This window comes from Nomascus leucogenys, chromosome 22a (assembly GCF_006542625.1).
Source record: "Nomascus leucogenys isolate Asia chromosome 22a, Asia_NLE_v1, whole genome shotgun sequence".
In the NCBI taxonomy this organism is placed as follows: domain Eukaryota; kingdom Metazoa; phylum Chordata; class Mammalia; order Primates; family Hylobatidae; genus Nomascus; species Nomascus leucogenys.
The window spans coordinates 107,149,429-107,261,238 of NC_044402.1; the positions used below are offsets into that span (position 1 = coordinate 107,149,429).

Sequence of the window (111,810 nt, forward strand, 5' to 3'; positions counted from 1 at the left end):
TTGTGGATTCATCAGTGGTTTAAAACATATCTTGATGATCTTTGATGGCACCCAGTAGAGAATGTGGTTTGAAATAGCAAGTATTTGGTCATCTCAACAATCTTCTCTTTGCTCAGAAAGATGCTATGGATGACCCCTCACATCTCACTGCCCTGATCTCACTTCGGTGAAGGAGCAGGGGTGAGACTGGTGTCACAGAAAATAGACAGTGACTGTTGTCCTCCCTGTTGGCATCCCAACTAGAGTTCAGGACAGTGCGTGATATATTTCTGGTTTCCCTCCTTGTTTTATTAACATGAGTTAAATGAACTAGGTTCTTTAATAGAAGACATCCTAAATAACCAAGAGAATTCTACCATTTTTGGTGAATTAATGTTTGCACCATCTGTTTTACATGAGGAATGAAGAACATTAGCTGAGAATAAAGATGTTCCATGGGTAATATGGACTTCTATTTTTTTTACTTGAAATATAGGTGCACAGAATGGGTTTAATCATAATCCCTATCATTGATACACCCTATCATTAGTCCATTGGCTTTTCATATACATATATGTATTTATAAACTTACATATTTATTTAAAATCATAGATATCCATGAGTCTATCACTCAAAATGATAGTTAGAACATTGACAGTAACTAATATTGCCTACGTTAAACTCTTCTATCATGTTCTTGGCCTCTTCTCCCCTAATGTAATTAGTACCTTGATTCTGGTAACAATGGTTTTATTGTTGAAAACATACTTTTTAAACATAATTTTTATTATTCTTAATAAATGTGTTATTAAGTTTTAGTTGTCATAACTTTATAAAAAAGGTATTGACATTCTGTATATAATCTTTGGGGACTTACGTTCTCCTTCTCGATATTATATTTTTATAATCCATCCATGGTGTTCCAACTAGCTGTACTTCATTCATTTTAACTGCTGTGAAATAGTCTATTGTGTAAATATACCACAATTTATTTATTTATTTCCTACTCTTTGAGCATTTGAGTTCTTCCCTGTATTTTCCATATGAATAGTGTCTCTGTGAATGTTCTTGTGCATATTTCTTAGTGTACAAGTGTAAGAATTTCTCTCTCATTTATATCAAGGAGTGTAATTGCTTCTCATGAGATACATCAATGTTTAACTCTTTTCTACAGTGATCTTACCACTCTAGTTCTTAATTTTAATAATTTGCTAAACACTAGGATTTCTAGGCATTTATTGAATTAATAGATTAGTGTCACAAATCATAGAATAATAAATTGATAAAGCAAGAAAAAAATCTGAGATTACCTAATTGGACCCACTCAATTTACAGAGGAGAACAATGATGCACAGGATAGATGAAATGATCTGCTTAAAGTCCTAGAAATGATTGACTTCCAGATGCAGTCCCAAATAGTTTGTGGAACCATCATTGCATTCTTACCAGCATCTTCTATTTCTCAAATAAATAATGTTTGATGAGTAATAGTAAACTTCCATTTTTAAAAGAATAAGTCAAGACCTAAGAAAATAAAAAGAAATTATCCCAATTTAGGGTTAAGCTTGAATTTATTCAATGCATGGTTTCCCATAAGCTCACATTACCTTGTATTAAACTTGCTGTCTCCAAAGAAAGCCATTCTCAGCTCCTTGGACAAAGTACTTTACTTTCTCCCACTGAAGGTCTTTTTGCCTAAACTTGATCGCATCTCTTAATTACTGTGTGATTCAGTCATAGTTCATGAATTTCAAGCCTATGTCCACTGTTGAGGGTTATGAAATGCTTTTACTTTCTTCCTTAAAAGGGGGCAGATATGGCTGGGCTGGAGCAATCCTTCTACTTGCTTCCTGCCTGACATGTAGATTTTATGTCTGGAGCTGTGGCAACCAACCTACGGGTTTACGAAAGGTCAAGAAAATTATGGAAATGTAGGGCTAATATCCTTGGACCACTGAACTAATATCAGCAGCCACATGTAGTCAGTTTTTCTGTTACTTACAGCTTAATACATTCCTAGCTGATGCACCATGTTACAAAAATGATCTCAAACTAGATTTAGAATATTTCTAATTTTCTAATGACAGAAATTTAAAATCTTATCATTGGATATGAATTTTTTTCCTCAGAGAAAAAATGGTTTTATACTTTTATACCTGACATCTACTTTTCAGATGATAGTCTTTCAATCAGAAACTTCATTTTAGAAAATGTGTTCCTAATCACGTCAAAGCAGTGTCCTCATTCAGCAAAAGTGTAATTAACATTTTGGGCACTGGATGAAGAAGAAAAACTAAATTAGTTGACTGACATTTTTACTTCACTGTCCAAACATGTGAAAGAAAATTCACCAAAGTTAATTAATGACACTCACATCTCCAGCCTCAGATTCAAAAAGGGGCAATTCTCATATGTAAATTCAACCAACATTGTATAGGACATTATCATACATGTTTGTGAGAATGGTTAGACATGACTCCCACTCTGAAAGAGCTCATAGTCTAGTTTAAGTAGCAGTGGGAAGGTGAGGAGAGACAGATATGCATGTATAACAATTAGAATACACTAGGCAAATAATGCAAGTATGAACAAAATTGTATGGTAACATAGTGCACAGCAGAACCAACTCCCTTAGACATACATGAGTCAAGGAAAGCTCCTCATCCCAGAAGCCCTGCTCAAACTGTAAGATGTTTTATGCATTCAATATATAGGTCTATATCCTCATTTTGCACAGATGTTTTCAGCTTGGCAAAAGTCCATGGCTGTCATTGGACCCTAAGGTTTGTGAATCCTCCTGCTTCCTATATGTTGAAGTAGAAGGTTTGGTTTTTGTCTTGTTTTTTCTACTCCATCATAATTGAAGCCTTAGGAAAAGGAAACTTACAATTCTAAAACCTTAGACCTTTGTCATTTTTGCCTTGGTATATAAGCCAAATTGAAAACAAATTCATTATATTGTAGTCTTTTTTGGAAATCAGTAGGACAAAAGATAGGACAATTCTGAAAGTCGGTATCTGTAATAGTCACTCTTGAACTGCTGGGATAATTGCAAAAGAAAAACCCAACTCTTGACAAAGCCAAAGGAATCTCTGTGGGTTTTGAAACCTGCTTGAAAGAATGGTCAAAGAATGCAAGTATCTTGATAAGTACCCTGGGGGAAAAAACACTACTACATCTATTATTACAACTACAGTATCTTCAGTTGGATAAGCAGAAAAAATATGAATGAACTATTCCTGTATCCCCAAGTAACATTCCTTTTTCACACATTTTGGAATCAATGTCCAATATCATCTGACTACTTCACTGCAACTTGTCTGTATAAATTTGATGACACTTTAAGAATGACTCATCCACTTACCCCAATGAGCAGTCCAGGAAATTGTCCTTGTTTATTGCCATTTCCAAATGATGGAAAAGCACAAAAGAATGAGAGAAAAATAATTATTTTTACTATCTGATCCTAAATGTTAAAGAAGCACCCTATTCTTAAAGGTTGTCCCCATCATTTGCAAATTAATGCACTGCTGAAGATGCAAACTACCTATATAACTGCTCTCAAATTTCATTAAAACTAATCAGAAGTCCTTTTTAATGTCTTTGAGAATTGCTTCAAGTGGCAAAAATCAGAAAATCTACCCATGGGGCACCTTCAGCTAATTGCAATTTACTTTTCAACTAGTCATCCTTTAGCCCTAGGCTGCAACTGCACAAAGCTGAAACAACTCTTTGGGTGACAAATGCCAGTCAAACCAGTTATTTAGCATCATGTAATTTTAAATGACCATTGGTTTTCTGAATATTTTTTAACAAGTCAGAATGATGATGTGATGAACTGAGTTCAGATGAAAATTGTTAAAATTATTTTCTCTGCAGTTGAGACTGCCCTATGCTCCTTCCTAGTTGATATTGGGGGGCAAGTAGAGGAATAAGGATAAACTATATGGTAAAGTTAATAGAGAGTGACAGACAATGCACATTATTTAGGACAGATAAATGACAGTGAATCAACCTAAGTTTCGGAAAAAGAAACATCACTCTTAATCAACTAAGTGACCAAGTGAAAATCCCTTAATGGGAAATAGGGAGGAAAAAAATGGTGTTTTCTTTGACATCACCCGAGACCATGTATATGAAAATAATGTTTTGTAAAATGTAGGTGCTGTCTAAATGTTAGCCTTTGCTAGAGAGAGTCTAATCTGTGAAAATGAAACCATAAAGATAAGACATCAAACTAAGCATCTTTATGTGTTCAACAGAATATAGAATATTTCAATGAAATGGCTTGGTGGTGGCTTTCTTTTTATCTAAATGCAGGAATTGGATGTCATTTTCCTCTTGCAATTATCAAGCTGAGAGTGGGGATCAGGATTAAAAAACATATATTTGGTCGGACGTGGTGGCTCAGGCCTGTAATCCCAGCACTTTGGGAGGCTGAGGCGGGTAGATCACAAGGTCAGGAATTAAAGACCAGCCTGGCGAAGATGGTGAAACCCCATCTCTACTAAAAATACAAAAAAAAATTAAAAAAAAAATAAGCCGGGTGTGGTGGCAGGCACCTGTAATCCCAGCTACTTGGGAGGCTGAGGCAGAGAATTGCTCGAACCTGGGAGGCAGAGGCAGAGGTTGCAGTGAGCCGAGATTGTGCCATTATACTCCAGCCTGGGCAACAAGAACAAAACTCCATCAAAAACAAAACAAAACAAACCCCAAAACACAAGCAAACAAACAAAAAAAACCCACATATATTCCCCTTCCCAAGAATCTTGCCAAGCGGCCCGGATAACCAAGAAATATAAATATATGTTACAACAGAGTATGTAGTGGTTAGGTTCTTATTCTAAATTTAAAAATTCAATAAGATGATTACTTAATTTACAAGTGCAGGTTGGTAACTTATATTTATGAGAAATGTTTAATCAGGGCATTATATTCCAGAGTGGCAGTACAAAACTATACTGAAGGTCAAAACTTCCTGTCCCAAGTAATTACTGTCATGCATTACTTAACGTTGGGACTACTTTCTCAGAAAAGCATCATAAGGCGATTTCGTCGTTGTGGGAACATCATAGAGTGTACTTATACCAGTCTCAATGGTATATAGCCTACTACACACTTAGGTTATAGAGTATTGCCTATTATTCTTAGGCTACAGACTTATACAGCATGTTACTGCACTGAATACTGTAGGCAATTATAATACAATGGTAAGTATTTGTGCATCTAAACACAGAAAAGGTACAGTAAAAAATACAGGTTATAATTTTATGGGACCACCATCTTATATGCAGTTCATTGTTGACTGAAACATCATCCTTATGCAACACATGACTGTTACATTGAAAAGAAAAAAAAGTATATGAGCAGATACTAGCTAGACATAAAAATTATCTTTTAAAATAATTTTTATTCCCATTGTCAAGAGCTGCTCTAGGCCATCTGATTAGGATGGTGATGTCACACACCTTCAGCTTCTATGAAACAGGATGCCGATTTCAATTCATTATTTTCAGACTTATAAGAAAGGTGGAGCTCAATTACAGTGGCCTTTATCACTTCATCTTAGCCACTTATTTCAGTGGTTGTGCTTAAGATTCAGAGCACATAAACGGGAAAATCTCCACCTCTGAAATCCGAATCATGAGTCTCCCTCTCCTGCCTTTCAGTATCCCCTCTCCTTAATCCACTTATACCTGTTTTCTCTGCCTTCGATGAGACTTCCAGTTCCCCCCCTTTCCTCCCAGTCTTTCATTTCTCTACTCCTTTTTCTAACCTGCTTACACCCTTGATTCCTTTAATCGGTGGCATAATGACTATTCTTTTCTCCTACATTCAGTCAGATGAGCGTTGTAGAAGGAAAAAAAACTAATATTTGTCAAGTCTTGCTACATTTAGCACCATTCTAAGTGTTTTCTGTATATGATCTCATTTTATCCTTACTAACCATGAGGAACATTTCTGCCCATTTTACAGGCAAGAAATCTGTTTCACAAAGATTAACCAACGTGCCCAAAGCATTATATCAAATCAAAAGCACTTGATTATATCAAATTGTAGACATCTCATTATTAAAAAAAAAACTAAAAGAAAATGCTGCAATTGTAATTACAATGTGCCATCAGTTGACAGATGCAACCTGATTTCAGTGGTGTTAAATGTGCAAAATACCTAAGAATCAATGACACTTAAAAAGTGAGGGATCCATAGCATGATAGTCTTCACTATTATGTTATTTTACTTCATAAAAGCCGTACAAGCATGCAAAATGTTTATGACAAATTGATGCAAACTTTACCTGGGATTTGAGTACTGTTCTTTAGTCTGTCTCCTCTCTCCTCTCTCTTCTTTCCTTTAAGAATTATTCACAGCTTTTCTGCTCTTTTTAAGCTTCCTACTTAACACCTACCCTCATTCACTTTTTTTGTGGATCACTATGCATGTTACTTCATTGAGAAAATGAGACCACTGGTCACGTGTCTCTTAACTTCTGCCCCCCTACCCACCACACTACCTGTAGACATATCCGCATCAACAGAGAGCTTCCCTTTCTCCCTCTGCTTTCAAGGGCAAGTGTTCTGCCCTTGTGTTATAGTGTGGCTCCTCCTTATCCTCTTACCCCTGTTGTTTCCTCTGAGGTTGCCAGTCATCCTTCTCTCCTAATCTGCAACCCCTCTCTCTATGAGTTTCTCTCCCTCAGCCTGTAAACATGGCCAAGGCCCAACTCCTAACCTTCCACTCCAGTCTTTCTCCCTCTTATTTGAAATTCATGGAGAATGCTCCACAGGCACTGTCTTCATTTTCTCACCTTCCATATCTGCTTCAGCCCACCACAACTTCTCCTCCCTTAACATTTAGTTGAAATTGCCCTTAACAAGTTCCTCAGTGACCTGCTATTTTTTAGATCCAAAGGAATTTTTTTGTCTTCATTTTATTGACCCCCTTTGCTGAGTTTGTGTGATATGGTTGATTTCTTCTTTATGTGAAAAGCTCTACCTTACTGGCTTCCAAGGCAGCACACTCTCCTGATTCCTCCTATCCCTTTGTTTCTTAATCACTCCAATACTGGCATTTTCCAGGTTCTATCCCAAGGCTACTGTTGTAGCCACTTTCCACACTTTTCTCTGATGGTTCAAAATATTGCGTACATGTTGACGAAATCCCAAATATGGACCTCTTTCCTGAGCACTGTATCCCAAATACTTACCTTAAGTTCCCCTTTCTTCCCTACCTACTCGGAACTTCCATTTGGATGTCAGTCATCTCACACTCAACATGTTTAAAACCAGATTCTTATTTCCCTTTCCTAAACCTATTCCTCAAACCATTTCTCCTTTCAGCTGATGGAAATTCAAATTTCCATTTACTTACTCTCCAAAACTTGATGTCATCTTCAACTTCTCTCTCTCTGTTGGACCTTATATCCAGTCCATCGACAAGTCTTGTCCCTTCTACCATCAAAATATATTCAGAATCTGACCACTTTCACCCTCTCCATTGCTGCCACCCTTATCTATTCTGCCATCTTATCCTACCTTGATTGCAACAGCTTCTTACTGAGCTCCCTCCTCATCCCTTGCTCCCCTCTGCTCTGTTCTCTACTGAGCAACCAACATGGATTTTTGGTCACTTCTCTGACCTCATGTCCTGCCACTATGCATCAAAAACACCCTTCTCACACCACACTTGTTCCAAAGCCATCAGACTTGTTTTCCCCACCCTCAGCCTGAAGCATTCTTTTACTATGCATGACTCACTCTCTCACTTTTTTGGGTCTTTGCTCAAATATCTTCTTATCAGGAAGGGCTTCTCTTAGTATTCTATAAAAAATAGCTCTTCTCCATCATCCTTTTCCCTGCTTTACTTCTTGTTGATGACCCTTTGTTTTTTTCACAGAGACTCGCTTTGTAATCCAGGCTGGAGCGCAGTGGCGTGATCTCAGCTCACTGCAACCTCCGCCTACTGGGTTCAAACGATTCTCGTGCCTTAGCCTCCTGAGTTGCTGGGAGTACAAGCACGTGCCACCATACCAAGCTAATTTTTGTGTGTGTATTTGTATTTTTTTTAATTTTTTTTAGTACAGACGGGGTTTTACCATGTTGGCCAGGCTGGTCTTGAACTCCCAACCTCAGGTGATCCACCTGTATCGACCTCCCAAACTGCTGGGATTACAGGCATGAACCACTGCACCTGGCTGACCCTTTGTTTTTCTTATCACATCTGACACATTACTCATATATTTTTTTCTTGGGCTTCAGAATGACAGATAAATTTTATTGACTCATGCATGGCTCTACTTGTTTATTTAATTAGCTAATTGTGTGTTTGTTTTTGATAGCTGTAAATTCACCATTCAACATAGAAACTAGAAGCATAAATCATTATATATATATATGTGTGTGCACGTGTATACATATATATGTATATATGTATAGATATAATTTTAAAATTAAAATATAAATAAATTTTTTTTTGCCGCCACTCCGGACTCAACTAGCATGTAAGCTACATGCGTCCAAGGACTTTGTTTTGTTCCTTCCGTATACACAGCATGTAAAATAGTGCCTAACTCATAGGCACTTGAAAATAAAGTAAGAACCGCATATTTATATATTAATGTTCTCAACAGTAATGTAACTATTGACATGTCCCAAACCAGGGGACACATCTTTACCTCTGTTCTGTTCAGCCTTTCCTCTCTACAGTCCTTTCTTTGACTTCGCTCCCTAGAAGCATGAACTGCAGTGAGCACTCCCTCCCTGCCTTTGCTTGTACTGTCTTCTACCCCTGAAACTGCACCCCTGACCCTTTGGCTTTAGGATACTTGCACAACTCCTTTTTCCAGACGTTCACGAGTCACCTCCAAATGCTTTCTCACATAATCTAATGATTACGTGTCTTGGGGTTGACCTTGTCATGGAGTATCTTACTGGGGTTGTCTGGATTTCCTGAATTTAAATGTTGCCCTGTCTTGTTAGGTTGGGGAACTTCTCTTGGATGATGTCCTGAAGTATGTTTTCTCCAAAGGCATGAGCTCCTCGAAGTTCAGGAAGCAATCCAAGACTTCACCCTTGATCTTTTTCCACAGCCCTGTGGGGTGAATAGAAGCAGGCATTAGATATAGCTCACACATGGAGAAACTGAAGTACGCTCCATGACTTCTGAGCAGGAGGAATAGCTCAGAGCCCCCCAGAACTCCTCTTCAGACCTCCTATTTAATGGTACCTTGGGGAGGGGGCTGGTTCTCTGTGGCTTCGGCAAATCTTACTATAAAGCCTTGTGCCCCTCCGAAGGTAACCATGGATACTATTGAGCTGGCACAAAAGCCTTCAGTAGTGGAGACTACAAGTGGTTTTCAGGGGCTGGAGGAATTTTCAGGGAAGGGGCAAAACGTGGAAACACTTGAAAAGGGAAGACCTTTGCCTCAGACCCCTTAGCTGGATGTGTTTCAGTTAAGATGGGCACTTATGTTCAGCGGAGCACTGGAGCAGTGACAGGGCTCTAATCTGGGACTGGGATAGTAACTAGCTGTGAGGTGAGAATCAAAGGGAATCCCAGGCGCTTTTTGTTCTTGGAAAGCAGGGACCCTGCTGTGAAATCTGGAGCGGGGTTGTTGGGGAGTTGAGGGGCTGACCAAAGCGATGCCAGCAGCAACCCAGTCTCCTGGGTGACCCAGGCCAGGGTCTGGAAACATCGGGGTGTCCTGGCCCCAGTCAGGGGGAGCTTCCAGCAGCGCCAGGTCCCTATTCTCATCTCTGCCCTCGGGGGTGTTTTTCTCCTTTCAGCCCAGGGCTACAGGCAGGCAGGAGAAATTCACACCTGGAATATCTCGAGGAGGCGCCTTATTTCCTCTGAGCCCTTGCTGAGTGTCGAGAGGGTGCTCATGTCCCTCCTCGGACCCCCAGAGTCCACAGTCTTCCCTCACACCCCTTTATTCTCGGACGAGGCCCGTGTGGTGAGCGGGAACCCCTGCTGTCCCCTGGACCGGCGCAGAGCTGGGCCCTAACTTTGCAGTTCCCGCCGCAGCGGCACGCCCCCGCGAGGTGGGAGCGGGAAGCCCAGCCGCACCGAGGCTCAACTCCGCCAGGTGCAGAGTGGGTGCGGGTCAGGGCCAATGGGAGTGTGTGTGGCCAAGCCTGCTGGTTTCCTGAACCGAAATTCTCCGGGGAGGGAGAGAAGAGGAGGGTGCGGGAGATGGACTTGGAGGCGAGAGGTGGCGGCAGTTTCCAGGAGCTTTGACGTAGACTTGGAGAGGCGCCGAGCACTCCCACTGCTTAAGTAGAGGCACGGTAGCCTCCAGGACGCGGAAGCTGGGGACAGCCACTCGCTCGGGAGCAGCCTGAGCGTTTCCTCTCCGCGTACTCGAGGGAACTCTGTCCACGCGTTCGAGGGAACCCGGAAGGGGCCAGGCGGGTGAGTGCGGAGGGAAGCCCTTGTGCCATCTGGGAGTAGAGCCGCCGACTCAGGAGGTGAGTGGGGCCCAAAGGACAGAGTGGGTCCCTGGCAGCTCCGCCCTGCGGAGGGTGAGGCTGCGGAATCAAGTGCGGGGCCGAGACTCAGCGCGGGGCTCGTAGCGGGGTGCACGAAGGACTCCAGGTTCAAGGAACTCAGAGAAACACCTTTCCAGGGTCTGGGAAGCCTCTCCTGAAATTTAGAAGGGGACCTAAAGGAGCCAATTTGAACGCCGTGGCGCCAGCAGACAGGGAGTCCCGGATAAAGCCAACTTCAATACTTTGGACGGAGTCCTGCCCTCTGAAAACTTAGCTTAGACTTGTCCTTTAGGAAAACCACCCTTCAATGTACCTCGAGATTTTAGTACGGAAAGGGACACAACAAATATGATTTCAAGTAGAGATAATGCATGCATGATATGAAAGATAGAGGAAATAGTTTTTGAATAATCTTATATCTCTAACATGCTTTTTCAATATAGGAACATGCATGTTCAAAGACACTTTCTGAAATATTTATTTAACAGTACCTAAACATGTCCTACTGCTGTTCAGAAGAGACAGATTATCCATCTTATGGTGTTATCATTAAATATTCCAATATAAGAGTATTCCCATAAGCTGTATTTTGCTTGCTTTCATGATACTAACATCTAAAAGGTTTGGAAATATAATACAAACCTGAAAGTGAGCTGTATGTGCCCTTCCTATTTTTTCTTTATGTTAGAGCTGTTTAAATGTGATACACATTTTGTATAGTCTGTGAAGGAATAGATACATTTCTTCTGGCAAAAAGTGAACACTTAGATTATTATTATTTTAAGAGCATCATTTATCATTGCACTTGTCTGAAGTGGTAGCAAAAGAACAATTTCAAAGTGGTACGTGGATGCCTCAGTTTTATGGCAACAGACATTGAAAGCCAGAAAAGTTGAATGAGAGTGACATTTAAAAAAAATTCTTGAGATTCATAGCAAGAATAGAGATATTATAAAACATTATCTTTATGAAAGTTATATCAGAATTGCGGGACATTATTGGTATTTGTAAAATGCTTATTGATTCTACTCTAATTGGTTGAATATATGTCTCTTTGTTTCCACATATATTCATCCATACTTTTAGCAAATTGTCTTGTATTAATTTTACTATAACATTTGACAATTCTGATATATTTTTTGAAAAAAATTAAAAGTCACTGTGAACAGGAACGCATCTAAAGGTTAAATATATTTAAATTCTTAATTATATATAAGTCCTAGATTAGGAGAGCCAGGTTTCACTAAGATATTATGGAATAGTTAAAGCCATGCAGCAAAACTTTAAATGTTCACTTAGTATTCTTTTAGACTACGTTCTTCTGCACCAGAGAAAAACAGATTCGCAGATTAATTTATTCATCTTGTAAAGGAACACATCTTAGGAGTGAATATGTCTTGGCCTAACTATCTTGGATTTATGTTCACTCCCTGGCCTGGCAATGAGTCATTTTAGATAGCATGGAGCTTGTGATATGGGAGCTTGGCTAAGATTTCCCTACTTTGTGACAATGATGTGTTTCCTTTGCTGGAATTAAGGTTATTAAGGGCATACTTATTTTCTTTACCGAGCAGAGCACAAGCGGGGACTGATACGAAATATTTCCATCCTGTGCAGTTTTAGGGCCATGGCTGATCCTGGGAACAGAGGAGGGATCCACCACCCCTTGAGCTTCACCTGCTCCTTGCTCATTGTGGGAATGTGCTGTGTATCTCCTTTCTTCTGCCATAGCCAGACAGACCTGCTGGCTCTTAACCAAGCTGATCCTCAGTGCTGGGAATCTTCCTCAGTGCTTCTCCTGGAAATGTGGAAGCCTCGCATTTCCAACACTGTTTCAGGCTTCTGGGATTTTATGATCTACCTGAAGTCATCTGAGAACTTGAAGCATGGAGCACTGTTTTGGGATCTGGCCCAACTCTTCTGGGACATCTATGTGGACTGTGTGCTCTCTAGGAACCATGGCTTAGGAAGGAGGCAATTGGTTGGAGAGGAAGAGAAAATCTCAGCAGCGCATCCACAGCACACAAGGAGTAAACAAGGTGGTCAACCCCAGCTCCCATGTCTTTTGAAAGGGTCAATCAAGTATGAATGTGCTGAATTGTGAGGAAGAGGGAAATGGCATTAGAGGAATCCAATGTCATATATATTCCTCTCAAGAGGTGAACCCCAAGAGCACACAACTGATAGGAAGATAGATAGTACTTCTTTTTGCATTGCATAGTAGCTGTTTATATCAACATATTGTCCTCATCCTCATACTTCCTGTGAACAGCAGCAAGGAAGAGTCAGAAAGAAAAGACAAAAAGCACGATTCCCAAAATACAACATAAAAGTATAAACAGATCCCCCAAGATCAACATTATTTTTTACTATTAGCCTGAACACTGGCAGTCATAACCTGGTGTTGACTTGCCGTGGAATTGAAAAGACTTGAATATAAGCTTAGGAAACATTTGCAGCACACAAACTCTTGCCCTTGTTAAACTGAAAATAAATATTGCTTTCATGTAAATAGAGAGGCTCTTTGAGAGGTATTCAGTTGAAGAAATAAAGAGTAAAAAAGTCAGCTGGCATGTAGATTCACTTCATGTTGCTTTTTGAATGAATCTCAAATAAGTAATTAACTTGCAGCAATCTGAGTAATTAATTTTTTTTTTTTTTTTTTTTTTTTGAGACGGAGTCTCGCTCTTTCGCCCAGGCTGGACTGCAGTGGCACTATCTTGGCTCACTGCAAGCTCCACCTCCCGGGTTCACGCCATTCTCCTGCCTCAGCCTCCCGAGTAGCTGGGACTACAGGCGCCCACCACTGCGCCCAGCTAATTTTTTGTATTTTTAGTAAAGACGAGGTTTCACCGTGTTAGCCAGGATGGTCTCGATCTCCTGACCTCGTGATCCACCCGCCTCGGCCTCCCAAAGTGCTGGGATTACAGGCGTGAGCCACCGCGCCCAGCCCTGAATAATTAATTTTTAGTAAGTTGGAACTTGCTACAAATTTAGAGTTTTTCATTGAGGTAAATACTCTATTCAAATAGTCTCGTCTGAGGGTACAGAAAAAAAGTCCTTTATAGAATTAGAATGAGGTTGAGTAAGCCTCTGTGAGTAAGCGGAGAGATGCCTGAACCCTATACATATTATTTTTATCCTTTTTTGATGTCATTTCAACCAATGAGCATTGAAACCTTTTATCAAGGGCGGTTTGAGTGGCAATAACTCTTTAGAATAATACATGCAACAGTAGAAAACGGGCATAACTAATTTTTACATTTGTACATTTTAGTGTTAGAATTGTTACATATTCCTGTAATCTCCATATTAAAATAGCAATTAACAGTGGTAGTTCTAGTGCTACCCTTTCCCAAGATATTTTAGAGCTTTTATATATCTAGTTTGTTTTAACCTTAGTAATTAAAAATCCTCATGATTTGTTGATCCAAAAATCCCAGATAATTCATGGCTATTATTTACAGATAAGTTTATTATTTTGGTCAGTGTTATTGAAACTCAAACTAATTTCATTTTTAGAGGAAATATTCTTTCAGCAGCCTTGCTACTAAAGTAGAAATACCAAATGAATATTTTTAAATGTTGGTTACCCATATTTTTAAAATATTTTGAACAGAGGCTGCCCAGGCATCAGCACCAGTATGGACCATGGTTTTTTTTTTATTCTATACTGCTGAGGATGGTCTGTAGGGCCTTTTCTTCCATATTTTAAAAATCATATTGGCCAGGCACGGTGGCTCACGCCTGTAATCCCAGTACTTTGGGAGGCCGAGGCGGGCGGAACACAAGGTCAGGAGATCGAGACCATCCTGGCTAACACGGTGAAACCCCGTCTCTACTAAAAATACAAAACAATTAGCCAGGCATGGTGGCGGGCACCTGTAGTCCCAGCTACTCGGGAGGCTGAGGCAGGATAATGGCGTGAACCCGGGAGGTGGAGCTTGCAGTGAGCCGAGATCGCACCACTGCACTCCAGACTGGGTGACAGAGTGAGACTTTGTCTTAAAAAAAAAAAAAAAAATCATATTTAGCTGTCTTACTCAAATCACCAGCAATATTGTTTTCTATCTTGCACTCATTTTGAATAACTCAAAGAAATGTCTACTGAATAAATGGAAATATTATTTGTATTCAGCTGAACACAAAAAGTTATATATATACTTATTTTATAAAGCTTTTCTCCAAGACAGCTTCAGCTTTGGAAGTCACTTCCTTCATCTTGCTACAGAGTTGTTGGTGATTCAGCTGGTCTGCAAACTTTAGGGAGTTGGCTACGCAAGTAGCCAAATAGCAGGAGTGAGCGTTTCACTTTATTGAGATTATTTTAATGTTTGACACAAAAAATTGTTTGCAGACCAAGAAACAAGACTCTCCATTTGGTTTGTATAACCACAGTCAAAGAGGGTCTTGGGTCAAGGAAATACCATGTCCAACAGTTAAATAGTTACAGGAACATTGAGATTTCATCTCAAGAGGCTTGATTAAATCTCTAGTGGTTCAACTGGGCTCTGAATGTACCTCCAATTTTTTTTTCTTTTGTCCCTCGGGGATAATATGTTGTTAGGTTGGGACGGGAGTGAAGGTGAAGCAGTGCTTGTCTCTATAGTTCTCAAGGAAATCACATCATCAGTTCAGAAGACAAGAAGAACTAAAATAAGTGTCTATGTAATATGCAAAAAAGGTTCTTGTTATTTTGATGTCTTCAAATCAAATAGTGTAAATGCACTTGATAAATCTTACGATGAATCATACTTTGTTAAAAACATAAAACTCCTATGTAATTTTGCATGTTAATATATTTGTTAATACTGAGTCAACAAATATGAAAACAAAAAAATATCAAATAACTGCATAACCGTGAGCAAGTTAACTAATTTAGCCATCAGTTCTTTCAACTGAAAAAGAAATGTACGGAAAGTAGATGACACACAAAGTTTCATCTTTTCTGTTCCAATGTACTGTGATTCTGTAAAAAAAGAAACGTATGAAAGGCACTTATTTAACTATGAGAAGAACCCGGAAGAGCTTCACCCCAAGGACAGTTGACTGAGCTGGATGATGACCTGGACACCATGGCTGTTTATAACAATGATTAGCAGGAACAGACGAGGTTCAGAAATAAAAGGGCCAGAGATGTCATTATGAGAAAAGCCTCTAAAGATCATTGTTATTTAGTCTAGAAAGGCATGGGCTAATAGCTGAAGGTTGAAGTATCCAAGAGAAGGTATGAAGAGGATGTACCCAGAGTTAACCAGTTAACCACTAAATTTTGATGGGTTATGTCAAGGGAGAAAGAGAGAAAGGGTGAGACACACACACACACACACACACACACACACACACACACAGAGAGAGAGAGAGAGAGTTAAGGAAAGAGCATACTTATGACTCCTAAATAGAAAATAACAGAATTGAGATTAACTCATGGGTTAGTAAAGGTTTCAATGCAAATGAAGAAATTTTGAAGTACATTCTTCTTTGTGCCAAAAATGGTGGCCTCCTCCTTCAACAAACCTTGCTCTGCCACTGGGAGGGACAAAAAGCCCTCCTTCCTGAGCCTGTCATTTTGTATATTCTAGAAAAATAGTGAGTCTTTGTTTTTCTCTGCGATTAGAAAATTAAAATTTAGATTTATAATCTGATGGTGTTTGCAGCTGGTGTCTCACTAGCTGGCCAATGCTCATAGTGCTTATATTTTAAACACTAACCACAAGAGAAAACAATGGTTCACAAACATAAATAGACTCTCAAATGCTTGATTTTCTACTTCACCCATTCCAAGAAATTTTCTAAGCCACATACTCAGCAATTACCCACCTAGAAATCTACTGTTAAGAAACATTTAGAGCTGCAGCCAATGATGCAATCAAAGGCTATTCATTGCAATTTTATGTATAGTAACAGGAAACCTGAAAATAATCTAAATGCCCCACGATAGGGTAGTGATTAAATAAGTTATAGTATAAAGTGTGCATACACAAAACTATGGTTATCTCTAGGAGGTTACATTTTGGGTGGTTTACATTTTTTCTTCATATTTCTGTATAAAAAATATATAATGACTATTTTTCACTTTTTTAAAATCAGGCAAATATTTTAATGCCTATTAATTGACAAAAATGTATTTATTATAATGTAGTTGTTTTAGATTATATAACTAAACTGCATAGGACACAAGACTTTGCACAAATACACACATATATTCCTCTGAAATCAATTTATAGAGAATTTTGATATTGGAGTGGCAGAAACATCAAACCTGCCTTTTAAAAATAATTTATTGATATTTAATTAACCTGAAACTAATTTGGTGATCTTATGAAGTTCCGCTTTTCTACTTTCAGGTACATATTCTCAGCTCCTAAGGACCTCCTTCCTAAAGAAGAAAGAGTTGATTGAAGATTTGATAAGCATGCATGTGCGTAGGAGTGGGTCTAGTGTCATTGGAAAAGTGAACCTGGAAATAAAGAGAAAATAAATTGAACTCAGAGCTAATTCATGCCTTGGAATTAAATATACATATATATAACATTTTTCCTAACTATTGATTATTTATTTATTTTAAATGGTGGGAATGCCCAGAGATAAATATGAACCCAAATTCTCTCAGTATATTTATTTAAAGCTGCTTTCTATTATTTATTTATTTATTTATTTTAGGCTGCTAGCATGTTTCTTCAAATGGTGACATTACTGCCAGTCTATCCCACAGTCTAAAGGAGTTAAATAACTTCCAGAGATGACTTGAGGATTCTTTGTATTCATTTAATAGTTCATTTTGAGATGCTCGACATGTTAATAAACTAGTGTGCCATACATTTAACTTGAATATACTGCATGGCTTCCAAGACTTTAACCACTGGATTGCTTATGCACAGGCACATAGGGGACTATATTTATGAATTACTAGTTACTGACAATCTATGATATCTGAATCTTGTTTGACAGCATATTTTTGAATACTGAATGAAGCAAAAAGTAAAACAAAACAAAAAACTGGCAAATAAAGCATTCTTCTAATGAAAACAAAATTAATAAAAGCTCTGGACCCCAGGTAATGTTATTGGAGTCCCTTTATTTCAATATTTAATGTTACCACTAATGACATCCAAACTCTAATAAAATAAGGTTGAAGTGTAAATAGGTACAAATTATTTCCCAATAAGCAAATTTGTTATTTGATTAAATATTATAACTCCCTAAGTGGTTACACTTTGCATTGAAAAACAAAATAAAAGGAACAGCATTATAAGAGAAGAACCCATAAATAATTATTTTCCTGAAAAATGACCAGGCCTGAGCAAGGTTTACAGCAGAGAAGTCCAATTAGCAAATGTATTTGAGTTATGGACACAATGCTATTTTTATCTCTAATTATTCCCAACTCTCCAATCATTCTATTATAACCAATATATAGGATTGACAGCCAGTTTGAATTTCAGATATGTTAGCAATTCCCTTGCTTTTTTCAGGTCCAAAGGAAGACTCAGTAAATCTTTTCATTGAAGGATTAGGGCCCTCCTTAAACTAGAAATTGCATCTAAAGGGTTATTATCAGAAAACAGTTTCATTTGAGGATTAGCTGAGTCTTCACAATAGGAAAAGGAAGCTTGGGGAAAGAGGTGGGGGAGAAGGCCCAGCCCCAGCTTTTGGCTCGTTGGGAAAATTAGTATTTTATTAAAAAGCTGCCACCCTTTGACTACCTTTTCAACATATAGGCTCGTGATTTTGCATTGATGATGCTTTTTCTAATGTTTTTCATCATATTGTTCAAAACTATCACGTAAATTCAGTATCTCTTATAAATCATCAAAGAGACACTACACTTGGAGAATGAGCTTGCAGAAGAGCCTGTCCTTTGTTCTTCCCTCACCTTGGTACTCCATGACAGGGATTGGCAATCTTTTTCTGTAAAGTCTGATAGTAAATATTATAGGCTTTCTGGGCCAACCAGTGTCTGCTGTAACTAATCAATTCTGCCTCGGCAGAACAAAAGCAGTTATCACAATACATAACTGAATGAATATGGTTGTGTTCCAATAAAACTCTGTTTATGGACACTGAAATCAGAATCCATACACTTTTCGGGTGCCACAAAATATTTTTCTTTGGACTTTTTCAATATTTTAAAAAGATATAATAACCACACTTAGCTCATAGCCTCTTCAAAACAGGGAGCGAGCAGAATTTGGCCCAGGGACTGCAGCTTGCTGATGAAGCTTACCAAAAGTGTAAGGAACAAACTGGGATGAAATAAAAAGAAGAGTAACTATGCTAAGTGACAAAACTAAAACCAAAAGTTTATGATAGGCTGAAAAGCAGATTAAAAACTATTAGGATGAGATGGAACAGGGATAACCTAGTCCTAATCCCATCCAATGGGACATTATTTCACTCTGTAAACAGTTCTAGGAATTACAGATCACATAAAAATCCACAGCCTCTCAGAATGTAACATGGCCTGCATCTCAAGATGATAGACAAAAACATTGAAATCACCACAATATTTATTGAAAGAAAGTACAGAGTAGTAGTTAGAGTACAGGCTCAGAAGCTGAGTTCAAATCCCAGCTTCATCAAGACATGGCCAAATCAACTTTGGACAAGTTACTAAACCTCTTTATGCCTTCGTTTCCTCATAAAATGAGAAACATACTACCTAGGTTTCTTGTGAGGATTAAATGAGTCAGCACACAAAGTGCTTAAAAACTAAGTGCACTAACAGTCAAAAAATGTTAGCTATTACTTTGGGCATTAGTAAGTTAAGCATCTGTAACCTAATCCAACATAACAGAGAAAGGAGGCACACAGATGCTTTGGTGAAACTTGTTGGATGTGGAGATTTTAGAGACAAACATTCATATATTAAATTTTTTATTTTGAGATACTTGATTCATATACAGTTATAAGAAATAATACAGAGACATCTGAATGCCCTTATCTAGTTTCCCCAATGGGAACATCTTGCATAACTATGGTACAATATTACAACTAGGAAACAGTGGTATAATCCAAATTTATTCAGATGTTACCAGTTTTACATGCACTCAATTGTGTGTGTGTGTGTGTATGTGTGTGTGTATGTATTTAGTTCTTTGCTAAGCCTATTCTCCAGCAGAAGCATCAAGATAGAAAATTAGGCCATCAATTCAGTAATTTACATGATACTTGAGGAAGACAGTTGCATGCATCCGTGTAGGTCACACGCTTGAATGTTACTCCAGAGGCATTCACAGTAAGAATGGCCCTTCATGCAGAGATCGGACTCTGCCATTTCTTCCTTCCTTCTTCATCCTCTACTCGCCCCCCTAACCCCCAACCTTCACTCTGAACTGCAGAACTAAGATACATAAGTAGGGAAGGAGATCAAAAAACAAAACTTGTTTTCTTCATAGTTCACACCAAACTATTAAAAGAAAGGTAGAAGTCTTAATTCTTTTAATACAGTTGTGCAACTGCATTTTGTCATCACACCAAGACGCATTTGAGCCTGGACTCCATTTCACTTCAAATTGGGCAAGGTGATTTGATCAACAAGGGCAGAGAAGGCCCTGCATACTCGCTGAGCTCCACTGTACAGGTCCATGTTTGCTGAAGACTCCGGGCCTGAAATCAACAAACAGGAGAGTCTTTTAGAGAAACATACCTGTAGGTTCTCATGAAGATCTTGGTAAAGCTCTCACACGGAGAAGAAACAGAATCCATTTTGCTTCAGTTCTCGAGGACAATGTCCTTAAGTTAGCTAGCAAATAAGATGGCTATTATTTACCATGATCATTACTACGAATTCAGTCAGGCATAGGTTCTTAAGAAGCAATTTCCCATGGCTCCTTGCACAAATCGGAGTAGCCAGAACGCCCATTATTGAGCAGTGGCTCCAAAATTCTGTTGTGTATAAAAATCACCTGGAGAGTGTTAAAACAGATTTCTGGACCTCACCTACATAGTTCAGAGTTCAGGTGGGACGGAGCCTGAGCATTTATATTTATTGTTAAGTTCCCAGGTGATGCTGATGAGGCTAGTCCAGACGCCACATTTTGAGAACCAGTGCTCTATAGTTACCTGATTAATGGTTTGAGTGTCCCCTGTGATCTGTCATAATAGGAATTGTGGTGTAGAAAGATCTACGATTTGGCAGGTAACAACTAAAATTTTGATATGCATAATCTTTAACTTAAAGAGTTCTGTTTTTAGGAATTGATCTTACAAACATATTTACATTTGTGCATAAAGATATATGTCATAAGGATACACGCCAAAGTATTTTTGTGATAAAAATTGGAAGCAACTTAATTATATACCAATAAATAAATTATAGTGCGTTTGTACCCTGGCATATTATGCAGCATTTTAAAAATGACATTCCTCAATGTCTAAGATATTGAACAAGTGAAGAAAGCAAAAGCATAGTATGATCTAACTTACGTTGAAAAAGTAAAGACATACATATGTGCATAGAAAACAGTTTGAAGGAAACTCACTAAACTGTTAATAGTGGTTATCTCTGAAAAACAGGTGGAAGAGAGTGAAGAGCATGAAGATGAATTCATTTTTTTAAAAAATCTGTGCACTTTGCATTTTAATTTACAATAAACATGCAGTGTTACATTATTTGTGTAATTAATAAAAATAAGATCACAGGAAATGAAAACATGGGGAGATTTATCTTGTTAGTTGTTTACTTTTTAGCTACATAATTTATATTGTGGGTCCATCTGTGCTGTTTTTTGTTGAACATAAGGCTAGAGGGTTCATGCATTTTTTATCCCACTTATCACTCCAATACCGCTCCAGAGGACCTTGACTAAATAATATTTTATTGTCTGACTAACAAACCTTGTCCAGAGGCAAACTTTTTAGGACATTGTTTCTCAGGCCACAGTGATAAAAACTTAAAATACAGCAATAAATAAATAGGAAAGCCATAATCAATCTCACATACTGTAATTTTTCTTGTTATTCGTTGTTTTCTTTTTCAGCTCTAGTCTCTTGAAATATTAAAAATAGCCAAAAATACGCACCTAACGCCTAGCATGTTGCTTGGCATATACTTGGAATTAAATAAATGTAAGGACTGAATTAATATAGCACATAGGTAGAGACCTGATGAGATGTTAGATGGAACACTTGTGAAATTGGCAGTCCAGAGAAAATCACAATGACAAAATAATTCACTTAAATGCAATTAAAAGTCTATCTAGTCTTCAAATAAATCAGGGATGTGAGAGTAGACTACAAGAATGATAGATGTAGAAATGAAAAAGTATTAGGTTTTTTAGTCTATGTTCACTCTTCTGGGCAACTGGAATACTGAGCCCATATCTTATTTACAATAATTAATTAAGCAAGCCAATATGTATTGAATAGCTACTCTGTACTAAGACCTTTCCCTTGAGCTCCAGATTGTACATGTTGATTGTCTCTGTGATGTCTTCATTGGGATATCTCTCAGGCAATTCACAATATGTTCAAAACAGAACTCTTGATTTGCCAACCGCATGACAGTTTTCCCAGCTTTCCCCATTGCAGTAAGTGTATCACCACCCATTCAGGGCAACACCGTCATCTCTTGGCTAGACTACAGTAGGCTTTTACCTGGTCTCTTTGCTCACCCCTTGCCTTTCTCTAAGTCACTCTCCACACAATGCCAGAATGTTTTAAAAATAGGAACATACCCCACTTCAAAATAAATGTCCAGTGCCAAGCACAGTGCTTGGCACACAGCAAATGCTTGATTAATATTTGTTGAATGAATGAGTGATTGAATGATGAACCAACTAGACTATTTTTTTGCCTTCATGGAGCTTAAATGCTGGAAATCTATTTTTTCCCACTAATTACTTCTGTGTATATCTGTATCTATATCTATCTATCTATCTATCTATCTATCTATGAAGCAATGAATATAGTTAATACTCGGACAACATGAATTTGAACTATGTGAGCCAACTAATTCACGGATTTTCTTCTACCTCTGCCACACCTGAGAAAGCAAGAGCAACACCTCCTCTAACTCCTTCTTTTCAGCCTACTCAATGTGAAGATGATGAGGATGAAGATCTTTATGATGATCTACTCCCTGTTGATGAATAGTAAATATATTTTCTCTTCCTTATGATTCCCTTAATAACATTTTCTTTTTTCTAGCTTACTTTATTGTAAGAATGCAATATATGATACAAATAACATACAAAATATTTGTCAATCAACTGTTTATTTTACTGGTAAGGCTTTTGTTCAACAGTAGGCTATTAGTAGTTAAGTTTTAGAGGAGTAAAAAGTTATATGCTGATTTTTGGCAGCATGGAGGGTCAGTGCCCTTAACTTTTACATTGCTCAAGGGTCAACTGTGTATCCATTACTATTCCAGTAAACACTTCTAGGATTCCCAGGCAACATTTGAGATTACCTTATAAACAAATGAGATACAAATAAAGCGCTCTCCTGAGCTTGGTCATTTCCTTAGAATTTGCTAAATTTGAAGTTTTATTTTCTGATTACTTAATACTTTTGAGTGATGGTTCTAGATGGAGAAAAAAGGAACAGGAATAAACCTCCTGCTCCCCACTCTTAACCATGCTCTCGTACATATAAGATCATGGCATATGCAAATAGAGATCATTTTACTTGTTCCTTTCTGATTGGGATGACTCTTCTTTCTTTTTCTTGTGTAATTACTCTGGCTAGGACTTCCAGTACTATGTTGAACAGATGTAGTGAAAATAGGCATCCTTGCTTTGTTCCTGATCTTAAACAAAAAAACTTCAGCTTTTCACCTTTAAGAAAAAGGAATATGTGTTAGCTGTGGGTTTTTCTTATTTGGACTTTATTATGTTGAGATAATTTCTTTCTATTCCTAGTTTGTTGAGAGTTTCTCATGAGAGTGTAGTGAATTCTGTAAAATGCTTTTTTCCTGTATCTATTGTGATGATTGTGTGATTTTTTTTTTTTTTTGAGACGGAGTCTTGCTCTGTTGCCCAGGCTGGAGTGCAGTGATGTGATCATAGCTCACTGTAACTTTGAACTCCTGGGCTCAAATGATTCTCTTGTCTCAGTCTCTTGAGTAGCTAGGATTATAGGCATGTGTCACCATGCCCAGCTAAATTTTCTTTTTCTTTGAGATAGGGTCTTGCTCTGTCACCCAGGCTGGAGTCACTGCAGCCTTGATCTTCCAGGCTCAAGGCATCCTCCTGCTTCAGCCTCTTGAGTAGCTGGGACTGCAGGCATGTACCTACACATCCAGCTAATTAATTTTTTTTTTTTTTTTTGGTAGAGATAGGGTCTTGACAAGTTGCTCAGGCTGGTCTCAAACTCCTGGCCTCAATTGGTCCTCCTACCTCAGCCTCCCAAAGCACTAGGATTATCGGCTTGAGCCACCATGACTGGTCATTGATTTCTTCTTTGACCCATTGGTTGTTCAAGAATGTGTTGTGTAGTTTAACATCTCTATACATTTTTTAGTTTTCCTTCTGGTATTAATTTCTAGTTTTATTTCACTGTGGTTGGAAAAGATATTTGGCATGATTTCAATCTTCTTAAATTTGTTAAGACTTGTTTTGTGCATTAACGTATGATCTATCCCAGAAAATGTTCCATGTTTGCTGGAGAAGAATGTATATTCTGCACTATTGGGTGAAATAGTCTTTATATGTCTCTCAGGCCTATTTGGTTTACTGTGTTGTTGAAGTCTATTATTTCCTTATTGATTTTCTGTCTGAAGGTTCTAATCATTATTGAAAGTGGGTTATTGAAGTCCCCTACTATTATTCTATCACTCTCTATTTCTCAATTCAGTTTTGTCAATGATTGCTTTGTATATTTAGGTGCTCTGATGTTTGGTGTATATATTATAATAATTATAGTATCTTCTGGGTAAATTGACCCTTTTATCATTTTATAATGACTTCTTTGTCACTTGCATGAGTTTTTGACCTAAAGTCAATTTTGTCTCGTATAACTATAGCCACCCCTGCTATTTTGAATACCATTAACATAAAATATCTTTTTCCATACCTTCATTTTCAGCCTTTGTGTCCTTAAATCTGAAGTGACTCTTTTGTAGACAGCATACAGTTGGGTCTTTTCCTTCAATCCATTCAGGAACTGTATGTATATCTTTTGATTGGAGGCTTTAATCCATTTATATTCAATAATTATTGATAGGGGAGGACAATTTTGCCATTTGGAGAGTTACTTTCTGTTTTTTAGTTGTATTGCCCCTCTTCTTCTAGTTTGCTGTCTTTTTTTTAATATTATTTCATTCTTTTCTTTTGTGCATCTTTGACAGCTATTATATTTGCACTTACTATGAGGCTTATATAAAATATCTTATAGTAATAACAGCCTATTTTGGCTGATAATAACTTCACTTCAATTGCATTCAAAAAGTTTTCACTTTTAGTCCCCATACACTTTTCTAAATAGTCTTTTTTTTTTCTTTTTTTTAAGACAGAGTTTCACTCTTGTTGCCCAGGCTGGAGTGCAATGGTGTGATCTTGGCTCACCGCAACCTCCGCTTCCCAGGTTCAAGTGATTCTCCTGCCTCAGCCTCCTAACTGGGATTACAGGCGCATGCCACCACACCCGGCTAATTTTGTAGTTTTAGTAGAGACGGGTTTTCTACATGTTGGTCAGGCTGGTCTTGAACTCCCAATCTCAGGTGATCCGCCCACCTCGGCTTCCCAAAGTACTGGGATTATAGGCGTGAGCCATCTCGCCCAGCCATCCCCATACACTTTTCTTTTTGGTTTGTTTGTTTTTATTTTGTTCATTGTTTTGTTGTTGTTTTCATTTTAGAGATGGGATCTTGTTGTCTTGCCCAGAATGGAGTGCAGTGGTGTGATTAGCTCATTGTAACCTCGAACACCAAGGCTCAAGTGCCCCTCCCTCCTCAGCCTCCTAAGTAGATATGACTATAGGCATGCGTCACCACACCACACATCTTTACAGAAATTTTTCAAGCAGTTCCCTGATTCAGCCTCTCAAAGTGCTGGGATTACAGATGTGAGCCACCACATCCAGCCCACATTTTGTTACTGACATCACAATTTACATATTTTTGTATTGTATATTCATTAACATATTTTAATGTTATTTTTAATACTTGAGTCTTTTAACTTTTATATTAAAATTAAAATTATTTAAATACCATTATTTTCATTTTATAGTATTCTGTATTTGCCTGTATATATTTACCTTTAGTAATGAGTTTTTGGATATAGTATTTTTGATTGATAGTTTATTTCTTCTTTCAGCACTTTGAATATATTATCCCATTTCTGTGAGGTTTCTGGTGTAAAAACTGTTATAATCTTTTTTTTTTTTTTGAGACGGAGTCTCGCGCTCTCACCCAGACTGGAGTGCAGTGGCGCCATCTCGGCTCACTGCAAGCTCTGCCTCCCGGGTTCACGCCATTCTCCTGCCTCAGCCTCTCCCAGTAGCTGGGACTACGGGCGCCCGCCACCACGCTTGGCTAATTTTTTGTATTTTTAGTAGAGATGGGGTTTCACCGTGGTCTTGATCTCCTGACCTCGTGATCCGCCCTCCTCGGCCTCCCAAAGTGCTGGGATTACAAGCATGAGCCACCGCGCCCGGCCCAAACTGTTATAATCTTATAAGGGTTTCTTTCTACATGATAAGCCACTTTTCTCTTGCCACTTTCAAAATTCTCTTGTGTTTGACATTTGACAATTTGATTATAATGTGTCTCGGTGTTGAAGTCTTTCAGTTCATCTAATTCAGGGTCTGTTAGGATTCTTGAATCTGAATGTCCATTGTCTTTCTCAAATTTGAGAAGTTTTTGACCTTGTTTATTTGAATAAGCTTTCTGACCCTTTCTTTCTCCTCTGCTTCTACAAGTCCCATATTACAAATATTGGTTAGCTTAATAGCATCCCATGTGTCCCTTAAACGTTCATCACTCTTTCTTCTTTTTTCCCTTCTCATTGGATAATTTCAAATGATCTGTCTTTGGGTTTACTGATTTTTCTGCTTGATCTAGTCTGCTGTTGAACACTTCTATTGAAATTTTCAAGTCAGTTATTATATTCTTCAGCTCCAAGACTATTGTTTGGTTCTTTAAAAAATTTCTCTATCTCTTTGTTGAAATCCTCATTTCGTTCGTGTATTGTTCTCCTGGCTCATTGAGCATTTTTATGATGGTTATTTTGAATTCTCTGTCAGGTAATTCAAATATTACTATTTCATAAGGGTCCATTTTGGAGCTCTGTCTTACTTCTTTGTTGGACTATGTTTCTCTATTAATTTCTTCTTCTTTACTCTTTTTGTTGGTATCTGTGCAATAGAAAAAATAACTATCTCTCTTAGTCTTCAAGACTGGCCTCATACAGAAGAAGAGCCTTAGCAATCAGCCTAGTCAGATATTCTCGGGGGCTCTTCAAACGTTCATGCTAGTCCCAGCTGCCTTTTATTTTTAAGCATCTCTTAGGCATCTAGCATATGATGGGTCTTGTCAGTAATTTGAGACAGGTTAGACAGAAGCCCAGTCCCTTGGACAGCCCCCAGAAGAATTAGAAATTTGGATGAATGGTCCAATTGTTTCCCTCCGCAAAGTGAGAAGCTGGGATATGGGATTTATTTTCCTGCTTGCTTTGCACTGAGCATTTTGGAAAAGCTATGGTAAGTGTTTTCATGCTAATCCAAGATACCATCTTTGTTCTCAAACCATGCCCTCCTAATATCATCACTCTACTCCTCTGTCTTGACTTCTCATCACTGAAACCTATAGTGGCAAATGAATAGTAAAAAAGGATGGAAAAAGAAGCTAGAAAAATAATTTAGTAGATATATGCAAGAAATTTTACTATCAAATGGAAAAAAGTAGTTTAATAATACAGTGAAACAACAGGACTGTCTTTTTTTTTTTTTTTTTTTGCCACAGCAGAGGCAAGGAACAGCAGACACTTTTCCAAATTTATTTTTTACTGCAATTTTTATGCAAATAATTCACTACTGATTTTCAATCCAAGTTTGGAATTTAAAGAGGTTTGTGGAACTTCTACACAATTTTCTCTTTTCCATTAAGCTCTCACGGTCTTTTTTTTTTTTTTTTTTTTTGAGACAGAGTCTCACTCTGTCGCCCAGGCTGGAGTGCAGGGGAGCGATCTCAGCTCACTGCAAGCTCCGCCTCCGGGGTTCACGCCATTCTCCTGCCTCAGCCTCCCGAGTAGCTGGGACTATAGGCTCCAGCCACCAGGCCCAGCTAATTTTTTTGTATTTTTTAGTAGAGACGGGGTTTCACCATGTTAACCAGGATGGTATTGATCTCCTGACCTTGTAATCTGCCCACCTCAGCCTCCCAAAGTGCTGGGATTACAGGCATGAGCCACCATGCCTGGCCCAACAATTCTCAAAAAAAAAAAAAAAAAAAAAAACTGTATCAGTAGGGTGATTAGAAACTTCTTGCTATTATCTGATGCATCCATGATAGAGACATAAGGCAAACGAAAATGCTTTGATTTTGCTTGTTTCACTTTCCACATTTTCATCCATGTGGATATCATAGTTCTGGCTCTGATTAAGTTTGGTATACTTTTGGTAAGTATGCATAGATTATGTTTAAATTTTAAAGTGTATTTTAATAATCCACATTGCCAATGGCTAAGTGAAGTTTGAAAATAGGATCATATTCAATATCAAACTGAATAACGATATAACATAATTAGAAATAATTGGGTGAGGAGTGATATATAATGCAAAACAGTAGCCATGAAGATTAATATCGTTTCTCATGTTTAAGTGCCTTAAGGAAATAAGACTAATATAAAAGAAGTGAAAGTGAAATTTTAAATCTCAACAATTAGTATTTGCTGATTATTCAAGAAATTTTATTTTTTCTATACTTGCAAAGTATAGAATACTATAATAAAAAAGATGTGTACCATTCTGCTCATATCATAAGCACATTTATATAACAAGGCATACTTCCTGCAGAAACATCTCAATGGTTCTATTGAGATTGTGAGTGAAAGCATTAAGTAAATATTTTGAGACTTTTTAAAATATTTTCTACAAGATTTGATAATGCTAATTGTATATTTATACATTATTGCATCAACTGAATTTAGAAGTATACTTCACCTTTTTATAATTTTTCTTTTAATGATATAATGATGCATGTATATGTATATATTGATAAGGTCACTTGAAATATGAATGAATCTTTTAGCTTTAAGTATTAAACTGCACAAGTATTGGGATGCTGCCTTCTAAATATGTGTAGTAGACCTAGCCTATGGACAATCTAAAATGTGCAATAAAGCCACTACATCTGTGAGGGCTGACCCAACCCAACATTTTAGAAATTATCAGCTTTCTCCAGCTCATTTACAGAAAGAAAAATAAAAAATAAAAACAACATTAATACGCTAAAGACTAAAAAACTTTTCTATAAAGTCCAAACTTTTGGTGAAATTTTCCTAAAAAGGTCAAGTGGATATTGACTTCGCTTTGAATACTCATCATGACCCCAAAAATGTTTAGATGGAAATGCAGTGGGTGGAATTTTGCGTCAGCTTAAGAATCAGCACAAGGAGTTCCCATCCCTTGCCTTTTGAGCATACTTCTGGCATCTTTCTGAACTTGTTTTTGTTAATACAAAGATTATAACTCCAACTCAATTTACTGTAGAGTATTTTAGAATCGCCAAATAATTAGTGTACTGACTTGGTTCTACCAAGTTCTATGTAAAGCTGACATTATTATGTACTCAGTTTATAGCCCTCCAACACTTATGGGCTGAAATGTGCCCCCCTCCTACCCCAAATTTATATATTGAAGGCCTGACTAACCCCTAATGCCTCAGAATGTGACTATATTTGGAGATAGGGTCTTTAAAGAGATAATTAAGTTAAAATGAGTTCGTTAGGTTGGGCCCTAATCCAGTATACCTGGTGTCCTTATAAAAAGAAAAAATTTGGACATAGACATAGATATACACAGAAAGAAGGCCATATAAAGTTATGGGGGAAGACAGCCATCTGCAAGCCCAGGAGAGAAGTCTCAGAAGAAACCAACACTGCCGACATCCTGATCTTGGACTTCTGGCCTCCAGGACTGTGAGAAAATATATTTTGGTTCTTCGTTTAAGCCACTGAATCCGTGTTACTGTGTTATAGCAGCCCCAGCAAACTAATACACCAACTCAGAAATATTTTGAGAAGGCCCCTCTGATGCATAAACACATGAGTATTTTATCATTCATTTTATCACAAGTCTGTAGATGATCACTCCAACATAAGACAGCTTAGACTTTCTTAGAAAGAAATTTATACATAGTTGACCCTTGAACAATATAGGTTTGAACTGTATGGGTTCAAATCCACTTATATGTGAATTTTCTTCTGCCTCTGCCACTTCTGGGACAGCAAGACAAACCCCTCCTCCTCCCTTTTCTCCTCCTTAGCCTACTTAACATGAAAATAATGAGGTTGAAGACCTTTATAAAGATCCACTTGCACTTAAATGTATTTATCTTTCTATGATTTTGAAAACATTTTCTTTTTTTCTAGCTTTGTTATAACAGTATATAATACATATGACATACAAAATGTGTGTTAATCAACCATTTATGTTCATTGATAAGGCTTCCAGTCAACAGTAGGCTATTATAAAGTTTTGGGGATTAAAAGTTACATGCAAATTTTTAACTGTGCAGTGGGCCAGCATCCCTAATCCCTGCATTGTGTAAAAATCAACTGTGTATGTATGTGTATAAATAGTTCCTGACTTATGATGGATTGACTTACCATTTTTTTTATTTTATGATGGTGCAAAAGTGATATGTGTTTAGTAGGAAATAATACTTCAAATTTTGAATTTTGATCATTTTCCAGGCTAGCAATATGTGGTATCTTGTGAAGTCGGGCAGCAGCAGTGAGCCCACATCTCCCAGTCAGCCACATAATCACAAGGGTAAATGATCAGTAGTGTATTCCACAGTGTATTATATTTAATGACTTACATGATATATTCAACACTTTATTATAAAGTAGGCTTTGTGTTTGATGATTTTGCCCAACTGTAGGCTAATGTAAGTGTTCTGAGCACATTTAAGGTAGGCTAGGTTAAGCTGTAATGTTTGGTAAGTTAGGTATACTGAATGCATTTTCTACCTAACAATATTTTCAACTTACGTTGGGTTTGTCAAGATGTAACCCCATTGTAAACGAGAAGGATCTCTCTCTATATATGTAAAGATAACAAAATACCCTAATGAGAAATAAGACAATGGCACTCCAAAACAGAAGCAGTAACTAAAGAAGGATCTTTTCTAAAGCCTTCAGAATTCAGCAATGAATCATAGCTTATGAAGAAGATAATAATGATGATATTACTTATAATATAGAAACCGTATTCAATTCTCTTCTAGAAGGAGAGTTACAATATTATGTCACCATTTTTAAATGGTGACATAGGCAGCCCAGGTATATATGATTTAGGGATACTGATAATAATAACAATATTTTGCAATAACAAAATAATAAGCATTTACTGAATGCTCACTATATGCCAGGTTCTATACTAAAGTCTTACATGGTTTATCACCTTTAATACTCACAACAGCCCTATGAATTAGGTAATCCTAAAAATCAAGTTCAGAGATGCTACTGATAACCAATAGATTCAGAGTGCTGCTACATACTAGATGAACTGGAGCTGTTGGGCTGTTATAAAATCAGGTTTTTAAAAAGGCAGCTTGAATCCTTGGCCATCACGATGTCTATGGATTGTGAAAGCCTTACCTGATGGCATTTCTAGTTTGAAGGCATCCATAAGTTTTGACAACAGTTCTTGCAGTTCCTCTTCCTCCAGCTCATCCTTTCTCTCCCTGATGTTACCTGCCTCTTTCTTTTCCACAGCTGCCAGAGCAGGACTGCTCATTTCAGCAAGAACCATTTTGGGCATGTCCTGCTTCAGTCCCTCCTGACAACTGGGTAGGGCGCTGATGACTTTCTTCGGCATCTTTTGTGTTTGGCTTTGTGCCCTGGTGCTGTGCAAAGTGGTCTCTGGTGATTCTGGATTTTGCAGAGCATGCTCTGCATTTGTGTGACTTCTGTGACTTCTGTCAACCTCATCAGGGTTAGGAAGAGGTTCCCATCTTGAAGCATCTTCAGTGGCATTCTTGATATGCAAATAATCCCCTCCCTTTGGAACCTTTTCAGTTGAAGAATGGTCAACCTTGTTCCCCACATTTTGAAAGGAAGAAGACGAAGGACCGGGTGGCTGCAACCTTGCCTGGGGAAGCAAAACTTTATTTATGAAGAAATTAACGTTTATCCTACTTTTTCATAAATGCATTACATTTCAACATTCCAACAGAACATTCTAATGCAAGACTTTTCTTTCTCTTCTGTAAATATATTATCATTACTATTAATTTTAATTTATTCTGCTAATTCTGTGTCAACCTAAAACTCTCTACAAGAGTTGGAACAGCTCAGATTCTAAAATAACAGAGGGAATAATTACAAGAAATTTAGGAAAATCCTGGGTTCTAAAAAGCCCAGGTTCTAAAAGTACCATAAGGAATTTCTGAAAACATAAGCATATGTTGAATTGACAGATAAAAATTATTACGATAAAGCGTTTTATAATAGTCTTTCTGGTAGGTGTGTTGTGAAGCGTTTCACAGTAAGTCACAGGGAGAAAATCCGGGGATGTGCTCCGCTTGAAGCACAGTTCTCATTGTGTGGCCCACAGAGCCAGGAGATCCCCAAGACCCTTCTAAGGCTTGTGATGTCAAAATTATGTTCATAAGGATACTTAGATGTTGTTTATTGTACTGACATGTGCACTGATGATGCAAAATCAGTAAGTAAAGCTATTGGTACTTTAGCGTGAATCAAGGCAGCGTCACCAAACAGTGCTAATAATCAGGGTATTCTTCACCCTCATACACTAGCAGTGAAAAAAAAAAGCCAGTTCTGCTTAAGAACACCTTTGATGGAATAGAAAAGTTCTTAGTTTTAAAAATATGAACACATGTCTTTTAAATATTATGTGTGATGAAGTGGGAAGTGTGCATAAGACACTTCTGATGTGTACTGAAATACGAAAGGGTTGCCTCTTGTGTCAAAGACTGTGTGACAGACTATGGTTATTCAGACTTGGGTATTTGTCAAACAGTTTCTCAAAAATGAACAAGCAAGAATGTCACTGCAAGGAAAACAATTAACAGTATTTGCTGTCAGTTATAACAGTTAAGGCCGGGCGCAGTGGCTCACATCTGTAATCCCAGCACTTTGGGAGGTAGAGGTGGGAGGATTGCTTGACGCCAGGAGTTCGAGACCAGTCTGGACAACATAGTGAGACCCCCCCTCTCTACAAAAATAAAAATAAAAATTAGCTGAGTGTGCTGGCATGAGCCTGAGATCCTAGCTAGCCACGAGGTTGAGGCGGGAGGATTGCTTGAGCCCCAGGAGTTTGAGGCTGCAGCGAGCTGTGATCCTGCCACTGTACTCCAGCCTGGATGACAGAGCAAGACCCTGTCTAAAATGTATATTTATATACATAAAAAACAGGCTTTCAATCAAAACTTAGAATTTTGGAAAACTTGCATCCTACCACTATGAGCTTGATAGCTTTCCAATTAGGCAATTTTGTAATGACATTGGTAGTGACATTAATGAACATGAATTTTTTTGACCCCGTATAATAAAATGGATGAGCATTAGGACATGCAGCATAGCTCAGTGAACCAATATTTTCCAAATGACCAATGTATAATGTTACACAATCATGCGTGGCTAAGAGACCCACTTAAAAACCATGTAAGAGCACTGGATTTTAATGAAACAGTGTGACATAAATATGGTTTCAAATTAAAGTCTCCTTTAAGAAGCTGTCATATATCACGTTTTGGTGTAGTATTAAAGAGAAGTATGCCTCGGTATCTGAAAGGCTATTAATACACTTCTCTCTTTTTCAACTGCAAATCTGTGTGAGATCTGATTTCTTCAGATATTTCAACCGAAACGCATTGCAGCAGATTGATTGCTGAAGTAGTTACAAAAATTCAGCTGTCTTTTATTAAGCCAGGTATTTAAAGAGATTTGTGGAAAAGATAAAGCAATGCCGCTGTTCTAAGGTTTTTAGAAAAACATATTGTTTAAAAATGTTATCTGTATATTTAATGGGCTTATTATTTTTATGTTTTAGTGAATACATTTTAACTTCTCAGTTTTAATTTGCATTAATTTTATTACTTATTTAATTTATTTAACAACTCAGTTTTTTCAGTAATTTTATTATTTATTTAATTTTATTTTATTATTCATTTAATTTTCGTTAATTCATTTTCATTTTGTTTCTGTGGTTATAACAACAGATATTGATGCAAACAGGTATAACCACAGAACCAAAATCCCCTCGGGGTTCTCAAATATTTTTAAGAATGTACGGGGATCCTGAAATCACAAGGTTAAAAAACCAATGCTATAAAGAATCACTTTGCCCCAAAGTCTATTGTTTATAAGTATTACAGATCCTGTTGTCTTTCAATGGCACTACCTTCATGGAGGGATAGGATATAGCCTGGATGAGGAAGTGGGAGGTCAGGGTACGGGGAGAAGAGGCAAGGGAAGAGGCTGATCAAAGTAAGGTGGGAAGCTCCTCCCTTGGCTGAAGGACACAAGGTTAGACTTCCAGACAGTCCAGATGGCCAGTGTCGGTCACATTTTATACCTGTAGGTCCTGTCTTATCTGCTGTAGCTTGGTCCATAGACTATCCTGGTTGGTTTTGAGTTTGTGAATCTTTGTTTCAAATCGGCAACTTCTTTCTTCCTGGGAGGCGTATATAGCTTGCAACTTGTCTTTGTATTGGTTTAACTGTTTTTTAAGGAGCCTGAAAAGAGAACAGATTTGAATGGTTTGGAAGGGCAAGAGGCCAGCACACTAATTAGAGCCCTGGTAAGATGTATTCCAGTCCTTTTTGTGGGAAAAGATGCTGGAAAATCCTGTGTCTCAATTGTGTGTTTTTTTTGAGACGGAGCCTCGCTCTGTCTTCTAGGCTGGAGAATGCAGTGGCGCAATCTTGGTTCACTGCAAACTCTGCCTCTTGGGTTCAAGTGATTCTCCTGCCTCAGCCTCCTGAGTAGCTGGGATTAAGGCATGCGCCACCACGCCTGGCTATCGGAAAACCCTGTGCCCCAACTGTTATCTCACATTGATCAATATTGTTGACACTGTTTGTTCACCATGTGCAGCTGCCTTTGTGTGTATTATGGATATGATTCCACTAAGCATTCCACTGGCTTTAGAAGTATTTCAGAAAACTCACCAGGCATATTACAGATTACTTTTGACCGCTTGCCTCTACTGGCTACTTAAATAGGAATATTGACTTTATACATTATCCTTTTGTCTAGAAATACTCCATTCAGAATGATAGTACACCCGTCGTGGCTAAACACCCAACGCTTGACCAGGAACACAGGGGAGGAAGAATATTGCAATTCATGGATTGTAGGTCTGCTTCGGCTTCTCTTTTTGTCTAGTTGTTCATTGGTTTAAGAATGAACCAAGAAGCTGGGTGCACTCACTCGTGGGCGTGTGCGTGTGTGTGTGTGTGTGTGTGTGTTTGTGTGTTATCTTAGTGCTTTAGGCGGCCAAGTTGGGGTATCCCTTGAGGCCAGGAAATTGAGACCAGCCTGGGCAACATAGCAAGACCTCATCTACACACACACACACACACACACACACACACACAAACACACACAAATTAGCTGAGTGTGGTGGCACCTGTAGTCACAGCTACTTGGAAGGCTGAGGCAGGAGGATCACTTGAGCCCAGGAGTTAGAGGTTACAGTGAGCTATAACTGCACCACTGCTCTCCAGCCTGGCTGACAGAGCGAGACTCTGTCTCTAAAAAAATATGAACCAAGTAGTCAGGGTAATCAGGGCAATTCTTTAAAACAAAAGGCAGGGTATGTTGCTCTTCTGCTCAGAACCCTCCAGGGGCTCCCTCTTCATTTAGAGTAAATGAAAGTCCTTACAGAGGTGGACAAGCCCCACAACTGGCTCCTCTTTGAACACCCCAGGCCTGTTCCCTACTTAGAGTCTGCTCTTCCACTCCCTCTGCCTGGATGCTCTTTCTTCCCCAGGTCATTGCTCAGTTCCCTCCCCCACCTCCTTCAAGTCTTTGCTCTCAAGGCGCCTTTTCAGTGAGGCATTCTCTGACTGCCCTACTTGAATACACAAACGACAACCCCAACCTCTCCTCCAGCATGGCCAAACTCTTCCCTTCTTTATTTGTCTCTGTGGCATTTTTCCATGTCTAATTACTACAGAGCCTGAAGAGTCCAGCCTTCAAACTTCCAGACAGCCATACACTGTGACATACTACAGGCTTTACTTATTATTTTGCTTATATATTACCTACTCTACTCCTTACTTAATTGCTTATTGTCTCTTTATTCTGGCAACTTTGCATGTGTGTGTATGTGTGTTGCTATGTCTTCTGGATCAGGCCTAAAATAGTTCCTGTCATATAGCAGGTTTACAACTAAAAATGTCTAAATAAAGTAGTTTTATTTGATCACTGCTGTTAGCATATTTGTGGAATTTGTGGAAATTGGCTGTCTGGTATGAAATGCAACATTTCTCAGTGTTAGAACCTGTGAAATTCCTAATTCCATAGAGCTTTGGGAGGTCTTGAAATTTAGTTTGGGCTCCCATGCAAAGCAGGCATCTCTGAAAGATAGCCCTCTAACTTCCAGACAGTCACACTCAGGTGAAACAGGAGTCTGACTCTAAAATCCTTGCTCGTAATTAGCGTTTCAGGTATATCTTTATGATGGGTTTCTCAGAAAGGAGTAGCCCGGGGTTTTACACAGCCAACAACAAAGAAACATTCTCAGACAGCCTGTCTAGACAGTGTTCTCTGGACCCAAAGTGTTGTGCTTATTATGACCACTAACGATGTCAGGCTCTCTCTTTTCCTCATGTTGTCCACCACCCATGTCCGCTTCCTCCACTCTGGCCCACCCACCAGGTCTGGACAACTAGAAGACACACATCCCTATCCTTCCACAATCCAGGTGAAAGAAGACAGGACTCTGTCAGAAATCCAGTTCTTTTCTTCTTCTGCTTCTTTTTAAAGAAGAGATGCTTATGGGTTGTTTCTAGTAAATACAATTCACCTGGTGCCAATATTTCCAGCAACTGGGAGCCCAGGACTTTGCAGGCAATTAGGAACTCATAACAAACGGTGCAGGTTATCTAAGAAATAATTCCTTTCAAACGACCTGAAATCTGCCTTTCTATACTTTTATATCTTTATATGTATTCCTGCTTTCTGGTGGGGGCTAAGCAGCTTGAATCTCCCATGTATTAACTGTTCAAATGAAACACAAATACTCCCTAGGCAAGCTAATCATGCCCAAAGCAGTGAAATGTTATTTAATTTGTCCATTACTGATATGGTTTGGCTGTGTCCCCCCCAAATTTCATCTTGAATTGTAATCCCCATCATCCCCACGTGTCAAGGGCAGGACCAGGTGGAGGTAATTAAATCATGAGGGCGGTTTTCCCCATACTGTTCTCATGATAGTGAGTGAGTCTCACGAGATCTGATGGTTTTATAAGCATCTGGCATTTCCCCTGCTTGCCCTCACTCCATCCTGCCACCCTGTGAAGAAGGTGTCTGCTTCTCCTTTGCCTTCCACCATGATTGTAAGTTTCCTGAGGCCTCCCCAGCAATGTGGAACTGTGAGTCAATTAAACCTCTTCGCTTTATAAATTACCCAGTCTCAGGTATTTCTTCATAGCAGTGTGAGATTGGACTAATAAATTTACCTAGCACAGTGTAGATTAATAATATATAACTAGTAATTGAATAGTTCTCTTTCTGTTAATGTGTCTGAGACTGTCGCTTTTAAAATAATCAGTGACATAATTGAGGGACTTTCCTTTAATCCCTTAAAATTTGGTCTTTATTAACTGCCTCACTGTTCCAGTCTATTAAATCTCAGTGATCCAAGACTGTAATTGTTTATTACCTAGGGGTTTTGGTATCATGTCACACACACATTTGAGAACTGGGCTCTCTACAGTTTCATCCAAATTATTGATAAAAATGATGGTGCAGACAGGAACAAAGATGGAGCTTCATGTTATATTTCATTCAGTAATCAGCCTTACACTTTGGTACACTTTGTAGTGATAAATACTTTAGTAGGATACAAATGGTGTAAATAGTAGACATGGATTATATCAAAAGGAATATTTGGTTTAAAATAATTCATTTTAAATAACCATTTTAAGAATTAAGTTAAAAAACTAAATTTTAAAATTTGCTTTTATTTCTACATTTTCAATTTTAATATAGCCTTTCTAGTGCTTTACTGCTTTAAAAATGTTTTCTTTTTCTTATTCCATGAAAAAGATGAAAACTACCTTTAATATTTAAATTATTTTGATACTTTAAAAGTGTTTCTTGAACTCCTTTTCATGAGTTATCACAGAATTTAGAAAATGTTTTATTTCTTCTGTACATTCAGATTAGGAAGCATATCTCATCATACATATATACATAGAATTGCTAGTTTATTGGACATCTACTTGATATTAAGTATTGTGCCTGAAAACAAAGGTCTTCCCTCAGGGGAAACTTCTTACTGGGGAGCCAGGAATTCTGTCTTCTAAAGGAATAACAGCAGGAGCTAGGAGCTCAAGAAATGATTAGTTCCTTAAGACACAATAAGAAGATGATAGACAGTTTCCATTCAGCCTAATAAACCTAGTAGAAAGTTAGATGCTGTTGGATAACCAGTACTGATTTCTTCAGAAGAAGGTAAAACACATACATAACACAAGATATACACAAGAATCAATACTTCACTAAAAGTGCTTAAGCAAATTCCTAAAATCAGGCAATCGAAAGTCAAAACTTACTTAGCCCGGTGATTTTTGTTATGCTTAACTACTCAAATAAGTCAAAGCTCCCTTTTACTTTCATATTGGAATCACAGGATTTCTTGGCTTAAAATTTTCTCCCAAATTAAAAGAAAAATGGTAAAATTTTTGTAGAAAGTTTTTCTCTAAAAGCAAAAGAAATGCTATGGATTTCTCTCTGTGGTCGGTATTTGCACATACTCGTGTGGCTCCTACCTTCTTTCCCTATGGAGAGCATTAATGGATTCATGAGTCCTCGGCAGTTCATTCCTAGTGCTGACCATGGTCTAGAGAAGGAAGAAATAAGAAAATAAGTTTTTGGTTTGAATTTAACCCACATTCCTAAAAATCCATATAAGAACATGATAATGATGTTTTTCAAAGAAATTCAATCTATTTCAAAAAGTGGCTGCTGTTTGGGTTTACATTCATGTATGATGACGCAGATGTTTACATGCTCAAAGTACAGCTGCGTATCTAATTTCACAAAAGAAGTTATAACAGTTTTAGGTTTTAGAAATAACATCACAATAGTCTTTTGCTCAAGTTAAGTTGCTACCCTGAATGTCTTCTTCCCCAAAGGCATCTACAAGAAGCAGTTGAGTCACTTTCTTTCCCTTGGCTTAGGAAGTCTCTTACTTCTACCATCCACCTTCAACTTTCACTTTCTTGTCTTTCCTTTGCTTGCTACCTGCGTGTGCACTAAAGTTATCATTTCTTTTCAAATCCACCAAGTGTTTTGAGTGAATAATGGTCAACTTGGCTGTCACTTAGGATTTCCCCACCAAACCTTGTCTCTTACATCACACTCTGCGCCCTGAACTGCAACCCCAGGGCAAGTTCTGACCTGACCCAGTCTGGCCCAGGCTCCTGGGGCACCATGTTCCAGCCCTTGGCTCCCACACATCTCAATGAAAGATTGGATTTCATTACACTCCATTTATAAACAGCTGTGGCTACAATCTGCAGCCTTCTCCCATCCCTGCAAATGATCTGAAGAGGGACTGGCCATTTTAGGAACATTGTTCCACAGGAACAGCCTGAAAAAGCAAAAGGGCAGTAGCAGGAAGAAGAAACTGAGCTATATACAGACTTAAAGTCACATTCTCTGGTTGGTGTGTGCCCTTTGCAGCCCCTTTGAGTGAAATGTGCCATTGCCTCTTCATTCAAATACTTAAACAGCTTCCACATGCATAGCATAGTCTTTGAATCAGTGAACTTTACATTATTTTTAAAATAATTACATTTTAAATAATAATTGCAGAATATCATGGCTTTGTAAAATGACTGTACTCTCATAAGCCATTTTTTACCTCTATTCATTCTCTATATATGGTGGAGATAGAGTAGGAAAGTTGTATACATATGCTGTAAACTTATTTGTGTGTTCTAACACTTAGGGAGAACAATGAAAAACCTTAAAATTCTCAAATAAAATAATTCAGTGATTTAATGTATATTATTAATATGAAGAAAATCTTTAAAAGAATTTCTTGCACCAGTATTATGTGGTACATATTTTTCTGCAATTGAGAAGCATTTCAGGTTAGTGCAAATGGTGGTATATCCATAGAACAGATACTATGGTTTATTTAGTCATTCTCAACGAAGGTATAAGCTGTTTCCAATATTTCAAAATTTTCAGAATGAAAAGCAATGCTGCAGTAAACATAGCTGTATGTGCCTCCTTGTGCACATGTGCAAGGTTCTTGGGTTTTAAGTTTAATAGACACTATCCATTTGCCCCTTTGGGCAGGTGCATGCGCACACACACACACACACACACACACTTGAAAATGCACAGGAAAAGATCTGCAAAGATATACTTCAAACAGATTACCTCTGGGGAATTAGGGACTGGACCTGGGTTGAGAATTATGGTTGAAAAGGACCTTAGATTTATTTATAATATTTTAACTTCTTATATGTCAAACAGATTCATGTCTTATTTCTATGAAGTGCATTTTTAATAAAAATATGTTATATACCCAAGATAGGATGTAGCAACTTTAAAAATGAAGGTGAGAGGGAAGTAAAAGAAAAGTGAAATAAGGGAGCAAAACAGCTTTTAAATTTCCTCCCTCAGAACAAATGGATGTTACAGTGAAGGAAAGCCTGCACTGTGAAATGTTTTTCCTTCCTCGTTTGTTTGAAGCAGGAAATAGAGTAGCTCCTTATTTGTCCTCATACATCAGTCCAGTTCTCTGTCGCACACTCTAGCATGATGCCTGTGTCTTGGCAGGTATCCCATGAGGGGTGTCTCCAGGTGCCACAGTCTATATGAGCTGATGAGTAAAATAAAACATCACACACAGGTGGCCACTTGTCACTGGATGGTCGCAAGACTTACTCTCCACTCACACTTAACTGCAATACGGAAACTCCAGTTTTTCTCTGACTATTACAGATGACCATATTCTGAAAACCTTTCTTAAGCTCAGACTGTACTGATTATGATTGCAGGAAAACTTACAAGTGGAGTTACACATGTGAGGGCAAATAAACAGCTGATTGAAAACACGCTAAAGTATTTGCAGAATGTACACTTAAAAAAAGATAGCGTTTCTTATCTCTTTGATGAAAAAACTTCACTGTGATTTTTAAAGTTCTCTCCCCCATCTTATTTTTCTTTTTTAAAAAAACTTGCATTTTGAGTTCAGGGGTACATGTGCAGGATATGCAGGTTTGTTACATAGGTAAATGTGTGTCATGGGGGTTGTTGTACAGATTATTTCATCACCCAGGTATTAAGCTTAGTATCCACTAGTTATTTTCCTGATCCTCTCCCTCCTCCCACCCTCTGCCCTCCAGGAGGCCCCCGTGTGTGTTGTTTCCCTCTATGCGACCATGTGTTCTCATCATTTAGCTCCCAAACTCCCACTTATAAGTGAGAATATTTCTTTCTTATCTCTTCCCTTTTTAAAATTTCTGGACATTTTACTGACATATGCATGCATTGGTTCTCCTATTTTTTATTTTTTTATTTTTGAGATGGAGTCTTGCTCTGTCGCCCAGGCTGGAATGCAATGGCACAGTCTTGGCTCACTGCAAACTCCTCCTTCTGGGTTCAAGCGATTCTCCTGCCCCAGCCTCTTGAGTAGCTGGGATTACAGGCGCGGCACGCGCCACCAAACCCAGCTAATTTTTGTATTTTTAGTAGAGACGGGGTTTCACCACGTTGGCCAGGCTGGTCTCGAACTCCTGACTTCGTGATCTGCCCACCTCGGCCTCCTAAAGTGTTGGGGTTACAGGCATGAGCCACCACGCCTGGCCGGTTCTCCGATTTTTTAAAATAACCTGAGATCTTATGATACTGAGTTGGCAAGTTAAGGCCCTATGGGCAGAAGGAAGCCTTATCTGTAAGTTATAACCAGAAGTCTTGGGCAGAGACTTCATATCTATGGACACTGTAGTAGTTTAAAGATGTCAGGGTTGAATGCAACCTGTCTTAGAAATGGTCCCCTCAAAGCTGAACTTTGTCCGCTAACATGGTAAACAACACAGTTCATTGGTTGCATATCAGAGGTGGCACATATTGTTGTGGTTAGAATTGCCCATTCTTTTGGGACAACAGATTAAAGAAAATTCATGTTGCTCAGCCATATGTAAATGAGAATAGGCTTTGTGTCTTCTTAAGGACCTCACTATTGAGTCTTCTAATACATGCCACAAAGGAGCAATATAATTTATACTATAATTGTGTACACCAGCACATTACTGTTGCAATTAATTTGTAGTTCTTACCTGGATAGACAACTTACAATAGACTTTTATCCTTACAAACATCCAAATTATCTGGTCTACTCGACTCTTCCAGAAAAATTACACAATTGGGCATATTAAATAGACCAAAGGCTGACCAGTAGTTGTGTATTTTGAGGACATTATAGATTTTCTTAGCAGATACTTAGAAACAAAAATGATCCTTAGGAAAAAAATGACTTGATTTCTGGGAGTAAAAGTTGAGCATATTTCAGTTGAATTAAAATAGAAATTTGAAGATTTGAAAAATAAATAAAATGATACACTTAAAATAGTTTTCTTAACTATTTTGAAAATCTTGATAAAGTAGATAATTCCTTCAAGAAAATGAAATTATCAAAGTTGACTGAAGAAAACATGAAGAGACTATTAAGTTTGAACAAATAAAAAATGTATGAAACTATTATAAAGCCTCCAGTGCCCAGGACTTTACTCTTGAATATTAGCAATTGTTGAAGAAATAAATAGTTCCTATGTTAGATAAATTATTTCAAACACAAGAAAAGATGAAATATGACTCAGTTGTTTAATGTAGCCATAAAAACTCAAATGCTCAAAACTGATGCAGATAAGATGGAGTGGGGAGATATTCTGATTCATAAATGTTGCAATTCTAAATAGAAAACAAAATTTAAAGGACATTTAAAGAATAATCTACAAGCAAGTGTAGATTTTAGTTGCAGCAATGCCAGAAATGTTTACTATTAGGTACTCTATTAATGAAATACTTCCAATAAGAAAAAAATGTTTGAAAATTTCACTTGGTGCTGAAAACAGATTTTAAATAAGTAAATCAAAATATCTCCCCCAAAAAAGTTTTAAAAACAAGGACAAGAAAAACACTTCCTTCACATTAAAAACCATCTCAAGCCAACAACTAAAACTGTAATATCTAAAGGAAAAGCACTAGAGAAATGCCTCCACTAAATCTACTCTCATTAAAAATAGTTGCCCCATTAGCTCTTGAATTATATATCATTGCTCTGAAAGATGTGGAGTCTTTCAGGAATAAAGACCTGAAATAGAAATGAGAGGTTTAAATATTGGAGGGGAAAAGACATATATATATATATATATGTATATATATATATATATATATGTGTGTGTGTGTGTGTGTGTATATATATATGTATATATATATACACATATATAAATATATATGTATTTTTGTATTTAATTGTATTTAAATATATACGTATATATGTATATAAACATATATACGTATATATGTGTATATATGTATATATTTAAATATATATTTATATTTTATATGTTGATCTTTAAATATATTTAAATATATATATTTTTTTCAGATTATGTGATTGTCTACCTAGAAGCAAGATGTTCAAAATAAACCAATATTTGAGTTTCTAAAAGAGTTCATTCAGAAAAGTTTCTCTTTGCAGGGTAACTATTCAAAAAGCCATAGCTTTCCAAAATATCATCATCAATAATTAAGAAAAAATACAGTGAGAAAAGCCCCTACTCACAATATTATCACACTATGACAGGAAATCAGCTATATATAACCTTTTACTGAGGGACAGAAAAACACTTGAAAAAATAGAGAAACCTAAATATCACAGAGATAAAAGTTGTTTCCACATCAACATATAGGTTTAATGCAAAGCTAACCAAAATACTAATAGGATTAATTTTGGCACCTTAGAAATGATTTCAAGATTCTTTGAGAAGAATAATTGTGTTATACAACCCCATCAAAAAGTGGGCGAGGGATATGAACAGACACTTCTCAAAAGAAGACATTTATGTGGCCAACAAACATGAAAAATAGCTCATCATCACTGGTCGTTAGAGAAATGCAAATCAAAACCACAATGAGATACCACCTCAAGCAAGTTAGAAAGATGATCATTAAAATGTCTGGAAACAACAGATGCTGGTGAGGTTGTAGAGAAATAGGTATGCTTTCACACTTGGTGGGAGTGTAAATTAGTTCAACCATTGTGAAAGTCAATGTGGCAATTCCTCAAGGATCAAGAACCAGAAATATCATTAGACCCAGCAATCCAATTACTGGGTATAAACCCAAAGGATTATAAATCATTCTACTATAAAGACACATGCACACATAGGTTTAATGCAGCACCATTCACAATAGCAAAGACTTGGAACTAATCCAAATGCCCATCAATGATAGACTGGATAAAGAAAATGTGGCACATATACACCATGGGATACTATGTAGTCATAAAAAAGAATAAGTTCATATCCTTTGCAGGGACATGGATGAAGCTGGAAACCATCATCCTCAGCAAACTATCGCAAGGACAGAAAACCAAACACTGCATGTTCTCACTCATAAGTGGGAGTTGAACAATGAGAACACATGGACATAGGGAGGGGAACATCACATACCGGGGCCTGTCGGGGGGTCGGGGGCAAGGGGAGGGAGAGCATTAGGACAAATAGTTAATGCATTCGGGGCTTAAAACCTAGATGATGGGTTGATAGGTGCAGCAAACCACCATGGCACATGTATATCTGCACGTTCAGCACATATATCCCAGAATTTAAAATTTTTAAAAAAGAATAATTGTGTTATAATAGCTAATATGTAAAAATATAAAAATAAAAAGGGGGAAAATGGTTAATGGGTATAAAGTTTCAATTATGCAAGATAAGCAAGTTCTGAAGGTGTACTAAACAGCAGTGCCTATAGTTAACAGCACTGTATATTGTATACTTAAAATTTGCTCAGAGATTAGATCTTGTAGTGTTCTTACCACACGTACAAATTAATTATAATTATAAAGGGAGGAAACTTTAGGAGGTGATGGGTATGTTTATGGCTTTAATGGTGGTGGTTTCACAGGTGCATCTTTATCCCCAAACTCATCAAGTGGTATACATTAAATATGTACAGCTTTCTTTTTCTTAAAAAAACTGATTAAATGGTATTTATATATTTATTTATTAAGACAGAGACTGGCTCTGTCACCCAGGCTGGAGTGCAGTGGTGCAATCTAGGCTTACTACAGCCTCTGCCTCCTAGGTTCAAGCAATTCTCCTGCCTCAACCTCCCAAGTGTCTGGGATTACAGGAGTGTGCCACCACGCCTGGCTAACTTTTTGTATTTTTAGTAGAGATGGGGTTTCACCACATTGGCCAAACCGGTCTCGAACTCCTGAGCTCAAGTGATCTGCCTGCTTCAGCCTCCCAAAGTGCTGGGATTACAGGTGTGAGCCACTGCACCCAAGCATGTACAGATTTTGCATGTCAATTGTATCTCAGTAAATTGGTTAACAAAATGAAATAAAAAGGGAAAACTAGCTTTATGTTAATGGCTATCAGAAAGCTAGAATAATTCAAATAATGCTGTTCTTATGTAAAAATAAAATGAAAAGCAATTGAGCTGAATAGATTGCATTAACACACATTCTAAAATGATAAAATTTTTGGTGTATACTACAGGAACCATCACAAAAATTAAAAAGGAAAGGATTTATTCAAAAAAACAAATAGGAGACTCTCTTATCTGACCTCTGATTATGCATCAGAATAAAAACCAGATAGATTTAAAAGCTATGTGTCAAGATAATCAAATCATGTTAAAATAAAATACAGCTAGAGTCATTTGATTTCTCAATGGATAAATTTTTCCCAGCATAAAAGTGTGTAAGAAATTACAAAGAAAAAGAAAGAGACTGTTAATGTTTTTAGGCTGATCATGGTGGCTCACACCGGTAATTCCAGCACTTTGGGAGGCTGAGGCACGCAGATCACGTAAGTTCAGGAGTTCAAGACCAGCCTGGCCAACACAGTGAAACCCCGTCTCTACTAAAAATACAAAAATTAGCTGGGCGTGATGTGGGCGCCTGGAATCCCAGCTACTTGAGTGGCTGAGGCAGGATAATCGCTTGAACCCGGGAAGCGGAGGTGCAGTGAGCTGAGATAGTGCCCCTGTGCTCCAGCCTGGGTGGCAGAGCGAGACTCCATCTCAAAAAAAAAAAAAAAAAGACTAACGCTTTTATAAGAATTGAAAGTTTATATGTAGGAAGTCATATTATCAATAAGACTAAAAGGAAATAACTAGGAAGAAAAACTTCCCTAGTCAAAATATAAAAAGTTTAAATATATTGGTAAATCAAACTGATTCATCAGTAAAAATGGTAGCAGGTGCTGATAGAGGAAAAAATACAATTGCCTTGTACATTATGTGGGAAAAAGCTTCATTTCACTCTGAGTCAGAGAAATGCAAATTAAAGCAAATTAAATATATTCCAGTGATAAAATTATCAAAAATTAAAACAAGGTAATAGTCAATATTAGCAAGGATCTCGTGAGAAAGGTGCTACATTCACTAGAAGCCTAACTTGGTATTCCTTTCTAAAAGGCAATTTTGCAATAATCATGAAGAGGCTTAAAAATGTTTCTACTTTTCATTCTTGTGATTCACTTTAGAAATGTATCCTAAGGAAATAATTGGAGATCTGTTTACAAAGAACAATGTATAAGAATTTTAATAGTGAAGTTTTAAATTATAGCAAAAATTAGAAATAATCCAAATATCAACAACAGTGGAGTTAAATCATATTATGCTTATTTAAATAAAAATTATATAACCATTAAGATGTTTTTTATGATGACAATGGAAAATGTTCATAATCTAACTATAGAGAACTATATAATGAATAAATTTTACAGTACAGTCTAAACTAATTTTTAAAAGTTTATAGGAAAGGAAGTATACCAAAATATTGACAGTGGGGTAATAATGGATTATTTGCCATTTTAATTTTGTTCTTTGTTCTCTTTTGACTTTTTGAAACTTCCTATAATAAATGTATAGCACTTTGTGATTTGAGATAAAAAGTTATTCAATAAAAGAAGGTTTTAGATTTTTCCTTGGTCATATGAATATCTTAAAAAGAATCCCCAAACTAGGGAATACTTCACTGAACCTCACTACAAAATGGTCCAGATTTTTTGTGCTTTAGTAGCAGTTCCTTTCCGTTTTGGACTCACCTGGTAATGTGGGTTGCTGTCCTCAGTTTGTTGACCCCGAGACATTCTTTCAGGTACAGGTGTAGGCTTGGAGGCACCTGTGGCTGCTGTTTCCATTGGTCCAGTTGGCCTTACATCCGCTGTTCCTTTAGAACTCTTGTACTGAATGGAGACCCTATTACCGAGTTTTATAAGAAAGTTGTAGCAAATTTAATTATCAGGTATGACATTGAGGAAAGCCTTTTTAGAAAATGTACATCAGATATTGAAGGTTTTACTCACCCACCCCCACAACAGCAATAAAGTAGGCCAACTTTTCTCTCTGTGTTCTTTTCTAGACAATTTTGTTGACAGAGAGTCAAGTAGCCAATAATAGAAATAGAAATTCAATTTTCCTTCCTCCTTGACAATCTAGACATGAGAATACAAAGAATTCAGGGGTGACAGCAGAAAATCCCCCAGGTCATCTTGTCCAGGTCAGACATTAGGAGTTATAAATGCAGGTATGTGTTTATCACGTCAAATCTGAAAGATATGATATATCAGACTAGTTTAAGGTCAGGTATATTCTGTTATATAATTCCATTTGGTTTCCTTCTTTTATTCAAAAACTATTTTTAAATATCATCCCAAGTTATGGCAGATACAAAATAAAAAAGCAGAGAACTCCTGATCCCAGATAATTCACATCTAAAGAACAGATAAATATACAATCATTTTAAACATAACATTATGCTTTCTACAAGACACAATGAGAACATAGGGAAAGACACGATTATTCTGTGATATACTTAATTATACCAGGGGTGTGCATTTTGGGGTAGAAGAATAGGGTGACCCACAATTTCTTTGTAACAAACCTGCTGAATGACATACTCTATTCCTACCCCATCTGAATCATTTTTATATCTTGGTATTGTTCTGCTCTGTCTTCATTTGCTCAGGCTGCTATAACAAACAGACTGGGTGGTGGAAGCAACTGGCATTTATTTTCTCACAGTTCTAGAGGCTGAAAGTCCGAAATCAGAGTGCCAGCATGGTCAGTTATACACTGTGTTAGTCAATTTTCATACTGCTGTGAAGAAATAGCCAACATGGGGTAATTTACAAAGAAAAAGAAGTTTAATGGACTCACAATTCCACATGGCTGGGGAGGCCTCATAATCATGACAGAAGGCAACAGAGGAACAAAAGCACATCTTACATGGCAGCAGGCAAGAGAGTGTGTGCAGGGAAACTGCTCTTTATAAAACCGTCAGATCTTATGAGACTTACTCACTATTATGAGAACAGCATGGGAAAAACCTGCCCCCATGATTCAATTACCTCCCGCCGGGTCCCTCCCACAACACATGGGGATTATGGGAGCTACAGTTCAGGATGGGATTTGGGTGGGGAGACAGCCAAACCGTATCATATACACATCATTTTCTGTACTCAGATATTTACAAACATCAATATGTATTTTAAATTTGTTTTTTAAAAAACAAGGAAATCATTCCAGTCACGTTATTCTGCTACTTGCTTTTTTCTCTGATGCATGATGGTGAATTCCTTCCAGTATAGTAGATAGCAGCTAAAACTTGTTCTTTTAAGTGGATTCATTATGTTCTGCAGAATGTTCATAATCATACATATTCCACCACTTTTCTACGAAGGGACACTTAGGTTATTTCTGGCCTATTGTCCTGTACTCCAAGGGCCAAATCTTGTGTATATTTTAATGTCTAATAAATACACTGTTCTAAAGTGAATCCTTCTACATGTGTATCCCACCCCCTTTGCTGAATGACATTGCTCCAATAATTCTCCCCTGTTGCACCAGTTCATCAGTTTTTCTCCCTATGAATTCATTCCCTCAAACAAATGGGTATACAGGCTCTTTTTTGGTTCCATATGAAATTTAAAGTAGTTTTTTCTAATTATGTGAAGAATGTCAATGGTAGTTTGATGGAAATAGCTTTGAATCTATAAATTACTTTGGGCAGTATGGCTATTTTTACGATATTGGTTCTTCTATTCATGAGGATGGAATGTTTTACCATTTGTGTCCTCTCTTATTTCCTTGAGCAGTGGTTTGTAGTTCCCCTTGAAGAGGTCCTTCACATCCCTTGTTAGCTATATTCCTAGGTATTTTATTTTCTTTGTAGTAATTGTGAATGGAAGTTCATTCATGATTTGGCTCTCTGCTTGTCTGTTGTTGTTGTATAGGAATACTTGTGATTTTTGCACATTGATTTTGCATCATGAGACTTTGCTGAGGTTGCTTATCAGCTTAAGGAGTTTTTGGGCTGAGACAATGGGGCTTTCTAAATAAAGAATCATGTCATCTGCAGACAGAGACAATTTGACTTCCTATCTTCCTATTTGAATATCTTTATTTCTTTCTCTTGCCTGATTGAGCTGGCCAGAACTTCTAATACTATGTTGAATAGGAGTGGTAAGAGAGGGCATCCCTGTCTTGTGCCAATTTTCAAAGGGAATGCTTCCAGCTTTTGCCCATTCAGTATGATATTGTCTGTGGGTTTGTCATAAATAGCTCTTATTATTTTGAGATACGTTCCATCAATACCTAGTTTATTGAGAGTTTTTTAACATGAAGGGATGTTGAATTTTATTGAAGGCCTTTTCTGCATCTGTTGAGATGATCATGTGGTTTTTGTCAGTGGTTCTGTTTATGTGATGGATTGTTTATTCCTTTGTGTATGTTGAACCAGCCTTGCAACCCAGGGATGAAGCCAACTTGATTGTGGTGGATAAGCTTTTTGATGTGCTGCTGGATTCAGTTTGCCAGTATTTTATTGAGGATTTTTGCATCGATGTTCATCAGGGATATTGGCCTGAAGTTTTCTTTTTTTGTTATGTCTCTGCCAGGTTTTGGCATCAGGATGATGCTGGCCTCATAAAATAAGTTAAGGAGGAGTCCCTGCTTTTCAATAGTTTGGAATAGTTTCAGAAGGAATGGTACCAGCTCCCCTTTGTACCTCTGGTAGAATTCGGCTGTGAATCTGTCTGGTCCTGGACATTTTTTGGTTGGTAGGCTATTACTTACTGCCTCAATTTCAGAACTTGTTATTGGTCTATTTAGGGTTTCGACTTCTTCCTGGTTTAGTCTTGGTAAGGGTATGTGTGTCTAGGAATTTTTCCATTTTTTTCTAGATTTTCTAGTTTATTTGCCTAGAGGTGTTTATAGTATTCTCTGATGGTAGATTGTATTTCTGTAGAGTCGGTAGTGTATTCCCTTTCTCATCTTTTATTGTGTCTTTTGATTCTTCTTTCTTTTCTTCATTAGTCTAGCCAGTGGTCTATCTATTTTGTTAATTTTTTTCAAATTAATCCAGCTCCTGGATTCATTGACCTTTCAAGGGTAAAAGGTCAAATTGTTATTTTACCTAGCAGCAGCATTTGACAGTAGAACACCATGCCCTCGTCCTTGGACACTTTCTTCACCTGTATTCCAGGATTCGTCACTTTCTTGGTTTTCTTCCCTCTCCATTCTTTCCCCTTTCTCAGTCTCCCTTGCTGGTTTTTCTTCTTCTCTGCAGCTTTGTAAATGGAGTGTCACAGGGCTCAGTCCTTGATCCTCTTCTCTTTCTCTTCTACACTCTCTCTTTGGTGATCTCATATAACCTCATGGCTTTAAAAACCATTAACATGGCAACAACCCCCAAATTTGTATCTCCAGTACAGACCCTTTTTTCCAAGTTCCAGCTATGAATAGTCAACTGCTTGGTCAATATATCCCCGTGGACATCTCAGAGACTTCTCACTCTTAATGTGTCCCAAACTAGACTCCTGATTTCCCCTATAAACCTTCTCTACCTGTAGCCTCCCCATCTTGGTTGATGGCAATCTTATTCTTCTACTTACTATAGAACCACCATGACAATATAATTTAGTGCAAATGCAAGAATAAACACATAGATCTAAGGATGAGAATATAAGTTCTATTAACCCAAGTATACAAGGAAAGCTAATATGTGAGAAAGCTGGCATTTTAATTAAGTGGGAAAAAGATCACATAATTGGCTAAAAGATCACATAATCCCCTACACCAGGAAAAAAAGTAAAGCTAGACCCTTGCTAAAATAAATTCCAAACAGATTGAAATTTTAAGTTAAAATTTGTAATAGAAATATTGGAAAAAATTTAGGAAAATGTTTATATAACTTTGCTTCTAACTCTTGGCTCTCTTTACATAGCAACCAGACTGAGAGTTTTGAAACCTCAGTTAGATTCTCTACTAACAATCCTCCAATGTTTCCCCAGAGTAAAAGCCCAGGTCCTTACATTGGCCTTCCATCTGCCCCCACTTCCTCACCTCTTCTTTTTTCTTTTTCTTTTTTTTTTTTTTTTTTTTTGAGATGGAGTCTCGCTCCGTCATCCAGGTTGGAGTGCAGTGGCTCTATCTTGGCTCACTGCAACCTCTGCCTCCCGGGTTCAAGTGATTCTCCTGCCTCAGCCTTCCAAGTAGCTGGGATTACTGGTACATGCCACCATGCCTGGCTAATTTTTGTATTTTTAGTACAGACAGGGTTTTACCATGTTGGCCATGCTGGTATCCAACTCCTGGCCCCATGTGATTTGCCCACCTTGGCCTCCTGAAGTGCTGGGATTACAGGCGTGAGCCACCGCACCCCGCCTTATTTCTTCTCTTATTACTCTCCTTCCTCATCCCACTCAACTGTGCTAGCCCCCTTGCTGTTCTTTGAATCCATTAAAATTAATGGCAAAACCCGCAATTACTTTTGCACCAACCTGATACCAAGCGTGCTCCCACTTGGTGCTGGCTGTCTCCTCAGTTTGCAGTGTCCATTTCTCAGATGTCTGCATGACTTACTCCCTCACTTCCTTCAAAACTTTGATCAAATGTCACCTCTCACTGAGGCCCACTATAACTACCATATTTAAATTTGCTGCCAGCTCTCCAAGTCCTTATTTTTCTTATCTGCCTCTCCTTTTTTTAAACTTTAAAGCTTAAATATTTTATCGTATGATATAATTCCTTTATATACCATTTTCATTTGTCTGGTCCTCGCTAGGATGCAAGCTCCAAGAGAGCAGAAATCCTTGTCTCTTTTTCTTCATTGATGTAACCCAAGTGCCTAGAACAACGTTCAATAAACTTATTGAATAAATATTTTTCAGTGTATTTTCTGAAAATTCTGTAGCCATTTGTACTTCTACCAGATTTCAAGAGCATCTATGTTCTTCCCTCCTCACCAGCAAAGGATGTTGCCATTCATTTTAATCTTCGTCTTTTCAATAAGTAAAATGATGATATGTCATTGTTGCATTTTTCTTTTTTCTTTTTTTCTCTTTGAGACAGGGTCTTGCTCTGTCAGGCGTGCAGTGGCACTATCATGGCTCACTGCAGCATTGACCCCCTGGACTCCAGCGATCCTCCTACCTCAGCCTCCCAAGTAGCTGAGGCTGCAGGTGCACACCACCACATCCAGCTAATTTTAAAATTATTTGTAGAGATGGGGTCTCCCTATGTTGCTCATGCTGGTATCAAATTCCTGGCCTCAAGTAATCCTCCTTAACTTTGGGAGGCAGAACCTTCAGCCTCCCAAAGTTCTGAGATCACAGGCATAAGCCTGGCCTATTTGCATTTTTTCTAACCAATAGAGAGGTTGAGCATCTTTTTGGGTGTCTAAAGGCCATTTGGAACTCTTCTTCTGTGATTGCCTTTATATTTTGTGTGTTTTCCTCTTCACCCACCTCTTCTTCCCCATTTTCTTTTTCTTCTTGAGTTTTTTTTTTCTTAGAAAGTATGGCCTCAAGTACTGGGCTCAAGCAATCCTCCCAGCTCAGCCACCTGAATAGCGGGAACCACAGGCATGCACCACCATGCCCAGATAATTTTTAATTTTTTCTGTAGAGACGGGATCTCTCTATGTTGCCCAGGCTGGTCTCAAACTCCGGGGGTCAAGCAATCCTCCCATTTCTGCCTCCCAAAGTGCTGGGATTATGGGCATGAGCCACTTCACCTGGTCACATAGCTTATTTTTGAGAACCTGTTAATTGTGGACCAAGAAAACAATGATAGGGTTTGAAGGAAGAAATGTTTTGCAACAGACTCACCATTGACTTTGAACCACAAAGGGAGACTGAGGAAACATTGGCTTCAGGTCGAAAAACCCTGGATAAAACAGGTCCCTCAGGTGGGTGAGGGGCAGGCCAAGTTCATCAAGTCAAGGACATTTTCCTGGCACCACCCTGGGGAGAGGAGCCTTCACCAACCCACCCTGGGCACGGGGCTCCTGCCATTCAGAACCCTCCCAATAACAAAAAGAGCAAACATTCATTTTTTTCCCCTTACATAACTTTGCATTTAAATATATTCTCAGAATATGGCAGCATGAGTTCTTATGACAGTTCTTGAGAGTTCAGAAACACTCCAGCACCAGCCAAATCCCCTTACTCCTGTAAGAGCAAGGGACGCTTTTTTCTCAGTTCCCTAAAAATTTTGAAGTTATACTGAAAAACGTCATAAAAAGAACTACAGAAATAGAGTGCAGGAAAAAAAAAAAGCTACACATTTCCAGTGGATGCCACTTTGCCTTCTTCCTTGGAGGGTATCTACAAACTTCATAAGCAATGCCACCTGGCCACAGACCCTTTGCTGTGGGGAGTGCTCAGCTACTTTCATTATTAGCGAGTCAGAGAGAAGTTTCCTTTTGCCCCCATGATCTTACTTTACAGCACAGCTCCAATGGCTGTCACAACAGGTTTTCTGTGCCTTTTTTGGTACAAGAACAGGTAGGTCATAGGAAACGTTTTCTGTGAAATGATCTTGCAAATAGCATTAAGAAATTCTATTGAATTTCAAAGAAAAGATATGATTAAAGGTGCCTGTTGGAAGTAGAAGCCTCGAGGAAATGAGGAGGAAAAATAATTGTAATTTAAGGAGTCCATTTCATTTCTGGTACAGAATAATCACAAAAACAAGTATATACTGCTGGCTTTAGTTCCCCATGAAAGATCTCCAGCAGGATATCCACAAGACCAGCCCTGTTTTCTGTGCTTCCCTCCTCCTGGGCTGAGTCCTGCAGAGTTGCAATGGGAAGTTCTCTGTGACCAGGTGGTTAGCATGAAGACGCATGTCGATGGTGGCCTCAAATTCCACTCTGAAGTTGGTCTTCAGCATAGGGCAGGTAAACAGCCTGGAGAAGACCATGTATATAGGGACAGAGAGGCCCCTACAAATGTCCCCATGGGCATCTGAATATAAGGAATCTCTGTGGAATCATGGGCATAGCTTTTTGCACACCCACAGGTCTCCATGTGCACCAGCTGCAGCCCCATGCCTTTTCACCACCAGCTCTCCTGTAAGCAGCTGCACGATGACACAGTTCATTGAGTTGGGGTGTTCTCGAATGAGAAATCTGGGGAGCAAGGCTCTCTCTTTGATATTCTGATATTCTGTAAGGTTGCAGGTGTAATCTGTGAAGTCCACAGGACTTGGAGTCAACTTCCCCTCCTGAGGAGCAGAGTGGATGGTAAATTCACTGGCCTTTGTCAAGTCCTTGGTCAACAGAGACTGCCTCGTGTCACAGCGTAGTGTACACTGAATGTCTGATAATAAGTCTCATACAGAACTTCGCTACCCCTCACATACAGAAGAAATGTGAAATAAATTTGTTTTGCCATGGGGAAATTTCCTTGGCTTCATCCTTTCTATGGCACTGTTGATAATCTGGATAGGTTTAATGGAATTATAAAAAGCTTCAAACCCGTCCACACTTTTGGCACTGAATTGGAGGATTGCAATCCCTTCTATTGTCAAAGACACTACTCGACGTGGGACTGAATCCTTACAAGATGTGACCACCACACTGGAGAGCATTTCTCCAGCATGAGAAACTATTTGCTCTTCCATCTTGATGTCCAGGGAGGTCCCTGTTTTGAATTCTCCACAGCAGTCAACACTTCTGACCTCACATCAAGTTTTTCTTATCAAATTTTCAGGGACCCTTTTTATAACATCATTTATCTTATTACCGAAAATATTTTTCTAAGTCTAGGGCTTATTTTTAATTTTGTTTATAGTATCATTTACCATAACAAAATGTTTAAAATTTCATGCTATCATATATATCTGTCTATTCCTTCATGATTTTTTGTTTTTCTCTCTTTAGGAGATTTTCTGCTTTTTTCTAATATTTATTTTAAGTTCTTTTTACATTTAAATTTCAATCAATTTGGAATTTATTTTAGTATATGGGGCAAAATAAGGGCCAATTTTCCTTTCAGATGGATAGCCAATTATGCATTATTTTTCCATGAATTGAAATATCATCTTTATCACATATTAGGTTCCCATATATGCTTAGATCAATTATTATATTTTATATTCTCATCCTTAGATCTACATGTTCATTCCCGTTTTATACTGTATTATTTGGTCATAGTAGTTTTACAGTAAGTGTTAATATCTGTTGTATTAACATCTGTTCTTGAGATATTAATGTCCCTTCTCACTATTCTTCAGTCTCATAATTTTACTATTCTTGTACAACTATTCTTCCAACATACCTTCAAAATTATTTTATCCTATTTAGAAAATCTTATGATTCTATCTGGAAATGCATTAAATTTAAATACAGTAGATGATGCTCTATAAGGCTACCTTGAACAGTGAATTAGGAAATACTGAACCCATTGTTCCTAGAGAAAATACAGGGTTAGGTTCCTGCAAGCCTCTGGCCACAATGTTTTTGTCAACTAATCAATGCACAACTTTGTTTTATGTGTTTCTGTATAAAGATGCTTTTTAAATATATATCGTTGATTCATTAGCATTAAACTCATGGTCAACAGCAATATAAATCATACCTGAATGAAGCTTATTTAACACGTGTATTTTTTCATGGAGGCACATCGTAGCCTTGCTGTGCTTGGGAACACTAGACAGCAATTCAGTACCGTGCTTTGGGGCCATTTGCCAAAGTAAAATCACCAAAAAAAATCACAAATATAAAAAAAACATGACACAAAATAGACACGAAAAGGACACTTGCTTATAGAATGAGGGCTGAAACAGTAACACAGAGCACTCTCTGGTTTGACCTCAGCTGGGAAAACGTGCATTAGGCAACTCAAAATTTTTTTGCCACTCTGCTCATTTCTGCAAATACTGAAAAAGCACCAGGAGTGTTAATTTTAGGGGTACAAATAAATTTTTGCAAATAGGCAAATTTGTAAGTATTGAATCTGCGAATAATAAAAATCAACTATTAATTTTTGGAGCAGGTACATTTTTTTTTTTTTTTTTTTTTTTTTGAGACGGAGTCTCGCTCTGTTGCCCGGGCTGGAATGGAGCAGGTACATTCTTATACTAGTCTTCTCATTTAGAAATTTGGCATTTTTTCCTTTTGTTCAGGACTTGTTTTCTGTACTCAATAAAATATTATAATTTTATTTGGGTCTTGTATCTTTTTTGTTAAACTTTTTTGTAGTTTCTTTTAAAAATAATTTTTACATGTATTTTGAATGAGATTTTTATAAAATTTCTAGCCAGTTATTGCTAGTAGAGTGAAAAATTTTGTATGTTTATTTTATTTTTCCACCATCATTTGAAGCCTATCAATTCTAGTAATTTTTGCTAGTTACTTGGGGTTTCTTAGTAATTCACAATGAAATTAGCTACAAAGAGAAGTAATTCTGTCTGTTATTTTTCCGCAGTTTAATTTTCTTTTTAACTACGTTTTTAAGAACTTCCTGAAATATTTAGTAAGAGTAATCATATTTGGCACCTAACTTTCAATTCTGGTTTTGTAAATGAAAGTATTCTCAGTGCAAACTATCATATGTAAAGGAAAGAAAACCACATCAAAAGGGAGAAGGCTTATTACCATGCAGATAGTTTGCTGAATCATTGAACGAATTCAATATTATCACTTGGCAATAACCATTAATCTCTTAGAAGATGGTCAGTGCTAGTGTGCCAATATAATAGGTACCAAAGATGTGTTTTTTACTATTATTACATTGTGATTTAGTAATATTCCACATTCTTTTCTCCTAGATGAGCCACAAATCAGAATGTCTGAACTCATCAAAGTCTAGGGTACACTGAAAATTATTACATAAGAATGTTGGGGAACAACTGTACTGTACTTGGGGTGGACAGAGTACAACACATTGATATTTAGAGAACCCTGGCTTTGTACAGCCCTTGCAATTCCCTTTCCTCATCTCACCTCCAGAAATACTACTCTGGGAGTAGAGAGGAGAGGTTATCCCAGTTAACAGGTAAAGAAACTGAGTCATAGAAAAGTGAAGTGACTTCCTCATGGCCACACATGTGGTTAGCTGAGGGCAAGGCTTCTGTCTCTGTTCCAGATTCAGTCAAACTTCATTATCTTGTTCCAACGCTCCTTGATTCTTTCCAGCTACATTCTAAAAGAGCTCATGGTTCACCCTATCTATCCATCCATCAATCCCTCCATCATGCACTATACATTTTATTATTCATTCAGTCAGTCTGTCATTCAACAAATATTTATTGAGGATTTATCATATTCAGACATTATTATAGATTCTGGCAATACAACTGGAAACAATGGACATTCCTCTCCTCATAGAGCTTACATTATAGAGAGGGGCACAGCAATAAATAATGAATAAGTAAGATATAGGATGTCAGAGGGTGATTAAGTGCTTTGAAGTAAAATGGAGCCAGCAAGGATAACTGGGAGTGCCAGAGTGAGGACAGTGGTTGAATGGTAAATGGTTGTCAGGAAAGGCCTTCAGGATGAGCCTACATTTGAGCAAAAACCTCAGCAGGTCTTTGGGAGGTGAGCAGTCAAGCCATGCAGGGAGGTGATCTAGGATTGCCCATCCCCCGAGGTGGCAGCATGCCTGGTGTATTCACGGAGCAGCAAGGAGAGCTGTGAGGCTGAAGCAGAACAAGTCAGGGAGAGGTGCAGAAGAGGACCAAGAGCTGGTGGGGAACAGGGTTTATAGGGCCAGGCTAAAGGCCACTGGAAGGACAGTGACTTTCTTGGAAGAGGGAAGGCCACAAAAATGTTTGTGCAGAGGAGTGACATGATCTGGTCAAAATTTGAAAAGGGCCTGTGGCACCAGGAGTAGACCATGGGGAGACCGAGGAGGAAGCAGGGGAACCAGTTAGGAGGTCATGTGACAATGTGGGAGAAAGGGACCACTGAGGTGGTGGCAGTAGAAATAACGAGACTCACTCGGAGTTCAAATCCATTTTGAAGGTACCACCAACAAGATTTGCTGATGGATTGAATTGTTTGTATGACTTTATGAGCCAGGTATTGGAGTTGCAAGAGGGAGTGAAATCAGATTCCTTGATGGAGATTTTAGCCAAATGAGAAGGCAGACATTAATCAGATAGTTAGATAAATAAATGTGTAGTTACAAACTATGACAAATCCTTTAAAATAAAGTCTTAAGGGTGGGATAGATCTGGCTTAGCCATATGTGAGGCAGAATCAGGGCTGGAACACAGGAATGAAGCTAGAGAGATTAAGATGGTGGACCAAAAGGACCAAGACTAAGTCATGTTAGAACTTTTCATTTTTAGCCTAAAAACGATGGGAAAATGATGGAGGAATTTGATTTAAGGAAGGCATGAGGGTTTGGAAGGGATGAGTGGGTGAGAAGTGCTGTCATGTTTGTGTCAAAAATGTGTAAAAGATCAGTCTGGCTTCAGTAGCCAAAAGAAATGCAAATAAGAGTATGGAGGCTGGGCACAGTGGCTCACAACTGTAATCCCAGCACTTTGGGAGGCTGCGATGGGCGGATCACTTGAGGTCAGGAGATCAAGACCAGCCTGGCCAATATGGTGAAACTCCGTCTCTACTAAAAATACAAAAATTAGTCAGGTGTGGTGGCAGGTGCCTGTAATCCCAGCTGCTCAGGAGGCTGAGGCAGGAGAATTGCTTGAACCCGGAAGGCAGAGGTTGCAGTGAGCCGAGATGGTGCCATTGCACTCCAGCCTGAGCATCGCAGCAAGACTCCATCTCAAAAAAAAAAAAAAAAAGTATGGATCTTTGTAATGTGACTATGGGAATATAGAAATTTAGGCAAGATCTCAAGTATCCAATATATCTAGGTGATTAACATTTTATCATTACTTTCCTAGTGAAAGGTGAAAATAGCTGGCTTTAAGAATAAACTGGAAACTGATATCTTTGTTTTTATTTTTTAATTTAAATTCTATGTGCAATATTAAAGATATACATCAAGATGATATCCAAATTCTCTAACTTTAATCATATATTGATTAACAACCTGATAGGTAAATGTGATATAGGAATAATAGAGAGCATCTAATTGTGAGGTCATTGTGTACTTTATCCTTTAAAGAGCCATAAAAACATATTTTAAAATACAACAAACTTTAAAGCAACAAAATGACCACAGAATAGGGGTCTGGGATTGAGATGGAGATTTGCTGCTGGATGTCTGAGAAAAGATTAGAGAATTATAAAAGAAATTAACAAGTGACTACCAATCTCATTTAAACTAATCTATTCTTATACTCCCAGTAGGCAAAATAGAAGTGAATAAATATTTCTTTTTCTCAAAAGTGATGAGGCTGGGCATGGTGGCTCGTGCCTGTAATCTCAACACTTTGGGAGGCCGAGGTGGGAAAGTCACTTGAGGCCAGGAGTTTAAGAACCCCCGTGAGTAACATAGTGAGACCCCACGTCTATAAAACACAAATATAAAAATTCAGCGAGCATGGTGGTGTGTGCCTGGGAGGCTGAGGTGGGAGAATCGCTTAAGCCCCAAAATCCAAGGTTGCAGTCAGCTATGATCGTGCCACTGCACTGCAGCCTGGGCGACAGAGTGAGATCTTGTCTCAAAAAAAAAAAAAAAGTGTTTCTCTCCTTTATCTTCTGCTATTTTAAATGACAAAGAAGTGGCTACTTCAAAAATGAAGGTCACAAAAACCTTTTAAAGGTCATCTTTAGGTTGATGATCAGGTATGTGATGCATATACTGGAAGTGGCAGGCTGTGCCCCTCTGGAGCACAATTTGGCATTCTGAATTTTGAGGATTAACCAAGTTCGCAATTTTTTATTCAATGATTTTCATTGAATGAGTTTTCCCTTAATAAAAACATAAAAATATTTAGATAAATGCATGCATAGAGACGTTGACTCTAGAATTTTGGGGGGCAACATTTGGAAATAGCCAAATGTTCAATAATGTATTGCTTGTGAATTGTGGCATTTTCTTATAAGGAAGAGAGTAAGGCCATTAAAAATGATGTTTTGGGAACTAAGAATGAAAAATTGTATCTATAGCATAATCCCTGTTTTGGTTAATCTCTGTTTCACACTAAAATGTGAATAGCACTCATCTGTGAGTGGTGGTATGCTGAGTGTCTTTCTTTTCCTTTTTTTTTTTTAAATAAAGTATTAATTCTGAATTAGGCTTCCAAAAGCAAACCAGCAAAAACTAGGAATATAACAAAGTTATTCAAATATTCTAATATTAAAAATCTTCTTTGTCTTTCTGATGGTTTTAGGTGTAGAAATAACTCTAAACATCTGGATGGGTCACCAAAAGGTGTTGTGGCCTCTTAGTTCTACTTTGAAATTAAAAGCCCTTTTTAGAGGAAAAAAAATCTGAAGTCCATCCCTCACCCCTCCTCCTGCCTTGTCTAGAATCCTCAGCATTAGAAAGATTGCTGGCTGGTTACCATTAACACCCAGGGCCCTTGGCGGCTGCTCTGCGGGATCAGCCGATCCTCGCAGCCACTCACCTGGCCTGCGCGTGGTGAGGCACACCCGATGGATTCACCTGGTCCAGCAGCTGCTGCCTTCTCGCTGCTTCTTTCTTCCTACAGCGCCCCTGAAGAAGGTTGTTTCTGAGGGTCCTGAAGAGAAGTTTTGTATTCTGCATTGCTGACATCTGCTGAAAGGGCCAACATTTTTAAAAAGCGTCAGATCAGTCTACGTGTGGTCTTCTTTCCTTACTTGGATGGACTGGCCACCATGAAAGTTTTTGGAATTATTTCTCTTAAGTCCTCAGAAAAATAATCTTACCTCCTTCTTGTCCCTGAATTTGTTCACATTCTCATAGAAATAGCATAGGTCTCCAAATTAAACATCCCAAACCCCCTCAATAAGTCCTCTTTCTTAGAGTAACCCCGTCATTTGGCATTCTACACCTAGAGGAGGGCGTCAAAGGGGACTAAGCCTGTGGTTGCTCACATTTAGGGTTGTGGATGCCTTTGAGAATTGGATGATAACTCATGGATTTATTTCCAGCGAAATACTCACACATTCCATTCTGTATACAATTTCAGTGGACTCACAGGCCACCCGAAATCCATTTATTCACCCCAAGTTAAGAACCTCTACCAAAAGGAAGCAAAGAAGGAATGAGATGTCTCATTTCAAGGGTTTCAGCACTTGAAATTTAAAGCGTAATAACAAAGTGGCCACATGGTGTCACTCTAACATCAACAAATCCAAGACTTATCCCTAGGAAGGTGGATCCTAGGCCTGTGAACCTGAGGAGCCTGAGTGAGGCAATGCCCACTGGAAATTATTTGGCAAGATTCAGGCACTTGACCTTTGTGGGCCATTCATGTAAAGGAGAGAAGGAGGGAAAGCTATCCTTGGCAAAGTTAATTAATCAACATCCTTCACTATTGTGGTATTTGAGGAGGTTGCCATCTGTGTGAAGAAAACTGGAATTTAGTAATGAAAAGAAAATGTTCTTTCTGGGAAAAAATAGAATGCTTTTTGCTAAAATGTATTATGCTATTTCTGTTCTTACAAAGAACTGAATTCACTTGCTAGGTATTTATAATTTTAAAAAATTTGAAAGGCAGCTGTGAAGTTTTAGTTGTATACTTTTTCAGTCAACATTGAGATAATAATCTTTCTTCTTTCCTAAAGAAGAAATATTTGAAATGTATGGTTCAGGAAAAGACATGTTAAAAAAGAAAAATTCTCCAAAAATATATTAGTAACTAGAAGTCTTGCTGCATCATTTTTGCCATATCAGAGCCCTTCTCTTTTCCATCTGTACCCATTTCCAGTGCTGCTCCCTGTAACTCTTCACTGACATTTTCTATTCCAGAGTATCTGATCAATTACTTCAGACTGAACTCTGGCCTTTTCTTCTGCCCAAAAACTTTCACTGAGACATATAATGTGAAGAAAGCATACTTATATTGAGAGATATTCAAGGTGGAGTTTGCTACTTGCTTAGTCTTAAATATTGTAATGTATGACAGGAGCAGAATCTGTGGTTTCACTGGAGGGAAAGTTTTTTTCATGGCTATAGCTTATACTGAATTGATTAATGCATAGTTTGGTGTGTGACATTGAATGTTACCTGAACGCAGTGCTCAATGACAGGATGAGACTTCTGATGGGACTTGCTGTGAAGACCAGATAGGAAACACATCCGGCAGATGTCAAAGTTGAGACACTTCAGACAGCGGTATCTGCCAATTAAAATAGAAGCACAGCTTACGTCACTAGTAGATGAGAAAAAAAAAAAAAAAGAATATCCAGGTGGAGAATGAGCAACCCAAAATATACAGAAGATGTCTGAGCTGCCAAATCGGTATAAAGTTTCTCCCAAACTATGGGATTATTAAATGACTCTAATGCATTTATTTACTCAAATAAATCTTCATATGATAGTATTTTCAAGTGGCATTATATTAATGCCATATACGCTATGGTATAGAAGTCTGATTTATTTCCCAAAATACGAAGTGCCTTCTATATGCAGGGTGCTGTGTGCTACAACCTTTAGGATAAACCCTTAAATCTGCAGCCGCGTTTTGTGCAGCTGCACAATGCACTCAAATACTTTGAATTTGATAGTTAATTTAAAAAATAGATTTCAATAAAATCAAATTTTGGCTTGTCTTAAACTTTTGCAGGGTACGATAATATTGGGCCTGTATTCCTGCATGGTGTTGGGGAAAATTAAGCCATAGATAACAAATTTAAAAATAAGCCCTTGTCATTTTATAGACGTCTGTATGTAGGAAAGATATAAAGTGGAGGAGGGGAATTCCTCACCACACCCAAGTTTCTTGACCCATCAACATTGGAGATTTTTTCTTTATGAGAAATGACAGCCTTAAATCCCTTTGTGGTCAGAAGGAGAGGAGAGAGTCTTGAGACATTCTGGTTAGGAGGGTTGTCCCATAATACTCAGGAAACTATTGTGATGTTAGTGGGGAGCCAGTAAGACCTAGCAATCATCAGTTAGTAACTTTTAAGGATATTTGAGTGGGACCATGTTGTTTGTCTATAAAATAACATGGAGCTATACGTTTTTCCCCGATATGTAAATTCTCTTCTCTAACTGCAGTGTGTGTGGTATAAAACTCTGTCCTCATATGGTGACAGTTGGTGAGAACCAGGCAGCAGCTTCTCCTTTTAGACTGGACATACAGTTCTGAGCTAGCCATAGTCCCTACCTGTCCTATTTCCTTCATGTATACCACTTGCCTTGCCTTTTAAGCATTTGGGTTTTCAACCTCTCTCTTAAAGGTTACAAAAAAGAAATATGATAAGATTCCAGTGCTCTTAAATTTCATATCTTGTGGCAAAACTTTGACACGGAAGGTTGAAGTAATAACTTCCAGAATTAGGTGATGTGTGATTAAGTGCCAAGTGAAAGGCATGGAGAAGAGGGGTATAGCAGGGAGGCAGAGGGAGAGCCCTATGGGCTGGTGTGGTCTGGAAAGTGAGGCTCATGCTATACATGGAAGGCTGGGCTGGAGATTAAAGCAAAGGAAATCCCAAGTAGAAAGAAGAGGAGGAATAAGGTAACAAAGATTGGGATGAGTAAGAAGGGTTTAGAGGACATTAAATCTATCAGACCTACTAATTGCCCTGAATAACAGCAAGAAAAAACCTTGGAAAGCTTCTGAGGCCAGATGGCAGAAGGTCTGATGGTCTGATCAAAGTCGTTTAGAGGCAGAGCAAGAGAATGTAAATACCTTGAGATCGCCCCTCAGCTACCCTTGTCCACTGCTGTACTTCCAACCCTGACTCCCATGGCAGGATGTTAATAAATAGTGTGGGATGATATAATAGCAGCTAGCATTTTTGTGCCTGTTCTATGTGCAGGCAGTGTACATGTTGACCCAGTTAATCCCCATGGAAATTCTTTCAGGTATTCTCACAACTACTCTCATTTTGCAGATGAGGAAACTGAATTAAAGAGAGTTTAAGTACCTTGCACAAAGTTACACAACTACTTAGTAAGTAGTAGAAGATTTTGAGTCCCAGGTTACTATCTGAATTGATGGCCTGCCATTTTAACCACTAGAATAGACCACCACTCCTCAAGGCAGGAGGCTTGAGTTTGAATTAACATACCACCATTGCTACTTATAGTAGTACTAATAGTTGAATTGGAAACTTAAGCTCACTTAAGTTTAGGAGAATGCCTGGTACATGGTAGGTTTTTCAATGAACGTTAGTTGAATGAAGTTGGATAAATGACTTAGTTTCTTCAACTAAGGAAAAATGGAGCTAGTAAACCCTATCTTCCTGGCCTTGCAAAATTTTTAGAAAACTTTAAAAGTTGTTCAACACACACAAATGGGAAGACATTCACTTTTTCAATGAAGTGTACAACATAATAAACTATTTTTATAAGGATTATTTGATGAGCCATCCCTGCTGGCTGCTTTATCGAGCATTAACTAGATGGCCATGATTAACTTATCTAGGATAATATGCTGCTCTATCCTTAAATTTGTTCCTCTGCGCTCTGAAACTACCTACAGGTATATGAGAATGGTTATTGTGTGGGTAATGAGTTGGCCTGTTGTTGATGTTTTTACCAATATAGAACCCAGGTTTTCTCCCAATTTCATTTCAACCTTCCATGGCTATCACACAGCAAAAATGCTGACATGTCCTTCTAGAATTTTTATCTTGGATTAAGGCCACTCTATGGTCTTTGCACCTTCTCTTTCTTTAGAAGGCCAAATCTTTGTCCTCTTGCTGCTACCTGCAGATCTGCAAATACATGTCCCCTAACATGGCTTTCTTCATCTCCCAAAAAACCAGAGCTACTGGTTGAGTTTTTTGAGATCCAAAAACACAAGTTTAAAGTTAGGATTATAATATATCCAGGCAATTTTTAATAGAATCCGAAGTTTAGAGCTAAAGAAGTCTCAGACATCATTTGATCTACCCTGCTGAATTTTACTAAAAACAAAACAAATCAAAAAACAAAAACCCCAAACTGAGGTCCAGAGAGGTTAAACACCTTGCCCAGGTCTCCTAGCTCTTTGTATATAGGACACCTGTTTATTGCCTTGGATGTATAAGAGGAAAGATGATTTACATGGAGGCATTTTAAAGAAATTCTGTTCTCATTCTCAACAGATACTTGAAGTATAGCATTTCTCGGCCTCTGCCTTTGCCATTTTTAGGGGCAACTTAAGTAAGTCACTCAAACTCTTTGAGACTCAATTTTTGTCATCTATAGAATAGAAATAGTATCTGCTTTATGTTATATATAATAATTTTGAAAAAATATTTCAATGTAAAAGTTGTGTTTTATATAATTGCAAAGTTAATCCTGTACTTGACCTAGGGGAGGACTTGCAGTAACTCCTTAACTACTACTTGCTTATTGGTTAAATGATTATAATGTACTCATAACATGGTAACTCATATTCAGATTTCCCCATTGTCCAATATAAGTAATTTATTTTTCATTGTAGTATGAAGATTTCCTTGTTCCTGCTTGCTTGGTTTCCAACAGTCCTGTTCATTTATATATTTTATTGTTTAAAGTTCAGTTCCTTGCAGAATTTTCATGAATGAAGTTTCACTGTGTCCTGCAAATTCTCTGCAAACCCAAGTCATTTTCTCGGCAAAATTAAAACTGGATCTCCAGTTTTTTGGTGTACCAAGCAGACCTATTTTACCTCCATGGGGAGCATATTTCGATTCTGGGTTAGCTAAGGTCAGGAAGCATGGGAAGGGAAGGGGAACAAAGTGAGCAGGAACTGAGTCCTGAGGCCTCTTGTCCCCTTCTCCTTCCGGGAACCCTCAGTTTTGCCTTGTAATTAGCTACCTGATGTCCCAGAGCTTTAGTCTTCCCACATCCCCAGCCCCTGTTCACTCATCGTGAATAATGGCATCTTCCATGCCTGGCCTACCCCTGGTGGTTTCTTTCTCTTCTCCCAAGCTTTAATGATAACTCCAATTTTACTTCCCTATGGTTTTATTTATGGGAGACCTACAACACTCTTTCTCTAGGATGGGATTTTGACTGTTAGCCTCAAATCTATGGAAATATTTGAATCTCCCACCTCCAAATCTAGCTCTCAAATCTGCTTTTTGCTCCAGGTGGAGAGAAGGTCAGGCCCGAGTTGCTCTCATGAATGCTGATGATCTCTGTAAGTCTGAGGCTCGTTTGCAGTTGTCTGCACAGGGAGGCAGCAGAGCATCATGGCTGCAAAGCAGGGACTCTGGATTTAGGCTGCCAGCCTCTGCGGCTTGCTAATCATGTAGGTTATTTAACTTCTCTGCAAATAGGGGATAAGAATACAACCCTTTGTATAGGCTTACAACACATTTTAAATGAAATGACCCATGTGAACTGCTCAGCTTGGCATTTGTCTAACACTTAACAAAAGTAGTGTTGTTAGGATGATGATGATGATGATGGATGGCTCCAAAATTTAAAAGGTTTCTTTGGAACAAAAGACAGGCCAGGTTCAGTGGCTCACATTTGTAACCCAATGCTTTGGGAGGCTGAGGCAGGAGGATCACTTAAGATCAGGAGTTGGCAACACAATAAGATCCCATCTCTACAAAAAATAGAAAATTAGCTGGGCATGGTGGCATGTGCCTGTGCTCCCAGCTACCCAAGAGGCTGAGCTGCAAGGATGACTTGAGCTTAGGGGTTTGAAGCTGCAGTGAGCTATGATAGTGCCAGTGCACTCCAGCCTGGGTGACAGAGACCCTGTCTCTAAAAACAAAACAAAACAAAACAAAGACAAAATGTATTCCCCTTAGAGGAAGAAAAGTGTCTATTAGTCACATTATGCGTCAGTGGACGAATTTAATATTTCATCCATTACAGAAGATAAAAGACAACTTATTATCAACCAGGATGCCTCTTGCCAGGAAATCATTGAGCCAAAAAAAGCCAACTGAATTTCAGGTGTGTAAGGAGGACCCCAAAAAGAATCTGAAGGGATGCAGCTCCAACTGTAGAACCATATGGAGAATGATAATCCGAGAAATGCTGCTGATAACTGTACCTGAATCCCGTGATTGGGAAAGTCCTGCAGATGGTGCACCGAGCAGGGTGAGTGACCCTTTCAGCAGCTGATAACCGATGGCAGGTCGGGAGCCACAGGAGGATGGGAGGCTCAGATTGGACCCAAGACAGGAATTTCTCTTCTTTGATTGCTGGGCTCAACACCTGAAAAACAATGGCACCCTAAGATGTGTTTTTAGGCATGACTTGATATTTTCATTTTCTTTTCTGACTCTAATTCTGTCAGCTCTGCTGAAGAAGTTTATCATAGGAAAAGCTGGAGGTAAGACTACCTCCTAAATTCAGTTATCTGAGATGCTGTGTGGAGTAATAATAGGTCTGTAATGTAAATCAGTCAGCAAACTATCCCAATACCCCGTGTCTGTCCCCAACCCCGGGGACATTTGCAAGGCACTCACCCCTTGGAAACAGCTGCGGGTGGCACTTTCCACAGGGCACAGAGCACGACTCTCTCCCACGACAGTTGGGATCTGCAAGAGACAACCTCATCTTAGCTGTTAGAAAGTGGAGAAATATGTCATCTCTGGGAGCAGCAAGGCTGAGGGCTGGTGCTCACGGCCATGTAGTCACAGGTATTTGGTATCTGAGACCAAGTGAACTGTCTCAATTCAAGAGAACAAAGCAATGCATGGGTTTTGTGCAATGTTTGGGTTAAGACAATGAATAAGCAAGTGGGAAGGATAGGAGGGAGGAGGGGAAGGGAAGGAAGTCTGCCAATGGGGTGATAAACTGCTTCCTTCTGTTTTATTTTCTTGTGATTCCAAATTATTTTAACCTTTCTTTGCCTTTGTTCACCTATGAAATGAAGATCACAATAATACTGTCTTAAAGTTTAGAGTTTTAAAATATATATACTTTTTTTTCAACTTTAAGTTCTGGGATACATGTGCAGAACGTGCAGGTTTGTTACATAGATATACATGTGCCATGGTGGTTTGCTGCACTTATCAACCTCTCATCTAGGTTTTAAGCCCTGCATGCATTAGGTATTTGTCCTAATGCTCTCCCTTCCCTTTACCCCACCCGCTGACAGGCCCCAGTGTATGATGTTCCCCTCCCTGTGTCCATGTGTTCTCATTGTTCAACTGCCACTTATGAGTGAGAACGTGCAGTGTTTGGTTTTCTGTTACTGTGTTAGTTTGCTGAGAATGATGGTTTCCAGCTTCATTCATGTCCCTGCAAAGGACATGAACTCATTGTTTTCTTATGGCTGCATAGTATTCCATGGCGTATATGTGCCACATTTTCTTTATCTAGTTTATCACTGATGGGCCTTTGGGTTGGTTCCAAGTCTTTGCTATTGTATATATACATATTTTTAAGACTATTCAAGTTAAATAGTGAGAAGCGGGAAAGAATAGATCAAGAAGTTCCATCTGTAACTGACTGTAAACAATCTACTGAGATAACTCACTAACTTTGGACAAGCCTAGAGTGGCTTTGAGATAAACCTTTCCAAACACTTTCATATCATATCATTTTAAGAAATGCCACTTTCTGAGGTAGGATGGTCATCACTACCCTTGTTTAAAGCAAGGGATGAAAGGACAGGAAATCAGTTTATCAAAGAGACATCTGCACTCTCATGTTCACTGTAGCACTCTTCATAATATTAGCCAAGTTTCTGGAACGATCTAAGTGTCCATTGACAGATGAATGGAATAAAAAATGTGGTATGTAATATACAATAGAATAGTACTCAGCCTTAGGAAAGGAGGGAATCCTGTCATTTGCGACAACATGAATGAACCTAGAGGACAATACGCTAAATGAAATAAGCCAGGCACAGAAAGACAAATACCGCATAATCGCACTTACATGTGGAATCTAAAAACATTGAATTCATAGAAACAGAAGAATAGTGGATGCCAGGGGCTGAGGACAGGGATAAATGAGAAGATGTTGATTAAAGGGTAGAAACTTTCAGTTATAAGATGAATAAATTCTGGGGATCTAATTGCAGCATGGCTACTAGTAATACTACTGTATTGTTTACTTGAAAATTGACACAAGAGCCAGTTTGAAGTGTCCTCGAACCCCCCATCCCCACGAGATGGCAATGATGGTGGTGACAGATGGGTTAATTAATTTGATTGTGGTAATCATTATGCAGTGTATATCTATCTCAAAACATCATGTTGTACACCTTGAATATATACAGTTTCTGATTATCAATTAATAGTTTTCAAAAAATAAAGTGAAGAGTAATTGAGATTTGATATTTTGCTCAAGGTCAAAAAGGCAAGTTAGCAGCAGAATTGGGGTCTCACTCCAGGACTCTTACTCTTTCTTGAGGAGTTTCCATGAAGCTTTGTCACAGCCCGACCTTACATATATTTCAATGGCTCAATCTGTGCCACCACACTCAGTGGTTTCCAACTTTCAGCCACAGTCACCATAAGGCGTTCAATTAAGGCACTAAGAACCTTTTGTGACTGCCAAGATGGCCAGGGACTCGGCTCTGACATCATCTATATGCACAGATACATGTACCTGTCACCTCCATTTATTCCCATTTGGTCACGGGTCCTAATTTCACATCTGATGTCTTCTACAGCACAGGCTGTCAGCAGGCATTGCCTGCAAGCTCAGAAGTAATCTCAGAGACCCTCCTGCTGAGTCCATCAACTCGAATAAACGTTCTTCTAATCAGGAAAGTGGCACTCAGAACCTCTTTGCTGACAATTAGCCAGGCAGAAGTCAACAAACATTTGTGTAACAGTGACAAGATGGCTTGTACTTTAAATAGATAATAATCCTGTCGCCAGTCGAATGTAAGTAACTACTCCCTATGTTATTTAGCCTTTGTCTGAAAGCATAACTCATTACCCATCGTTTGGCTTGTGAGTGCTGATGAACTAACTGGACCACTTATTTAGACTGTGTTGTTGATTCAACATTCACCCTCCTCTGATGTCCTTGAGCCCTGGGAAAGGAGTTTTACTTCATTTGTAAAATAAGGTGGGTGGATAACATACGATGACTCTCACCAGCTCTGTGATTCTAACACTAGTACAAAGAAAATTCACTTCTGTAGTGGGTTTTTAACCTACATTTTTGCCTATAAGGATGTGCATAAAGATTTTGTGGATGAATGGCCCAAGTGACTAATTTCTTACAGGTGTTCTAGGAAGAATTAAACATGGCTAGATCGCACACCGGCACAGGCAGACACCACTTGAAACGATAATTACAGTGCTTAGGGAAGGATTTGAGTCATGTGGTGGGACCTGGAATTTTCTCTGAGAATCCATTTCTGAGTCCATAATAGCAGTCAACGGGATGATAATTTCTGTGCAAATCTCTGGCTTCCTAAGACCTTCTCAGGAGCATACTAATGCCTGGGGTGCGGGTAGGGGTGGAGTGCTGCGGGAGCTTCTAGTTCAGCAGCTCATTGACCTCAATTGAGCCTGAAACAAGGGCAGATTTTTAGAGCCTGTTGGACCAAGTAGTCAGGAGAGCACAAAGAATTCTCTGGAAGGAAAATGTCCCTCAGCCCATCCCCTTTCATCACATCCGCTTCTAAGCACTCTAGTCTCACCAGTCTGATTGCACAAATGGGCGGACAGATTGTCCAGCCCTCCCAGGCCCCCACCTGCTCGAGTCTTGTGATATGGGGTGGGTGGAAGTGAGCCTGCAACTTATGATGGCTCCCTGAGAAATGCCTTAGAAGGTGGTGGGATCTATGTGGCTGCTGCAACTACCAGGGCAGCTCGGAATTATCTATGCCTGATACTCTAACCTTATAAATAAAAAAAAAATCATTGCTCCATTTAAGAAATAAATAAATGATGTTTGGAATTTAAGTTAAATATTAATTATTGTCATCATCATGAACACAAAATATTAATATTAAAACCAAATCAAAGCAAAGATAATTTTGAATAGGTTTTTCTAATCCATACTCCCTGTCCTAGAGATTTTTATTATCTTCCTCCTTATCCTGCCCTTGTTCCCATCATGCATGACTATCCTCAGTTCAGAATCCTTGGTCCAGACCCAGGAGAAAAATGACAGAAAGTTCGTAAGTCATTGCAGTCCAGAATATCTAGCATGGGGATTTTGTAGGAGCTGGAAGAATGGAGACGTCCTTCAAAACAAGGGTAAGTGTACAACAGGACAACGGCACCTACACGCAAGACAATCCAGAGCCTGTTTAATCCTTTTGCAGAAGTTCTTGCTTGGTTACATCAATTTACATCATTTTAACATTTAAAAAACATCTTTAAGGAGGTTAAATTCCCTTGCCTAGTAAGAATAAAAACCAAATCAAATGTACACATTCTTAAAGCACAGGAAATGATGGAAATAATTTTGAGTACTCGACATGGCACTCAATCTATGCATTCTTTAAGCATTTTTTTGATGTCTTTTAGTATCAGGCACTGTTCAAGTCACTGGAGATACAAAAATGAAATAGTCCAGTGGGGAAGCATCTACCATAATTTGACAAGTGCTGCAACAAAGTTATGCATAGGAAGTCAAAGAAGCTTTGAGCAAGGAGGTGACAAATAATTGAGTGATATTGAAAGACGAGTAGTTTGTTAAGTGAAAGGATAGGCAATGGCCTTGTGGGTAGATAGAAATGCAGAAGTCAGGCATGGAGAACTTGGTGCGTGTCAGGCACAGATTTTAATATGTAGGAGTGAAAAAGGTATAGGGGTGTAAGGAAAAATTAAATACTTTGGAATAAGCAAAAGAGACTATTGGATATGTTTTCAGTGGTGATTATCTGTACCTATAGAGAGATACATCATTGTCTTTGCTAAGCTATTTTACAACTCTAGAGAGAGTAAAGTTAACTTGTAGCAAACTTACAGCAATGCAAATAATTCTTATCTATAGACCACATTAGCTTTAGCCTCATGAGTATGAGTATAATTCATAACCTTCTACTCATAACCTTATGAGTATAAGTTAAGTTATATTCAAGTAACAGCAATGGCCATGGAGGAGAGAGCTTGCATGGAGTCATATATAAAGATAGACTTGACACTGGAGACATCAGATTCTTTAATAATAAATGTGGCTAATTAACTGAAACAAATGTACAGTTCTTAAGTATTAGGAATTTACCTGCTGTAGATCTGTTAGTAGTTTTCTCAAAACCCTTCGAGTCATGTGTGGTCCAGAATCATAACCTCTCCTGCTATTTTCTGCATAGAGCTGAAAAAGAGCTAGACATGTAGGAGGAAAAATCTTTAAATTGAATACTTGCAATGTATCTTTGAAGAGTACTTGCTTTGAAGTAACAGTCTCTTTGTGGCTATGAAAGGAAAGAGAAGGGAAAGTTATGTTCTTGATAATTGGCTCGCTATTTTGAAGGCCTCCAAAACTATTTTTTTTTTTTAAATGGAGTTTCGCTCCTGTTGCCCAGGTTAGAGTGCAATGGCACAATCTCAGCTCACCACAACCTCCGCCTTGTGGATTCAAGCAATTCTCTTGCCTCAGCCTCCAGAGTAGCTGGGATTACAGGCGTGCGCCACCACGCCTGGCTAATTTTTTTGTACTTTTAGTAGAGACAGGGTTTCTCCATGTTGGTCAGGCTGGTCTTGAACTCCCAACCTCAGGTGATCCACCTGCCTCGACCTCCCAAAGTGCTGGGATTACAGGCATTAGCCACCACGCCCAGTCACTATGATTTTTGTAATAACCATAATTTGATAACTCATGGAAATCCATTCGCATTTCAACGCCTTGATCATTCAGTGCATCTAGGATGAAGATCATGAGGTTGGTAAACAGAAATGTGGGGATCCTCCCAGGCTTGAAACCAATAATAATTACGGGTGTCTAGGTAATCCCTAAACAAATAAATATCAAGAACAACCAAGAAACAAGTAATTAGGAAATGTAAATTTTGAAAAATTCCAAATTCCTCAAATAGTAAATATTTTTCTTCAATAAACACACAAGTCATGCTGAGTACATGCTGAAGAAGGCCTTGTGGCGGGGATATAGGATAACAGATTGGGGATCTGGGGCTCACTGCACTTTAGGACACCCATAGTCCTCCGCATGTTACCTCGGTATTTCGTAAGAGGGCTGTCTCCTGAGAGGGTTATTAGGGCAGCGGCTGCAGGCATAAGCTGGAGAAAACCTGTTCCTGTGCTGCACAGTAACAAAATATAGAGACAAGAATGGGAAGGCCAGGGTTACCTTTGGTGTCATGGATGATAAAAACCATAACTATTAATGGGCATTTCTGACATGGTGCTATAAGTTCTAACTTTTTGTGGCCTCTTATCCTATACCTAGAATTTAGCAGAACAGAGCATTGAATTAACATATTTCACCAGTCATTTATTTGTTCCTGCATTCACTCCAAAGTATGTATTGGATGCCTCCTCTGTGCTAAGCACTGTACCAGGCACCAGGGATGCAGGGATAAACCCTGTTTTCATGGAGCAGGTAGCAACACTTCCTCGGGCCTCAGTTGCCTGGAAACCAAGCAACAGAGATAAGGAAGGACCAAAAGGCAGGCACAGGAACAAATATTTATGCAAAAAAAAAAAATCTAGTTCACAGGCCCTCACTCAGGGCCTAATCATCCTTGCCCACTTGCTCTCTAGTTTACAAACCTACTAAACAATTTATCAAAGGCAGGGGAATTGTTAGAGACAGGCACAGATAATAGAAATGACAGTCAAAAGCTTAATGTTTAAGGAAGCTGAAATGAAAATATAACTTGAGAATGTATGTATATATTGTTTGGGCAATTAAAAAAAATTAAAAAAATTAAAACTAGAAAAGAAAATAACCATAAGGAATTTGCCCAGTGGTCAAAATGGTGCTTGCCTCTGGGAGGCAGGCTGATGGGTAATAATGTATTTCTTCTTCTTTACTTTTTTCCTCTACTTTCCAAATGTTTTGAATTCACTATGATTTTTGAAAAGTTTATTCTAAAGGATGAGGTCTACTGAGTCAAGTATACATAAGGTAAACCAAATTGAGGAGGGGGCAGAGGAATTGAAAGCTTACAGCTCAAAAAACACACCCACCCCTACCACACACTAGCAGAACTATTGACTTCAGAGCATATGCAATCAGCCCTTTGACATGGTCTACACTGGTTTATAGGTTACCCATCCATGCACAGGATTTTCAACCTTATTCTAGCTAAAAAAAAAAAAAAAAAAAAAAAAAAAAAAAAAAAAAAAAAAAAAACCATTGATAATGGTTTACAAAGAAATCAGCAAAGAAGCTAGCAGTAACAAGAACTAAGTGTTGCTTTTCACATGTATATATAGAAGTGTAAACGCCCTAGCAAAAGGTGTGTATGCTTCTCTAGAGTAGGAATGAATTTGTCTGAAGGAAAGAATAATGTGGAATTCTCCCCCTCTTTTTGCTATCCATGGGTCATTTATATTCCTAAAGCCGATGGGCATTTACTCCTTTGTTCTACTCCTGAGGAATAAATTTGTGAAAAACAAAGAAAGAAGGCTTCTTATATACCAGACCTCAAGCAAATATTAGCCAGCACCAAATGGTACTAAACACTGCCTTTGCTGACCACTGTTGACCACTGGCACTAAACATTGCCTTTGAGGTCACAGCGCGACGTCCACACCCTCACCTGTTGTACATTGTCGTGAGAAGGCTCAGAGTGAGTTCCGGAGCTCTGGGATGCACCTGTCCTGGGTTTTCCTCGCTGGCCTTCTGAAACAGCTCTTGGAGTGCCCGAGAAAGCTGCTGCACAGAAAGGGAGCGCTTGCGAGCTTCGCAGAAACTTGGACGCAGTAGGACCTGCTGAATCAGGGAGCTGTCAATCAAGTCCACTGTAGGAAGCAAATGAAGAATTGAGCCTTATTTTCTGATGGGAACAAAAGGCTTCAAATGAAGCAAATGTCATTTGGTGTTTTATAATTAAGACTTTTTATGGTCGCTATTTTCTTTTAAGGGGAATGAAATATGACTACTATTTGGACATATATTTCTCATGTATAATTCAGGCGTTACTATTCTAGCGATTCATTTGATTTTGGAAAGGTGCATCTGTTAGAAAAGCATAGTTGTAACATTATTACCAGTACAGTTTCTAGGATGTTGTTTTATAGAAAGAAGTTAAAAAGGGAAGTGAGAAACGAAAAATACGCTTTCCAAGAAAGTTATGACACTGTGGTAAAAAGTTGGGGAAAACATTTTTATACTCTTCATTAAGTGGATTGAATACATTTACCTTTCCTGTTCAAATATAGTTTTTCTTGTCTGCAGCCCAGATTCAGAAGCAATATGGTGTGTTAAAAAGCAATTGCCATGCCATAGTTAAATACAAAACAGTGATCTTTATAAAAGAGCAGTTACTCTTCTATAAAGATCTTTAGGCTAAAGAGTCTGAGAATTCAGCAACTCAGTAAAACCACTTTTAACAATCTTGGTTCCATCAGTATTATTATCTAGAGAAGGCACTTAATAAAACTAGAGCTTCTTACAAAAAATAATGGTTTATTTCTTATACTGAATATTTTTTAACCACCCTCTCCTAAAATTTTTACAAGGCAATGAATAGAAACAAGAATGTAATAGAGCTAACCCCCTAGCTTATTGCAGAGAGAGGATGACAGACAAAATTAATAAACAGCCACTTGCACCATCTGAGAGGTGGGGATGTCAAGAGCGCCAAGAGCTCCTGGCATTTAAAACGCTTCAGCCTGTGAAACCATAAAACCCTGGGTTTCTCTCTACTTCGTAAATCAACCTCAGATAAGAAATCTAGCAAGTATAATAAAAATTTTTATTTGTTCTCTGATATTGCTTTTAAGAGGAGAGTCTAAGGAACAGAGGAACAAGTTTCAGAATGTGACTTAAATAAAAACCTGGCTGCAGGTGGTGAAGGCTGTAAACTCTTTTATCATTAAAACCTGTCACCTCAGCCAGGCATTCTGAACACAGGCCGATTTCATCTCCTGCTGAGAGTTCTATATTACACCAAACTAGATAATAGTGGTGTCCATTAATCTCACCACAAGATTTATACAGCAATGTGTCCCAGATCTTCCTATTTGGAGCTCATGTTATGTTTTATCTCAGTGTTTGGGATTTTCTGTTTTTAAATTTTTGTTTGGATATCTTTTCTAGGTAACATTTTTCAACCACTGATTTTGTGTATTGTTAATATTTCCCATGAGTATTATTTATATTCACTGTTTCTGATGCCAGAGATAACAAAATGTTGAAAACTGTGCATCCTCAAATTACACTATGGTACATACTCAGGCATTCGTGACTGGGACATGGGAACAATTGCTGCTAACTTTCTCTAATGGGAGAAATTCTCCTGGAAAATAGCATAATTGGGGGTAAATTTTTAGCTTTTTGTTTGTTCCTGGAATAATAAATAATAGTTATAAGTGAGTTTCTTTATCTAGAGCAGTAATCTACATAAAACTGTTTTTAAAACCAAAAATTTCTTCTTCAAAGGAACCTGATACAGAAACACAGTATGAGGCCAGGCGCAGTGGCTGATGCCTGTAATCCCAGCACTTTGGGAGGCCACCATGGGCAGATCAGTTGAGCTCAGGAGTTCAAGACCAGCCTGGGCAACATGGCGAAACCCTGTCTCTACTAAAAATACAAAAAATTGGCAGGGTGTGGTGGCTCACGCCTGTGGTCCCAGCTACTCGGGAGGCTGAGGTGGAAGGATGGCTTGAGCCTGGGAGGCAGAGGTTGCAATGAGCTGAGATCCCTTCACTGCACTCCAGCCTGGGTGACAGAGTGAGACCCCAACTTATACACACACACACACAAGCAAACACAGTATGGAAAATAGAGAAGGATGGAGTTGTTCCTGCTGAGGATGTGGTCTTTGAATCTTCCCACCTTGCCTGCAACTCCTCTTCCCATCTGGCTAACTCTTTTGTGCCCTACCCCACATTCACATATATTTTGTGAAGCCCAATTTGAAAACCACTGCCCTATATAACTTTTTAGGCAGGAGGAAAAATATTTTACAATGTCAGCCTTCAGTAGAAATGTCATATATATAACATAACTTCTCTTAGGTGTGATATGATAAATTTCAGAAATCATTTTACATGAAGTGATTTTTCTTTCATGCAGTGAGAAATCAATAACTTTAGATATGCTGAATGCCTGATGTTTTTCATAGCTCGGACCCAGTTTATTTTTCATCTTCGAAAATTTTCACAGGATACATGTTTTAGTAAAAACATTTTACCTTATTTTGCCTGGGTAACAGTAGGAGAAAAGAAAATCATACAGTCAATCAGATATAAATTTAATGCAAAAGGGGCAGGTCTCAGGGAATTCTTGAGATAGTTTTAAAATTCATGGTCCATGGGTTATTTATTCATTTGTACCTACTTTTGCATGTTCATATATAGATTACAGGTACAACTTGAAAATGCAAATCTTACGTGGTAGATGGAATTTTACATTTTTATACTTAAATCTATAAGTGCAGTTTTGAAAATACTTTTTTTTTTTTTTTTTGAGACGGAGTCTGGCTCTGTCACCCAGGCTGGAGTGCAGTGGCGCGATCTCGGCCCACTGCAAGCTCCGCCTCCTGGGTTCACGCCATTCTCCTGCCTCAGCCTCTCCGAGTAGCTGGGACTACAGGCGCCCGCCACCACGCCTGGCTAACTTTTTTGTATTTTTAGTAGAGACGGGGTTTCACCGTGGTCTCGATCTCCTGACCTCGTGATCTGCCCGCCTCGGCCTCCCAAAGTGCTGGGATTACAAGCGTGAGCCACCGCGCCCGGCCCGAAAATACTTTTTTTTTGTAATTTTATTTTGTGTCCATATTGGTATCCTGAAAAGGAAACCAAAACATTTTCTAGAAGAAGCCAAGTGGAGAAAATATTTAAAAAATTAAAAATCCTCATGCACAATTATTTCTATTGCTCATCAGCAAAACTACATATGGGTTGCATGCACGTGATGATTTCCCACCCTCCATCTTCTCTGTCATGAATGGGCTAAATGCACAAGTCCAGACTTCCAGAATCCAGCAGTCAGCTGCATGGGGGGAGTATTTGTTTTCTCTATGAATTTTACATCGCACATCAAGCTCAGATTATTTCAAATATTTCAGGAAAGCCTATACTTACACTGGCACAGAGTTTGCACTGATCGTAATTTGAAGGCTGTTCTATAAATGGAATTCTCAATACTATTAAGAGCATCTGTAAAGAAAACATAAAATATTACGAATAAAGTACTGTCTCATTATATAAATCCCACATCATGGAAGGAAATCCTAGAGATCATGTAAGCTTGCTTTATTTTGCAGGTGAGGAAATTAAGGTTTAGAGCTCTTTTTTTTTTCTGTAAACAAATAAAAATAGACTTACATTATTCTAGGGCTACAGGTGAACCTAGTTCACCGCAGTCCACCAAAAAGCGATGGAATACTCCATCAAATGTCCACTTTTTATATAAAAAGTCAATGGCCTTTGAAACAAACAGGATAAAAAACTACATGTAGAATATAAATTCAAGTTTGCAAATATATTCTAGTTATATGTGGACACATGTATTTATGCATAAATGAAAAAGACTCCAAAGCTATCCATCTACTCATGCATTTAGCCAATATTTATTGAGCCCTTAGTATATGGCCCTGGCATGATTCTAGGCCCTTGAAATACAGCATTCAACTAGACAGATAAAGATGGCCACCCTTGTGGAGCTTAACTTCTAGTACCATCCACCAAACTGTTAACAGCGGACATCTCTGAGTGCTTGAATTATTAGTGTTCATGGTTATTTTCTCTCTATTCAATATTACCTAAATTTTCTACAAAAAGTGTATGCTATTTTTATAATCAGAAAAAGAATTATTAATATACCTTCTTTTGAGAGTTACCACCACCAATAGCAGTACAACAATAGCGAGCATTCCTGAGCACTGAGTGTGTACTTGCCCGTTTCACAGTGTAGAGAGGAGAGAGCTCTGGAGCCAGCTGTACTTACTTCTGTTCCTTCCTTTTTCCTTAAAATTAGTTACATTTGACCTTCAGTTTCTTCTTCAGATAAATGGGAATTATAATACATTCCTCAAAGCGTATTTGCACATTTTAAATAAGAAAATGTAGGCAATATACTTCCTAAATTGTTTCTCCTACCTTTTTTTGTTTGTTTTTTTACTTTTCTTTTTTGTTTTTTTTAATTATACCTTAAGTTTTAGGGTACATGTGCATAATGTGCAGGTTAGTTACATATGTATACATGTGACATGTTGGTGTGCTGCACCCATTAACTCGTCATTTCACATTAGGTATATCTCCTAATGCTATCCCTCCCCACTCCCTCACCCCACAACAGGCCCCGGGGTGTGATGTTCCCCTTCCTGTGTCCATGTGTTCTCATTGTTCAATCTCTTACCTTTCTTAAGGACCCACAATTTTAAATTGTTTCCACTGATGCTCCAAATTTGATTTTTATTTAATTTAAGAGACTATAACAATGTTACAACAGAGCTTTCTGTTGCTTAAGACTGAAATGATCAGTCTTCATTCATAGAAAAGATAACTATAGAGTAGATCTCCCCATTTAGTCATATTATCTTTAATGTTATTCAATAAAGCTATATAAGATCATACACATTAATAGCTTAGTTTATTTTAGGCAGTTAAAATGGCCTGTTCTAACTGATTATTGTTGGTGTAAACCAGTGGACCTTAAAGTATGGTTCCTGGAACAACCCCAGCAGCAACATCTCCTGGGAACTTGGGAGAAAAACAATTTCTAACAAAACTCTAAGAAGTCTCCAACGCCAGAATCTAGGGGTGAGAATCTAGGAGATAAGCTGAGTCTTAGCAGGCCCCAGGGGTAAATCTGATGCAAACGAAAGTTTGAAAACTACTAGTATAAAGGGAATTTATTGCTTCTGCTTTTTATGACTAGTTTGATTATTGAAGGTCTTTGTAACAGCAGTTTCAGTGGAGTCATGGGGGTCAAAATCAAATTGCAGAGGATGGAGCACTGAGTGTAAGGTGAAGAGAAAACGTACAACCAGACAACTTTTTCAAGATCTTATAACATGAAGGGAAGACAAGAGAGCCACAGCTAGAACAACACATAAAATCGAAATTGGTTTTCAAAGGCAGGAGAGATTCCAGAATGTATGGGTCAGGGAGGAGGAGCCAGGAGAGACAGAGTGGGGTTGAAGGAAGTAGGGGATCCAGGTAGTATATGAGGTAGCAAAGTCCCTCTCAGAGGGCATATGTTCCCTTAGCCACCCAGCATCCATTTTTCTTTCTCCAGGTGAACCACCTCCCCTAATCTGAGTCCATGAAATTCCAATAGTGTCAATTGCAACTCTCCCACTTCCATGGGGGCATGTGGCCCAGGCCCAGCCCATCAGTGAGAGCACCATCGCCCTCCCCAGAGGTGGGCACATACCAAAGTCAGGCAAGTAATGTTCCAATGAACCAAGGACTCTTGGTTCAAGTTATCAAGGAAGCTTACTTTTTTTTCTCGACTTGAATTTGGAATTGTAGATTGGAGCAGAAATCACTCTCTTGTCAGGTTGTGTAGCTTGAGAATGAAATCAACACACAAGGGTGAGAAGAGATGAACTTAGAGATGGAGAGAAACCACTTCCTGGTGACAATGTCCCAACCCAGGAAAGCTAGTCCTTCCTTTGGTTATTTAATTTATTTTCATTTGTTTTAATTGACAAATAAATATTGTATATATATATATATCATGCACAGCATTTTTCAAAATATGTGTATCTCGTGGAATGGCTACGTCAAGCTAATTAACATATACTTATGTCACATATTTATTTTTTGTGGTAAGAATATTTAAAATCTATTCTCTTAGCAATTTTCAAGAATATAATACATTGTTACTATCTATAGTCACCATGCTGTACAGTAGATCTCTTGATTGAGTTATTAATTTTATAAGGTAACACAGCCTTTTTGAGGTAAGTTTTCTGCCACAGTCGCTGAAGGATTGCTAACTGCTCCCATCGCTGTGGTAGACAGAGGCGGAACATGCACAGGTGAAGGAATTAGCTTTGGTAAGAAGCCATCTCTCATTCCCTGAGAGGAAGCATGAAAGGAGATGATGGACTGGGGGAATGGCCATGTCTGAAAGCTTCTGTTTTCTTTGTAAAGTTGACAGCATGTTCACACATTTAGAGTTAGGAGGACGTGGTGGGCTAGAAAACTTGAGGAATAGTGAAGATTTGCACAGTTATAGTGAAGGGTGAAAGAGGAAATCAGTCACAAACTTTGGAAAGAACTGCCAAGCAGCGGTGCATCTCTGGTATTTCCGGTGATAACAAATTCCAATTAGAGTTTATACCCAGAAACGCTCATTCTGAGGCAAGGATTTCACACACAAGCAAGCTCTGAGGCCAAGACTTAGTTGTATTTATGGTGCCCAGAGGAAGAAGTCTTGAGGAAAATGAAACTACTTTCAAATGTAATGTCAGCCAATGAACAAAACTCAGGCAATGAGGAGTTAGCAGGGTGTGCTGGGGAGTTTTGTGACTAGAAACACAACTGAGTCTCCAGCCTTGGAACAAGCCCTGAGCAAAAATGAAACAAGGAACTGCTTGGTGTATTTCTTTGATTCAAACATATGTGGCAAGGTAATTTGTGGTGATATTCATTTTTGTTTTGTTCTTGCAGCAAGGGGAGAATTTAAGGAATGGAAAGGCAATGTTTCTGTGTTCATCTTGTAAGTCTAAGCTGTTTTCACTCCTCTGGGAGATCTAACAGTGTCTCTGTGTTTAAGGGCCACTCTTTTTTCTTTCTTTTTTTTTTTTGAGACAGAGTCTCACTCTGTCACCCAGGCTGGAGTGCAGTGGTGCGATCTCGGCTCACTGCAAGCTCTACCTCCCAGGTTCATGCCAATCTCCTGCCTCAGCCTCCCGAGTAGCTGGGATTACAGGCGCCTGCCACCACGCCCGGCTAATTTTTTGAATTTTTAGTAGAGACAGGGTTTCACCGTGTTAGCCAGGATAGTCTCGATCTCCTGACCTCATGATCCGCCCTCCTCGGCCTCCCAAAGTGCTGGGATTACAGGCGTGAGTCACTGCGTAAGGACCACTCTTGGAGTCACCTCCACTGAGGCCTTCGTATGAAAAGATGGACAGGCCCATGAAAGAATTAATCTGGAATTTTCCTGGAGGTGGAGAGAGGCTGATGCCTGGACAAGAAGTTGGGAGATGTCTGACTAAGATTGGGTTTTGGAGGTGTTTCCAGGGCTGCCCTTCCTAGCAGACCCCTGAGTGGGGGAATGGCTGCATGGTGTAGCCAGGGAGACCAGCCACAGGCGTGACGAGGACTTCTGTGTCCAGTCTTGACATGGAGTCCCATGTCTTCAAGTGGAATCCAAAGCCAAAGGCAGAGAGCGTCACAAGTGGTAGTCACAATGGACTTCGATCAGGGCCTTGACCAGTTAGTTGTTCAAGGTAGCAGCCTTAGAGCTTTGTTTGTCTCCCAGGGATAGTTCCCTCCCAAACTTAACTCAGCCTAAATTTCTTTTTTTTTTTTTCTCGTCTTATTCAGCGTCTTATTAGTAGTGCTAACGTAGCTACTTAGTGCATGTTGAAGCAACAGATGTCTAAGATACTAAACAGCATTCCAGGCAGAGAACACAGACGGGGCAAAGGCATGGAGGATGGATAAGATGCTGAGCTGCTCACTGTGGTTGGAATGGGAGGTCAGGAATGAAGTAGGAACAGGTGGGAATCAGGGAACAGGCAGGTAGGAACAGGCAGGAGCTATTAGGTCCTTCTGGGTCCTAATCCTACTTTTTGGGGGAGGGACTGTCAAGCCCTGGGTCCTAGGTTTGGATGGATGGAGAAGCTGGGTGCCTGTCCAGGATTTCCCAGCCTCCTTGGGCTTTGCCTTCCTCATTGAGATTCCTCCCCAGAGGCGAGGGGGAGGGAAGATGACTTAGGGGCGGCCGCTCTCAGATGCATCCTTATCCAACACAGGGAGCCCGCCAGCTGCCTGTATATATCAGGGCCAGTGTTGTCTTGTTGCTCGCTGGGAAGGGAAGCATGGGAGATAATTGTGTCTCCTTGGGAAGAAATATGGGTGCAGGCAGAAGCATCCTTCTTTCAGCTTTGGGAGAAGAGATGTCTACTCAGCATCTTCCTCCAGAGTAGGGTGGGGTAGGGGAGAATGTTTAACCCTTTCCCCTTAAACACTCTCTGTAAAATCAATTCCCAAAGGTTAATCATGCATAATTACGCAAAAGGAATTTGGAATAATTCAAAGAGGTTGGCTGGGGAAAAGTTGTTGGGGCTAGGAAGGCAGAGAGGAGGTGGGAGAACCATAGGAGTTCAAGGGGGCTGTAGGCAAGTTGGAACAAGTATCAGTTTGGAAAGTGGCTGTGGTGGCCGGGTGTGGTGGCTCACGCCTGTAATCCCAGCACTTTGGGAGGCCAAGGCAGGTGGATAACGAGGTCAGGAGATAAAGACCATCCTGGCCAACATAGTGAAACCCCGCCTCTACTAAAAATACAAAAATTAGCTGGGTGTGGTGGTGCATTCCTGTAATCTCAGCTACTTGGGAGGCTGAGGCAGAAAAATTGCTTGAACCAGGGAGTTGGAGGTTGCAGTGAGCCAAGATGGCGCTACTGCACTCCAGCCTGGTGGCAGAGCGAGACTCCATCTCAAAAAACAAAAAATAAAAAAAAAAAAAGAAAAAGAAAGAAAGAAAGTGAACTCAGCCTAAATTTCATATCAAGGTACAGTGACTTGGTTTTGATTTAGGAAATGATGTTTCTTGCCCTTGAGTGTTGTGGGGTAAAGTCCCAGCTGTTACACATAAGATACTGAGTGCCGGGCACTGTGCAGAGCCACAAAGGGGATTACAGTGCTGAACCAGGCCAGAGCCGTCCCAGGCCAGAGCCGTCCCAAAGTAGTGAGAGCATGCCACAGGCGTCTACCTGAATGTATATTGATCCAACAGTCAGCATATGATCATGAATTAAAGACATCTACCTCAGGTGAAGTGGGCTGTGCCTAAACATTGTCGCTCAGACAAGAAAGGTTGTTTTAAAACCCTCTGCATGTTTTCCTTTCTTTTTCAAGAGGTACAAATATATATATATATATATATACATATATATATATATATATATATATACACACACACACACACACACAAACATACATATATATACACAAACATATATATATATATATACAAACATATATAACTACAATTTGCTCTAAATCTTTTGTTATTCACCATTTCCTTAGGCTTTAAAAATGCTTAGTTTTCAGATAAGACGCCAATGTTAGAGAATGGGAGATGTCAGAAACTCCTCTGTCCTATGTCTGGAGAAAAAAAACAAACTGAGAGTAGGCATAATAGGGTGGAAATAATTTACAATAGTGTAATGCCCAACATTTCTTTCCTCTGGAAATTGGCCAATGTTTGTGCCCTGGTTCCTCTCATATGCACCAAGCAGATACAGAGAATCAGAAGACAAGGGGATCTGCAAGTTCCCAGATGCTGCTCTTGGTGGAGGAGCGACTCTGTAGCTGCCCTACCATCTGGCCATCACTCTCCTGTCAAGTTATGCTTTACAGCATCATCTGATGAAATTATGCAGCATAACACGGCAAGCTGTGATACAGTGCAACATGGAAAACGAATGAGGAGCCCAGGTGAGCCAATACCAGACCCACTTCCTCAAGGCTAACTTTTACATTTTTTTCTGACGATGCAAAACACACACACACACACACACACACCACACACACACACACACACACACAACAAACTCAAGAAAGGAAGAAATTACCAACTGTATCATGCCCAAAGCTATGAACAAAGCAGTTTCAGATGCTTAAAGAAATAGTAACACAAGCTACATGTGTTGTTCTTCATGGAAGCAATATGATTGGGAAATCTCTTTTGACCAGGATTCTTGTTTTTGCTTAGCTACATCAACATATTTATTTTCCACAGATACTAAGGTGGATATGATACAATTCTTTCAAATGTCCATCATCTAGTTTGATGATCCAAAATAGATGCTTTCGGCCAGTGGTCCTCAGAGTGTGGTCCCAAGCCAGCGGCATCAGGTCACCTGGGAACCTGTTAGAAATGCATGTTCCTGGACTCTTCCCAGACCCATGGAATCACAAACTTTGCAGCATATTAACAAACCTTTCGGCTGATTCTGATGGATGCTAATTTTGAGACACACTGCCTTAGAAAATTGAGAAAAAAGAAAATTGAGAGTTGAATGGATTACCTACTGCTTTGTGTAAAGCGTATTAATATGAGAGCCCAAATTTGGAAAACCAAAGGTATTGGAATCATTTATAATATTGTTTTAGATAAACAACTAGGGATCGTACAGAATTTCATATAAAACAAGTAAGATAACCATGTAGATTTTGGTTAGGGGACTAAGGCTTCACATAGATCTAGCAATAGAAATCCCACAGATCAGTTCTGGGCCTAACTTGGCATTCAGCGATGTTAGAAGAAAGGGGAACTAGTTTCTCATATCCACTTATAAAATTTTCATATAGTGACAACTGTGAGACCTTTCTCCCAACTTGAACCACACAGTACTGTGAACTTACCCATGACATTAAAATATATATGATAATTTCATTTTAATAGTAAACTATGAATATACATAAAACTAAGGTAATACTTTCTGTGTATTTGAATAGCAATTCAAATGTAATTATGTTGACATTAAGTCTTTTGTTAGATTATTTTTGGTGCTTTTGAGACAGTAGACCAAATTCTCTTCAGTACATGGTGGATTTCTGTTTAGAAGGGAGAGAAAGCCACTTTAATCAAATAACAGTTTCTTTTTCAGCCAGAAATTTGCCAAATGTTTACTCTTCTTTGAATCAGAGGTCTGAAAATATAACATCTGTGCCTAATTTTTCTGTTTACAAACTCTGCTCAGAAACTTGACAATAATACTCACCTTGTTTATCTGGATCCATTTCACAAATTTCCTGGAATGACAGATGGCAAGTGGGTCCCTGTAACTAGAAATGAACCAGTATTTTAAGCAGAAGGTTTTTCAGCAGAGGAATGAGGACAGGGGAACAAAAAGGCAACTAAACAAATCATTTTACCTGTGGAAAGTGACTGCAAGGTGTTCAAGGAGACTGAAATATCTTGGGAGGAAAAAAACAAGGAGAAACATAGAAGTAGAGGCTCCTGATACTGACCACGCTTCTCAGAAAACTGAGAACAGCTGCTGAAACTAATACCATGATGACTTAGAGGCTTTGAGGCATTATAATTTTAAGAGTGGACTGTATTCTTACTTTAAGATGATATCAATTTACTTGAACTTTAAGAACAAAATTTGAAACTCTCAATGCTTAAATTTCTAATAACACTATGCTAAATCATTCTACATATTAAATTTCTAACGAAAGCTATCAACTTGTCATATATATGCATATATACATACATGTATGTATATGTATACATAGGATTCTGTTAATAATTAGCTTATTTTTAAAAGAGTAGTCAATTAACTACCTTTGTTAATTGTTTCAGGTTGCAACTATTGTTCAAACAACACACACACATGAGAGGTTTGTGGAAAATGTATATTTTGAAAAAGGCAAGGATTTCAAAATTTTTTTTGTACCAAAATAAACTCACACTAGATTGTTGAAGCATGTCTGAACAGGATTTAGTTTGAAGCATTAAGAAGGATAAGATATCAGTCTGAAAATAGCTCTTAAGAGCAACATGAATTCTGCTAAAATGGAAGCAAGAACAAACCTCAAATTTATGTTGAAGCTTGGGTGGTAAAATAGTAAAATCATTGATGCTTTACAAAAAGTTTAGGGGGACAATGCCCCAAATAAATCAGTAGTTTGCACCATGGAATATTATGCAGCCACATAAAGGAACAAGATCATGTCCTTTGCAGGGACGTGGGTGGAGCCGGAAGCCATTATCCTCAGCATACTAATACAGGAACAGAAAACCAAAGACTGCATGTTTTCACTTATAAGTGGGAACTGAACAATGAGAACACATGGACGCAGGGAGGGGAACTACACACACTGGGGCCTGTTGGGGGTGCAGGAAGAGGAAGAGCATCAGAATAAATAGCTAATGCATGTAGGGCTTAATACCCAGGTGATAGGCTGATAAGTGCAGCAAACCACCATGGCACATATTTACCTGTGTAACAAACCTGCACGTCCTACACATGTATCCCAGTACTTAAATTTAAATTTTAAAAAAAGAAAAGAAAAAAGAAATCAGTAGTTCACAGAGAGATAACTCATTTTGAGAAGGGATGAGATGATGTGAAAGATGAAACCCACAGCAGTAGACCATCCACATCGGTTTGCAAGAAAAAAATGAAGTTTTTTCTTTAAAGAAAAGTGAATGCTGTAATTTAAGAGGACAAACAATTAATGGAAGAAACAATAGCCAACTCCATAGATAGCTCAACTGATTGAGCTTACACAATTCTAACTGAAAAATTGAAGTTGCGCTAGCTTTCTACTAGAAGGATGCCAAAACCATTGCACATAGATCAGCTGCAGACAAGAGCAGAGTCAATGGAAATTTTAAACATGTGGGACTAAGATTCTGAAGCCTTTCTTTGCAGAATTGTAACAAGAGATGAAACACGACTTTGCCAGTATAATCCTGAAGACAAAGTACAATCAAAGCAATGGCTACCAAGAGATGGAAGTGGTCCAGTCGAAGCAAAAGCAGACCTATCAAGAGAAAAGGTGCTGGCAACAGTTTTTAGGATGTTCCAGGTATTTTGCTTGTTGACGGGCCAAAAGAACAATAATATCTGCTTATCATGAGAGCGTTTTGATTTCTCATGATTAGCCAAATCATTAGCAGAAAAACACCCAGGACAGCATCACCAGTGAGTCCTTCATGACACTGCTTCTGCTCATTCTTCTCATCACATAAGGACAATTTTGCAAGTGATTTGAAGAGAAATCATTAGGTATCCACCTTACAATTCTGATTTGGCTCCTTCTCTTTTCTTTCTGTTTCCTAATCTTAAAAAATCTTTAAAGGGCGCCTAGTTTTCTTCAGTTAATAATGTCAAAAGGACTGCACTGACATGGTTAAATTCTCAGGACCCTCGGTTCTTTAAGGATGGACTAAATGGCTGGTATTATCACTTACAAAAGTGTCTTGAACTTGATAAGGCTTATGCTGAGAAATAAATTTGTTTTATTTTTATCTTTTAATTCCATTTTTCCATGAACTTTTGAAGTCTCTGTGTGTGTCTAATATATTTTATATATATATATATGTGTGTATATATATATATATTCATTTTCAGCAAAAAGAATGGGTTATGGTATAAGAAAAGCCTTATTAGTTCTCAGAAAAAGATGTAACATGGGTACATAACTACCTGTGTTATCATGGGTAGTTTAAAGCTGTTTTTAAAAAGTTGTATGATAATTAAATTTAAATAATACTTTACCCTCCTTCTAATGAATGAATGAATTAGAGCACAAGTTATTTGGGCAGATAAATAACATTTTACAGAAAGCAAAATTAAAGAAAAATCTGATTACATTCATTCTTTAAAAATATAACAGCGGCCAGGCACAGTGGCTCTCACGTCTGTAATCCAGCACTTTGGGAGGCTGAAGGAGGCAGATCACCTGAGGTCAGGAGTTTGAGACCAGCCTGACTAACATGGTGAAACCCCATCTCTACTAAAAATGTAAACATTAGCCAGGCGTGGTGGTGGGTGCCTGTAATCCCAGTTACGCGGGAGGCTGAGGCAGGAGAATTGCTTGAAGCCGGAGGCAGAGGTTGCAGTGAGCCGAGATGTGACACTGCACTCCAGCCTGGGTGACAGAGCAAGACTGCCATAATAATAATAGCAATAGTGGTAATCTAAAGACTTCCCAAAACCTAGCAAGTTTCCATATATATTCAAATAAGATTTTTTAGAAAAGTTGTAGCGTGGGAAATCAGTTTAGAACTCTTCTTGGTGTAGAAATTCCTGAAGTTCCTAGGTAGGCCTAGAAGGGTCCAGCCTCCCGGCCAGTCAACAGGACAGCTGAAGATATGATCTATCTGCCTCCATGCCAAGTCCTTACCTTTCTTAGTTTCCCCAGAGAAGCATTCTAGTTGAACCTCCATAAAAATGACTCAGCAGTTCTGGAAGACAGAAGCTGAGTGAAATCAGGTTTCCAGATGTAGCATTCCTGTGTAGAGTTGATTTCTTGTTCTGGCTGTCTAGCGATTGTATGCAAAACAGTAATCTTTGAGCCTGCACTATTTTTAAGGGCTTACAGAAGCACATTCATTAATAATAAAGATCCTGAATAATTTAAGGCTACTCCCACATCTCTTGTTTCAAAGGGCCATTTTCATATCAGTTTCACATGTAGGAGAGGCAGGTAAAACTTCTGGGTGCTATTGAGAGCAGGGCATATCACAGAGAGCAGCAAGCAGTCAGAAGGGCTCCATGTCCCACATAACCACCACCTTCCAAACCACTCAGATAGGAGTGACCTAGGAGTGGAGCTGAAGTCGTTTTACTCTTTTATAAACACAGAGATGTGGTTACACATTTTTAAAAGGCATTAAATATAATGCAGGTCTTGAAAAGGATAATAATAATTTGTTATGAATGTACATTTCCTCTTAAATTTAAGTATAATCTGAAAATGTCTTATTTCTAAAGAAGCTTAGACTAAAAATGAATTTGTTCTAATCCTATTAGGATTTTTAAAAGATGATGTCACATGAACCAAATGTATTACAACTTTACCATTGATGACTTCAAGCTGTTGAAAAGGTAGGGAGTTGATATAGTTTGGCTGTGTCCCCACCCAAATCTCACCTTAAATTATAATAATCCCCATGTGTCAAGGGCAGCGCTGGGTGGAGATAATTGAATCATGGGGGCTGTTTCCCCCATACTGTTCTCATGGTAGTGAATAAGTCTCACGCGATCTGATGGTTTTATAAATAGGAGTTTCCCTGTACAAGCTCTCCTGGCTGCCACCATGTAAGATGTGCCTTTCCTCTTCTATTGCCTTCCGCCATGATTGTGAGGCCTCTCCAGCCATGTGGAACTGTGAGTTCATTAAACTTCTTTCCTTTATAAATTACCCAGTCTGGGGTATGAGAATGAACTAATATAGGAATCAATTTTAACATGTCTTTAAAAAATGTTTGAACTCCAAGCATAGGTGTTTTACTTCATGAGCAGCACCTGGAGAGCTGAAATATCTGAGTTTTCAGGTCCCAACAGATACACTTAAAACAACTCTGATAAGTGGGCACAGATTCACTCTAGAATGTCCCATAATGAAATCAGCTTTGAAAAGTTAGTATGACATCCAATGATAGCTAATTTATTATTTTCTTTTTGAAACATATTAGTATCACACTATTGGTTTCTTAAAAACTGAAACTTGAGACATTTAAAAAAATAAAAATTGATAAGTTATGGGGCAAGAATGGAATCAAGTGAGGGAGAAGATAATCTATCATGGGTCTTTGTCTAGATAAATGACTGATTTTCTGGGAACAGATGAGACAAAACTCTAGGAAGAAAGTAAATCTATCGCACACGAAATCTGTATCTGAGTACTGCAGACTCAAAGCTGAAATTGTATTTAGAAGTTTTATATTACATTATATCTGCATTGTGACACATCATAGTGTCTGAGATATCAGCAATAGAAGGAAGTTTGAACATTTTTCTGAGTGCTGACATTTTTAGATCTCAGCAGACATCTCTGGCATTGACTGATTCTGTGGAACAAGGATCTTGGTGCCAAAAAAAAAATTGTCTGAAGTTTCAGTCAAAATAACATAACTAAATAGACAAATGTTTAAGTACCTAAGAATGAACGAGGATATGTTGGAAAGTAATCTAAGCAAATGGACAATTGATAGTCCTAAGCTCTTAGCATGGCTGGATTTCAGACAGGCTTAGAGAAAAGATCTGAGGACTGTTTTGGTTTCACTTACTTCTGTCAGCTGGAACTTTGTAGTTACTGTTGCAGCCCCCTGGCTCAAGTTCATATAGTCATATTAAGACTTTTCCTTTTCTTTCCATAAAATGTTTTAGGTTATAAATAAAAAACAGTTTTTTCTTCCTATAAATGTTTTGGGTTATAAATCAAATTTATGATCTTACAATACCATAAATAACTGATGAGGTGGCATTTTTTGCTAGCAAGGCAGTAGTTTCTATAAATCATAATTGGCAATTGACTCTGTCTTTACCTTGAGAAAGCAGGTAGGAAGAAGGTGCAATCTTTCCACACAATCACAATTTGCTCTGGTTGGGACATGAATGTTTCACACCAGCCAGAACCTGGGTGGCCACTCCTTCTTGTGTATAGGCACTCTTTCTGTTCACTCTCTCTCTGATGGCTCCTTACACGTACATTTGAAGACTATAACTCCCAAGAGAGAAAGAAGATTTACATGTATTTACATACATGATGAATAATCTCAGAGAAAAAATTAAGTTACTAAAGTTGACTCAAGAAAAAAATAGAAAACCTGTACCAAGGAAGATAGAACAAATGACCTTAAAATATTACATTCTGAGCCCAGATCATTTTATGGGTAAAGGCTTCAAAGCTTTAAAAAACAAAAGATTTTTATACTTTGGAAATGGTCAGAAGACCTACAAGGTTACCAAATTTATTTTATAAAGCCAACAAAACACTGAATGCCAAAAATGACAAAGCAATCATATGTTTCTCTCTATCCCACACATACTCTCACATAAAAACATACGGGCCAGTGTAACTTATAAATACCAATGACAAAATCCTAAGTAAAGAACCTAGAAGCCATATATTAAAAGAATAATTTACCATAACTGTGTAGGTTTTATTCTAGAGCTACAAAGATGCTTGATATGTGGAATTGATAACATAACTATTAATAGGTCCAGTAAACGAAATCAAGTGATAATTTCAGTAGGTGTTATGAGGAAATTTGGTATTATTATTAATTAACTATTTAAATTAACAAAAATGGTATATGCTTATTGTGTATATGATGTTTTATTTATTTATTTAGAGACAAGGTCTTGCTCTGTTGCCCACACTGGAGTGTAGTGGCATGATTATAGCTCATTGCAGCCTCCAACTCTTGGGCTCAAGGGATCCTCTTGCCTCAGCCTCCCAAGTAGCTAGGACTACAGGTGCATGCCACATGTCTGGCTATTTTTTATGTTTTGTTTTTGTGGAAGCAGGGTCTTCCTATGTTGCCCAGGCTGGTCTTGAACTCCTGGCCTCAAGCAATCCTCAGTCCTTGACCTCCCAAGTTGCTGGGATTACAGGTGTGAGCCACTGTGCCAGTGGGATATTCTGAAATATATGTGCATTGTGGGATGAGTAAATTTATCTGATAGCACGTATTACCTCACATACTCACTTTGGGGTTAGAACACTTAAAATCTACTCTCTTAGCAATGTCCAAGAACACAATACATTGTTATAAACTATAGTTGCCATATTGTACAATAGATCTCTCCAAGTTTTTCCTCGTGTCTTACAGAAATTTTTGTATCCTTTGACCAACATCTTCCCAACCACCCTCCTCTCTCAGCCCCTGGTATCAATCTAGTGGCTACTTTTATGAGTTCAACTTTTTTAAGATTCCACATATAAGTGAGATCATGCAAATATTTGTCTTTTTGTGCCTGGCTTATTTCACTTAATGTAATGTCCTCTAGGTTCATCCATGTTGTTGCAAATGACGGATTTTTTTTCTTTTTGAAGACTGACTAGTATTCCATTGTGTATATACACCACGTTTCCTTTATCTATTCATGCTTTGATGGACACTGAGATTTACTCCTATCTTGGCTATTGTGAATAGTGCTGCAGTGAACATGAAGGACAGATATCTCTGAAATAATGATTCATTTCCTTTGGATATATACCCAGTAGTGGGATTGCTGGTTCATATGATAATTCTATTTCTGATTTTTTGAGGAACCTCCATATTGTTTTCCATAATGGCTGTATTAATTTACATTCTCACCAATAGCATGAAAGGATTCCCTTTTCTCCACCTCCTCGCCAACACTCGTTACTTTTTGTCTTTTAGATATAGCCATTCTAACAGGTCTGAGGTGATATCTCATTGTGGTATTAATTAGCATATCCCTGGGGATTCGTGGTAGTGAACATTTTTTTCATAAACCTGCTGGCCATTTGTTGTCTTCTTCTGAGAAATTTTGATTCAGGTCTTTCGCCCATTTTAAAATCAGATTATTTGTTTTCTTGCTATTTAGTTGTTTGCATGTCTTATATATTCCGAATATTCACCCCTTATTACAGACATGGTTTGCAAATATTTTCTTCCATTCTGTGGGTTGTCTCTTGATTCTCTTGATTGTTTCCTTTTCTATGCAGAAGTATTTTAGTTGAGGTAATCTCATTTGCCTATTTTTGCTTTTGTTGTCTGTGCTTTTGGGGTCTGATCCAAAATTTGTTGCCTAGACTGATGTCATGGAGATTTAACTTTACCTTTTTCCCATTGTTTTACATCTTCTGTTTCTTATTTCATGACTTTTGCCACAGTTTGCAGAACAGGTGAAACACATAGAAATTATAAAAACAATCCAGTTGGAAAATACAAAAGAAAGATTTAACTCATAATTTGAGAGAAATTTAAAAATATTTAGGTAGAAAGCTACCAGAAGCTATGATATCATGGCTGAGGCTCTTAAAACTATATATCAAATTCATCAATGACTTCCATATTGCTAAGTCCAAAGTACATCTTTCTACCTTTATCTTTTTCTTACTAAACTTTATTTTGCAATTTCAAAATACATAAAAGGTGGAAGAATAGTAAAAAAACCTCTCATATGCCCTTCCTCCAGAATCACTAATTGTTATTGTAAAAATGTTTGTTCAAATACACACACATCATGATTTTATTCTGAACCATTTAAGAGTAAGTTGCAGACATTTTGGCTTTTTACTCTTAAATACTTCAGCCAGTATTTTTTAAAGATGATTTCCTTACATAGCTACTGTATCATTTTTTAAATCAAGAAATTTAACATTGGTACAATGCTATTACCTAACAGACAGTATTTACATTTTGCAAATAATGTCCTTTATAGCATTTTGTTTCCTGATCCAAGATCCAATCCAGCATCACACATTGTCTTTAGTTGTCATATTTCTTTAGTACCCTATAATTTGGAACACTTCCTCAGCCTTTTCTTGTTTATTGTGACATTGACATTTTTGAATAGTATAGGTCAATTATTCTGTAGAAAATTTCTCCAGTTGAGTTTGTATGTTGTTTCCCCAAGATTATTTTTCAATTTATACATTTCTGGGGAGCAAGGATACCAGAAGAAATTCTTTGTCCTTCTTAGTGTATCACATGAGGAGGTTCACTGCTATGGGGATGCTACTGTTTATCTAATTACCATGTGACATTACCTGTGTATACTAAATTAAGTTGGTGTCCCTGCAAGCTGATGTCTGTGTCCTTCCTTTAAACACATCACATCCAATCTTTTTTTTTAAGCATTTTCTCATTTTCTGGGTCAATAAGATATTGCAGATTCATCACATGTATTCCCTGCCCCAATTCTAGGACCAATCATTTCTTCAAAAAGGGTTGGTTTCTTTTAGTAGGGAGTGGTTTTAGAACTCAAAATTTAGGTGCTAAATGTGTTCACTGCTATGGGGATGCCACTGTTTTCTAGGCCTTTTCATAAGTTCATCATGATACCTTCAATTCCAATCTAGCAATCCAAAACCACAGGGTTCTTCCTTCCCTTGCCCCTTCCCAAATCTGTTTTACCCTTCCCCAATCTCGATTATCCTGGCTTCCAAAAACATTGATATATTTGTTCATTTGCTCAATGTTTAGCTTATCTTTTAAAACTTTCCCTTTCCAAACACTGTCTCTTGGCCTCTGTTATATCACTCTACAGGCTCTCTTCCAACAGAAGTTTGTCTTGAGTCTTCTTCGTTGGCCTCTCCTTGTAGATCTGGCCCTTAAATATGGGAGTGCCTTCAGAATGGGTCTTGGGCTTCCTTCCTTACCCTTCCCTTCTTACACATGTTGCATAGTGCCTAGGTCCCTTACCACCTTTAAGCTAGTGATTCACAAATTGATGACTCTAGCCCTGCCCTCTTCTCTGAACTGCAGACTCATGGACAACTTAGTACTTCCACTTAGATATTAAGCTTGACATGCCCCTGATTTTCTATTCTATCCACAAATCTGTGCTGCTGTCTATCCACATTTTAGGAAACAGCACCATCATCCAGCTGGTTGTTCAAACTGAAACCAGTTAATCTTTGATTTCTCCTTTTTATTTACTCTCCTCGCTATATTCATTCCAACTTAAAATCCCATGAATGTGGCTGGGCACAGTCGTTCACACTTGTAATCCCAGCACTTTGGGAGAGTGAGGCAGGTGGATCGCTTGAGATCAGGAGTTTGAGACCAGCCTGGGCAATATGGTGAAAGCCTGTCTCTACTAAAAATACAAAAATTAGGCAGGTGTGGTGGTGTGCACTTGTAGTCTCCACTACTCCTTCTTGGGAGGCTGAGGTGAGAGGATGGCTTGAGCCTGTGAGGCAGAGGTTGCAGTGAACCTAGACCAAGCCACTGCACTCCAGCCTGGGCAACAGAAGTGACATTCTGTCTCAAAAAAAAAAAAAAAATCCTATGAGTGAGAAATAGCCCTCTAGAATATAACTCAATTTTTCCACTTCTCATCCTTATTACCATCTTCCTAGTCTAAGCCACTAGCATCTCTTGCATGAACGCTCATAATGGCCTCCTAAATGGTATCCTACCATCTATTCTTACATTCCTCTAAATTTTTCTTCAGAATATACTTGCTAATGCCTTGAAAATCCAAATTACCTACTACGATTTTATGAAAACTTCCAAGACCTGCCTTTTTCTCCAAATATATCCCCTACCTGTCTTGCACTTATACTGGCTAGCTTCTTTCTGTTTTTAAAAACGAACCCATCTCCTCTCTTACCCCCTACACTGGGCCTTTGCACTTGCTGCTACCCCTGCTTCGAAAGCTTCCTCCAGCTCATCTCACGACTGCCTCACATTCATCCTTAGGCTCCACTGAGCTCTTCCATGACATCCCTATCTGGAATTGCTTTATCGCATCACTCTGTTTTAGTCATAGCTGTCAGCACAGCCTGTGGTCATCTTGCTTCGTTATATGTTTATTGGCTTAATATTTGTCTTCACTAGAAAGCAAACTCCTCAAAAGCAGGAACAAGAGCTATTTTGTCTTATTTGTCCTGTACGCTCAGTGCCTGCCTCCCACACTACATGACTCATCATAAGCACCCAAGAAATGTGTTGAATAAATGAATCAGGAGAGGCTGGTTAGCACTGTGCAGGGAGAGTGCCTTGCCTGTGATCTCTACCAGTCAACACTGGATATGGCTCCATTGTGAAAATGCAAGTTAATTAGCATCGAAGACCATCAGATACTCAAATCACCTAAATATTTCTTGTACTGACTCTGAGCCTTCTGATTATAATTTGTGTTTCCATGTAGCTTGTGCAGGCGGTTAATGCACTTTTAGAGCTGTGGACATCTGGTAGCTTTGGTACTTCTATTTTAAGTCTAAGAGTGGTAAGCTTGGCATTCTTGTTCTATCATTAGTATTGTTGGCTTGGTTATCTGAGGGACTTTAATGGTAACTGCAAACTACATTTCTAATCCTGCAGAGGTGAAGAATAGATGATGGTGGTGAATTTTACTAAGGTGCTTTCAGCCTGATAGACAGCCCATTCATGCTGGCAGGGAAGTGCACCCAGGCTGCTGACACCCAGAGTGGGAGGGGATGGACATCCAAAAGGGTGGCCTAAGGACTGGCACCCAGAGGGCATGGTGGGGGAGGCACACACTGAGGGCACTCAGGAACGGGGCAGGGTGGAACTCCAGGGGTCGGCCAGTGAATGGTACTCAGAGGTGGGTGCCCAGGGGATTAAGAAAAAAAAAGAATGAGTATTGTTGGAATTTAGAAGAGAGGGATCCAAAGTATGTATTGATTAAAACTGTTTGCTAGGCATTATTCTAGGTGCTTAGAAAACACCACAAAACAGATGAGTATTACTACTATAGAGCTTTCTTTTCAGTGTGTTAGAAGGACAATGGGCAAAAAGTATAATACATGAACAATAATAACATGAGATTGTAAGCGCTGTGGAATACAACAAAAAGTAGAGCAGGATAAAGGGGGCTGAGATTGCTGAGAGTGGCAGAAAGCAGCGTTAAACAGCATGGTATGTATAAGCATTATTAAAAAGGTGAAATTTAAGCAAAGGCTTGTAGGAAGTGAAGCGTTGGTCACATAACATTTAATGAAAGAGTGTTCCATGTAGAGGAAATGCCTAGTGCGAGGCTCTGAGGTGGGAGTGTGCCTGGCAGATATAAGGTACAGCCAGGAGGGTTATGTGGTGTGAGCAGAGTGGTATAAACATGAAAAATAGTAGTAGGAGAGGAGATCAGAGAGATGAAAAGGTGAGGGTGGGAACAGATCATGTGGCCTTTTAGGCCATCATAAGGACTTTGACTTTTATTCTGTAGTGGAGAGCCTCTATGAGCTCTTAAACGTAATTGAGCTACAATCTGATTCACATTTTTGTTTTTTTGTTTGTTTTGATAAAATGAATGTTTAATGGTAACAGTTAAAAATCATCAGATTCATCCATCCTTTCTGTAGAGATATTCTTTCCAAAGGGGTTATACTATGTATAGTATATTATATAAAGCTCTTACTCTGTTGGAAACTATTTGGATGAATATCACCAACTTTTGTGATTTTCTTTTTTTCCATGGTTGACACAATCCCTTTTTGATTGATGATTCCTTTTTTAAATGTACCAAAACTTTAAATTAATTTATAGTCAAGTTTAGCTATTAACTGAAGCCTGGGATCCATTCTGTTACTTTAAGATGACTGGTCATTTCACCCTCAAAATATAATTAATTACTATCCTATTCTTGGAAGTGAGAAGAAAATTTTTTTATTTTTTGTATATCTCTCTTCCAATCCATTTTGTATGTGATGACTGCAGTTTAATCCCCAGAGGATAATCTTCTTTCCCATATGTATTTTTTGTTTTACTTTAAGTTCTGGGATACAAGCAGAGAATGTGCAGGTTTGTTACATAGGTATACATGTGCCATGGTGGTTTGCTGTACCTATCAACCTGTCATTTAGGTTTTAAGCCCCACATGCATTCCCTGGGATATGAGACTGGTTCAACATCTGCCAATTAGTAAACATAATCCATCACATAAACAGAACCAATGACAAAAACCATATGATTATCTCAATAGATGCAGAAAACACCTTCAATAAAATTCAACATCCCTTCATGTTAAAATCTCTCAATAAACTAGGTATTGATGAAACACATCTCAAAATAATAAGAGCTATTTATGACAAACCCATAGCCAATATCATACTGAATGGGCAAAAGCTGGAAACGTTCCCTTTGGAAACCAGCACAAGACAAGGATGCCCCCTTTCACCACTCCTGTTCAACATAGTATTGGAAGTTCTGGCCAGGGCAATCAGGCAAGAGAAAGAAATAAAGGGTATTCAGATAGGAAGAGAGGGAGTCAAACTGTCTCTGTTTGCAGATGACATGAGCCTATATCTAGAAAACCCTATCATCTCAGACCCGAAGCTCCTTAAGCTGATAAGCAACTTCAGCAAAGTCTCAGGATACAAAATCAATGTGCAAAAATCACAAACATTCTTATATACCAACAATAGACAAGCAGAGAGCCAAACCATGAATGAACTCCCATTCACAATTGCTATAAAGAGAATAAAATACCTAGGAATACAGCTTACAAGGGACATGAAGGACTCTTCAGGGAGAACTACAAACCACTGCTCAAGGAAATAAGAGAGGACACAAACAAATGGAAAAACATTCCATCCTCATGGGTAGGAAGAATAAATGTGAAAATGGCCATACTGCCCAAAGTAATTGATAGATTCAATGCTATTTCCATCAAACTACCATTGACTTTCTTCACAGAATTAGAAAAAAATTACTTTACATTTCATATGGAACCAAAGAAGAGCCTATATAGCCAACACGATCCTAAGTAAAAAGAACAAAGCTGGAGGCATCACACTACCTTACTTCAAATTATACTACAAGGCTACAGTAACCAAAACAGCATGGTACTGGTACCAAAACAGAGATACAGACAAACGGAACAGAAATAACACCACACATCTACAACCATCTGATCTTTGTCAAACCTGACAATAACAAGCAATGGGGAAAGGATCCCCTATTTAATAAATGGTGCTGGGAAAACTGGCTAGCCATATGCAGAAAACTGAAACTGGACCCCTTCCTTACACCTGATTTACATTTTAAAAGACGGCATCACTTTGGCTACTGTTTCAGTCCATTTGTGTTTCCATAAGGGAATACCCGAGGCTGGATAATTTATAAAGAAAATAAGTTTATTTGGCTCATAGTTCTGCTGGCTGTACAAGGAGCATGGTGCCAACATCTGTTACTGATGAGCGTCTCAGGAAACTTCTATTCATGGCAGAAGGTGAAGGGAAGCTGGCCTCTGCAGATCACACAGTGAGAGAGGAAGCAAGAGGGTGAAGAGGGAAGTCCAGGATTCTTGTCAACAATCAGCTCTTGTGGAAACTAACAGAGTGAGACTCATTCATTGTGAGGATGGCACAAAGCAATTAATGAGGGATCCACTCTCATGACCCAATACCTCCTGTTAGAACCTATATTGGGGATAAAATTTCAACATGACATTTAGAGAGTTCAATCAAATATACAAACCACAATAGCTACTATTCTAAGAATAGTCTGTAAGATTTCAAGGATAAAGAAGGGAGACTACTTAAGAGGCTCTACAATAATCCAGAAGACAGTAGAGGCTTGGACCCAGAGAGTAATGGTGAAATTTGGCTTCTGGTAAATCCAGAAGACTATTTTGAAGGTAGAGCTATCAGGACTTCCTGTGATTGAGTGTAGAGTGTAAAAGAAAAAGAAGGTAAGGATGACTCCAAGAATTTTGGTTTGAGTGAATGGAAAGATAAAATTCCTCTTTATTGAGATTTTGTTTGAGATTGAGGAGCAGGTGGGAGATATAGGAATTAAGAGATAAGTTTGAAACATGTTAATTCATTTGCCTATCAGCCACTTAAGTGCAAATTGCAAGTAGGACAGGGGAATCTTAAGTTTGGAAGAGATGACTGGCCTGGAGATATAAATTAGGGGATTACTTGCATATAGATGGAATATAGAGTCATAGGACTGGATGGGGTCATGAGTAGCTACAGATGGCAATCAAGGACAGATCCCTGGTGTACTCCAATATTATAAGGGTATAAGAGGATAAATCAGCAAAGGAGACTGAGAAATAGTAAAGCACTTCATGGGGATGAAGTAGGAAGAAAACCATGAAAGTCTCATGCCCTAAAAGGCAAGTGAAGTAAGTGTATCAGAGACAAGGCAATGATTGACTAAGTTGTTATGGGCTGAATGTTTGCTCCCCCTACCCAAATTAATCTTTCAAAAACTAATACCCAATTTGATGCTGTGTTAGTTAGCTTTGTGTTGCTATAAAGGAATACCTTAGGCTAGGTAGTTTATAAAGAAAAGAGGTTTATTTGGCTCACAATTCTACTGGCTGGAAGGTTCAAGATTGGACATCTGGTGAGGGCCCCAAGCAGCTTCTACTCATGGTGGAAGGCAAAAGGGGGCTGGCATATGTAAAGATCACATGGTGAGAGAGGAAGCAAGAGAAGTGGGGAGGTGCCAGGCAATTTTCAACAATCAGCTCTTGCAGGAACTAAGAGCAAGAGAACTCACTCACCCCATGGGAGGGCATTAATCTATTCATTAGGGATCCACTCCTATGACCCAAACACTTATTAGGCGCCACATCCAACATTAGGACCAAATTTTAACATAAGGTTTAGTTGGGATGAATGTCCAAACCATAGCAGGCTTTAGGAGGTGGGGTCTTTGGGAGGTGATTAGGTCATGAGGGTAGAGGCCTCATGAATAGGATTAGTGTCCTGATAAAAGATGCATCTGAGAGCTGCCTAGCCCCCTCCACCATGTGGAGACACAGTGAAAAGGTGCCATCTATGAACCAAGAAATGTGTTCTTACCTAACACTGAATCTCCTGGCACCTTGATCTTGGACTTCCTAGTCTCAGATCAAGAATGGTGATAAATAATCAAGAATTCCCAGAATGGTGATAAATAAATCTCTGTTGTTTCTAAGCTACTGGTCAATGGTACTTTGTTATAGCAGCACGAAGGGACTAAGACGTATGTCAAATGCTACTGATAGGTCAAGTCAGCATGAGGACTGAAGGCTCATCATGGGATTTTGCAAACATGGTGGTAATTTTAGGGGCCGTAGATGAAAACTTAATTTTAATGGCATTGTTTAAGTATGACTTATGTGTGTTGATCTTGAGCAAGACACACTAGGGTTTGTGGCTCCTTTCCCAGAGATGGGTGGCACACCTACAAAGGAGGATACTGCCAGGACTCTGCAAAACCTTTGCTATGGCCTCTCTGTTTAGAAATCATGCTTCTTTGTACCAATAAACCGAGAGACTTGTGATTAGATAGCTCTATGGGCTCACTTTTTCTGCCCAGAAGAAATTAATATGAGGGATAGAACAGCTGCTCACTGTTGGGAGAGTCACCAGTTTGCTTCCAGAAGCTCAGCTGCAAGCTTGGGTGACCTTTCTGTGTCCTCTGCAGACCCAGTAAGCTTTCAGCTCTGAGCCAGGACCGTTTTAGAGTTAGAGATGTTAGTTTTAAGGCCAGCAAAGGAACAAATGGAAGTTACACATTACTTCACAGTTGTATCTGGTAGTGTGTAGATGGAGGAATAGCTCTTTATCCTATTTCTGTCTCTTGGAGTCTCATAATGTTCATCTCCCTGAAATAAAAAGAAATAAGTAATGGTTCGGCCAAGAGAGGAAAGGCCACATCACTGTGTAAGATCGATCAAGGCTTCAGTGAGATGAAGTTTGAGGACATAGTGTAGGGCAGTGGTTGTCAAAGTATGGTCCCCAGATCAGTAGCATCAGCATCACCTGGGAACTTGTTAGAAATGCAAATTCTCAGGCCCTAAGACTTACTGAGTCACAAACTCTGGAGATGGACCCCAGCAATTTTTTTTTGGTTGGTTTTTTTTTTTTTTTTTTTGAGACACAGTCTTGCTCTGTCATCCAGGCTAGAGTGCAATGGCATGATCTTGGCTCACTGCAGCCTCTGCTTCCTGGGTTCAAGCAATTCTCCGGCCTCAGCCTCTGGAGTAGCTGGGACCACAGGAAGGTGCCACCATGCCTGGCTAATTTTTGTATTTTTAGTGGAGATGGGGTTTCACCATGTTGGCCAGGCTGGTCTCAAACTCCTTACTTCAAGTGATCTGCCCACCTCGGCCTCCCAAACAGCTGGGATAACAGGCATGAGCCACCATGCCTGGCCCCCAGCAATCTATTTTAACAAGTGATTCTGATTCGTGCTAATGTCAAAAATCATGGTCTGGACTTGAAGTAAGTTGATGGCATTCACTGACTGGAATTAGGGAAGATATAACAAATATAACAGTCAGTACAGATTTTGAGCCTAGCTGAGTCGGAAAAGTCAGTTTGTCTAGGGGCTGAGTGTGGTTGTTCATGCTTGTAGTCCCAGCTACTCAGGAGGCTGAAGCAGGAGGATCACTTGAGTCCAGAAGTTCAAGACCAGCCTAGGTAACATAGCAAGACCCCATCTCTACAAAAATAAAAATAAAATAAAAAATTAGCTGGGTGTGGTGGCATGTTCCTGTAGTCCCAACTACTTGAGAGGCTGAGGTGGGAAGATCGCTTGAGCCCAGGAATTCTAGGTTGTACTGAGCCATAATTGTGCCTCTTCACTCTAGGCTGGGTACAGAGCAAGAACTTGTCTCTAAAAAACAAATGATCTAAATATATTTCTTATTAATTCTCTTAAAATGAAAATTGAAAGATATTTCTCTAGTAAGTTCAATAGCTGTTAGCTATAAGTATATATAGCCATATATTTAAGTATGCAGCCATTGTCTATAAGTAATAGAACCCATCAATAATATGCACTTAAAACATAGAGTTATTTATTGTTTATTAGACAGAAATTCTGGAGTTGATCCAGGGTTGGTTCAGAGGCTCTTTGAAGCCATCAAGTCCTCAGGATTAGGCACCAGGCTTTTTCTGTCTTTCTTTACTGCTACCTTCCTATGCTGGTGATGTCTCTTCTCATGGCTACAAAATGGTTGCTGAAGCTGTGAGCATTAAATCCTAGTAGGACAGCATTTTAAGCAGGAAGGAAGTAGGTGGGAGCCAAAGTGCTTTTTCTTTGCATACCATTTATTCTCTCTGTCTCATGCAGGCCTCCAGAAGACTTATCAATCAGTGTCCAAAATTGGGCCGTATGCCTACCCCTAGGCCAATCACTGGCAAATGGGACTAAATTAGATATCTCACTATTTATTGGGCCCATCAACCATCCCAACAAAATCAGAGTTCTGTTGGTCACGAGAATGAAGCAGGGCTGTAGGGAGGGCAACTAACAGTGCTTGCTATAGTTACAAAAATTTATAGACACTTAACTCATATTCCAGTGACCAATTAATTACTTTATACACATAATTCCTTTCTCCAAAAAATACTCTAATTTTTCTACAGAATATTCCTCCCTCATGGCTTTACCATGATAGCTTTAACAACATAGAGAAACTACTTATAATAACCTAACATTAAAGTTACTTTTAACGGGAAAATCAGACTTGAGATTTCCCAAGTTGGTCTATTATATTATAACAGGCTACCATGAGAACTAGTGCATCAGTCGAAAAAAAAAAAAAAAAAAAATCAAAAAACAAAAAGCTCCCTGTGTATTAGTCCATTTCATGCTGCTGATAAAGACATACCCTAGGCTGGGCAATTTACAAAAGAAAGAGGTTTAATGGAATCACAGTTCCACAGGGTAGGGAGGCCTTTCAATCATGGTGGACGGCAAGGAGGAACAAGTCACATCTTATGTGGATGGCGACAGGCAAAGAGAGAGGTTGTGCAGGCAAACTCCCATTTTTAAAGCCATCAGATCTTGTGAGACTTATTCACTATCACAAGAACAGCATGGAAAAGACCCACCCCCACGATTCAATTATCTCCCATTGGGTCCCTCCCACAACACGTGGGAATTATGGGAGCTACAAGATGAAATTTGGGTGGGGACAGAAAGCCAAACCAGATCACCCTGAAAAATACTTTTGAAGTGGCATCATCATCATTTCTTTTTTTTTTTATTTTTTATTATTATTATACTTTAGGTTTTAGGGTACATGTGCACGATGTGCAGGTTTGTTACATATGTATCCATGTGCCATGTTGGTTTGCTGCACCCATTAACTTGTCATTTAGCATTAGGTATATCTTCTAATGCTGTCCCTCCCCCCTCCCCCCAGCCCACAACAGTCCCCGGAGTGTGATGTTCCCCGTCCTGTGTCCATGAGTTCTCATTGTTCAATTCCCACCTATGAGTGAGAACATGCAGTGTTTGGTTTTTTGTCCTTGCGATAGTTTACTGAGAATGATGTTTTCCAGTTTCATCCATGTCCCTACAAAGGACATGAACTCATCATTTTTTATGGCTGCATAGTATTCCATGGTGTATATGTGCCACATTTTCTTAATCCAGTCTATCGTTGTTGGACATTTGGGTTGGTTCCAAGTCTTTGCTATTGTGAATAGTGCCGCAATAAACTTACGTGTGCATGTGTCTTTATAGCAGCATGATTTATAGTCCTTTGGGTATATACCCAGTAATGGGATGGCGGGGTCAAATGGTATTTCTAGTTGTAGATCCCTGAGGAATCGCCACACTGACTTCCACAATGGTTGAACTAGTTTACAGTCCCATCAACAGTGTAAAAGTGTTCCTATTTCTCCACATCCTCTCCAGCACCTGTTGTTTCCTGACTTTTTAATGATGGCCATTCTAACTGGTGTGAGATGGTATCTCATTGTGGTTTTGATTTGCATTTCTCTGATGGCCAGTGATGATGAGCATTTTTTCATGTGTTTTTTGGCTGCATAAATGTCTTCTTTTGAGAAGTGTCTGTTCATGTCCTTTGCCCACTTTTTGATGGGGTTGTTTGTTTTTTTCTTGTAAATTTGTTTGAGTTCATTGTAGATTCTGGATATTAGCCCTTTGTCAGATGAGTAGGTTGTGAAAATTTTCTCCCATTTTGTAGGTTGCCTGTTCACTCTGATGGTAGTTTCTTTTGCTGTGCAGAAGCTCTTTAGTTTAATTAGATCCCATTTGTCAATTTTGGCTTTTGTTGCCACTGCTTTTGGTGTTTTAGTCATGAAGTCCTTGCCCATGCCTATGTCCTGAATGGTATTGCCTAGGTTTTCTTCTAGGGTTTTTATGGTTTTAGGTCTAACATGTAAGTCTTTAATCCATCTTGAATTAATTTTTGTATAAGGTGTAAGGAAGGGATCCAGTTTCAGCTTTCTACATATGGCTAGCCAGTTTTCCCAGCACCATTTATTAAATAGGGAATCCTTTCCCCATTTCTTGTTTTTGTCAGGTTTGTCAAAGATCAGATAGTTGTAGATATGCAGCATTATTTCTGAGGGCTCTGTTCTGTTCCATTGATCTATGTCTCTGTTGTGGTACCAGTACCATGCTGTTTTGGTTACTGTAGCCTTGTAGTATTGCTTGAAGTCAGGTAGCGTGATGCCTCCAGCTTTGTTCTTTTGGCTTAGGATTGACTTGGCAATGCGGGCTCTTTTTTGGTTCCATATGAACTTTAAAGTAGTTTTTTCCAATTCTGTGAAGAAAGTCATTGGTAGCTTGATGGGGATGGCATTGAATCTATAAATTACCTTGGGCAGTATGGCCATTTTCACGATATTGATTCTTCCCACCCATGAGCATGGAATGTTCTTCCATTTGTTTGTATCCTCTTTTATTTCATTGAGCAGTGATTTGTAGTTCTCCTTGAAGAGGTCCTTCACATCCCTTGTAAGTTGGATTCCTAGGTATTTTATTCTCTTTGAAGCAATTGTGAATGGGAGTTCACTCATGATTTGGCTCTCTGTTTGTCTGTGATTGGTGTACAAGAATGCTTGTGATTTTTGTACATTGATTTTGTATCCTGAGACTTTGCTGAAGTTGCTTATCAGCTTAAGGAGATTATGGGCTGAGACAATGGGGTTTTCTGGATATACAGTCATATCATCTGCAAACAGGGACAATTTGACTTCCTCTTTTCCTAATTGAATACCCTTTATTTCCTTCTCCTGCCTGATTGCCCTGGCCAGAACTTCCAGCACTATGTTGAATAGGAGTGGTGAGAGAGGGCATCCCTGTCTTGTGCCAGTTTTCAAAGGGAATGCTTCCAGTTTTTGCCCATTAAGTATGATATTGGCTGTGGGTTTGTCATAGATAGCTCTTATTACTTTGAGATATGTCCCATCAGTACCTAACTTATTGAGAGTTTTTAGCATGAAGGGTTGTTGAATTTTGTCAAAGGCCTTTTCTGTATCTATTGAGATTATCATATGGTTTTTGTCTTTGGTTCTGTTTATATGCTGGATTACATTTATTGATTTGCGTATGTTGAACCAGCCTTGCATCCCAGGGATGAAGCCCACTTGATCATGGTGGATAAGCTTTTGGATGTGCTGCTGGATTCGGTTTGCCAGTATTTTATTGAGGATTTTTGCATCAATGTTCATCAAGGATATTGGCCCGAAATTCTCTTTTTTGGTTGTGTCTCTGCCAGGCTTTTTTATCAGGATAACGCTGGCCTGATAAAATGTGTTAGGGAGGATTCCCTCTTTTTCTATTGATTGGAATAGTTTCAGAAGGAGTGGTACCAGCTCCTCTTTGTACCTCTGGTAGAATTCGGCTGTGAATCCATCAGGTCCTGGACTCTTTTTGGTTGGTAAGCTATTGATTATTGCCACAATTTCAGAGCCTGTTATTGGTCTATTCAGAGATTCAACTTCTTCCTGGTTTAGTCTTGGGACAGTGTATTTGTTGAGGAATTTCTCCATTTCTTCTAGATTTTCTAGTTTATTTGCATATAGGTGTTTGTAGTATTCTCTGATGGTAGATTGTATTTCTGTGGGATCGGTGGTGATATCCCCTTTATCATTTTTTATTGCATCTATTTGATTCTTCTCTCTTTTCTTCTTTATTAGTCTTGCTAGCGGTCTATCAATTTTGTTGATCCTGGATCCAGGACCAACTCCTGGATTCATTAATTTTTTGAAGGGTTTTTTGTGTCTCTATTTCCTTCAGTTCTGCTCTGATTTTAGTTATTTCTAGCCTTCTGCTAGCTTTTGAATGTGTTTGCTCTTGTTTTTCTAGTTCTTTTCATTGTGATTTTAGGGTGTCAATTTTGGATCTTTCCTGCTTTCTCTTGTGGGCATTTAGTGCTATAAATTTCCCTCTACACACTGCTTTGAATGTGTCCCAGAGATTCTGGTATGTTGTGTCTTTGTTCTCGTTGGTTTCAAAGAACATCTTTATTTCTGCCTTCATTTCATTATGTACCCAGTAGTCATTCAGGAGCAGGTTGTTCAGTTTCCATGTAGTTGAGCGGTTTTGAGTGAGTTTCTTAATCCTGAGTTCTAGTTTGATTGCACTGTGGTCTGAGAGACAGTTTGTTATAATTTCTGTTCTTTTACATTTGCTGAGGAGAGCTTTACTTCCAACTATGTGGTCAATTTTGGAATAGGTGTGGTGTGGTGCTGAAAAAAATGTATATTCTGTTGATTTGGGGTGGAGAGTTCTGTAGATGTCTATTAGGTCCACTTTGTGCAGAGCTGAGTTCAATTCCTGGATATTCTTGTTAACGTTCTGTCTCGTTGATCTGTCTAATGTTGACAGTGGGGTGTTAAAATCTCCCATTATTATTGTGTGGGAGTCTAAGTCCCTTCGTAGGTCACTCAGGACTTGCTTTATCAATCTGGGTGCTCCTGTGTTGGGTGCATATATATTTAGGATAGTTAGCTCTTCTTGTTGAATTGATCCCTTTACCATTAGGGAATGGCCTTCTTTGTCTCTTCTGATCTTTGTTGGTTTAAAGTCTATTTTATCAGAGACTAGGATTGCAACCCCTGCCTTTTTTTGTTTTCCATTTGCTTGATAGATCTTCCTCCATCCCTTTATTTTGAGTCTATGTGTGTCTCTGCACATGAGATGGGTTTCTTGAATACAGCACACTGATGGGTCTTGACTCCTTATCCAATTTGCCAGTCTGTGTCTTTTAATTGGAGCATTTAGCCCATTTACATTTAAAATTAATATTGTTATGTGTGAATTTGATCCTGTCATTATGATGTTAGTTGGTTATTTTGCTCGTTAGTTGATGCAGTTTCTTCCTAGCCTTGACGGTCTTTACAATTTGGCATTTTTTGCAGTGGCTGGTACCGGTTGTTCCTTTCCATGTTTAGTGCTTCCTTCAGGAGCTCTTTTAGGGCAGGCCTGGTGGTGACAAAATCACTCAGCATTTGCTTGTCTGTAAAGTATTTTATTTCTCCTTCACTTATGAAGCTTAGTTTGGCTGGATATGAAATTCTGGGTTGAAAATTCTTTTCTTTAAGAATGTTGAATATTGGCCCCCACTCTCTTCTGGCTTGTAGAGTTCGTGCCCAGAGATCAGCTGTTAGTCTGATGGGCTTCCCTTTGTGGGTAACCCGACCTTTCTCTCTGGCCACCCTTAACATTTTTTCCTTCATTTAAACTTTGGTGAATCTGACAATTATGTGTCTTGGAGTTGCTCTTCTCGAGGCGTATCTTTGTGGCATTCTCTGTATTTCCTGAATCTGAATGTTGGCCTGCCTTGCTAGGTTGGGGAAGTTCTCCTGGATAATATCTTGCAGAGTGTTTTCCAACTTGGTTCCATTCTCCCCATCATTTTCAGGTACACCAATCAGACGTAGGTTTGGTCTTTTCACATAGTCCCATATTTCTTGGAGGCTTTGTTCGTTTCTTTTTATTCTTTTTTCTCTAAACTTCCCTTCTCGCTTCATTTCATTCATTTCATCTTCCATCACTGATACCCTTTCTTCCAGTTGATCGCATCGGCTACCGAGGCTTCTGCATTCTTTGCGTAGTTCTCGAAACTTGGCTTTCAGCTCCATCAGCTCCTTTAATCCCTTCTCTGCATTGTTTATTCTAGTTATCCATTCATCTAATTTTTTTTTCAAAGTTTTTATCTTCTTTGCCATTGTTTTGAATTTCCTCCCGTAGCTCGGAGTAGTTTGATCATCTGAAGCCTTCTTCTCTCAACTCATCAAAGTCATTCTCCATCCAGCTTTGTTCCGTTGCTGGTGAGGAACTGTGTTCCTTTGGAGGAGGAGAGGTGCTCTGCTTTTTAGAGTTTCCAGTTTTTCTGCTCTGTTTTTTCCCCATCTTTGTGGTTTTATCTACTTTTGGTCTTTGATGATGGTGATGTACAGATGGGTTTTTTGTGTGGATGTCCTTTCTGTTTGTTAGTTTTCCTTCTACCAGACAGGACCCTCAGCTGCAGGTCTGTTGGAGTTTGCTATAGGTCCACTCCAGACCCTGTTTGGCTGGGTGTCAGCAGCAGTGGCTGCAGAACAGCGGATTTTCATGAGACCGCAAATTCAGCTGTCTGATAGTTCCTCTGGAAGTTTTGTCTCAGAGGAGTACCTGGCCGAGTGAGGTGTCAGTCTGTCCCTACTGGGGGGTGCCTCCCAGTTAGGCTGCTCGGGGGTCAGGGACCCACTTTAGGAGGCTGTCTGCCCATTCTCAGATCTCCAGCTGCATGCTGGGAGAACCACTACTCTCTTCAAAGCTGTCAGACAGGGACATTTAAGTCTGCAGAGGTTCCTGCTGACCTTTGTTTGTCTGTGCCCTGCCCCCAGAGGTGGAGCCTACAGAGGCAGGCAGGCCTCCTTGAGCTGTGGTGGGCTCCACCCACTTTGAGCTTCCTGGCTGCTTTGTTTACCTAAGCAAGCCTGGGCAATGGCGGGTGCTCCTCCCCCAGCCTCACTGCTGCCTTGCAGTTTGATCTCAGACTGCTGTGCTAGCAATCAGTGAGACTCCGTGGGCATAGGACCCTCCAAGCCAGGTGCGGGACACAGTCTCCTGGTGTGCCGTTTTCCAAGCCCATTGGAAAAGCGCAATATTAGGGTGGGACTGACCTGATTTTCCAGGTGCCCTCTGTTACCCCTTTCTTTGACTAGGAAAGGGAACTCCCTGACCCCTTGCACTTCCCAAGTGAGGCAATGCCTCGCCCTGCCTCGGCTCGTGCACAGTGCGCTTCACCGACGGTCCTGCACCCACTGTTTGGCACTCCCTAGTGAGACGAACCTGGTACCTCAAATGGAAATGCAGAAATCACCCATCTTCTGTGTCGCTCACACTGGGAGCTGTAGACCGGAGCTGTTCCTTTTTGGCCATCTTGGCTCCATCTCCCATCATTTCTAAATAAATAGCAAACACTTAACACTTTCCCCCCAGTGTAATTCCATATATTAATTTGGGACAAATGTGTGGTAGTAGATATGGTGACTAAAATCAATCCATTTTATTCTCCTACAGGAGTCTATTCTAGAGCATTCTTGTCATCCTATGGTTGTACAAACATATGGCAGTTCATATTCATGCTGGAAGGAGAGACTTCTGGGGATGGGGATGAATATGTCCCAAAAGGGGACAAAACTCTGTCTAGGTCCCCTCTAGCCCTTTCCTAGATGTCCACCAATTGGAGAAGAAGCTCATTATCTCATTGTTCACAACTTGACACTCACGGGAAGAAAAATCACTAAGGGGCAGGGCCACTACATTGAAAGGTGATGTGTTTGTGTTTGTGTTCTTTGTTCTAGCTTTTCTATCTGGTTATGGGTAATAAGGAGTCACATAACTGATTCAAGGGGTATGGAGCGGGAAGTTTAGCTTGGGCTTCTTGGTCTGAATCATAGTTTCCAATCTCGCTTAGCTTTTTTTGTTTGTTTGTTTGTTTTTATTATACTTTAGGTTTTAGGGTACATGTGCACAATGTGCAGGTTTGTTACATATGTATCCATGTGCCACGTTGATTTCCTGCACCCATTAACTCATCATTTAGCATTAGGTATATCTCCTAATGCTGTCCCTCCCCCCTCCCCCAACCCCACAACAGTCCCCGGAGTGTGATGTTCCCCTTCCTGTATCCATGAGTTCTCATTGTTCAATTCCCACCTATGAGTGAGAACATGCCAATCTCGCTTAGTTTTATCATAAGAAGCCCTGTATGTTGAGGGGCAACCGCCATGTGCCCAGCTCTGTGTAAAGCACCATTTGATTTCCCATCCAGGTCTTGTTCTCCATGGTCACATTCCTTGGGTTGAGGACCCCACAAGGTCAGGCAATGGTATTGGTAGGATTAGGGCACAAA

At 38.8% G+C, this 111,810-nt stretch overlaps 2 protein-coding genes across 2 annotated transcripts; one reads left to right on the top strand and one right to left on the bottom strand.

The window, feature by feature from the left end:
* Positions 1-12,041: 12,041 nt before the first annotated feature.
* FAM237A (family with sequence similarity 237 member A) lies at positions 12,042-17,009 on the top strand. Its single transcript, XM_030803346.1, has 2 exons — positions 12,042-12,508; positions 16,817-17,009. Exons 1-2 carry the CDS (start codon positions 12,097-12,099, stop codon positions 16,948-16,950), a joined length of 546 nt encoding a protein of 181 aa, XP_030659206.1. The 5' UTR covers positions 12,042-12,096; the 3' UTR covers positions 16,951-17,009.
* A 2,771-nt stretch (positions 17,010-19,780) lies between these two features.
* DYTN (dystrotelin) lies at positions 19,781-86,431 on the bottom strand. The gene is made up of 12 exons (XM_003253989.2): positions 86,296-86,431; positions 78,468-78,542; positions 74,975-75,176; positions 73,424-73,509; positions 72,475-72,575; positions 67,797-67,868; positions 67,379-67,542; positions 62,455-62,566; positions 60,869-61,017; positions 34,176-34,335; positions 31,235-31,727; positions 19,781-20,078 (listed from the first exon to the last, which is right to left on the bottom strand). Exons 1-12 carry the CDS (start codon positions 86,312-86,314, stop codon positions 19,975-19,977), a joined length of 1,737 nt encoding a protein of 578 aa, XP_003254037.2. The 5' UTR covers positions 86,315-86,431; the 3' UTR covers positions 19,781-19,974.
* Positions 86,432-111,810: the final 25,379 nt, after the last annotated feature.

Bases quoted from the DNA above. Each gene is read 5' to 3' on its own strand.
- FAM237A (XM_030803346.1), top strand. From the start codon at position 12,097: ATGGCTGATCCTGGGAACAGAGGAGGGATCCACCACCCCTTGAGCTTC. The intron at 12,509-16,816 runs GTGGTCAACCCC...TTCTACTTTCAG, and splicing joins GCACACAAGGAGTAAACAAG to GTACATATTCTCAGCTCCTA.
- DYTN (XM_003253989.2), bottom strand. The intron at 62,567-67,378 runs GTACAGTTATCA...TTTAATTGGCAG, and splicing joins TTCCCAATCACGGGATTCAG to ATACCGCTGTCTGAAGTGTC. The intron at 34,336-60,868 runs GTGAGTGGCTGC...TTCTCTTTTCAG, and splicing joins CCTCACCACGCGCAGGCCAG to GCTCCTTAAAAAACAGTTAA.